Source organism: Rhinatrema bivittatum, chromosome 2 (assembly GCF_901001135.1).
Source record: "Rhinatrema bivittatum chromosome 2, aRhiBiv1.1, whole genome shotgun sequence".
Taxonomy (NCBI): Eukaryota; Metazoa; Chordata; class Amphibia; order Gymnophiona; family Rhinatrematidae; genus Rhinatrema; species Rhinatrema bivittatum.
Genome location: NC_042616.1, coordinates 128663016 through 128807194, shown reverse-complemented (window position 1 = coordinate 128807194; position 144179 = coordinate 128663016). Strand labels below are relative to the sequence as shown.

General features: G+C 42.9%; 1 protein-coding gene across 3 annotated transcripts; it reads right to left on the bottom strand.

The window, feature by feature from the left end:
• Positions 1-73200: 73200 nt before the first annotated feature.
• Positions 73201-135143, bottom strand: ZNF438 (zinc finger protein 438). 3 transcript variants are annotated; one of them, XM_029588598.1, is made up of 4 exons: positions 134980-135143; positions 134351-134457; positions 87600-89454; positions 73201-77394 (listed from the first exon to the last, which is right to left on the bottom strand). In XM_029588598.1, exons 2-4 carry the CDS (start codon positions 134439-134441, stop codon positions 76806-76808), a joined length of 2535 nt encoding a protein of 844 aa, XP_029444458.1. In that variant the 5' UTR covers positions 134442-134457; positions 134980-135143; the 3' UTR covers positions 73201-76805. The 3 variants fall into 3 exon arrangements, with proteins under 3 accessions (XP_029444458.1, XP_029444459.1, XP_029444461.1); XM_029588599.1 differs by having other exon boundaries at positions 135032-135054; XM_029588601.1 differs by lacking the exon at positions 134351-134457 and having other exon boundaries at positions 134980-135120.
• Positions 135144-144179: the final 9036 nt, after the last annotated feature.

The following is a 144179-nucleotide window of genomic DNA, read 5'->3' as shown; positions in this document are numbered from 1 at the left end:
ACCCTCCTGACCCCCCCAAGACCTGCCGAATTAATTTCCTGCAACCCCCCACCCTCCTGACCCCCCCAAGACCTGCCAAACATCCCTGGTGGTCCAGCGGGGGTCCAGGAGCGGTCCGGGAACGATCTCCTGGGCGTGAGCCATCGGCTGCCAGTAAACAAAATGGCGCCGACGGCCCTATGCCCTCACTATGTCACTGAGACCGACCAATAGCAGCGATCGGTCTCAGTGACATAGTGAGGGCATAGGGCCGTCGGCTGCCAGTAAACAAAATGGCGCCGACGGGCCTATGCCCTCACTATGTCACTGAGACCGACCAATAGCAGCGGTCGGTCTCAGTGACATAGTGAGGGCATAGGGCCTTCGGCGCCATTTTGTTTACTGGCAGCCGACGGCCCACGCCCAGGAGATCATTCCCGGACCCCCGCTGGACCACCAGGGACGTTTGGCAGGTCTTGGGGGGGTCAGGAGGGTGGGGGGTTGCAGGAAATTAATTTGTCAGGTCTTGGGGGGGGGGGGTTGTAGGAAATTAAGTCGGCAGGTCTTGGGGGAGTCGGGGGGGGGGGGGTGTTTGTTAGATTTTTGTTTGGTTTTTTTTTTATATTCGCTCCATAAGACGCACATACATTTTCCCCCCACCTTTGGGGGAAAAAAAGTGCGTCTTATGGAGCGAAAAATACGGTAGCTTGCCGCTGCCCATGGTATTCAATAGAGGCTGGAACTCTGAATATCCAGGACTGAATTTTAATAGGCAATAGTCTTCATACAGCTCCAAGAGCTCCCATAAAGCTATTATTAATATGGCAAAAATGTACAGAGGCCATAGAACACATAGAAAAAAAAAGTTTCAAGACAGCATTTCCAAACCATGTGCTTTTAGAAGCAGGCAGACTCAATCAGAATACCCTTCCCCCATCTTATGCTCAATCTCCCTCAGAGACAGCAAATTCTTTGTGTCTCTCCATACCCACACCCAAGCCCATTCACACTTCTCCGCCTTCTTTAGAAAAGCAGTCCTTGAGCACAATTGAACCACAACCTGGCCTGGGTGGGGTGATTAGCATTGAATTTCAGCAGAAACAGCAGAAAAAAAACTTTACAGGAAAAGAATTAGAAGGACTTCAAGCCTTTCTCATCACAGAAAAGACCCATGAACTAAGGGGGACAGAATATGAAATAGAGCATCTGGGGACACACACTCACAAGGCACCATCCCCTACCATGGCTCCTGTGGCTTTCTCTGCATCCACCTCAGAGAAAAGGCCCCAGGAAACTGAAAACACTGAGGTCAGAAAAACTAGCCTCCCTCCATCTTGCCTGCAAGCCCTTCCCCCACCAATCACCAACTCCCTGTACCCTCATTTGCCATTGCCTGAGACAGTCATTAATTCTGCATCACCAATTTGTCCAGGTAAATTACCATCTCAAACCGCTGCTCCCGGTAACAATTTATGTGCCACGGTCAGCATGGAGTTTCACTTAGAACATGGAAATCTCACAAGGGATGAATTATTGGAAGGGATTCAAGCCTTTCCCATTACAGAAAGGAACAAAGAACTAGGTGGGGCAGCAATAGAGTTGAGTGCCGCCCGGAGTGCCATGAGCAGTGGCTATGCCCCCAGGTCTTCAAAGAAATCAGCATATAAGACCTTGGGCCAGGCAGCTGCACTCCTGCATTACAAGCAAAGAAAATATCAATATGAAAAAATGATTTAATTAGACTCCTGCGTTACAAGCAAAGAAAAAATCACTATGAAAAAAAATGATTTAATTATACACTTCAATGACCTATTGCAGACCAGATTAAACAGAGTAATTGAACAAACAGGACAGATTTGGAAAAAATGGTTTCTCTTAGTCTTTGAATTCAGTTACAAAAAATCTGCATACTTTGAGAGTATTTCCCCCACAGAAAGTGTATGCAGAGCCTTATGTTAAAACTGTACTGAAATTTGAACAATATACTGTGTAAATTTCATGTGAAATGTTCACTTTTTGCAAAGTTAATTTGGCTCACATTTAAAATGACTCCATTTCTCTGAGATTTAAGTTTATAGCTTGTATTGCCAGCGCACAGAACTTGTATTCTTATTGTAATTTTCCCTATAGGAGAAAAATAGTATCTGTCTGCAAGAAATCAGCAAGTCCACAAGAAATCAGCAAATCCTTGCCAGCCATTGTCTCTGGATGATGCAATCTAGATTGTTAAACAATACTGTCTTTCAGTTCCTATTGACTGAAGGATTAATTCGTTGGGTGGAGTTCTCTGCTCTGTTTCTTTTCTTTTGAGAAACCCTGTTCCTCCCCCTCTTACTAACTCTTGATTGCTACTCATGGGGGGAGGAAGAACTTTTGAAAAGAAAAAACTGGACTTAGTACTGCAGTTTCTCTCCCTAGTTTATAACTTTGAGATACATTTCTTGATACATTTCTTTAAAACTGTGCTTGCAGCTTTCAAAGGGGGTCACGAGACAGATCAGATCTCCTGCTGATCCAAATCTTTTCCCTCAACCTTCAATGCATTCCTACACTAGCCCTTCATCTTTCTGTTGTTAATCCTTTTAATACTTTCAAACTTCTTTAATACTGAACTGAGATTACTGAACAGTGTGTTTAATTTCCTATTCTAATAATTATATGAAGAAATTCTATTCTGATATTCCACATTGAAAGTAAGCTCAGAGTATTATTGATTGCAACCTGGAACAATAGTTGCAAGCTATAAAGTAATGATGGTGTCTCCACTAGGAGGCGCTATGCTATTCTACCAGTTATATTATATTATTATTTTAATAATTCTGTTGTATAATAGTTTTTATTTTTCAGATCTGCGGTCCTCATATCTTAAGGAAACTTCAGTTTTATTTTCTTTTTCACAAATTTTATACAGCATTCTGAACCTTAAAATATTTATTGACAGAGGTTGCTACATATAAAGCAATCCCTCCCAAACCTTTTCTTGCAAATCCAAATTGATTTTATTAAATTGAATGATAGAATTGATTCTCCAAAGTTAAAAAAGTAAAAACTTCACTTTAATCCTTACCTTAGTAAATTTTTTTGCTGTATGCCAGTTTTTAATATTTTCCAGATTGACAGCCTTCCTGCCATGAGGAGATGTGAAGATGAACACTTTGCAGTTTATTTTAACATTTTTCAAACATTTTTCTAACACCTTTTGACTTTTGATTTTTGATCCTTGATCTAATTTTGTTTTTGATACCTTTTTGATACGAGATTTTTAGCTCATATTATGTGTTATCTGTTGTCTGTCCTGATGTCAAGAAGACTATGAATGAGCATTTGCAGGATGGATGAATATGTGTCAGTTTTGTGTAAATGAATATTTGCAGGATGAATGAATATGTGTCAGTCTTGTGTAACATATGTTTAATGTAATGTCTGACATACTTGTCATTTGTGATTCAGCTTACTGCAAATGACTTTTCCTTTAAATGATTAATTTACATTTATTGCTATTTTACTGAATGAAAATTGATCACTGCATAAAAACTTTCTTGATAATGGGGTTACCCTCTGTTCTGAAAACTAATAATGGCTCTATTTACTGCAGCCATTCCTTTGCATGAATTTTGTCAATAATTGAACATTAAATACATATTTGGCATCCCCTACAACACCACAGGGCAAGCCATTGTGGAGAGAGCCAATCTTACTCTTAAGAGCTCTTGACAAAACAAAAACAAAAAGGAGGGAATGCCCCTGGACTTTCCCCTAAGAAGGACTGGCTGAACAAGAACAAAGTATTGTTTACTTTAAATCATCTAAACATATCACATTTAAGACCACAGCCACGAGTAATCATTATGGAACTAGGGTTAGTCACCCACAGCCATCAGTTTTGTATAGAATATTTAATGTCTGGTACGGTCCCGTTCCCTTAAAATGGGGAATGAGGATATGTTTCTCTGCTTGCTTCCACAGGTATATCAAGCCGTGAAAAGATGGAAAGGTGTCCAGGTCTACAGGACCCGATCACCAACTTCTCCCTGAGCCTCCACAGCCCTCAGAAGGACAGAGACCGGACTCCTCGCAAAAAGCAGCACCACATGACCTGGGGACAGATCAAGGCCCTATCCAACCAATCTGCACAACTCTTAGAACAGCAAGGCCTTGAGAAAACTCCAGAGAACTTATTAGCCGCCTTTTCTTGCCTGAATGCCAACTCATTAACAATTGTGTTCTGCACCCTCCTCCTTTGCCTTATTTCTCCAGCTATGGCGATTTCAGAACAAGGACTCTGACAGGACAACATGTACATCCTCGATGCACAGAACTTTTCACACCTGTTGAATCGAACAGACTGTTGGATCTGCACACACATGCCAACCCATGGCCACGGAGAACTACTGATGCATGCTGTACCATTTAACCTTACAGTATGGACTAATTATCCTTTACAGAGAGGTGTTTTCATTAACTCTCCAGTTAATAATACCATACTACACATCGGCAGCTGTATTCAAGAGACTGCCGCTCTTTGTTGGGACTATGATACAGGGGATGGGAAGGGGCTTCGGATGGGAAAATATCCATAGTGTAGCCGAACCATTGTATTAGAAGAAGTCATGATCAGGTCGTACTCTAATGTAACAGCATACCCTGAATTCCAAGAAAATATCACAGAATACTTGCATAGTTATACCACATATATGTGCAATTGGCAGATTTCAGGATGTGCAGTGGGAGACCCAAGCAGGTGCAGAAAGTATAGAGGGGACGAAGGATTTACCCTTTGTAGTTATATAACCCAAATGATATGAATTTCAGAGACTTACACATCCTAGCTAACTGGACGACTGCCCTATTCAATCAGACAGTCCATGCATTAAAACTACTCACAACAGAAGTCTCTCAGATTAGAGAAGTAGCAATACAGAACCACTATACCTTGGACACTATTTTAGCCTTAAAGGGTGGTGTTTGTGCATTAATTGGATCTCATTGCTCTGTGTATATATCAGACTATAAAGCAAACCTCACACATACCATAGAGCAGATAGAAACCATGGTTGCTGATGCACCACTTTCAGGCAGAATACCAACTTCTCCATGGGACTGGCTATGGTCCTGGCTCCCTGATATTTCTGGTCTCAAAAGGGTGATTTCTATTATAATGACCATAATTGTCTTAATTATCTGCCTGTGATGCTGTATTCAGTGCATACCTAACCTCATATCCATACTGAAACCTTGCTTTCAGCCCGGATACAAAGATGTCTTGTAAGATGCCTAATAGGGAATCCTGAGCCCTGCAGCCATTGGCACACCAGGCTGCACCAGCTCTGGGTGATATGGAGATTCAGGAGCTCATCGGTGGCTGGCACACCATGCCGACTCAGCTTTTTTCCCTCCATATCCCCCTTCTCCTATTTCCAGCCCATACCAAGACATAACAGATTTCAGTAAGGGTCTAAAGCTTTATTTGAGCTGCCTAAACAAAAACAGAAAGGGTGAGATGTGGGAATTATGAGCTTTGCCAGCAAGCCATTTCAGGGTTTTACACTATCTTCCCTTCTCCCTGGCCTTGCACTGAATAAAAGCATCACTTGTGCTTAAGCCTCTCTGCCTAGGAAAGGATACCTGACTGTCATGTATTTCTCTAGCTTATAATTAATCCTGATTGCCTGAAATAAGGGCTGGGTGTTCCCTAGTCAGAGGCAGGACAAAGTCAGGAGGTATAGATTTCAGCAGCCAATGAAATGATCCGTATACACCCCCTGAACCAAGCCAATGGTGTAATGACTCGTCTGTTGCTATGGGGAAAGTAGCCAATCATGTAATGACACATCATCTGCCTTTGTATGAATGTACAATAAAAGAGGGCCCTGAGGTGTGCTCAGTCCTTTTTCCCTGCCTGCCATGAAAGCTGCCTGATGCGTATTCATTGCCTCCATATTCTACACCAAGGGTCCATCAAGCCCAGCATCCTGTTTCCAACAGTGGCCAATCCAGGCCAAAAGAACCTGGTAAGTACCCAAAAACTAAGTCTATTCCATGTTACCATTGTTAATGGCAGTGGCTATTCTCTAAGTGAACTTAATAGCAGGTAATGGACTTCTCCTCCAAGAACTTATCCAATCATTTTTTAAACACAGCTATACTAACTGCACTAACCACATCCTCTGGCAACAAATTCCAGAGTTTAATTGTGCGTTGAGTAAAAAAGAACTTTCTCCGATTAGTTTTAAATGTGCCCCATGCTAACTTCATGGCGTGCTCCCTAGTCTTTCTACTATCCAAAAGAGTAAATAACTGATTCACATCTACCCGTTCTAGACCTCTCATGATTTTAAACATCTCTATCATATCCCCCCCTCAGTCATCTCTTCTCCAAGCTGAAAAGTCCTAGCCTCTTTAGTCTTTCCTCATAGGGGAGCTGTTCCATTCCCCTTATCATTTTGGTTGCCCTTCTCTGTACCTTCTCCATCGCAATTATATCTTTTTTGTGATGTGGTGACCAGAATTGTACACAGTATTCAAGGTGCGGTCTCACCATGGAGTGATACAGAGGCATTATGACATTTTCCGTTTTATTCACCATTCCCTTTCTAATAATTCCCAACTTTCTGTTTGCTTTTTTGAATGCCGCAGCACACTGAACCGACGATTTCAATGTGTTATCCACTATGACACCTAGATCTCTTTCTTGGGTTGTAGCACCTAATATGGAACCCATCATTGTGTAATTATAGCATGGGTTATTTTTCCCTATATGCATCACCTTGCACTTATCCACATTAAATTTCATCTGCCATTTGGATGCCCAATTTTCCAGTCTCACAAGGTCTTCCTGCAATTTATCACAATCTGCTTGTGATTTAACTACTCTGAACAATTTTGTGTCATCTGCAAATTTGATTATCTCACTCGTCGTATTTCTTTCCAGATCATTTATAAATATATTGAAAAGTAAGGGTCCCAATACAGATCCCTGAGGCACTCCACTGTCCACTCCCTTCCACTGAGAAAATTGTCCATTTAATCCTACTCTCTGTTTCCTGTTTCACATCTACTCGTTCAAGACCTCTCATGACCTTAAAGACCTCTATCATATCCCCCCTCAGTCGTCTCTTCTCCAAGCTGAACAGCCCTAACCTCTTCAGCCTTTCCTCATAGGGGAGCTCATTTAGTCTCATGCAGGAAGTTTATCCTCTTGGACTCTATGCCATCCTGGACATAAAGCGCCACACCGCCTCCCGGGTGCTCCTCTCTGTTATTGCGATATAATTTGTACCCCGGTATAGCACTGTCCCATTGGTGATCATCCTTCCACCATGTCTCTGAGATGCCAATTAAGTCTATGTCATCATTCACTGCTATATATTCTAATTCTCTCATCTTACTTCTTAGACTTCTGGCATTAGTATACAAACATTTCAAAGTTTGTTTGTATTTTCATTCTGCTTTTTAATTGATAGGGATAAGTTAGAATTTTTTAGCTCAGGTGAGTTTTTAGTTACAGACACTTGGACTACTTTTCTAATTATTGGAACCTCACTGTCAGGATGCCCTAATTCTAATGCATCATTAGTATCCTTTGAAGATACCTCTCTCCGAACCATGCACTGCTGAGCGACTGTCGGCTTTCCCCTTTGTTCTAGTTTAAAAGCTGCTCTACCTCTTTTTTAAAGGTTAGCACCAGCAGTCTGATTCCACCCTGGTTAAGGTGGAGCCCATCCCTTCGGAAGAGACTCCCCCTTCCCCAAAAGGTTCCCCAGTTCCTAACAAAACTGAATCCCTCTTCCTTGCACCATCGTCTCATCCACGCATTGAGACTCCGGAGCTCTGCCTGCCTCTGGTGACCTGCGCGTGTAAAAGGGAGCATTTCAGAGAATGCTATCCTGGAGGTTCTGGATTTAAGCTTTCTACCTAAGAGCCTAAATTTGGCTTCCAGAACCTCTCTCCCACATTTTCCTATGTCATTGGTGCCCACATGTACCACGACAGCCGGCTCCTCCCCAGCACTATCTAAAATCCTATCTAGGTGACGCGTGAGGTCTGCCACCTTCGCACTAGGAAGGCATGTTACCAGGCAATCCTCATGCCCACCAGCCACCCAGCTATCTACATTCCTAATAATTGAATCACCAACTATGACGGCCGACCTAACCCTTCCCTCTTGGGCAGTAGGCCTTGGATATTGAAGAGAAGTAGGAGTTTGACAGTTGGATCTTTTTCCTCAACCCTGGAGATTTGGATCTACAATTAGGATTTTTTGGATTCTTGAGTAAAAAGATTTTTAGATATAGATTTCTCAGTCTGGAAGGAAGGGCATCCCCTCTGGATTCTGAAAGTCTGAGTCCAGAGAGATCTTTTTGCCAGAGCAAAGAAGAAGCAAGGGTGAGAAGAAGTTGTTGGACTCTTGCACTAAAGACATCATGAGACCTGAATTTTTGAGGCAGAGTAGTAAACTGGTTTCATTATAGATGATGCCTAGTATAATGGTCATTTACAAATATAAGTATCTTTAATTTCCCAAGATATTTATGAGGTGAGGTGGCTTACCCTTTTTCATTGATATTTTTACCACTGCTCCTCATGAGAAATGTGGATGCTCGCAGAGATTTGTTGATTACCTTTTTAGATCTGTCAGAACCATTTTTTGACTTGGAGTTTACAAATACATTTTTTGTTTGTATGATTTCTCTTTTTTTTGGTAATTGAAATCTCCCTTTATTACTGCACTGCCAAATTGGTTAGCTTCCCTGTTTTCTCTTAGCATTTCAACATCTGTCTGATCATTTTGGCCAAGTGGATGGTAGTATACTCCTATCACTATACTCTTACCCAACTCTTATGGATAGAAATCCCCAACACACTTGGGATTTCTATCCATATAGATTCTACTGAGCATTTAGTCTCTTGTATGATCTTTATCCTGTTGGACTCTATACCCTCCCAGACATAAAGTGCTACCCCCCCCCCCCCCCCCCCCCCCCACCAAGTTGATCCTCCCCATCATTGTGATACAATTTTTACCCTGATATTGCACTGTCCCATTGGTTATCCTTCTTCCATCAGGTCTCTGAAATACCAATTATGTCTATCTCATCATTCACTGATTTACACTCTAACTCTCCAATCTTACTTTTTAGATTTCTGGCATTGGCATACAGATATTTCAAAGTGTATTTCTTGTTTGTATTAACAACCTGCTTGTCAATGGATAGGGATAATTTGAAATACTTTAGCTCAGGTGAGTTTTTATTTATAGGCACATGGACTACTTTTGCTTTTATTGGAACCTCTCTGTTGGGATGTCCTAACTTTCCTGTTTCATTAGTATCCTTCAAAGATACATTCCTCCAAACCATGCACTGCTGATTGACTGTCAGCTTTCCCCCATGTTCTAGTTTAAAAGCTGCTCTATCTCCTTTTTAAAAATTAGCACTAGAAGCCTGGTTACACTCTGGTTAAGGTGGAACCTGTCCTTTTGGAAAAGTCTCCCCCTTCCCCAAAAGTTTGTCCAGTTCCTTACAAAACTGAATCCTTCTTCCCTGCACCATTGTCTCATCCATGCATTGAGACTCTAGAGCTCTGCCTGCCTCTGGGGACCTGCTAGTGGAACAGGGAACATTTCAGAGAATGCCATCCTGGAGGTTCTGGATTTCAGCTTTCTACCTAAAATCCTAAATTTGAATTCCAGAACCTCCCTCCCACATTTTCCTATGTCGTTGGTGCCCACATGTACCACGACAGCTGGCTCCTCCCCAGCACTGTCTATAATCCTATCTAGGTGACACGTGAGGTCCACTACCTTCACACCAGGCAGGCAAGTTGCCAGGAGGTCCTCACGTCCATCAGCCACCCAGCTATCTACAGTTGTAATAATTGAATCACCAACTATGATGGCCAATCTAACTCTTCGCTCCTGGGCAGTAGCCCTGGGAGACTTGTCCTCAGTGGAAGAGGACAATACATCACATGGACAGCAGGGTGATGCTCTCTAACTGGGAGACTTTTCTGATCCAAGGCAGCACCGGGGCTGCCAGACTGGATTAGGGATTTGGCTACTATGTCCCTGAAGGTCTCATCAATGTACCTCTCTGACTGCCTCAGCTCCTCCAGGTCTGTCACTCTAGCATCCAGAGATCGGACTCATTCTCTGAGAACCAGGAGCTCTTTGTACTGGGTACATAAATACAATTTCTCACTGGCGGGTAAAATATCATACATGTGACACTCCATGCAAAAGACTGGAAAACCCCCTTTTGCTACTGGACTGCTGCCTTCATCTTAATTTTGTTGAGTCCCTAGTTATGTTTAGGTTGCTAAGGGAGATGGGATTAGAGTACTTTAAATTTATAGGTATATTTCCTAATTAATCTGCTAGTGACCTACAAGGGGATGATTACATTCTGAATAAGGGCTGGTGCAAAAGTATGATTTAGGTAAGAGCCTGATTGATTTTTAATGAGCAAGTGTCTCTTGCCTAAAAATCAAGGGTTGAGCTAGGGGTGAGTGAGAGGGAAAGATAGGCACTAGAATTTACTTCCTCTGGCTTGCTTATTATCTCAGACACACACAAACTCTAAAGAATGTATTCCACTATTTCACCTCGCTCCAAACTTTTTTAAGTCCTAAGATTTCCCAAAGCGATACTTACCAATTCTCTTCAAACACCATTAAGTTGATCTTCACTCAAAGGATTGAGAGGTTTGAGATTTGTGTGCCTAATGGCATGTGCTTCCAGTCCTCTTCTACTGTAAAGGGTGCGGTTTCTGGAAGCTGGGGCTGTGGAGTTTGAAGCCTGGATCACTCACTGTGACCTCTGGAGTCCTCTCCCGGGGGATGCTGGGAACAGTATACAGATGAGCCTTCCTGTCTTCTTCTACTGCAGGTATTGCCAGAATAATAAACATATTGCAGGATATCTTAAAGAAAAAGTACCCTCAATACCCATAGTACCATCTCTAAGCTGAAGGAAAGCTTTCCTCCTCACCTGAGTCTGCTTACAAACATCAGGAAAGACCCAAACCTTATGACCCATGAATATATATTGTCTGTAGCAAAAAAAATAAGATTTTACTCCCCCTCAGAAGAACAAGAAACCAGTAAAGTGGCCTGGTCTTCAAAAAGATCTGTGGAATGCTATGAAAAATCTGTCAAATTCAATCCAGCATTTAAAGCTGATTCACCAGTCTCCTCTCAAACTCCTACTCTTAAAAGGCAAATAATACATTATAGTTACTGAGGGGAGGGAATCATATGAGATCCCTAACCCCTCCTTAAAGTATTTTTTTTTAATAATTCTGAGGGAGATAGGAGAGGAGACCTAGAAAAGTTGAGAAAATGCAAGTTTAATGCTCTACTTTTATTTTCCAAAATCTCAAGCCTCCTATGTGTTGACGGATTATCCTTAATAGAAGCCACCTTAAAGACTTTAAGACTCTAAACTTTCAATTCTCTGGTCTTGACTGATAGAAATTGATTGCATGTCCCTTAGTGGCATCCAAAGAGAAAGAAAAGTCAGACAGATGTTTACCAACAATCTTCTCAAGATCAATTATAGCTTTCCACACATTTTCTAAAGTTGGTTTAGTCAGACTAGACTTCCAAGGGACTTTTGGACCAGAAGAAGGAATTTGTACATGTTTTTAAACTCTTGATGCTTTAGCATATCATTTGCTTACTGCATTGGAAGTTAAAAAAAATAACCTTGGTGTTAAAAATGTGCACTCAAAAGAAGCGAACATTTTGATTATTGCATCAGCCTGATAGCCATTACAGTAATGGATTTCGGGTTGCCTTCCTAATATGTTATGCATTTGTTTGACTGTAGTCTGCTGTTTTATAGTGACATATTGTGAGGTGAATTTAATTAGTGGGGGAAGAATGCAGAGAGTTCTACTGAGTTTCTACTAAAAGGAGCATACCAAATAACTAAATGGATTAGGAAAAGAGTCGATTTTAGTTGGACTATAGCTCCCCCATGTAGGAAAATTTATTGGTGGTTACCTGACTTTAAATCAAAACCCATGGCACCATTTTGTAGATGTGAATCTTGAGTTGCCCTTTTCAGGGACAGCATGCTATCATGCTTGCTCCTCACTTTTGTTTTGTTTTTGGAAAAGGACTTTTAGGTTTCTTGGAAAGAAACTTGGGGTATGGATTAGAAGAAAAGGTGCCTTTCTCCAATGTTACTGATTCCAGCTTTTTACCCTTTTGCTTGGAGGTTACCTTTTGGCAGCAGCATGGCACTAAAGATACATTTTTGGACTCTCATCTAGATAAAAGAGTAAAAAAAAAAAGAAAGAAATTGAGAAGGATCAGCAGAACTAAACAAAAAGAAATCAAAAGAAGAAGGAGAATAAAAGATAAAGAAATCATTCTGAAACTATTTTAATGCATGGCCAAGATTTTAATTTCTAAAATCTTTTAAGAAAATGGAAAATATGGTTCAAGAGATTACACAGTGTCACCGGTATAAATAAGGTATTTTTCAGGAAGGGCTGGGGATGGGGCATGCTGTGTGCTGAAAATCTCCCTAATAAAATTTCCTCCTCTTTGCCAACTCTGCAGCAGCCACATGTATAAGTTGTGATGTTTTTTTCACCTGCAAACTAGTTTGCATAGGCAACTCTGAGAAATCATTTTTACACTGACTTCTCACTAAGGGCCAGATTCATTAAGAACTTTCTCCCATTTTGTGTCTATGGGAAAAACTCTAACAAGTAGATTTTAAAAGGCCCGTGCATGTAAAATCAGGGAGATACGCACATGGCCAGGCCTTACGTGTGCCGTAAAAAAGACCCAGCTACATGCGTATCCCCTGATATGTGCAGAAGTTCTGGGCCTGAAGAAAGGGGCAGGGCGGAGGGGCGTGGTGAAGAGGGAAGAAGGATAGGATTAGGGTTAAGGCCCGATCGCATCGCTGCGCGATTCTTTTAAAATCTCCCCCCCCCCCCCACCCCCACACCGCATGTGGAGGAGGCCACCCGCCTGCACATGCGCGTGCGGACTTTAAAATCCAGCACGCATGTGCGCACGTGAATCCCATTTTATAAAATGCATGCGCCGATGCGTGCATGTTATAAAATAGTCGCGTCCATGTGCGGGCGCCGGGAACCGTGTGCACATGGTCGCGCGTGTGAGCCTTTTAAAATCTAGCTTTTAGTGAATCAGGAATGAAGGTACATAATCATCATTCATTAAAAAATTACTGAATTCATATGGGACAAGAAGAAAATTAACCCCCAAATAAATCCCTGTGTTTCTGAACTGGGAGACACTTTCTTGCAAAAGGGGACATTAATGGGCTGGGATGTGAAACATGCAGGTGAATAATGTTTCCCTGATTCCTTATTTGCTCAGTGAATCTGAATATGATTTCTTAATGAATACTGAATGGCATTTCCTCTCCAAATTTACTGAGTCTGAAATGCCTTTCTTTCCCACATTAACACTGTTTTGCATAGTTAGCACATTAATCTAGTACAAACTATTGCAATAATGGTCCTCTGATTTAAACCATAGTATAACTTGCTGTTAAAAATTACTATGCAATAAGAACAGTAACAATGAAATGAATTCAGAAAGAAGCTAAAATCACTTACTTATAACCTGAGGGTTTTTTTGAGCAAGAAAACTCTCTCCTACTTTTGCAGCAAATTTCACATTACAATATGTGAGTCATGCTGACAAAATTCTGCAGCTGAAATATGCAGAAGTCCAAAGGTGTCAGCATATATTACATACTGTAGTGTACTGGAGGACCATGGTGTGCCATAAATCAATTGTCTCAGCTAGAGGAGACAGCAGGACTGGGAAGGCACAGGGAAGACCTAGAGCACAGCTGCTTATAAGTAGAAGGACCTTATTCAGTAAAGGCTTTTATTTCTATAGGCACAGAATACGGAAGATTTGTTTTTTGGATAAGGCTCATAAAAAGGAAACGAGGGCTCTCTCAAGATGCTTCAGGTGCTACAATACAGTCTTCATTTAACATTCTTGCTGTATATTTGAAACTGGTTTTCAAGAAGTTTTCAGTGAATTCGGTAAACATCCTTGGGTACCAAACTATCTCGGGCACTGTAGCCAGATGGTAAAGCTATTGGAGTTTCCACTTTTAAAAATGGTATGGAAATAGTTTGCACACCCAGAGTGTCTTCTCCACAAAATTAAGTAAAATAGAAAATTGATTTCAGAAGCACTTTTATAATTAAATTAAAGGATTTTATTGTGCTGGCAAATGGATAATGTTCTAGGTTCTTCACTTCTAGAAATAAGTGTAATTATTGAACAAACAAACCTTTCAATAATGTCAGTTTCAATGAGAAATAATTTACATCTAGTGCACAAAAACAATTTGCCATCTGTGACTCTCACTCTAATTATTAACACAGTTTGGAATAGAGATGTGCATCCGTTTTTGCTGTTCTGGGCCCTATAGGACTCAAACTTTATCTTGCCCTGCTGAGTCTGGGAGAGATGCTGATGATCTCTTCACCCTGTGGAGGTTGGGGATGCTGAGCAGATAGAAGTGGAAGGGAGAGGGAATGTGGGGGCTGCTGAACAGGAAGGGGTGGGAAACAAGGGTTGGGATAGCTGGGCAGGGAGGGGGATTGAATGAAAGAGGTAGAGAGAGTGAAGCAGGAGAGGAATCACAGGGAAGAGGATGTGGGGGGTCAGAAATGCTGGGCAGGGATGTGAGTGTGAAAAGATGATTGAAAGGGAGTAATTGGGAGAAGTGAAGATGATGAAGGCATGGAGGAGGGTGACGGGGAGCAAGAGACATAATGGGCCAGATTTTAGTAGCTACGCACGGGTGTAGATTTGTGCGTGCAACTCTGCCGGCCCAGGTACCCAAAGGATCAACCCGCAGGGAATGAGGCTGGTATTGGTGAAGTGTCAGCCGGCCTCCGTCAATCAGTCCACTCCACCTGCCGACAGTGGGGACCTGTAGGATCCTTCCTATGGGTTGCATCAACCCCACCTCGGCCCAATTGTCCACCTCTGGAGCAACAAGATGAGACCACGGAAGTTGCAGCCCCAATTCGAAAAGAGTGAGTTCCAAACCTGGATGTGTCCAACCCAATGGCAGACAAGCCAGCCCGCAAAGCCACCTCTAATTGGTATTTTGTCAAGGGCCGCAAATTGCAATGAACTAAGAAATCAGAACTCCCAGCTGGGTGAAGCCGTCTGAAGCATTAGACCCAGAACAGAATGAAGCACCACCTATCCACCTGATCTGTTTTGGACTTGTAAATAAAAAGAACCACCGAATCAGCATGTATGTCATGTGTTGGCGTAACAAACCGGAAACCTCAGACCCTTATGTAGCTCTCACGACCAACTCACTGATGTGAAAGGAACCAAAAAAGGCAAGCACGAAGGCAAGATGGAACAAACAACACTCATAATAACCATCGCAAATACTAGACAATGCCTCCCACAATTTGGACAAGATATCGTGGGTAATGGGTAAATGCTTATCTGGCTCAGAAGCGGAACCGCAAGACCGTCCCAACAGTAAACGATGGACCAGGAACCTCCCCATGGGAAAATCCAAACCATGGGCGCTCATGAAGAAGGAGAACCCCAGCAGCTGCCTAGAGATCGAAGCCCTTGAAGCCCCAGCTGCTCTAGCACTTTCAATAAATTGCACAATGGGCCCATCCGAAACCGGACCCCACTGTCAGCCCAAATTTGCAAGGAAAGACCCAAACTGGTTTGCTGCTTTCACATAACTGTTCCAAATGGAAGGAGCTAATTTTGCCTAGAGTGGCTTCCATGCTTCCGGGAACCGAAGCTCCATAGGAAAGGCGGCATCGGCACTCAGTGCTGATCCGCTTCTGGAATGAGCTCCTGAAATAAGTCCCAATTGCAACAAGAAAGAGAATCAGCCACAGAGTTAGAAACCCCAGCAACATGACGGGCCCATACAGTAACATTTAACCCCATACAATGCAGCACAAACTCACACAAGAAGTTTGAGACTAGCATACATTTGGCAGATCGTTTATTTATAACTTACACTACCCCAAGGTTATCGCACCAGAACGCACCCTCCTGTACCGGAGTCGTGAACCCCACAGAAAAACTGAAACCACAATGGGGAACAATTCTAAGAAAGTAATGTTCTTAGTGACACCAGAAGCTTTCCATTCCTCCAGTCAAGGCACCACGCACCAGGAGCCCTGGAAATAGGCACCAAAACCAACTGATCCTGCCACGTCAGTAAACAATTCCAAATAACGATTCGAAACCAACTTGTTTTGCCACAACAAACAACCATTAAAGTCAGACAGAAAACGGTCCCAGATTCGCAAGTATTCACACATCTGCTGGGTTATGCGAATGCGATGATCGCTCTTCCTCACACCGAACATTCCAAAAGTCAACCTGCGCAGGAAAACCTTAGCCATGGGAATTACAAGGCAAGCAAAGTTCAAGCTACCCACTAAAGATTGCATCTGACGCAAGGTCAACTTCTTAGAAAGCAGTGCCCTGGCAACAAGATCCCTCATGGCCATCACTTTCTCCGCTGGTAACCGCAAAATCATTTTGATGGAATCCAACTTAATACTTAGGAAAACCAAATGAGTACAAGGTCCCTCTGTCTTACCTCAGCAACTGGAATACCAAAAACAGCGGCAGTCAACTGAAAACAATGCAGCAAGTGCAAGCAAGTCGACAAAGCTGAGTTGCCCACAAACAAAAAAATCATCCAGATAGTGAAGTATGTTTACAGCACCAGCCCTTTTGGAAGCCATCCAGTGGACGAACAAACTATAAGTTTCAAAATAAGCACATGCAATTGAACACCCCATGGGCAAGCATCTATCAAAAAAGAATGTTTCTTGAAAATAAAAACCCAGCAAAGGGAAACATTCAGTGTGTATAGGGAGCAGCCGGAAGGCGGACTCGATGTCCACTTTTGCCATCAAGGCCCCTTTGCCACAGCAGCGGACCACTGCCACTGCTGACTCAAAAGAAGCATACCGTATGGTGCAAAGATCTCTGGGAATGTAATCATTGACAGAATTGCCTTCCAGAAACGAAAGATTATGAATCAAACAGAACTTTCCAGGCTCCTTCTTTGGAACTAGTGATAAAGGAGACAGAATCAAATCTGGGAACGGGGAAACCGGGAAAGGACCTGCAATTCTAACCGACTCAATCTCACTTCACAACTTGGCAGCTACCACATGAGACAATTTCCACATGAGATGGGCAATTCTGCCCCTCCAACCCCCACTGGACCCGCAAAAGGAATATGGAAACCATATTCAAAACTGTGATAAAGGAGAAGGGCAGCCTCCACTTTTGGTAGCCTCCCCAACAAAGGCAACATGGCCTTAACCCGGATGGGGGTAGGAACCCTCTCAAATATTTCATTTAGGGGTACTTTTGGCAGTGACTTACTGGATTGCTTTGGATATCTAGAGGCAGGGTGACCTGACCCATAGCTGGCATGCTTGAATTTATTTATTTATTTATTTATTTATCAGCTTTTAATATACCGGCATTCATGGGGCACATCACGCCGGTTCACAATAAACTTGAGATAGGAGGAAATTACAAAAAACAGGGAGCAGGCAAGAGAAAAGGGAGTGGGGGGAGGGTGGGATAGACAGAGAGAGGAAGAGGAGATAGCAGCAAAGAAGGTAGATAGGAGTAATCATAACTGAGTAGAAGAAGTTATTTACAGCAGATTATAAGATACCAACTGCAGAGATTAACTTATTTACTAGGGATGTGAATCGTTTTTTGATGATTTAAAATATCGTCCGATATATTTTAAATCGTCAAAAATCGTTAGAGGCGATATACAATAGGAATTCCCCCGATTTATCGTCAAAAATCGTAAATCGGGGGAAGGGGGAGGGCGTGAAAACCGGCACACTAAAACAACCCTAAAACCCACCCCGACCCTTTAAAATAAATCCCCCACCCTCCTGAACCCCCCCAAAATGTCTTAAATTACCTGGGGTCCAGTGGGGGAGTCCCGGTGTGATCTTCCACTCTCGGGCCACGGGTGCGTTAATAGAAATGGCGCCGGCGCTACCTTTGCCCTGTCATCAGGGCAAAAGGTAGCGCCGGCGCCATTTTGGTTCCTGTCCCCTGATGTCATGAGCCCAGGAGATCGCTCCCGGACCCCCGCTGGACCCCCAGGGACTTTTGGGCAGCTTGGGGGGGCCTCCTGACCCCCACAAGACTTGCCAAAAGTCCAGCAGGGGTCCGGGAGCGACCTCCTGCACTCGAATCGTAATGCCGTATTGCAAAATGGCACCGGCCATACGGCCATACGGCCGGCGCCATTTTGCAATACAGCAATATGGCTATACGGCCGGTCCCATTTTGCAATACGGCAATATGGCTATACGGCCGGCGCCATTTTATATTGCAAAATGGCGCCGGCCAACCCACCTCGGCCCAAGGGCCACCTCTGGCACAACAGAAGGCACTGGTGGAATTGAGCTGTAGGTTAGGGGGCTCCCAAGTGAGCCATCATCTTTTCAGAGCTTTGGGGGAGGGGGCATGGACATTATCCCCTTAGATATTTGCTTGCTGGCTTACTCAATATGGATTTCTATATAATTATTTATTATTTTTATGAATTGCTGTGCCAGCTATAGCGCTGAGAACCAGCTAGATATTTTTTCTTGGTTTGAAAATGTTTGATACATGTAGTCAGTTTCTATTGCCATTTTTCAGAAACTAGAGAAGCTGATGGTTTCAATATAATAGCTATCCCTGATTGAGCATATCTGCTGTGGTTAATTATTCTTCAGCTACACCATGGGCAGTAAACAGTAAATTAAAAATATTTTTTAAAATGTTACCACTTAATATCATCTTGGTTATTTTTTTTTATCAACTGACATTTTTTCCCTCATTTTTTTCAACTCTTATTTGTGTCTAAATTTATAAATATATATATGCAATTTTTTCCATGAAAATGCAGAAGGGTGAGATATGCATTTTTTTTTTAATTTTTTAAAATTTGCTTGAAATAGATGGCTCTTAATGTAGGTAACAGTTCTAAGTATAGTGTTTAAAAGTCTTTGAGTTTTGTCTTTTACGAGAATACAAAGTTACATTTTTCTAAAGGTTGAAATATAAGTGTAATTTAAATATAAATAAATGTTAATACAGTATATGGGTATATTGAGATATTTGTGTGGTCTATGCATATTTATTTATTTATTTATCAAGTTATATACCATCATTCGGTAATGCCATCACAACGGATTACATATTTCAAAAAGGGGGATATATAGATAGGTAGTATAGAGATCATCATATATATGTATGCACATGTGTACATATAAGTATGTATATATATATATATATTCTTCATAGCCATGGGGATCAACTAGGGTTGCCAACTGGCTCCAGAATTTCAGGACATGTTTATCCAGTCTTGAATTTACCCCATTGTATGCAGGGACTTGTAATTCTGATTTCCCTATTGCCCTATTTCAATGGATGGTGAACATGGCCGGGGTGCCATAGACAACCCTTGTCATGGTTGGTTTCTTCAGGAGATGTTTAAACAAACAGATCCTGAGTGTTAACATGGCAGGGAATTGCCTACCACAGGTGACTTCTCTAGTACAATCCTTAAGAAAAGCAAGACTAGAAGTCCCTGCATGCAGTGAGGTAAAACCAGGTCTGGATGAACCTGTTCTGAAAATCTGGAGCCAGTTGGCTTCAAGAAGGGTAAAAGTAATTTTTTTTGTGAAACTGTTACACAATTATTCTGGAAATTGTTACACATTATTTTCCTCAGTGAGATGTGATGATTGTTTTCTAAATTATATTCAGTATTTTTAGCCTGTGGACTTTTTGAATGTGGTTTATATATGTTATTGGTTGTGCAAATTTAACCAATAAATTATTATAAATTGTTGTGCCAATGTATGGTTGAGAGACTTCTGGATTCATGCAAGACTGCTCATGGGAATATGATGGACTACACCATTGAGAATTTTACAGTTTTTGGTTTTTTTTTAATAATAATTAGGAAAATCATTCACTACAATAATATTGGTTTTAACAGTCCCCTGAAGCAGGCATTTGCTCTATAACATGGCCATATCAGGATTTCAGTTTTAATTTTGAATCATTTCGTCTATTTTATGCATTTATGTTTTCGATTTCTGTTGATTACTGATGACTTCATGCAAATTTATGATTGTTCAAATTATTTAGTATTAAAAGGTATTTTTAATCTCTCTATATGTCTTAGGTTTATACATACTGTATATCAATTTTGAGAATTTTTTGTTTTGTTAAGATCCACCACTGTTCTTCTTTGCTGATGGAGAAACATCAGCATCATAAAGCAGCTAGGTATTCTTTGTTTGAATGTGATCTCTGCAGAAAACTGCAGTTCAAGAATTGGCTTGTATTCACATAAAAAAAACCACCTCATCAATGACAAGATTTGTCCATCAGCAGCTCAATCCAGGATGAGAGGGCTGGGATGGGAGGTGGCTCACAACAGAAGCAGCTGGAGCACTCATTTGCAGCCACCATGTTTTTCCTCAATAATTCTTCACCCTAAAACAAATATACTAAACTCTAAAATGAAAAGATTGGTAATTAAACACATATATGTACATATATTTTAAAAAGAAATAAAAACTTGATGGCAGAGAAGGATCTCCAGGCTCATTTAATGTGCCCAGCTCCATGCCTAATGTAGTGCCATAAACCGCAGTTAATCTCCGTGTATGCTATTCACCTACTTAAAATAAATGCATTAGATATATACTGAACTAATGAAATATGCATAAATAGATTTTTAAGACAAATGCTTTTGTTCTTTAAAGTGCAACTACATTTTCAAAATTTATACTTTTGAAAAGCTTCCCCCCAAGCATCCCACATGGCAAGTTTTATCAGAATAAAAACCTTTCCATGCTGAATAAATATTTCACCTTAATTTTATCCTGCTAGTGGATTTATTGTCTTATTTTCCACCTATGTGGCTACAAAAGGGGAATTATTTTTCAGAGCTGACTGCCGGGCATACCGAGCCCAGGAGGCACAATGCCCTAGAGACCTGACAGACTGCTTGAACTGTGCCTGAAAAATGTGACTCATCTAAATGCTTCAGAGAAAAAAAATGGATGAGTTTAATTGGTTTTGACTACAGAAGTCAGATCTCACTTGTCTCTAGGGATGTGCATTGCAGGAAGCCCAGTTACTCAACCTAGGTCCTTTTTACTAGACTTGCATTATTCAAGCTCTGAGATCATTTAGAACACTGACACTATTAAAAATACAATCTTTTGTAACTGGTGGAAAAAAAACAAGACTGTAAAGGTATGCTCCATTGACTACACAAAATTTCCAAAGGTGTTCTTCTTTATACTGTGTGTGTGCGAGCAAGAGAGAGAGCAGATCTATGCTGGTTTATATGTATGTATGTATGTATGTATGTATGTATGTATGTATGTGTGTGTGTGTGTGTGTGTCTGTGTCTGTGTCTGTGACAGGGGATCTGCACCAGGGTTTGTGTGAAAGAGCATGTCTTTACCAGCGTGTGTGGGAGCCTTATCTGAAGGACTTCTGATCCTAGGGGTTTATAAAGTGCAAATTTAGGGATTTGTTTTTCAGATGGGTACTTTCAGGTAGGTTTTTTAGGTGTTTTTGGCAGGTAATAAAATTAGGTGCTTATCGGTGTTTTCACAGTGCAAATTAAAATTTTTGGTATATTTTTAGGTGGATTCGATTCAATAATATATACATCAATTTATCTTTAAATTTTCAAATTCTTTATTATTTAAGTTAAAATTACAAAATGCATCTTTCCAATGCTGTGCTGTGTTGTGGCATAAGGGTAGGGTGGCATGGAGTTATGTATGGCTGAGGTGGATGGGAGTGGGGGTGGCAGGGTCTGCAAACATGGGTGTGTGGCTTGAGGGCGACATTGTAAGCGTGGGCGTGGCTTGGTATATGTGTCTCAAGATAATAGGGTGGGAGTGGCAGTGTGTGTTGCTGGCAGGGGTGTATGTGGCTAAAGGGGTGTCTTGTATGTGACTGAGTTGGGCCTTCCTCATTATACTCCTCCCCTCTTCATCCCATTGCATTTCCTTTTTCCCCATAGCTCTCCATTCTCCCCTCCCCTCCCACCGTCCCTTCCCCATAGCACTCCCCTCTCCCCCTCCCTCCCACTTCCTTCTCTGCTCATACCATCTGTCACTACTCTTTTAGGACCAACAGCGCTTGGACACTCTGCCGGCCTGCTCCATCAGCAGTGCCTCTTCAAGGGCTAGCAGGGCTTGGACCCCTTGCCAGCTTGCTCCTCCCATGGCGCCTCTTTTTTTTTTTCTTGTGCAGGCAGGGCTTGAAATCCCTGCTAGCCTGTTCGTCCGGTGACACATCTTCTTGGCCCACTACTCCAGCACTGCTTCTTCTTGGCCAACAGGGCTTGGGGTCCCTATCAGCCCACTTATGCCACAGCATCTCTTTTTTTTTTCCTTGTGCCAGTGGGGCTTAGGATATCTGCCGGCATGCTCCAATGACATCATCCGGCCACTGCACACTGCCTTTTTCTGAGTCAAAGCAGCTGGATGATGTCATTGGAGCACCTCTAAGGTAGGCTTACTTTTCAGGTTAAAATCGAAAAAATGAATTTCCCCACTGGGTTTTTTTGGAGGGTTTTAACCGAAAATCAGCAGTCCTACTTATATGCCTGACTATCTCCATCTGTGCTGCTTCTCAAACATGATCAGGCACATAAGGCACGCCACAGTATATAAAAAAAGGGCTTCCCAATGCTGTCCTGGGGACCCCACAGCCAGTTGGCTATTCAGGATATCCAAAATGAATATGCATGAGATACATTTGCATGTATTTATTTATTTATTTATTTACTTACAAACTATTATTATTAACCTGCGCCCTCCAATGTTTGGGGCAGATTACAAAGAACATACACAGTGAGCTGTCATTCAATAAAATAGCTAGAGCATCTGATAAAATACAACTAAAATAAATAAAATCAACACAATGGTTTGGAATGTCATAAGAAGAATTCAAGGCTCCACATGATCTTTAAAAGCAATTCTATATAGGTGGGTCTTAAGAGACTTTTTAAATTCTTTTGGGTCAGAAATGTTATGTAATTCCAAAGGCAGGGTGTTCCAAAGTGCAGGGCCATCTATGGAAAAGGCTCTTTCTCTTGTAGACTCAAGTCTGCCTTGCAGGGTCATTTATCAAATTGCTATAAGGTGTTTTCACATGTGTTAAGCCCCTTTAACACCTGCGAAAGCACCATAATGCATGGTGCAATGCAAATAAGAAAAAAGGGAGGAGTTTGGGGTGTGATTTGTGACTGAGTGATCTGGGTTAACAATTTTGCGAAGCTGTATTGCACAGCTTTAACATGTATTTTAACTACACCTTTTTCATTTGTGTTAAGCCATGGGATTGGGCTTTATTGCATTTTTTTTCACAGATGATGTTTTTAGCTCCTGGAGCCAGCCTAGCTGTCAGGGCTGTTCTAGGAGAGAGAGAGAGAGAGAGAGAGTGAGTGAGAGAGAGACTAGCCATAATGTGCTCATCCTAGGTAGGTATTTATATCTCTATAGGAGGCCCACCTAGTACCTCGAGGTGAGGTTAGGTATTAGTGTAGGGGTTAGGGGCCACTTTGACATTCAAAATGAGACATACGAACAGAACAGTGTGAAGATTTGATGACCTTCGGAGTCAGGAAACTCACCCAAGGATGAGATTTGTGCAATGTTCTCTCAGCCTAGCTTGATGTTACCCAGGTAGAGAGTCCTGTAAGGCACCTGAAATAAAGCAGAGAGCCCCTGAGGACTGGTTACCCAGGTTAGCAGTTACCCCGAAGGGCAGAGAGAGAGCGTCCAGTGGCAGCATGGAAGCGGCAGAGTAGTGTAGACAGGAACAGATACGAGTTCTTGCTACCTCTACGAGCTAGCAAATTAGCATAGGTTATATACCCGGATGGCATGACGCCGGCAAAGGGGAATGCCCCCAAGGTTCGTTGGAAGAAAGAAGTGGGTGGTGCGCGTGCGCGCGCACCCTAGTAGGTACCTAGGAGAAGCATGGCGGGAGGCTGCACCATAGCCGTTTCAGGGACACTGGAGAGGTCGGCTTGTAGACACAGTGGTAGCCATCTTTCCTAGGTAAGCGGGAGGAGTCATGAACAAGGTGAGGCAAACGGGGCGAAGCTGTCTAGCACCGATGGATGCAACAGATATAGATACCTCCCTAGGATGAGGGCATTATGGCTAGGCTCTCGCTCTCTCTCATGATATTTAGTGCATTTTGATAAATCCAGGCCTTGGTGAGGTATGGGAATATACAGAAGCTGCTGGCTATGCTGGGGTGTATATTTTTAAAATTGTGCTGATCCAAGGAGAAGTTAGATTGTGCAGTAGGCTGTTTATCATTACAGATACTTTATATTAGATACAACACTGTACAGGTAACCAATGTAATAGAGATGTGAATCGTGTCCTCGATCGTCTTAACGATCGATTTCGGCTGGGAGGGGGAGGGAATCGTATTGTTGCCGTTTGGGGGGGTAAAATATCGTGATATATCGTTAAAATCGTTAAAACCCGCTAAAACCCATCCCCGACCCTTTAAATTAAATCCCCCACCCTCCCAAATGACTTAAATTACCTGGTGGTCCAGCGGCGGGTTCCGGCGCCTCGCTGAACGACCTCCTGCAGTCGATCTCCTGCCGGCGCCATTTTCCGTACGGAAAACGATTCGCGGCGGGAAATCGCTCCCTGACCCCCGCTGGACCTCCAGGAACTTTTGGCCAGCTTGGGGGGGCCTCCTGACCCCCACAAGACTTGCCAAAAGTCCAGCGGGGGTCCGGAAGGACCTTCTGCCGTCGAATCCTGTTGGTCTATGGCCGCCGCCATTTTTCGGCGCCATTTTGGAAAATGGCGCCGGCCGAAGACAACAAGATTCAGTAGCAGGAGCCCGTTCCGGACCGCTGCCGTTCCGGACCCCCAGGTAATTTAAGTCATTTGGGGTGGGGGATTGAAGGAGGTAGGATTTGGCAAGGAAATGTTTAAGTTATTTGGGGGGGTTCGGGAGGGTGGGGGATTTAATTTAAAGGGTCGGGGATGGGTTTTAGCGGGTTTTAGTGTGCCGGCTCACGATTCTAACGATTTATAACGATAAATCGTTAGAATCTCTATTGTATTGTGTTCCATAACGGTTTAAGACGATATTAAAATTATCGGACGATAATTTTAATCGTCCTAAAACGATTCACATCCCTACAATGTAATGAGAACAGGACTGATGTTACTTGCTCTGATACTTTCTCCAGTAGAGCAGTCTCGCAACTGAGTTCTGTATAATTTGTAGAGACCATAATGTTTTTTGTGGTAAACAGATGAAAAGTGAATTGCAATAGTCGATAGATGGAAACAAAAATGCCTGTGGGCTCTGGTCTAAATTTCCATGTTATACAGATTTATCTCATGTGTATTAATTGTGGATATCCTGAAAACCTGACTGGTTGTGGGGTCCCTAGGATAGGTTTGGGAAGCCTAGAAAATTGCCCATGTGCAAAAAATTTAAATTCTCTCTGTTGTGTTAGAACATATATTGTACAATACTAAATCAGAGTTCATATATAATTCCTAATCCCAATAATACATATAAGTAAATAAAGGAATGATTTTTTAATGTAATTTTATAAAAATACTATTTTATTTCAAAAATGAATAATTTTGCAAACAAAATCCAAAATATTGCATGTATATAAATAAATAAACAACCATATATACTGTACTAACCTCAAAACACATTTCATCTAAAACACACAAAGGGGGTCATTTATCAAAATGCGCTAAGGCTTTTTCGCATGCGTTAAGGGCTTAGCGCATGCGAAAAGCCCCGTTAATGCACGCAATAGGCCCTTACAGCATGTGAAAATGTGTTTAACGCATGCGATAGCACCATATCGTATGGTGCGATACAAATATGGAAAATAGGAGTTAGGGGCGGGGAGTGGGCTAGGTTTGCCTGGCTGCGAAGAGCTATCGCACAGACTTAACGCCGATTTTAACAACACCTTTTTGAATTGTGTTAGGCTGTGCGATAGCTGCCGTGATCCACCTAGCTTGATGTTACCCAGGTAGAGAGTCCATCAAGCTAGGTTGAGAGAACATTGCCCAAATCTCATCTTGGAGTGAGCTTCCTCACTCCGAGGGTCATCAATGTTCACAAGAGATCACTGTTCCACTGTTCTGTTCGTACATCTAACATTGAATGTCAAAGGGGTCCCTAACCCCCTACACTGCTACCTAACCCTCACCTCGAGTTACTAGGTGGGCCTTCCATAGGGATACAAATACCTATGTAGGGAGATGACATTACAGCCAGCCAGTTTCTCTCTCTCTGGCTCCTATTGCAAAGTCTCATAATGTTATCACAATTTGCACTAATTTAGCTCTTTACATAGGTAATTAGCACAAATTGCAATAAAATGAATATTTGCATAACCCCACCCCTTTTGCTAACGCATGCGATACTTACCGCATTTTGATAAATCCAGGCCAAAGTTAGAAATAATCATAACTCACCATTCATCCTAAACACACATATCCATACATAAAGGATCACTCAATATGACTCTTGTATAAATAATACACTCCTATCAAATTTCAAATCTAAATGTAAACTTTAAATGCCATATAGCCGAAAAGTAATGAGTATGGCCCGACAACAAGTCCTGCTGTTTTGCCTGTTAGGCTTTTTCCAGAGAATCAATTTCTTTTTTTTTTTTTGCTGTTTGTTAATTGTAATTCATAATCATATATCTGTTATGGGTTTCTAGAGTGAATGTCACTGCCAAATATTTTATTGAAGAATCGCTTGCTCGAATAAATCTTCAATACTCAAATGTATGAAGAAAATTGCATGAGTATCCATACTCTTTTTCACTTCATCCATCATATTGGCATGGTTCTTTCACAATCTAAATAATATATATTATTTGAGACATTGTTAATCACTCAAATATACCAGAAATATGTTCTGCATTATTTATATTTGTAGTAGTTGTACATACAAACATCTGTCCATGATGGAAGAGTTTCAAAGTCATACTGAACAGGTAGCATCGCCTATTTTATCAGGTTTCACCTTTTTTGATTAGGGACTATCTATTGAGGGAACACAAAACTGGAATACTTATAATAAGATTAAGAAAAAAATTATTTGCATGGAATTACACAATGCATCTTTAGCAGAATATTGTCAAATTAAATGTATCCCTAGAGGGATGAGAGTCATCAAAGAACCATTACTGTTTTGCGACCAGATTGATTTTGTTAGCAAATGAAATGTGGTATTGAATAAATATTCACATGATTTGATGTTATTGATTGTTGAAACAATTAAGGAGTCATTATTACCTTTACAAGAACAACTGGAGACAGAAATCATGTCCATATCAAGTGGCAGTGCCAAAGAGGATTTTGATTCCAAACTGAGACCTAGATTCATCATTTTGCTACAAATTTTGCAGGAATAGTGTCTGCGCTAAAAAAGTGGCATGTCAGTAATTTTTGAGATACCACAATGCTTGGCATTTCCATGGTATGGGCTGCTCTGGCATGAGAAATAGAGCAATCGAGAGAGAGAGCGAGATAGTTCACTTATATGAGAGCCTTATAAAGACTATTTATATCAGTCAGTATAGGAGGGTAAACTAGTAACTTGAGGTGAGGTTTTGGTGGTGGTCTAGGGTTTGGGGGCAGTTTTACATGCACAATCATAGGTACGAACAGCACAATACACATCAGTGAAGATTTGATGTGATTTGGAGTGAGGAAAGCTACACAAAGATGAGATTTGTACATTGTACTCTCAACCAAGTTTGATGCACTCTCTACCTAACTGCTATCAAGCTAGGGTGAGAGTATAATGTACAATGTACAAATCTCATCTTTATGTACATTTCCTCACTCAAAATCACATCAAATCTTCACTTATGTGTACTGTTTTGTTCGTACCTATTTTTGTACATGTAAAACTGCCCTCCAAACAATGTTTCCGGGAATGAATTCAGTTTTCAATTTCTCCTCTCGGACTTTGACTCCATGTGAAATCAATGTGTTAAATAAAGGTTTGACATTCGTTCCTACTTGTACATTTGATGCTTTCACTACCTGAATTGGATTATTCAAAAAATATCACCAGTTACATATAGCATGATATTTTGCAGATCAGGTTGAGCAACCATCAGCTACATTTATTAGATCATCTAAATGGATGCCACGAGATCCAAGAGACCCAGCGATCATAGTTTTTGAAAGATTAGTGTTGAAAGATTTGACACACATGGAGCAGGACTACATGCTTTTAAAATTTCATGTGACATATGAGGAACATCGAGCCATTAGCAGTCTGAGAAATGATATCTCCATCATCATCAAGCTGACTGACAAAGGTGGAGGAGTGGTAATAAATAATGGATAAGGAACAATACATGCTTGAAGCGTGTTGCCAGCTTGGGGATAATGTTTTATAGACTGCTACCATCTGACCTCACAGTCTTGATTCAATCTAGATTTTATAATGTTTTGAAATTGAGTGTTCAAAAAAAGATCATTGATGATAAGTTTGTTTGCAAATTTATACAAATCATTTCCTGTCATTCCAGCTTTGTATCTATTTCTCCAAATCTACAAATCATTGGAGTCACTACCAGGACACTAGGGATGTGCAGAAGGAAAACATTTATTTCGATTCGGTTTTCGTTTCACTGAGACCCAATTCATTGCATTAGTTTCATAGGGTGGGGGGGATGGGGGGGACCAATTTGTTGATTAGTTTTATTCGTTGTCCGTTTTCCCTTTAAAATCAATAAGGGAAGTATTTGCAGCCTATTTTTGGCTGCAGAATTGGGGTTTTCTTATCAATTCTGATGAAATGCCTAGGGAGCAATCATCAGAACGAGAAAAGAGCTCCAAAGTACTTACACTGTGGCAAAGTGGCACCAAAGTGACATGAATAGCCTAAGGCACTGTAAAGGAGCAAAGGGGTTACAGGAGTGGCAAAAGTGCTTTAACAGAGATGCAAAGCAGCAGCGAGTGTGTCAAAAACACAGCACAGGTTCAAAAGAGAGTACCGATAACAGTTGCACGAACCCTCAAAGGCAGCACGACAGGCAAAGTGGCAAGACAAGTGGCATCAACATCCTACAGCACAATGAAGGGGGAACATAGCAAGCAGAAAGAGTGTCAGGAAAAAACACGAGGCGCCGATAAAGGGACAAAGCAGCAGAAAGACTAACACCAACACACTGAGGAACTGTGATAGTGGCAAGAAGTTCAAGAACACCACAAGGAGTAGAGTGAGTCATCTGGTGTATGGCAGCAAGGCAGCGTGGCAGAAAGTTGATAGGGGCAAGACAGGCTGGCAGAGCTGAGGTAGTCAGGTCCCTGTGGTTTTGATAGGGGCAAGACAGGCTGGCCCCGGGGAGAGTTCCCATTCCTTTGCACAGGAAAGGGCTCCCTAGAATGGGTTCGCCCCTAGAGTGGGGTGTTTCCGTTGACATCTAGTGAGCTCTCGCTGGTCTTTTAAAATCTGGTGGATGTAGTAGATATACAAACGAGAATATTCAAGGCAGAGGCGGAGGAGGTTTCCATGTGAACAGCAGTTCAACATAGGTCAGCGAGTACTAACAGATAGGCTGGCTAGACCCGGGGAGAGTTCTCTTTCCTTTGCGCAGGAAAGAGCTCCCTAGAATGGGTTGGCCCCTAGAGTGGAGCACGAGCATGCTCCACTTCAAGCATGGCAAGTTGATGTGGAGGAGGTTTCCATGTGAACAGCGGTTCAACATGGGTCAACGGGTGCTAATAGATAGGCTGGCTAGACCTGGGGAGAGTTCTCTTTCCTTTGTGCAGGAAAGGGCTCCCTGAAATGGATTGGCCCTTAGCATGGAGCACGAGCCTTCAAGCATGGTGAATCGATGTGGAGGAGGTTTCCATATGAACAGTGGTTCTGGTTCAACATGGGTCAATGGGTACTAAGAGATAGGCTGGCTAGACCCAGGGAGAGTTCCCTTTCCTTTGGCAGGAAAGGGCTCCCTGAAATGGGTTGGCCCCTAGAGTGGAGCACGAGCCTTCAAGAGTGGCGAGGCGATGTGGAGGAGGTTTCCATGTGAACAGCGGTTCAACATGGGTCAACGGGTACTAAGAGATAGGCTGGCTATACCCGGGGATAGTTTCCTTTCCTTTGCGCAGGAAAGGGCTCGCTAGAATGGGTTGGCCCCTAGAGTGTGGTGGTTCCATTGGCATCTATTGAATATCCAGAAGCTATTAACTGTACTTATGCACTTCAGCTGATGACAAAGGAACTTGAAGAGCTGTCAGAAATAAGAAAACTGCTACTCAAGTCCAAATCTACAATATCATCCTATGTTGACTTTGTAGTTTACACAGTGCCTCTGTAAACTATGGGAACACAGACAATGAACTAGAGTACAACTACCACCAGTTTTCTATAGCACTAGAAACATTAATGTTGGCACTAAGAAACATCTAGGGAAAATGTCCCGTATTATGAAGGTCATGAAAACTATTGAGCATATGAAATACCCAAGCTCCAAGCTGGACAGACAGGCACAGCATTAGAGGTCAAGCCTTTGTAGGGACGTAAGGCCTGGACGGACAGGCACAGTGTTAGAGGTCAAGCCCTTGTAGGGACAAAGTCTGGATGGACAGGCACAGCATTAGAGGATAGAGGTCAAGCCATTGTAGGGATGTAAGGCCTGGATGGACAGCCACAGCATTAGAGGTTAAGCCCTTGTAGGGACATAAGGCCTGGATGGACAGGCACAGCAAGAGAGGATAGATTTCAAGCCCTTGTAGTGACATAAGGCCTGGACGAACAGGCACAGCATTAGAAGTCAAGCCCTTGCAGCAACGTAAAGCCTGGATGGACAGGCACAACGTGAGAGGATAGAGTTCAAGCCCTTGTAGGGACGTAAGGCCTGGATGGACAGGCACAGCATTATAGGTCAAGCCCTTGTAGGGACATAAGGCCTGGCGGACAGGCACAGCATTAGAAGTCAAGCCCTTGTAGGGATGTCAAGCCTGGATGGATAGGCACAGCGTTAGAGATTAGAGTTCAAGCACTTGTAGGGATGTAAGGCCTGGATAGACAGGCACAACTTTTGAGGTCAAGCCCTTGTAAATACCCAAAAGCTATTAACTGTACTTATGTACTTCAGCTGATGACATAGGAACATGAAGAACTCTCAGAAATAAGAAAACTGCTACTCAAATCCAAATCTACAATATCAACCTATGTTGACTTTGTGGTTTACACAGTGCCTCTGCAAACTATGGGAACACAGAGGATGAACTAGAGTGCAAGTACCACTAGTTTTCTATAGTACTAGAAACATTAATGTTGGCACTAAGAAACATCTAGGGAAAATGTCCCGTATTATGAAGGTCATGAAAACTATTGAGCATATGAAATACCCAAGCTCCAAGCTGGACAGACAGGCACAGCATTAGAGGTCAAGCCTTTGTAGGGACGTAAGGCCTGGACGGACAGGCACAGTGTTAGAGGTCAAGCCCTTGTAGGGACAAAGTCTGGATGGACAGGCACAGCATTAGAGTCAAGCCCTTTTAGGGATGTAAGGCCTGGATGGACAGGCACAGAGTGAGAGGGTAGAGTTCAAGCCCTTGTAGGGACATAAGGCCTGGATGGACAGGCACAGTATTAGAGGTCAAGCCCTTGTAGGGACATAAAACCTGGATGGACAGGCACAGCATTAGAGGATAGAGGTCAAGCCATTGTAGGGATGTAAGGCCTGGATGGACAGCCACAGCATTAGAGGTTAAGCCCTTGTAGGGACATAAGGCCTGGATGGACAGGCACAGCAAGAAAGGATAGATTTCAAGCCCTTGTAGTGACATAAGGCCTGGACGAACAGGCACAGCATTAGAAGTCAAGCCCTTGCAGCAACGTAAAGCCTGGATGGACAGGCACAACGTGAGAGGATAGAGTTCAAGCCCTTGTAGGGACGTAAGGCCTGGATGGACAGGCACAGCATTATAGGTCAAGCCCTTGTAGGGACATAAGGCCTGGCGGACAGGCACAGCATTAGAAGTCAAGCCCTTGTAGGGATGTCAAGCCTGGATGGATAGGCACAGCGTTAGAGATTAGAGTTCAAGCACTTGTAGGGATGTAAGGCCTGGATAGACAGGCACAACGTTTGAGGTCAAGCCCTTGTAAATACCCAAAAGCTATTAACTGTACTTATGTACTTCAGCTGATGACATAGGAACATGAAGAACTCTCAGAAATAAGAAAACTGCTACTCAAATCCAAATCTACAATATCAACCTATGTTGACTTTGTGGTTTACACAGTGCCTCTGCAAACTATGGGAACACAGAGGATGAACTAGAGTGCAAGTACCACTAGTTTTCTATAGTACTAGAAACATTAATGTTGACACCTAAGAAACATCTAGGGAAAATGGCTCGTATTATGAAGGTCATGAAAACTATTGAGCATATGAAATATGCAAGCTTCAAATATCTGAAGTCAGATTTTTATGTTCTTACATTCCAAATGTTGCAAAACAGGAAAAAGAATATGCTGGAAAGAAGTGATGCACAAATACAAGAAACTGAAATTTGAAATACTAGAACTAAATTCAGACAGGCACAGAGTTTGAGGTCAGACCCTTGTAGGGACGTACGGCCTGGACAGTGGATGGACAGGCACAGCATTTGAGATCAGGCCCTTGTAGGGACATAGGGCCTGGACAGTGGACAGACTGGCATGGTGTTTCAGGTCAGGTACATGTGCTGATATTATCTGGAGCATAGGAGGCAGTTGGAGTTGCTGCAAGGCTTTCATTTGTTTTTGTTCATCTTGCCATTCACAGGGAAAATTTGGAAACCCAAGCAAAGGCATGTTTATTTTCAAAAACACTAGCATTTCCATCAACTCTGGTGCCAGCCTTGAGCAGTAAGGGCTCATGATATCCCCTGTCATTGAAAATACATGTTCACTGGGCACACTGGTTGGTGGACATGACAGATATCGCTGAGCCACTTTGGTTTGGTGTGGCCAGACAGTGGACTTGTGTGCCCTATATGCCAGCAGATCTGTCTGCATGTCCTCTGTGGGCTCTGAGAGATACCATGTCACTGACATTTGTGCTGGTGTCTCCTTAGTTTGGGTGGGCTGAGAGTCATTCATGACAGCTGCTTTCTCTCTAGCCCTTAGCAGAACAGATAATTCTTTATGGGCAACATGGCTTTGGCGTACTGAAGTGGAGGAGGAGGAACTACTAGCTGTCGCTGACAGAGTAATGCTCCTGCTTGGGCTAGCACAAATCTCTGAAGTGCCCGTTGTTTCCTTCTCTGCTTCATGCCTAATCTGTCTCTGCCTATGGCGCTCCTGTTCACGGACTTTTACTAACAGCAGGTCCTTCACAAATGTGAGACAATTGGACTGTAGGGTGAGTTTCCCTTTCACACGGGGATCACAGACTATGGCAAGCATGTATGTCTGGTCTTCTGTTAAAGGCCTTAATCTCTCTTGCACCTGCTTCTGCAAAAAGTCTAGACAATGCAGCATCTCTGCTGTCATTCCCTCTTCCTGTTTAAAGCCCTCCAAACTTTCCTCCAGAAAATTAACTATAGGGATGATGTCAGCCAAGGTGGCACTTCTGGAACTCAGCTCCTCCATGGCATCCTTGAAGGGCTGCAGAATTTTTACCAGCTGACTCATGACTAACCAATCTTGATGCCCTAGGGGATTCTGCACACTTATGTCTATTGCCGCAGAAAGTTCATGAAGGGGTGTCTGCTGCTCCACTAACCTCTGCAGCATCATATAGGTTGAATTCCACCGGGTGGAAATGTCTTGAATGAGACGCTTGTGAGGCATCTCCAAATCAGTCTGCTTTTGTCGGAGAACCTGTCCCGCCTTCCCACTTCTGTGGAAGTGCGCTGCTATGTTCCTGCACTTGTATATTAATGTATGCAGGTGCTCATTCTCTTGGTGATTGGACTCCAACCCCAGAGCTAACTTCACTGCCAGGTGCAGAGTGTGTGCAAAACATCAGATGTTCTGAAAGCGCCTGTCGGCTATTGCCTTTACCATGTTTGCACGATTGTCTGTGACAAAGAACCCTGCCTGAAGATTCCTGTCTCGCTGGTGTAGCTGCCAGCCTGCCAGCATCTGTCTGATGCATGCTAGAATATTGGCTGAGGTATGGGTCTGGTCCGTCAGGTGGGTGTGCAGTAAAGTCCACCTTCACCCTGATAATTGTTCACTAATAGAGCTGCTGCCTGCTCCTGCCTCAGCCAGGTCCCACCAGTGTGCTGTCAAGGAGAGGTAAGAGTGTGCAGCATTCATGGCAGTCCAGAGATTGCAGGTGAAATGCACACTCCCCTGTGCCTTAGCTAGCAGCACTTGGATGCGACTGCGACACTGGTTGTACAGGCTGGGGATGACCTTTCTGCTAAATGTAGTTCTGGAGGGGACTTCGTAATTTGGAACTAAGACCTTCAGCAAATGCTTGAAACCCACATTCTCCACTATCTGCAAGGGCTGGTCATCAAGGGCAATCATTTCCCCAATGCTCCTGGTTACAACTTTTGAGGCTGCTTGCCTCCTATCCTGGGATAGCGTTACCCGAACACCACCCCATTTCCTCCATGGTGGGTTGTCGCTTCTGCCACATGGCAGTGGGCTGCTGGCCTGCCACCTGACAGCTAGAAGGGGCTAAGGGCCTGGGCTGACTCTGCTCCTTTTCAACTACTTTACGCTGCCTGGAAAAAAGAGTTCCCTGACTGGTACTGCCACCATCCCCAGATGGCAGTACTATTGGGTGTTGCCTCTGCATCATGCCAAAATTAGTTAGATATCCCATTTGCTTGCCTCTGCTAATAGCCCTGGCACAGTAATTACACTGAGCAAAACTGGGTCCTCCGTCACTTTAAAGTGGCTCCAGATTGCAGATTTCTTTCGTGATCCCTTCTCTATAGCCTTCAGGGTGGATGCTGGCACTGGAGCTGAAGTAGTGGGTGCACCCTGAGAAGCAATGCCAGGGGCATCGGTCATACTCCGTGCCTGCGCTGACTGCTCTTCTTCCTCATCATCATCAGTCTCATCTCTCCCCTGCAGCACTGAAGTGGAGGCTAAGACAGGACTAACTAATCCTCCGAAACCTTCTTTAGCTATTACTTCTTCCATTTCTGATGATGAGAATCCCACACAAGATGATTCTTCATTGGAATCAGAAGCAAACAGTGCCTGCGCTACATTTTTTTTTTTTTTAAATTTAATATTTATTAACTTTTCAATATTCACATAAAGTAAACATTATACAATGCGTAGATTTATATTCACAAATTAGGTTCAATATCATAAACTTTTCATTTCTTACTCACTTATATCACTCAAGTTCTCATCTATTATTCCAAGCAATCCTGAGGGAGTTAACATGGCGGTTTACAAGAAATCAAACATACTTTCTCAAAAACATTTTGACCGTCACATGACTGCAGCAGAATCTACTATGCAATGCTACGATTACTCCAGGTTCTGGGGGTTACTAGGCTCAAGAAACTTCTGCAATTGAACAGGCTCAAAGAAAATATACTTCGCATTCAAATGTTTAACAACACACTTACTGGGATACCTCAGGCTAAAACTGCAACCCCTAGCCACTACTTCAGACCTTAAAGATAGAAATTTCTTACGTCTCTCTTGAGTGATGCGAGCTATATCTGGATAAATCCAGATTTTTTTCCCATAATAAACTTCCTCCCTATTTCTCATGAATCTCTTTAGGATCAGATCTCTATCTGCTGAAAAAGTGCATGAAAGAAACAACATCATTCTCTTTTTAACTTCAGATTCCAATGATAAATCCAAAATCTGAGTTAAATTCAATGGGTTCTCTTCTTCCTGATCCACTTCTTCTGCCTTTTCTCCCTTATTCGGTAGGTAGTACAGTCTTGATATCACCGGAAGCCCTTCCAAAGGAATTTTCAGTATCTTTATCATATAATCCTTTAACATTTCATAAGCAGAAATCTTTTATAAATGGAAAGTTCAGTACACGGAGATTTAAATATTTTGTCTGGTTTTCAATGTTCTCAAGCTTCTTCACATTTATATTTTCCACTCTCAAAATCTCAGTTTGAACATTTTCCACTTTGTCCATACGTTGTTCCATCCCATGCAGTTTGTTAACTTGTTCCATCATAGTTCTCTCAATTTTCTCAATCCTGTTATTAGATACAAGTGTAATGTTGGTCAAATTAATAACAGCTCTTTCCATGGCATGCCACAGGGACTCCATTGTTATCACCTTCGGCGACTCAATAGGTGTGTATTTCTCCAGTAGCTGTTTCTGAGCCAGTTCTCCCCCTCCTGGGGTATTCCCACTCACAACCTCCCAGATAGCTCTATCCTCCTCGTCTTTGCTGGTTCTGGGTAAGTCACTCATATTAGAATTATCAAAGTCAATATTTCCAGGTAATATATGTAGCTCTAGAGGACTTACCCCAGCTAACACAGCTTCTGACGGGACCGGAGAGGGGGGGTTATCGGAGCACCGGGACTTAATGTGATCTCCTCGGCCAGCAAGGCCGACATCCGCCCTGTGTCGGCGTTTGCAGCGGCCACCTCCACCGGCAATTTTCCTGCTGCATCGGCGGCGAAAAAGGTATCTATCCTCATTTGGCCTGCCTCAGAGATCGGCGATGATGAGGCCACTGCTTCCCTGAGCTTGGCCTTTCTTTTAAAATGCGGCATTTCAGAAAGAAGAAATTTTTTGAAGAATACGGGGAGAGAGCATTTCACCAGCCTTCACGCGGTGGCCATCTTGGATCCCTGCGCTACATTTTGAACGCTAAGTCAAATCTGCTCTCGCACTGCTGCTTTTGGGTGTCACCATTTTGTCTTGCATGACTCAGCCTCCCCTTCCCTCACCTCCAAAACTACAGGGTCAGAAACAGGTGGTGGCGATGCATCATCTTTAAATTTCATTTTTTTCCGGATGGAACTGCCTGCCCCTCCAGAGATTGTAGATTGGAACAGGTCCCTTTTTAACTTTAATGGGGGACTGGCACTGCCTTTTGAAGTGCCTCCTCTGCCAGTCCCAATCACTCGATAATGTCTAGCTTTCCCTGACATTATGGATTTAATGTCACTGCCTACTAGGGATTTCAATTAAAATAATTATTTCCAAAAGAGGCCCACTGGGGATTTGGCTTCAGAGAGCACCCCTGTCCCAATATACGTGAGTCTGCAAAACCAACCACAGACCCACAAGGCAGTGCTGCTTGGATGTACACTAAAACTGGGACCGCTGTATGTGCACACACCAAGCTTGTAAGTACAAAAGAGGCCCACTGGGGATTTGGCTTCAGAGAGCACCCCTGTTCCAATATACGTGAGTCTGCAAAACCGCCAACAGGCCCATGAGGCAGTGCCTGGATGTACACTAAAACTGGGATTGCTGTATGTGCACACACCAAGCTTGTAAGTTGGCTTCAGAGAGCACCCCTGTCCCAATACATGTGAGTCTGCAAAACCGCTCAGTGCATGGACTTCTTGGCTTAAAAGAGCACAAAGAGACAGTCTGAGTTCAATAAAAAACACTTCAGTTAAATAAAAAGCATGGCTTGCTTGGCACAGTAGCAAAAACGAAGAAATATATTTTTCAATGGAAAATTGTATCAAACTAGCTAGAAATTGAATATATCTCCCACCCACAACACCCAAATCCTGCTTGCAACCTACCCCAGGTGGTAAAATAAGCAGAAAAATGCCACTGCTAGCAGCTTCTCCCAGTGGCACAGACAGAGAGACCATCTCAGATCAATAAAAAAAAGTGAGGTAAAAAAAAACATGGCTAGCTGGCACTGCAGCCAAATCGAACAAATATCTTTTTCAATGAAAAATTCTATTAAAGTAGCTAGCAATTGAATACAGATTTGAGACACTCAGACTAGCTCTAAGTAAAGCCACCATCCCCAGACCTCCTCCCCAGACCATCCCCGCAAAGAAAATGCGTGGCATGCTGCATGCTTAACGTATAAATAGTGCTGCATCATCAGGAATAGCGTCACAGAGCACTGAGAGAGGCGATTGGCTGCATTAGAAAAATGCTTAGCTCTGATGGGTTACATTCTGGTCTCCTTGCCAACCTGTCTGACCCACTCTATGAGAGGGCTGTGAGGTCACTTATGACTCACAGGAAAGGGCTGGTTTTTGCTATCTCCTATTTCAAACGGCCGCTAAGAAATCACTGCGAGCCAAAAGAATGAAACTAATATGATATGTTGTATTTGTGGGGGATCGCGATGCATTTCGCGAACCCACGAATACAACGAATAGGGACTTATGCATTGCGGATTGCCCATCATATATTAAAAACTCCTCTCATTTTCTACAATGTTTGACTGACATTAATGTCATACAAGGATGTTGCTGGTTAGTCACTGCAGATATCGCTGCTCTGTATACAAATATTCTGCAAGAAGCAGCATTATTGATTCTTGGAGAAAAATTCGAGTTTTTAGATATTTGTGATTCTCATGTGCTTTTTTGGACAAAACTTGACAAAATTATACTTACCAGGGGTTAGTTACTTTAGTTTTGAGAATGAGATATTCCAACAGATTAAGGGTATACCGATGGGGTCTCCTATGGCCCTCTGGGTAGCCTGTTTATATGTTAGTTGCTTTGAACAACAATATGTCTATAACATGCATTACATGAAGGATACCATATTTGGAAATGATTTATTGATGATATTTTTTTCATGTGGGCAGGAACATACCAAGACCTTTTATCCTTTTCACCATGGCTTAATCATCAGGGCCAGACATAATGGTAAAATTGGACATGAATGGATAAAGCATTTCCATTTTTATTTATTTATTTGTACAATTTTTATATACCGTTGCACAGAAACAAATTCTATCTCTACGGTTTACGAGATACCAATAGGAATTCAGTTCTTCACTTTTTTAGTTTTCACCCTAGACAGCTAAAAGGGAACATTACAATTGGTCAATTTTTGTGGTTTTGTAGATTGTGTTCAACCAATGAATAATATGTCTCACAGGCAGCGGAACTCACAAAACGGTTTTGAGATGGGATATACCACCAAAGTTATCAGAAGAGCATATAAGCATGCTTTATATGCTGAGAGAACTTATTATCATCACATCAAAGATCTCAGTTGTCAAGTATTGTATGCACACTTTCATATTCTAATCAGGTGTCCCATATTAAAAATATGATTCATAAACATTGGGACATGCTTTCCAATTATGAAATATCTAATTATCACACTATCTTTGCACTGCAGAGAAACAAATTGTTGCAGGACCAATTAATGCGGGCTTCCTGTTACAGGACAGAAACAATATACATTTGGTCAATTTACATGTGGCTCCTGTTGTATATGCACTCATGTGCTGTGCATTAACTTCTTTTTGTGGTGGCAATAGTCCCCACATATACAACTTGAGTGGACATTTCACGTGCAATACAAATCAAGTTGTTTATGCAATCACTTGTCCATGTAAATTGGTGTATATTGGACAAACCAAAGTATCAAAATTCGTATCAATTAATATTTAACATGCATTTGAATAGGACATATGAAAGCACAAATAGTTACAAATTGGGTTGAGTGTAAATATACCATCAACGATTTGAAGTTTATTTTAGTTTGCTGTGTGTCCATTGAGGTGGGGACATATTGTGCAAACTTATTCAGAGGGAACAATGGTTGATCTTCAGTTGGAATACTATTGAACCTCATGGATTGAACCATGAGGTTGAATGGACCAATTTGCTGTGATATTGTTTGAATTTTAAGCCTCAACCAAGGTAGTGTCATTCACAACACCATCTCATTTTAGGGAATTAACCATTTAGAGGAAAGGTGAGACAAATAGCTAGATTAATCATTGTGCTATATTTATAGCAGAATGATAAGCAGTGGTAAAAAAAGGAGCAGGGGGACAAAATTGAACAGCTGGCCGCATTGCTGTGGTGCATTTTTGCCTGCCGCAGTTGCGGCCGGGACGCACACTTTCGCACCCGTAGCGCCATGGGAAAAGGTGGTGTTATTTCTCGAGATGCTTCTGGCAATAATGTGGAAAACATTAATGCCCACAGCGCTGCTGAGCCATAACCTTGCCAAAACCCCACCCATACTCCTCCCCTTCCCCTCATTTCAATAATACCGCCACGATGCGGTCATTATCGTGAGCGGTAGGGCATTAACGCATGTGATAAGGCTCTAACACACGTAATAAAGCCACATCGCATTTTGATAAATGACCCTGAAAGTTTCCAATAAGGACATCCTTAGAAAGACTCAGGGCATCATTGTACCTGAAGACTGGAGGATAGCTAATGTAACCCCAATATAACGGACGCAGGACCGCAAAAATCCCACTGGAGGAACAGAATGGATATTCTACTACAATTTGAATTTATGACGGCTAACAAGCAAACCTACCCCATACAACATAAATGCGAAGAGATTTGGCGAGGATATTATGCATTACTCCCACAGTCCAAGAAAGACCTACTTAAACAATTGAGTCTTAAACCATATACAGCATCTTCCCGACACTCGCACTTATCGTAGAACACTTCACCATGAGGACAATTAGCTTATCCTGAATAAGGGAGGGGGAGGGGGGAGGGACAGGATGTGCCTAATACCGGGTTCTGTTATTGAGAAAAATCCAATAAAGAAATACTTGGGGGGGGGGGGAGGGCTCCAGGGATGATCCAGGAAACTACAGACTGGTTAGCCTGACTTCAGTGCCAGGAAAAATAGTGGAAAGTGTTCTAAATATCAAAAGCACAGTACAATTTTCTTCCACTCTTTCTTCCACTCTTTTTAATATCTACCTCATTCCCCTCTGCCAACTGTTGAGGAATCTGGGTCTACCGCACTTCATTTATGCAGATGATGTGCAGATCCTTATACCTATCAAGGACTCTCTTCCCAACGCACTCAAAACGTGGAAGTCTGCACTGATGGAAATTGAGAATCTTCTAACGGAAAACTCATTGGCATTAAACACCAACAAAACTGAACTTCTCATCATATCGCCACTAAACAATCACTTTACTAAACCTACCCAACAATCTCTATCTGACTCCCACTCTATACAACAAGTACGCAGCCTTGGTGTTATAACTGACAATAATTTTACACTGAAAAAATTTATTACCTCCACCATCAAAAATGGTTTCCACAAGTTTCATACTTTGAAAAGGATAAAACCACTTCTACACCCAAATGACTTCCGGACGGTACTACAAGCTACCATATTAGCCAAACTAGACTACTGTAACTCTATTTTACTAGGTCTACCAAAAAATGCAATACAACCCCTGCAGATGCTACAGAATGCAGCTGCGCGACTCCTCACGAATACACATCGCCACGAACACATTACGCCAGCTCTTCAATTCCTACATTGTGAGAACTTTGAAGATTATTCTAAATCCAATTGGAAGCCACTTATACATAAATCACTATACAATCCAGATATGAAGTGGTTCTCGGACTGTTTTATTTTCCATACTTCAGTCAGACCTATAAGAAAAATGCACCTGGCTAAACTAACTACACCCAAACATAAACAAATAAAACATGTCGCAACGAGAGAACGAGCATTTTCGATTGCAGGAATTAATCACTGGAATAAACTACCTACAGATCTACGCCAAGAACCATGCCACAAGAAATTTAAACAGAACTTAAAAACATGGCTCTTCAAAAAAGCTTACAATTTATGAATTCTCTTCAAAAAAGCTTACAATCTGTGAACCCTATCCATGTTGTTACTTATATCATATCATGACATTGTATAGAATAATTTCCCATTCCTTTTTTCAGGTTATATGCCATCTATTATTAACTTTCATATTGGTAACATTTATTTTTAAAATATATATCCTTTCTATAATAGTATTAATCAGTCTTCTAATCTTGAATTACAAGAAACCACTAATTAGTATAAGTTACTCCCACATTCTGTTATAATTGAACTGCTATTTTTGTTTTTGATATTTTAGATCCTCCTGTCCTCTTCCCCCCATTGGAAGTATTGTTGAGTTTTATCGTGTATTAATCTAATGTCTTTTAGTTACATTATTATTGTTCATAATCCTATTTTGCTATAATTTAATTTTATTGTAAAGCCTGTTGCTAATTTAATGTTCTCTGTAAACCGAGGTGATGTTTGCTAACGAACCGCGGTATATAAAAATCTTTAAATAAATAAATAAATAAATTAGAAAGACATGGTTTAATGGAACAAAGTCAGCATGGCTTTACCCAAGGTAAGTCTTGCCTTACAAATCTGCTTCACTTTTTTGAAGGAGTTAATAAACATTCGGATAAAGGTGAACCGGTAGATGTAGTGTAGTTGTATTTTCAGAAGGTATTTGACAAAGTTCCTCATAAGAGGCTTCTAGGAAAAGTAAAAAGTCATGGGATAGGTGGCAATGACCTTTCGTGGATTGCAAACTGGCTAAAAGACAGGAAACAGAGAGTAGGATTAAATGGACAATTTTCTCAGTGGAAGGGAGTGGGCAGTGGAGTGCCTCAGGGATCTGTATTGGGACCCTTACTTTTCAATATATTTATAAATGATCTGGAAAGAAATACGACAAGTGAGGTAATCAAATTTGCAGAGGATACAAAATTGTTCAGAGTAGTTAAATCACAAGCAGATTGTGATAAATTGCAGCCTCACAAAGACTTTGTGAGACTGGAAAATTGGGCATCAAAATGGCAGATAAAATTTAAAGTGGATAAGTGCAAGGTGATGCATATAGGGAAAAATAACCCATGCCATAGTTACACAATTTTAGGTTCCATATTAGGTGCTACTACCCAAGAAAGAGATCTAGGCGTCATAGTGGATAACACATTGAAATTGTCGGTTCAGTGTGCTGCGGCAGTCAAAAAAGCAAACAAAATGTTGGAAATTATTAGAAAGGGAATGGTGAATAAAACGGAAAATGTCATAATGCCTCTGTATCGCTCCATGGTGAGACCGCACCTTGAATACTGTGTACAATTCTGGTCTCCACATCTCAAAAAAGACATAATTGTGATGGAGAAGGTACAGAGAAGGGCTACCAAAATGATAAGGGGAATGGAACATCTCCCCTATGAGGAAAGACTAAAGAGGTTAGGACTTTTCAGCTTGGAGAAGAGACGGCTGAGGGTGGATATGATAGAGGTGTTTAAAATCATGAGAGGTCTAGAACGGGTAGATGTGAATTGGTTACGTTTTCGGATAACAGAAAACCTAGGGCGCACTCCATGAAGTTAACATGTGGCACATTTAAAACTAATCGTAGAAAGTTCTTTTTCACTCAACGCACAATTAAACTCTGGAATTTGTTGCCAGAGGATGTGGTTAGGGCAGTTAGTATAGCTGTGTTTAAAAAAGGATTGGATAAGTTCTTGGAGGAGAAGTCCATTACCTGCTATTTATTAAGTTGACTTAGAAATTAGCCACTACTATTACTAGCAATGGTAACATGGAATGGACTTAGTTTTTGGGTACCTGCCAGGTTCGTATGGCCTGGATTGGCCACTTTTGGAAACAGGATGCTGGGCTTGATGGACCCTTGGTCTGACCCAGTATGGCATATTCTTATGTTCTTATGCACATATATGTCCTCTACATCTAGATGCACTGCACATAATAAAGGATTTGCAGTTCTTTTATCAGGTAGTGTCCAATAAATGCATTAATTGTGTACACATCTGTTGCATCTAGATGAGTTTCACACAGAAAGATATTTGTAGCTCTCTTTCAGGTAATGTTCAGTAGACACGTTCATTTTATGCAGTACTGCTCAGGGCACAAGAGCAGTGGAGCTCTTAATCAGTTTTTCTTATATAAAGATTTGAGCAATATTGTGTGGATAGACAGTTTGGGTATTTTGATAAATAGCACATATAAAGCATGTTTTAGTTTCTCAGTAGGTAGTGTCTGATAGATGTGCGAATGATTGGGAGGTATTTAAATTATCATGTGCAATTATGCAATTAAATAATTTAAGTATATAGATAGGTTGAACAGATAATATTTGTAGTTCTCATTCAGGTAGTGTTTGAATTCTGAGGGATTAATTTGGCGGTACTCAGGGAAATGTCATGACTCAGGTTTCAACTATTGATTGTGACTTCTGGTAGTCCTTTTAAAATGTGGATATATGCAACGCGCATGCACAGCGTTTTATACAACACATGACGGTAGTCTCTAGCCATTTGTTAACAGATATTGGATATGAGGTTAGTATAGGATACTCATATATAAAAGTCTACATAAACTATCAATATATCTTTTTCAATAGTATAATACAATCAGTTATTTATAGATTTGTAGATTGTGGTATTGGAGTGCGTTAGATCATTATGGATCAAAATCATTTATGAGGTATCACAAGGTGTGTTTTACTTTATCGCTTTGTCTAGAGTGGTTTATTTGAGCTCAAATAATATATATCATTTTTTAGATTGTGAAAGAACCATGCCAATATGATGGATGAACTGAAAAGAGTATAGATGCTCACATAATTTTCTTCATACATTTAAGTATTGAATATTTATTCAAGCAAGCGATTCATCAATCAAATATTTGGCAGTGGCATTCATTCTAGAAACCCATGACAGATATACGATTATTAAAAATATTTAACAAAGGGCAAAAAAAGTGAAAATGATACCCCTGAAAAAGCCTAACAGGTGAAACAGCAGGGCCTGTTGAAGGGGTGTATTAGTTACTTTCCAACTATAAGGCATTTAAAGTTTACATTTAGATTTGAAATGTAATAGGAGTATATTGTTTATACAAGAGTCATATTAAGTGATCCTTTATGTATGGGTATATGTATTTAGGATGAATGGTGAGTTATGATTATTTCCAACTTTGTGTGTTTTTAGATGAAATATGTTTTTAGGTTAGTACAGTATGTATGGGTATATACATACAATATTTTGGATTTTGTATGCAAATTATTCATTTTTGTAATAAAATGGTATTTTTATAAAATTGTATTTAGAAAATATATTTTGCAAGCCACAGCTATAAATTATAATTTAGATGTACAATGCTATATCTCTGAGGTAGGAAACTCTGGTTCTTGAGTGTTGAATACCAGTCGGGATTTTAGGATATCCACACTAAATATGTATGAGATTTGCTATATCTGTTCCTAAAAACACCAACACAGTTAATTTGCCAGAATAAACAAGCTATGGGATCTATGTGGAGGAGTAGCCTAGTGGTTAAAGAAGTGGGCTGTAAACCAAAGAAGCCAGAATTCAAATCCCATTGCTGCTCCTTGTGACCTTGCACAAGTTATTTCACCATTCATTGCCTCAAGTACAAGCTTAGTCCTAGATCCACTAAGCCACAATGTTTTTTTCATGGGAGGTTTTTTCATGGCCTAGGTCTGGTGCCCAGACCTTGCACTAGTCATGTGACTCAGGTCAGCGCCATTTTGAAAAATGGTACCGACTGGGCTCCATCATGGGATTGCTTTCAAACTTTTGAGGTTTGGGGATGCAGGAAGGCAGTTTGGGGGGGCGGGGGAGTAGGTTTGCTCTTAACACCAACAATGTTTTTGAAACTTGGATATAGGGGAAAGGAAAGGTATTGGGGGGCCCTATACCCCAATGATTTGTGTTGACTATTGGGAGAGGGACAGTGCCTGCACTTATTTAAAGAAAGGGGGTAGAGGGCACATAATTTTTTTCAGACTGGGTTGGGGGGTTGGGAAGGGGTCCATCGTCACCTGACTCCTGTTTACTTATTTTTACATTTGGTATATCGAGGCTGCCTTAAGTGGTGGCCCCAGAGTGAGCGGGGGGGGGGGGGGGGGGGGGGGGCAGCTTTGATTTCTGCTCAACTTTTGCTTTTTTGGTGCGAGACCTGTGTTGAATTAACGATTCCTCAGAAGGTGTTAATAAATTATCGTGGCTGACAACTTTTTAGGTCAACCACAATATGTTATCAACATCAAATTGCCTATTAATGAGCTGCTTTGCATGGTTTTGCAAAATTCATGCATACAAATCACATGCAAAGCAACTCACTGTAATAGGGGTGGGAAGCTGGGAAGGGCCATGCAAATTATCGTGCATATTGTGTGATATTGTCGCAATATACTGTTTAATGTGTGTTACGTGTGCTTCGTGCATCTCCCTTTTAAATTGTGAGCCCTCTGGGGACAGGAAAAATACCTACAGTACCTGAATGTAATCTGCTTTGAAGTGCCTGAAAAGCAGAATATAAATCAAATAAATAAATGAACCAACAGGCATTACATTCGGAAGTTAGTAACTTGCTGTTAATGTGTAAAATCCAAAAGAATTAGATGGATAACTTGGCATCTATGTTAACACCTTAAGACAGGTGCATCAATATTTTAACCCATTATTTAAATATATGCATGCACACTAGGGGGTACATTTTAAAAAACAGCAAGTGCGCGAACAAAAGTACGCCGGATTTTAAAAGATACGCGCGTAGCCGCGCGTATCTTTTAAAATCCGGAGTCGGCGTGCGCAAGGCTGCGCAGCCTGCCTCCGTTCCCTCCTAGGCTGCTCTGAAATCGGAGCGGCCTCGGAGGGAACTTTTTTTTTGTCCCATCCCCCACCTTTCCCTCCCTTCCCCTATCTAACCCCCCCCCCCCAGCTCTACCTAAATCCCCCCCTACCTTGTTCGATGGAGTTATAACTTGCGTGCGCCGGCTGGCCAGGCCCCAACACAGGCCACTGTGTTGGGGCACTCAGCCACGCCCCCGGACAGCCCTGGACCGCAGACACGCCCCCCGGACATGCCCCTGGACCACAGACACGCCCCCCAGACCGCCCATTTTAGCAAGCCCCGGGTCTTACGCGCGTCCTGGGGCTTTGCGCGCGCCAGCAGCCTATGCAAAATAGGTGCGCCAGCGTGCGTGTGCCCTGCACGCATAAATCTGGCAGGATTTACGCATGCAAGGCTTTTAAAATCTACCCCTTGGGTTCCTCTCCACTCCTTTCTGAAACATTAAGGCCTCCTTCATACTACCCCCCTCCTTATCAGTGTTGCAAGGCAAATGTTGAATGGATTGGTCTGGACCAGGTATGTGTCTGCTGTTTTGAAATTTTTAGTATTGTTATATTTTATATTGCCTTTGTAATCTGCCAAAGACAAGGCATTTGGATTGGCTGAATATAAATTATCTTAAATAAATGTAATATATGTTATCAAATCCACATTAAGGGGTAGATTTTCAAAGGGTTACCCGCGTAAGATACGCACGCAACCCTTTAAACCCCCCCCCCCCCCCCTGCGCGCACGCCGAGCCTATTTTGCATGGGCTCGGCGGCACGCGCAAGCCCCGGATTGCGCATATGTCCCAGGCTTTGAAAAAGGGGTGGGCCAGGGGCAGGGCGGCGGTCCCGAGTCCTCCGGCACAGCGGCTGTGCCGGAGGTTCATGCGCCGGCAGCTGGCCGGCGCGCACAAGTTACGCCAGGGGATTTAGGTAGGGCTGTGGGGTGGGTTAGATAGGGGAAGGGAGGAGAAGGTGTGGGGGGGGGGGGGGGGGGGAAATCGAAAGGAAAGTTCCCTCCGAGGCCGCTCCGATTTCAGAGCGGCCTCGGAGGGAACGGGGAAAGCCATTGGGCCTCCCCTAGGGCTCGGCGTGCGCACCGCCTTGCACGCGCCAATCCCGGATTTTATAACATGCGCGTGGCAGCGTGCTCATGTTATAAAATCGGGTGCACATTTGGGCGCACCGGGTAGCGCACACAAATGTACCCCGCGCGCGTAGGATTTAAAATCAGCCCCTAAGAGTATAATGAATGCATTTACATACATTTGCATTTCAACAACTCATTAATATGGTTGTTGCCATTGATATTCCTGCATTACCCCTAATGCCAATATACTGTCAGGCCAATAGTGTAAACCCGAGCGGAAAACGAGTGCTCAATGTAGACCATCCGCTTTCCTAATGCGCACCCAGCCACCTCTCCTGGGCGCGCGATACGGTATTTAAATGAGGGGTCGCGCTAAAAAGGAGGCGCTAGGAACAATAGCACACCTCCTTAGCAGCAGAAGCCCAGGAGAAGTGGCTGTCAGTGGGTTTGGAAAACGGATGCTCAATTTTACGAGAGTTGGTTTTCCTGACCTGTGCACAGCCATGGATTAGGAAAATGGATGCTCGAAAGATTGAGCCTGTTTCCCTAACCTAATCCGCTGGCACAATTTTTTTTTTTTTTTTTTGTAACCTTTTGGTTCCTCCGACTTGATACTGCCACGATATCAAGTCGAAGGATGTACAGAAAAGCAGTATTTTCTTCTTTTCTGTACACTTTTTCTGAGCATAAAATATGCAGATAGGGGCACATATTTTTTTTTCTGTACCCTGGGCAAATAGCTAATAGCCTTATCAACATTTGCATGTGGTGAACGCTATTAGTTTCTGGGGGGTTTGGAAGCGAGTTTTGGACACGCTAAATCCCTTTTTGTATAAGGGGTAGTGGATGCGCGTCCAATACACGCATCCAACCTCAGATAAAAGTGCACTCAGCTGAGCGCACTTTACTGTATCAGCCTGTGTGTTAGGCCTCTGCAAATGTGTATGTTATGTAATGCAGCATTTTCTAACCCAGCCTTGGAGGCACACCTAACTGGTCTGGTTTTCAGGATACCCACAATGAATGTGCATGGGTCACCGATGTATGCAAACCTATTTCATGCACATTCATTGTGGGTATCCTGAAAACCAGACCATTAGGTATACCTTCAAGAGAGGATTGGAAAACACTGATCTAATATAGTTGTTATTATGCGTTCTACACCTATGTTAGTGCTAACGAGTTTTAGTATATTAGCCATTATATATCAATTTCCTTAACAACAAAAAAGACGATTTGCTGTCAGTTTACCAGATAAGAACATAAGAACATGCCAATCTGGGTCAAACCAAGGGTCCATCAAGCCCAGTATCCTGTTTCCAACAGTGGCCAATCCAGGCCATAAGAATCTGGCAAGTATCCAAAAACAAAGTCTATCCTATGTTACTGTTGCTAGTAAAAGCAGTGGATATTTTCTAAGTCATTAATAGCAGGTAATGGACTTCTCCTCCAAGAACTTACCCAATCATTTTTTAAACACAGCTATACTAACTGCACTAACCACACCCTCTGGCATCAAATTCCAGAGTTTAATTGTGCGTTGAATGAAAAAGAACTTTCTCCGATTAGTTTTAAATGTGCCACATGCTAACTCCATGGAGTGCCCCCTAGTCTATTAACTGAAAGAGTAAATAACCGATTCACATCTACCCATTCTAGACCACTCATGATTTTAAACACCTCTATCATATCCCGCCTCAGCCGTCTCTTCTCCAAGCTGAACAGCCTTAACCTCTTCAGCCTTTCCTCATAGGGGAGCTGTTCCATCCCCTTTATCATTTTGGTTGCCCTTCTCTGTACCTTCTCCATCACAACTATATCTTTTTTGAGATGCGGAGACCAGAATTGTACACAGTACTCAAGGTACAGTCTCACCATGGAGCGATATAGAGGCATTATGACATTTTCCGTTTTATTCACTACTCCCTTTCTAATAATTCCCAACATTCTGCTACATGCTTAATTATTTTAATGGATTTCTAAAATACAGAATGTTGGAAATAATTATATAGAAGTGTCTGTCCATTTGTCTAACTATAGGCATAATAACTCTGGAAAAATGGGACAGAATTTAACAAATGTGGTACTTGATTCATTAAGGGTTTTTCCCATTGACACAAAATGGAAGAAAAGCCTTAACGCATCTGGCCCTTGGCATGCAAGAAGTAAATGTGAATATCTTAGCTGCATTTGAAAACTAGAAACATGGGGTCAGTATTTTTGGCGATCTGAGCCTCCCAAAATACCCCCATTGCTTTCTATGAGGAACAGAAGCTGCAGAATGTGGACCAGAGCTCCACTGCAAGAGCTCAACCTTACCCTTCCAGCAGTTTGGCACAGATAGAGAGAAGGAAAAATAACTGAAGCAGCTGAGAAAACATAGTACCCACAGGCACCTTCAAAGCCAACTCCCCCCACACTTTCAAAATCATACGTACATGCACTCATAGGCCCCACAGACTGCCTCCAGCAAATCCACACCTTCACTCTCCATCCCACAAAGACAGAAAGGGAAATTAACTGACACCTATAGTGAAGACACCTCCCGAACCTCCACATATACACTTACCCTACATGCACACACCTGTCCCAACCATATCCCACACACATCCACAGCCGTAATGCCACTAAAACACACCATACAACTCCTACACCTACACAATCTTGCCATACGCAATTCCCATTCACACATACATTGTATTATGTATTTGTTAACTGTAATGTGGGCAAATACTTGCTCTGTCATTTTTATACTGTTCTATCTTGCTTAGTATTTGTTAAAATTATATTTTTAAATAAATGCACCTCACATCTACATCCACCTATAAGCCAATCCACACCTCCGACACCCCCTCCCCATGTGCACCCCACTACTTGCACACATCCCTCCTCGTCTCCTTACCAAATCCCATACCTACACCATGCCCCCAATAAAACACACATCCCACAGCCTCCAACCCTGTAAATAAACTCCTCCACATATGACCTCCTCCTCACTCAAACAACCCCATAAACTATACAGTCCTATATCCTCACATACACATCCCTCCATTCACACACAACCCATCATACACCCACACCCCTAAACAAGACACCCTGCTTACACACAAGCCATGACACCCAAAAACAGACCCCCCCCCCCATCTCCCTTATACACATCCATTCCCTCACACTTATACCCTCCATACTGCCAAACAGGTAACCCCTCACAACTCCTATACAACTTCCTCAAACTATAACCCCTCTATCCTCCCACATCCACACCTCCTACAAATCTGTATTGGAAAGCATTCCTAAAGCCATGACGGTGCCTGTTTTCCTACTTATTTATTGCAGACATGGATTCAATCACATCTCCTTGGGTTTGTGAAAATATGGTCACACTACAGTTCCTTTCTGCACTGTAGAAAATGCAAATAATTACAAATGCAAAGAACAGATGACATTTCTGAGTCCTGGATCAAAAATGCCCACAGACTGATAGGGCAAGGAGGACATACAATTTTTGCACTGCAAAAATACAAATAGGAGTTAAAGCGCACAGAGGATATGAATCTGCATGCAAACAGCATGCATTTCCTCTTGGATTCTTCTGTCTATCTATCTGGAAGGCAGTCAGGCAGGGACAGCTTCCAGCATTTCAGCCTCTCACTTTCCATAAACTCTGTATTCATCAGCAAGGAGAGAAAAATATCCAGTCAGCGTTTACACAGACAAACTACCCACTGCAGTGCTCCTTGCTTCAAGTGAGACTCACTGACAAAGTTCAGTTCCACCCTGTTTATACTACCCTAGAAGAATGCCCAACATAAATCATCATCCTTATTTGTATAGCACATAACTGATGTACACGGAGGCATCTAATGAACAGGCCCTTTGCCTTGTGGTTTACAATCTAGTCAAGACAGACAGGATATTACAACAAAAACAAAGAGCTATTGAGCCAAAACAGCAAAGCCATAACTGAGAAGAATTAAAGTAGGTGTTTCCTGATGAGATTAAATGACAGAATTTGAGCATTTGAAAATCTCACAGTCCATTCCCTTTCAAGATCGGAAAGCTGTACTCCACAGAGTACAAAAAATGTCTAAAGACACATTACGTTGTGTGTGTGTCCTCAGTCCTAAATCCCCTCGCTACTCTTATGCCTCCAGTTCAATCCTCAGTCCTTTCCATTCTCCCCCACTCAATTCACCCATTGCTCAGTGCTCCCTCTCCCCCCCCCACAATTCACAGTCTCCTCCCTCAGCAGCTCATTACCTTCTCTTAGCAGAATGGTCAACAGCACACCCCAGTCTCTATTCCCACCCATACCAGCTCCCTCCCACCCTCAAGTCTCGATTCCCTCCCCTGGCAGACCCTGTCCCCAGCCTCAGTTTGCATTTGTGTTTATGCATATATTTGTGTGTGCTCCTATCAGCAATTTAAAAAGAAACTAAACAAACTTTGAGCCACTAGCTCCATGTTTCCCCAGTGTGCTGTCAGACTGGATCAGGTGTGCCACATAAAAGTTACCACTGCTTGAGTGTGAGCAACAGACAGGCAATGGCTTTGATTATATCAGTTTTAATACTGATGTCACACTTCCCTCGTAGTATATGCATAACAACTCATTCGCTCCTAACAAGCAGTACTTCATTCTGAGGTTTCCTGACTACACATGGACGGAGCTCTGCCTTAATATTTATTTAGCTCACACCTTTTCATTGATAGCCCAGAGGGTTTATAATCTAAGGAGTGAACTTTCAAAGGAGTTATGTGCATAAAAGTAGAATATATGATAGCAATTTTCAAAAGCCCATTTATGTGCATAAAATCTTTTGAAAATGTAGCCCTATGGAGTAAAATTTCAAAGAAGTTATGTAAGTGAAAGTAGCAGTTTTCAAAACCCAGTTTTGCACGCATAAATCCTTGTGAAAATTATCTCCTATGTATGTAGCTGAGGCATTGAAAGGTAAAACGATTTGCCCAAGGTCACATGAAGCTGCAGCAGCATTTTACCCCAGCTTTCTGTTTCTCAGCCCGCTGCTCTAACCATTAAGCTAACTCCTGCATTGCACTAGATAGCAAAAGTGGCCAATTCCTCAAAAATCACAAACAGGTCTGGTTTTCAGGCTAACCACAATAAATATACTGCACATGCAACTTTCTAGCTATCTATAATATGCAGATATATCTCATGAATATTCATTGTGCACATCCTGAAAACCAGACTTGCTTGTGATTCTTGAGGACTGGAGTTGGCCACCCCTACCTGATAATATGGGCACCATGGCCTGAACCTGAGAACTATGGTCACAACAGACCTGCATGTTCAGACTGCTAACTCTTGTGGTTTTGGTAGATGGCTTCCTGATTCTGTGGAGGAACCAAACCCACATCTGTGCAACTGATAGCCATAATTACACTGTGGAAGTAAGCAGTCTCAGATGGTTCTCTACACCTCCTGCCAAGTACACAGAAGTAAAGAATATAGGCAACTATAACATCCAAAAAGGGCATGACATATCTGGAAACAGAAGACTAATAATGGTCATATTTCTTGTTATCCTTGGAGGCACTAGTAAGATAGTAAACAACTATCAGCACTTTTACTTCCACAGAAAAGCTGTGTGGTTCATACTGAACCCCAGGCATGCATGCAATATTGTACATAGCTGGAAATGAGATGACAGGTGAAAAAGAATCTAAGCACACTCGTGCTTTCAGGCTGTTATTCCAGGCACAATCTGGGCTGGAAAATTCTTTTTTGCAAGGTTCAACATCTCGTAAGACATTCATCATCATCATTTATTTATTACATGTTTTTCAAACTAAAGAGGTCAAAGCAAGTTACAAGAAGGTGGTATCTACATCAGCATTTACAAATGTTTACAACATACATATTAAATAATATATCAGGGTATTAACTAAATAAGGCACAAATGATGTATCTGAATAACAGGAGAGGCATAATGAGGTAAAGGTATCAAGAGTGGCCCTAGTGAGGTAAGATGCAATGTTTTATTTATTTAATTTATTTATTTGATTTTATGTTCCGCTTTTCAGCGCTTCAAAGTGGATTACATTCAGGTACTAAAGGTATTTCCCTATCCCCAGAGGGCTTACAATCTAACAGGTCGATACAGTAAGGCCTCGGTAGAAACAGTGCGGCAGTGTCAGGCGCATCCTTCCTCCCCGCACGCACAGTTCTCTTCACTAACTCCCCGATACTCTCTTCTAATTGCATGCAAATGCATGCCGCGGCTTTAAAGCGTTAGGGAAGGGTTATGCCCGCGTAACCCATTTTACTGTATAGGCGCTTAATACAGCGCCTATACAGTAACCTGGGTGCGCTGGTACCTGTCATTTCAAATGACATTTGAAATGACAGGCACCAGGAAGTGTAAAAAAAAACCAAAAAACCAAAAATATGTAAAAACCTGAGTGTTATAAAAAAATTTTTTTTAAATACCTGTCACTTTCTTGCGGTCATCCAGGCAGCGGCGTGGGTCCAGGCGGCCGGCGGGCGGCGGGAGCCGGGTGTTCGATCGAGGCCGCGGGCGGGTAGGCGCGTGTTCGATTGGGCGGGCGCGGCAGCGGGATCCGGGGGGTGGGTGGGCGCGTGTTCAAACGAGGCATGTGACGTCACGGCATGTGACTGCCTTCAGCGCTGAAATCGCACGGCCATTCCTTCACTGCCGGTGGCCGTGCGTTCATCCAGGCAGAGGGAACCGTGGGCCGTTTTCGCCACCGGTTCCCTCTGCCTGGATGAATGGCCGTGCGAAATCGGGAGGAAGGGAGAAGGGACTGCCGTAGCAGGCCCGAGCCTTGCTACTTTTTCGTTTTTTGTTTTTTTTTGCTTCGGGAGGAGGGGACTGGACGGGCTGCAGGAGACCGGACTGGGGCTACACCGGAGACCGGACGGGACCAGGGCGGGTAAGCAATGTTTTTTACACTACACTACACTAACTCCTACTAGGGGGAGGCGGTAAACTAACACGTTAAGGCCGCGGCAAAACAGCGGGTTACTGAGGAGATAGTATCAGCGCCCATTACAGTATCGGAGGGGAATAGCTAATTCCTTCATTATACAGCTTTTTCGTTCATTTACATGCTGGGTGCGGAAAGGGTTATGCGTCTGTTTTAGGAAGCGCTAGGGACGCGTGAAACTGGAGACTGTATCGCTGAATCGCCTTACTCGTCTGTATTGTGCGCTCCCAGCACGTTACAGACGGGCAATCTTTAACTGCACGTTACTGTATCGACCTGTTACAGGTCGATACAGTAACGTGCAGTTAAGTTTGTACCCGAGGCAATGGAGGGTAAAGTGACTTGCCCAATGAAGTTAACCAGGTAACATTTGGATAAATAGAGTAGGTTCTAGGTATAAGGGAGAAAAGAATCAAAGGGTATAGCATTAGAACTGGCTGCATATATATATATATAGCTTGAGAATTTAGTTGGAGAGACCGTATGTAGCCGTAAGGACGATGAGGTACTTAAAAAATATTCTGAAAGAACATATAGTCACCAGGATCCCTTTGGTTAAAGCAAATGAAATACAACCAGCATTGAAGAGAACAGCTGCGGGTGACGGCGTTCGGTAATAATTTCGAGTTCCAGCAAGTCTGGATGGTGGTGACTAATGAAGCTGTCTGAGTAAGGTGGAAGATTTAAAAGGGCATCATTGCCCATGGTATATATATGGTGACGTATGAGGCTGTCTGCGTTGGATTATACAAAAAGAATTACAATTGAAGAACTACAATAACACAATCGTGAGAGTGGAGAGACAATTTTAATTCGATGCCTGGTCTTTATGAAACTATCCCCTGAAGAAGCCTGGCTGGCGAAACAAGGCCCTTGTTGGGATACCAAGGGATACCAAAAAAAAACACAAGTGGGATACATCATGGAAAGGATTTGAAAAGAATTAATTTGAATATTTAGAAAGAGACAATTGAGACTAAGTCTATGGACTTGGTCATTAATTAACATTATTATACAAATGATTTGAACAATGATTGTATAGTATATAGGATCAAAGATCTAGAGGCATACCACATAATAAGACCAACAACATTATCAGAAATTTTTTCCTTTGGTGTTATTTGGGCAGTTGAGGGACAGATTGAGATTAGTGGTAGTATAAAGCAGAGGGCTAATAGAAGACAGGTATTTGATGGTATAAATGTGGATATTGTTACAATGATTTAGTTTAAGAAAACTTTTTTACAGATGGAATGTTTTTTATATAAAAAATAGTAAAATTGATATTTAATAAATATTTTTTCAATAAAATTTAATTACATTTATGGAATCACGGTATTTTTGGAATTAATCATATGAGGAACAGAATAGTGTTTTTTCCCCAAACAACTTTTTGTATTGGGGTTCTTTGAATATATATATATACAGTATATCAGTCAGTTTAAGTAGTACCATGGAGGGCAATTTGAGAGGGAGGCTATTTGTCAGCTTCTACTCCAAAAGCCACTTCAATAAGTCATGTCATGTCTTTAGTAGTTTTCTAAATATTAGCAGGTTGGGAACTAATCTGAAGCTCAGTGGCAGGGAGTTCCCTAGAGTTGGAACTGAGCCAGAGAAGATTCTCTCGCTCATGCTTGAGAAGTTCATTTCCTTTGGTGTTGGGACAGTTAGGCAGACTTGGGGTAAAGAGCACAGAGAGCAGGATAGCATATAAAATGTTGAGATGACAGCTGAAGTAGAACGGTGTATTGCCTCTGATGACCTTAACACAGGGGTGAGAATTTTTTTTTTTTTTTTTTTTTTTAACAGGGCCACATTACCGCTACTCATCTGAACTTGGGGCTGGGGGAGGGTGGGGGTGAGGGGTGGTCACCTTTCAAACTCCTTCAGTGAGGAAGGGGTGGGGGTTGGCTGATACAATGGCAAGTATTCTCCATGGCAGAGTAAGAGGACCAAAGCAGCAACAACAGAGGCAGGCACACTCCATTCATGGTACTGTGTGAGAGAACTAAAGCAGGATCAACAGTGGCAAGAAAAAAAAAATCTGTATCAGCATGACTCTCTGAGAAATACAAAGGAGTACATGTGATCAGTCTCTGAACCAGCAATTTAACTGCAACGTCAATATCTGCATCCTCCAATCATCTCAGATCACTAAGTCCTGTGCCCACCACTGCAGAAATTCTAGTACTCCTGGGCCCCTCTTTTGGGGTGTGGGAGTCTTTCCACATGCTGTGGCATCTAGTATTCCTATTGAAGGAAAGGAAGCATGACCCGTCTGGCCCTGCCCTGGTTCATATGGCAATAAAGAGGAAGATGCCAATGCTGGCTGCTAATTCCTACGTCAATGTCATCAACAAATGCCCTCAATTTCAGGCCATTGTTGATGACATCATTTTATGATGCTGATGGCACAGAGATAATGGGACAGAAGGATTAGGTAGGAAGGCCAAAAAAGGTATTTTATCGGGCTGGGCTTGGCCAGGAGGCTGTAGTTTGCCCACCCCTGCCTTAAAGGTCAGCATCAGGATTTTGAACTTTGTTAGAATATTGGGAGCCAATGCAGAGATTTTAAGATAAGGGTGATCCATTCAAGTTTTTTTTGCATTTAGCAGCATTCAAGCTGTTGGTAATGATTACATTTTTTGGAATCCCAGAGGAAAGCTAGTTACAGTAATCCAGGCAAGAAATCACTCAAACCTGGGCAACTGTAGCAAAGGCAGGGCCTTTAATGAAGGAATGGAGGTGATGTAGCTGATGTAGCTGGCATAGTAGAAAGAAAGCTTTTTTTAAATAGTGCTTGGACTTGAGCTTCCATAGTAAGCTTGGAATCCAGAACAAATCTTAAGCTACAAAACCAATAGCTGAAGGATACAATTGTACCTTTGAGGGTCACCTTGTAGTCTAGGTGTCCAGAATCATTTTTGCATATCCACAAAATTTTTGTTTTTGAGCATTTAGTTTCAATTTATTATAGCACAGCCAGTTAGAGATCTTCCCTAGGCGACCATTTTGTCAGGGTCCAGACCAGACCAATAGTGGAATATAGTTTTCATACAAATAGTAGGTGATTTGATAGTTTCTGATGAGTTTAGCTGGGGGAGGGGGACTAGATATTGAATAGAGTAGGTGATAGGATACATCTGATTGGCATTCCACCAGAGTGTGATGTTGTGATGATGCTGATCTCAACGATATGGTTTGGGAATGATTCTGGAGGAAGTATTTGAACTGGGCCTGTGAGTCCCAGGTCCTATAGGTGAGTGATTAGAACTTCATAGTCAATGGTATTGAATGACTGGAGAGATCAAAAAGTATCAAAAAGGCTGCCTATCCCCTGACCTATACATAGTTGGGGGTACATCAATTAGGATTACTAGTACATTCTTAGTGCTAAAATGAAGCTTGACATTTGATTGGAAAAGGTCTAAGCTGTTTGTAGTGAACAGGAAGTCAAATAATTGTATTAGGATAGCTTTTTCAATGACCTTGCCCAAAAATGGTAGGTTTGAAACTGGTCAATAGTTATTTAACCCATCAGAGACCAGGTTGGAATTTTTAAGATTGATCTATAACGTTTTTAAACCAGTCTGCTAAGTGATTTGAGGGCTAACAAAGAGGTAAATTTTAAAAGTGGCTGAGTGAAAAATTTCACCTAATAGGGTTTTGGATGTTAATAAGAGCGTCATTATCAGATGTTATCAAAGTACCAAATGAGAAAGGAAACATGTGACGCTCTTCTTCCTGCTGGGTATTCTCCAAGGAAATATGGGGCAGATCCTACCCAGACTGTCTCCTGGAGTAAACAGGGAAGACAGAGACTTAAAGAGAAATATATTCAGATGGAATCAATATGAATGTTAAACTTAATTATCAAAAATGATCAATTTATTGAAACAATTGCAAGTTTAAAAAAAAACCCAGCAATTTGTGAATGCTTTGTGCTTATGAATTAGCAACACTGACACAATGCTTTTCTATTTTTTATAGAACTTCTGGTTCTCAAAGGAGGTGGCTGACAAAATTAAGGCTAAAAGAACAGCATTCAAGAAATATAAAAGATCCCAAAGGGAGGAGCACAAAGAACAATATTTGATTCAACTGAGGGAGACAAAGAAATTAATCAAGTCGGAAAAAAGCAAAGCAGAAGAGAGGATTGCCAAGGAGATAAAGAATGGTAACAAAACATTTTTCAGATACATCAGTGAAAAGAGAAAAGTTTAAAGCGGTATAGTGAAATTGAAAGGTGGAAATGATCAATGCGTGGAGAAAGACGAAGAAATGGCAGATATATTAAACGAATACTTCAGTTCTGTGTTCACTAAAGAAGACCTTGGAGAAGGACCATCTCTACACAACAAGAAACTGGAAGGAAGTGGAATAGACGAAAACCCTTTTACAGTAGAAAATGTATGGGAAGAGCTAAAGAATCTGAAAGTGGACAAAGCCATGGGACCTGATGGGATTCATCCAAGGATACTGAGGGAGCTCAGAGATGTGCTGGCAGGTCCGCTGTGTGACCTGTTCAATAGATCCCTAGAAACGGGAGTGGTGCCGAGTGATTGGAGAAGAGCGGTGGTGGTCCCGCTTCACAAGAGTGGGAACAGAGAGGAGGCTGGTAACTACAGACCGGTTAGCCTCACTTCGGTGGTGGGAAAAGTAATGGAGTCACTGTTGAAAGTGAGAATATTGAACTATCTACAGTCCGGAGAATTACTGGACCTGAGGCATCATGGATTCACCAGGGGAAGATCCTGTCAGACAAATCTGATTGACTTTTTTGACTGGGTAACCAAGGAATTGGATCGAGGAAGAGCGCTCGATGTCATCTACTTAGATTTCAGCAAAGCTTTTGATACGGTTCCACATAGGAGACTGGTGAATAAAACAAGAAGCTTAGGAGTGAGTGCCGAGTTGGTGACCTGGATTGCAAACTGGTTGACGGACAGAAGACAATGTGTGATGGTAAATGGAACTTTCTCTGAAGAGAGAGCGGTTTTAAGTGGTGTATCGCAAGGATCAGTGTTGGGACCGGTCCTGTTCAATATCTTTGTGAGTGACATTGCGGACGGGACAGAAGGTAAGATTTGTCTATTTGCGGATGACACTAAGATCTGCAACAGAGTGGACACGCCGGAAGGAGTGGAGAGAATGAGACGGGATTTAAGGAAACTGGAAGAGTGGTCGAAGATATGGCAGCTGAGATTCAATGCCAAGAAGTGCAAAGTCATGCATATGGGGAGTGGAAATCCGATGAACTGTATTCGATGGGGGGGGGGGGGGGGGGGGGGGGGGGGGGAAGGCTGATGTGCACGGAGCAGGAGAGACACCTTGGGGTTATAGTGTCTAATGATATGAAGTCTGTGAAACAATGCGACAAGGCGATAGCAAAAGCCAGAAGAATGCTGGGCTGCATAGAGAGAGGAATATCGAGTAAGAAAAGGGAAGTGATTATCCCCTTGTGAGGTCCTTGGTGAGGCCTCACCTGGAGTACTGTGTTCAGTTCTGGAGACCGTATCTACAAAGAGACAGAGACAAGATGGAAGCGGTACAGAGAAGGGTGACCAGAAAGGTGGAGGGTCTTCATCGGATGTCGTATGAGGAGAGATTGAAGAATCTAAATAGGTACACCCTGGAGGAAAGGAGGAGCAGGGGTGATATGTTTCAGACTTTCAGATACTTGAAAAACTTTAATGATCCAAAGACAACGACAAACCTTTTCCATCAGAAAAAAATCAGCAGAACCAGAGGTCACGAGTTGAGGCTCCAAGGAGGAAGAATAAGAACCAATGTCAGAAAGTATTTCTTCACGGAGAGAGTGGTGGATGCCTGGAATTCCCTTCCGGAGGAAGTGGTGAAGTCCAAAACTGTGAAGGACTTCAAAGGTGCATGGGATAAACACTGTGGATCCATCAGGTCTAGAGGACGCGTATAAAGAGGAGGCAGCAAAACACTGCACGGAGCGGCAGTAGCCACAGAGGCATTCACGGAGCGGGATGCCAGTGGCCAGTGGATGGTGTTCCACCTTCACGGAGCGGAAGGATGGAGGGCTGCCATCTCCCAATTAAAAAAAAGAAACAAAACAAAACAAAAAAAAACAAAAAACCAGGGATGGGTTCATGGGCTATAGGTATTACCAATTATTAGGCTTTTCAATATTTGATGATAGTTAATGTGACTTTCAAGGCATACTTCACTTTCAATGCATATCCAGCATAGCTCCCTGCTTCAACGGCAGGGGAGAAGAAAAACTAATACTTCACGCATATCCAGCATTGCTCTCTGCTTCAACGGCAGAGAGCTATGCTGCCGCTTACCCAACTAATCAAACTTAATATTTCACTTGGAAGCAGCTCCATCACTGCTCTCTACATTAATGGTGGGGGTGAAAGGGAAATAGAACCTAAGGTTACTAAGAGCCAAGAGAAACAGATAAGTATGAGAAAAAAAGAAGTGTGAAGCTTGCTGGGCAGACTGGATGGACCGATTGGTCTTCTTCTGCCGTCATTTCATTTCTATGTTTCTAAGAGAAGAGGCATGGGGGTAGTTTGCGGTAGGGATGTGCAGACAAAAAGTTTATGTTCATAAGTCCATAAGTCGAAGGTGAGGGTCAATTTCGGTCAATATGGACATATGTAGAATTCCATAAGTTGAGGCTATGTCCATAAGTGCACCGGTTCCCTAAATAAAAATTTAAACCCCTCACCCTCCTTAATTCCCCCCCCCCCCAAGACTTACCAAAACTCCCTAGTGGTCCAGCGGGGTCAGGAAGCCATTCCTGTATTCCTTTGCGAGGAGCACGTGACGCGGACGTCATGTGGTCCACCGCGGTTCCGCTCCCGGACCCCTCGTTGGACCCAACCGGAACTTTTGGCCAGCTTGGGGGGGCGCCGGCCGTACAGCAACACGATTCGACTGCAGGAGGTTGTTCCGGACACCCGCTGGACTTTTGGCAAGTCTTGTGGGGGTCAGGAGGCCCCCCCAAGCTGGCCAAAAGTCCCTGGGGGTCCAGCGGGGGTCTGGGAACGACCTCCTACGCTCCTGAAGTCGGGGGACAAAAAACAAAATGGCGCCGGCGCTACCTTTGACCTGTCATATGACAGGGCAAAGGTAGCGCCGGCGCCATTTCTACAACACACCGCAGGCCCGAGAGTAAAAGATCACACCGGGACCCCCGCTCTGGACCCCAGGTAATTTAAGGCATTTTGGGGGGTTCGGGAGGGTGGGGGATTTATTTTAAAGGGTCAGGGTGGGTTTTAGGGATGTTTTAGTGTGCCGGTTTTCCTGCCCTCCCCCGATTTACACGATATTTACAAAAACAAAACCGCGACGATCCGATTCCCTCCCCCCCCCAGCCGAAATTGATCGTTAAGACGATCGATCACACGATTCACATCTCTACATCATATTACAAATTCTCATGGACTCACCTTTTAAGCCTTTAGATAAAGCCCTTCTTCTTGTTGGCAATTACATCAGCAAGAATGAGCAAACTTTAAGCCCTGGTTCATTTTCCATCCTATCTACAATTCTTCCACAAGGTAATCTTGCGCAGCCACCCAAAATTCCTTCTCAAGCTGTTTCCCGCTTTTCACAAAAATCATTCCATTAACACTTCCCATGTTTTTTTTTCCAAAGCCACATAAGACACAATCAGGAGAGGAAAGTGCATTATTTGGGCTGCAAGAGAGCCTTGGCTTATTATAAACATCAAACATAGTCATAGGAAATCATATCAACTTTTTATTTACTATGACCCAAACAGATTGGGAATGCCAGTTGCGAAGAGAACTCTCTCCAATTGGAGTGAAATTGCATTCCACATTGTTACACAACAAAATCCTTCAAGCTTACGCATCCTGTGAAAGTACATGTCAGAGCAACAGTGTCTTCTCTAGCACACCTGGGAAATGTACCTATTGAAGACATCTGCAAGGCAGTCACCTAGTCCTTCATTCATATCACACTATTGCCTAGATGAACAAGCTACTGCAGATGGATCAGTGGAAAAAGCAGTTCATCAAATTTCATCTGGTAACAAGCTGTCCACAGAGGAGTCTGGGTTGCTGAAAAAAAAAAAAGTTCCATTTTTCTTGCCTCTGCATTTCTAAGAGCCATATATAGTTAGTGCAGTTAGTGTAGCTAGTTTAAAAGAAGGTTTGGATAAGTTCCTGGAGAAGTCCATTAACTGCTATTAATCAAGTTGTCTTAGAGAATAGCCACTGCTGTTACTGGCATCAGTAGCATGGTATCTACTTAATGTTTTGGTACTTGCCAGGTACTTGTAGCCTGGATTGGCCACTGTTGGAAACAGGATACTGGGCTTGATGGACCCTTGCTCTGACCCAGTATGAAAATTTCTTATGTTCTTATATAGGCTCTATGATAAACTGATTTTTCATTTACAACCCTCAGCTTGGGACTCCCCATTCAGCATGGCTAGTTCAGCCTGCATATCTACAGAAAAAAAAAGCTAGTTTGCTTACCATAAATGGTGTTTTCCATAGATAGCAGGATGAATTAGCCATGTGTTCCTGCCTTTCCACCCTGGACAGGATCCCTACATGTTATGGATGAAATCTTTTTTTTGCTTAGATATAAACTGAGGAGACTTCTGAAAGGCTCATTCGCACAGGAACTACCACGCATGCCCAATAGGGCAAAAAAGCCTTAACTTGAGAGACAGTTCTGCAAGGATGCCAACCGGATGGCATGGGCTTCCAGCCGATTGATGCTCCACAGAACCTCTTCTGTACTCCAGCGCCCTTACGCTGTCAGCTCCTGACAGTGAGCTCCCCAACCCTGGAGGCTTGCGAGTACTAGCTAGTCCAGTGATCTTAGGAAAACCCCCTCTCTCAAATGATCTGCTTGCAACTACCACTGCAGGTGTGTACAGACATCCATTGGCCAGTGAAGCCAAATCGAAGAGTCCTGAGACTGTGGGAGCACTGAAGAGAATGCATATGCACCTTTGTCCACGACACCACTTCCACGGTTGCTGCCATCAATCCGAACACCTATAGACACCCATTCAGCATGGTTAATGAGAAATTCTTACTTACCTAATAATTTCCTTTTCTTTAGGACAGACAGATGAATTCAGAACCAGTATGTTATGCACCTCTAGCAGCAGATGGAGACAGAGCAAAGCTGACATCACAGTATATATACCCCTGCAGCGATATCAGTCCGCCAGTATTCTCTGCAACAGCCAATTGTGGACAGACCATCAAAACTTGATTAAAACAGATAACCATTCTAGCACTCAGTCAACAGGATAAAACACTGAGCTTATACAAAGAATGTACTAACACTAGTCTAGAGACTGGACTAACACCAATAAGTCCTGGAACACAGTCACACAGGAAGACTAGAGCACAAATCATTCAGCAGCCAAAGGCGAGAAGCTGAATTAATTTACTTTTTTTAGGACAGACATGATCAGGTAAGTATTAATTTCTTATTTTGTAGTGTTCAGACAGATGAATTCAGAACCTGTGGGATGTACCCAAGCTACTCCCGAATAGGGCAGGAGGCTGCCCACGGTCCTTTCAAAACCACATTTACTTATTTATTTATACAAAGGCTTATATTTTGCACCTTTCACTCAAAGAGTGTTCAGTGCAGATTACAACAATCAATATTAAAATTACAATAAAAATAAAAGGCTATGCCCTCCCAGGCCTGCACATCCAGATGATAATACCTGGAAAAGATATGTAAGGAGGACCACATCACAGCTCGGCAAAATGTCAACTGGAGACAATCTAACTTCCGCCCATGATATTGCCTGAGCCCTAGTGGAATGAGCCCCAACCTTACTAGGCAACAGCTGTTTAGCATCCATGTACACTGCAGTGACTACCTCCTTAATCCAGCAAGCTATTGTAGCCCGCAAGGCTGGCTCTCCCTGTTTATTACCACCATGGAAGACAAACAAGCGATCCATCTTCCTGAGAGGTCTAGAAACCTCCAGATACCTCACAGTATGTCTCTTAATATCCAAGGGCTGCAACAGGCGATAGTCCTTCGCACCTGTTTCCCTACCCAGAGACGGCAGAGAAATGGACTGATTCAAGCTGAGAGTACTTTTGGCAAAAAGGAAGGAATAGTCCGCAGCTGCATCACCCCGGGAGTCACTCAGAGGAAAGGTTCCCAGCAAGACAGGTCTTGCAGTGAGAATATTCAATGCAGCTAACAAATCGCCACAAGAAACAGTTTTCAAGGTCAGTAACCACAAGGAAAGGATACACATTGGTCAAAACATAGGGCCTGCCAAGAAATCCAAAATCTGAGTAAGATCCCACAAGAGCACTGGTAACCACCAAGGAGGTAAAAACATTTCACTCCTTTCAAAAAAACGGGCCACATCTGGATAAGATGACAAGGGATCATCAAACTGCTACCTGTATCTTTAAGGGATTAAGGGCCAATCCTTTATTCAATCCATCCTGCAAAAATGCCAAAAAGAGCAGGGTCTTCACACCCAGCCTCAAACACTCACTAAACACGCACAAAGGCTAAGGAAGTGGATAACTTTCTTGCTTGAGCAAGGTGGTAATCACCGCAGTAAAATATCCACACTATAGCAACCGAGCCCTCTCAAAGGCCATACCGTAAAACAAAACTGAGTTAGATCTTCATGAAAGATAGGCCCCTGATGCAGATCCCTGTGTACCAGGAATTGGAGGAGGAGGGGGGGGGGGGGGATCCACCAGGAGCCTTTGCCAATCTGCATACCATGGTCTCCTGGGCTAATCTAGTGCCACTAGACTCGACATTCCTCTGTGACTCTCGATCTTCCAAATCATCCTGCCCAACATGGGTCAAGGGGAAAAGGCATAGAGCAGTGTGCACTCTGGCCACTCCTGTTAAAGGGCATCGATGCCTAGGGACTTTGGATTTTTCCTGCGACTGAACAAACAAGGATCCTTTTCAGTACAAGAAGTCACCAGCAAGACCAGAAACAGAAGGCCCAGCAATCCACTATTAGCTGAAATGCCTCGTTTGAAAATTTACGTTTTCCTGGACCTAGACTGTCTGCTGAGAAAGTCTGCTCTTATATTGTCTTCCTAAAACATGCAGCGCTGAGATCTGAAGATGTCCTTCGACACTTGCTAGCTCTTGATCCCTCCCTACCGTTTGATGTAAAACTACTGTCGTCACATTGTCTGACATTATTCAGACTGCCCGACCAATAAATAAGCTTTGAACTGCAAGGATGCCAACTGGATGGCATGGGCTTCCAGCCGATTGATGCTCCACAGAACCTCTTCTGTACTCCAGCGCCCTTACGCTGTCAGCTCCTGACAGTGAGCTCCCCAACCCTGGAGGCTTGCAAGTACTAGCTAGTCCAGTGATCTTAGGAAAACCCCCTCTCAAATGATCTGCTTGCAACTACCACTGCAGGTGTTTACAGACATCCATTGGCCAGTGAAGCCAAATCGAAGAGTCCTGAGACTGTGGGAGCACTGAAGAGAATGCATATGCACCTTCGCCCATGACACCACTTCCAGGGTTGCTGCCATCAATCCGAACACCTATAGACAGAACCACACTTTCAGATGCACTCGCACCAACAATCTTCTGAATATGATCCTCCGGCAGTAAAATCCTGCCCTGCTGTATGTCGAACATTGAGATACTCTAGTGCCTGAGATGGCTGAAGACTGCTCTTGACCAGGCTCACCACCCAACTGGGCTCCTGCAACAAGAAAAATACCTAGCGTGACACCAGGAGGCTCTCTTCCAGAGACTTGGCCCAAATCAGCTAGTTGTCCGAGTAAGGGTGTACCAGAATCCCATCCTCTCTCTACTTTGCTGCCACCACCACTATAACCTTGGAAAAAGTTCAGGGCATAGTGGTCAAACCAAAAGGCAGCGCTCGAAACTACGACGACATCCCAAATCCGCGAATCACAAAAAATGTTGGTGCTCTAGCCAGATGGGAATATGCAGGTACACCTCGGACAGATCCAAGGTCAGAAACTCCTCTGACTGCACAGCCATTATCAACTAGTGCAAGGATTCCATGTAAAAATGAGTCAGCCACAAATGACACTTACTTGACCACGTTGAGATCCAGGATGGGACGAAAAAGAGTCCTTCTTGGGCACAATGAAATAAATGGAAGATTGACCCATCTTTTCTTGAAACGTGGACACTGGAACCACCGCCCTCAGATTGAGGAGCCTTGACAATGACCATTCCACCGTCTGCCTCTTCCGCGGGGAGTGGCAAGGAGACACTATGAAAAGGTCCCAAGGAACACTGCAAAACTCCAGTACAGTCTTCTCATATCACTGCCAGAGCCCACTGGCCTGTTGTGATTTTGACCCACCTCTGATAAAAAAAAAAAAACCCAAACAAAAAACCTGGAGGAGGGTTGGCACACCTTCATTAAGAAGTTCTGGGTGCTCCACTCCCAGAGCCTGCGCCTCGTCTGAGGGGCCTGAGATGAAGGACTCAGATTATAAGCATGAACAAAATTAGGCACCCAGATGGACACACCCAATCAACTGGAAGTCCAACAAAATGTTCAACTAGGTGACCAATAAGCTCGCGGGGAAAATTAAATTTCCTTCTTTTTCTCCTTCTAAAATTTGAAGCAATCCCCAGTAGGGAGTTGCATGTCCACCATCTGCTGGAGACTGAGAATACTGGTGGGCTGTCACTGCAGGAGTATATATACTGTGATATCAGCTTTGCTCAGTCTCCATCTCCTGGTAGAGGTGTATAACCCACTGGTTCTGAATTCATCTGTCTGGATACTAAGAAATGTATCCTGCTATCTATGGGAAAACTTGCTTACCTGCATATTAAAAAAAAATCACTTAAAATCATTTTAAAAAAAGGACTACTTTGTGGAGATCAATGATTAGAATATAGATCAAATGTTATGAGCACTGAAAGTGACTTTCAAGTAAAAATGTTACAATAATAAATATATATCCTTTCATTCTGATTAAATATGAAGGTCTCTACCTCGTTGTTGATAAGTGGCAGTTTTATTAAATTATATTGTTACACATCCATTCATTGGTTCTTTTTGGAATTAGCTGTACGGCATATAGGGCAGCATTAACAATGGATAAAGCCAAAAGACATTTTTCTACTTGGCATCCCTTACTGTTGACATTACCTGAGCCAGAGTGCAACAGATTGCAGTTTTCCACTGATTAGGAAATATAACTGGGTCATACCCACTACAATCTGGAGTGCCAGAAGTATAGGCTATATATTCTCTATTGGGTTAATTTTCAGACGCCTGCGCCTGTAAAAACAGGGGGTTTCATTTGTAGCCGGGCCTTGCGGATGCATTTTCAGACGGGCCTGGCCACGCGCTGAAGTGCCAGGCCTTTCCAAAGGGACGGGCTGGGACAGAGCATGTCGGCAGCTGGCCGGCACGCGAAGATTACTTCTGCTTCTAAGAAGCAGTAAGTAATGGAACAAAAAAAAAAAAAAGTAAGTAGCTAGGAAGGGGTTAGGGTTGGGGAGGAGAAGAGAGGAGAGGGGAAAGGGTAGGAAGGTTTAGGGAAGGGTATAGGGAAGTTCCCTTTCAGTCCACTCCTTAATTGGAGCAGAGTGGGAGGGAACTGGGGAAGCCCTATTCCCGTCACCAAACATGGCCTTTTAAAATTTCCCGCCCTGATTGCGGATGTTAAAATCCACCGCTAATCTACATGTGGATAATGTATTTTATGATGCACGCGTTATAAAATAGCCATGTCCATGAGTCTTAAAATCGACCCCTATATTTTGTGTATGGGAATTAGTCACTGGAAAATAATACAGCAATCTTACTATCTATATTTCTACCTGTATATTGAACATTTATTTCCATTAGTATTACTTTGCAAGGTGTTTGCTGCTTCATTCATTTATTCTTGTGTACTTGAACCACTGTATTTCTAAGGCGGGCAGATTATGTTTCTTATTCAGTAATATGCTATTACTGTCAATATTTACACAAAAAAGGGGCTCACATTTTTCAAAATATGCAAATCCTCCAAGCTACATTTTATTTGCATAAAATGCAATTATTATAATAGCCAATCAGCAAATATTTTTCTTCTTGAAATATTTTTTCAATCCAGAATTTGAGTGACTTGAGCTCCAGATAAGTTAAGAGAACTTATCAATAAAGATAATATTCTTCCATTTCTACAGTAATAAAACTAAATCGGCTTAATATGAAACTATATTGTAAGTCAAGCATGAACTCAGGTAGGCTAGCAAATCTTACAATTAATGCAGGCCTGTATAAAATTCAGTTAAAAATCTTTATGTACAGCTTCCTTCCCTTGCTCCATCCCAAGGCTCAGCATTTGTTAGTTATAACAATAAATGTATCAAATAAGGCATGACAGGAACTCAGAGTTAAACTGCAAAAATCTGAATTCTAATAATTTAGTTGCTACCAGCAACTATGTCAATCTGGCCATATGCAAGTCTCCTGAGCTGCAGATGAAAATTAGATAGGCTGCAGTAAGAGAAGGCAATGGAATTTAACTTATCCAGCCCAGCTTGATTATTTATGGCAAGCTGATGAGGGGACAATGTTCCAAATGAGAAACAGCTTGAAAGTGGATCAGTGAAGTTTAAACCTGCACAAACACCAGGCCAGATTTAGAAGAGAAATAAAGGTGGTTCCAAATAAAAATAAGCCAAGGGTTGTAAAACAAACTTAAATGTATTGCCATTTTAGACATACATACTTCAGAAAATTTAGATGTAGGTCTTAAAAACATACGCCGGCGCAGCCTGCCTCCGTTCCCTCCGAGGCCGCTCCGAAATCGAAGCGGCCTCGGAGGGAACTTTCCTTTCACGTCCCCCCCCACCTTCCCCGCCCTACCCCACCCCCCAGCCCTACCTAAATCCCCCCACCTTTTGTTGTGCAAGTTGGCGTAACTTGCTCGCGCCGCCTCAGCATCCCCCGGCACAGGCCGCAGTGCCGGGGGACTCGGGACCGCCCTCCCGGCCCGCCCCCAGACCCGCTCTGGACAGCCCCCTGACCCCAGACACACCCCCCACCCCTTTTACGAAGCCCCAGGACTTGCGCGCACCGGCGGCCTATGCAAAATAGGCGCGCAAGTGCCCTGCGCGCGTAAATCCAGCAGGATTTACGCGTGCAGGGCTTTTAAAATCTAGCCCATTCTGTGTACAGGAAAACATTGGGGATTAAAATATTTAATCACTGGCCAGATTGCAAAATTAGCCAGATAAACTTATCTGGCTAACTTTGGAGGGATATTTACTGGTGCAGCCATACTACTGAAAATAGCTGGCAATCTTAAAAATAAGACAGAAAAATATCTGGTAAACTTTAGGATTACTCTTTGGCATGACAAGAGTAAGCCAGTAAGTTATCCGACTAGCTGAATTTCAAGCAAGCCGGAAAACTTATCCAGCTAGCAATTCCATTCTAGAATGCACGTATGTTATCTTGCTTTAGCCAGGTAAGTGGGGAAAATATTGGAAAGTTAGCATTTAGATGGATAACTTGTGCCAACTAAATATTGATCCCATAGTGCTAATCTATCTATCTAGCATTCAGGTAAAAACGTCCTAACACAGTGTTTCTCAATCTTTTCAAGTCCAAGGGACACCTACATTAACAAAATTGTTGTCTTACACACCAGCCTTTGTGGAGCAGGCAGTGTGAACAAGAAGAGGACTCTTATTGTGAATTTCCTATGATGCTCCCTCCCCCCCATCTGCATGTCTCATCTGGCATTAGAGGATGAAGTCCAAGTTGAATTTGTGTTTTATCCACAGCTTCAGCATGTTTGTCAGTAATATTTCCTTGGGCTTTAGCCACAATTTGGCCTTCTTGCTGTGCAAATATTCCTGTCTTGGGGCCCCTTCCTCTCTCCTTCACTTTCTCCACTCTCCTTTTGCTGCTCTCAGCTTTACTCTCTTTTTAACATGGGCCCATCACCCACCTCCTCACTTGCAAATGCCTCTTCTCCTGTCCTTTCCTACCCTCAGTTCCTCACCACGCATGGACTGCTCTATCCCATCCCTTCAGTTCTTCACTGTGAGCAAACTTCCCCACTCTGACTCCAGTTCCCTCTATATACAGAACAGAAATTTGTGCAGTGCTCAGTTACCTTGGCTGCCACATCTCATCCACAGTTGCTACTGCCAATGCTCAGTGAGTCACATCCAATGCGCAATAGTGGTCTCCCCATCCCAGTTAGCCTGGGGATAAGACGGAGGTTGGAAGGACACAAAGGAGGATGATCTAAAGGGCAAAGTGGAGGAATTCTTGTATCGAACAGGTTTTACTGCACAAAGCAGCATGCTGCTCTTCCAATTCCCATACTTCAGATCCCACATAGTAGCTAGGAAGGAAGCAAGCAAAATTACACATGCTCAGAAAAGAGCTCCTGCATGTTTAAGATCCACTGCTCACATCTTTTGTTGCCGTGAGCAAAAACTTGATACTAGACCTCAGCATCAACCAGCTGTGACTTTTCCATGGCACATCTGATCAAGTCTGATGGTACACCATGTACCATGACACATTCAGTGTGGAAATATTATCCTGACCAATTCGATCTTAACCTGTATGTTATATATTAAATGCAATTGTAAATACTACAATTTATCTGTTGCTTTAATATTTCATTTAAAAGAAAAAGTACACAAAAGTTCAATATATTTATAAACATCTGCAACAAAAAATATCAATATACTGTGAAAACTAAAACATTTTAAATATTGGGAAAAATACAAAATTTCTTTGTACATAAATACTGTTAAATTTGAAATACTTAGGAAGAAAGAAGCATGAATTCTTTTGTTAAAGTGCTGAAACGTCAACATGGAACACAACACAACAATGGAAGTTTGTTATAGGCACAAACTGGAAGAAAGCTCTGAGAGGTCTATATTTAAATGGATTGTCTGGCCAAGTTCCCGTCTTAGCCATATAAACTGCAAGTTTTGAAAATCCTGGCAATCTCACTGCTCCTGACTTACAGAATTTGACTAGTTAGCTAGCTGAAAACTTAGATGGATAGGTCAGGAGCAGAGCAAAGTTATCTGGCAAACATCGCCAGGTATCACCAATATTCAGCCTTATCTAGGTAAGTTAGCCAGCTAACATTTGGACTATCTCAGAGCAGTTCTAAAGTTAGCTGGATAAACCTGACTTTTAGATAGCCAGGTATATTCGGAAATGCACCAACAGAACAAATTAGTCGGGTAAGTTTATTTGGCTAACTTAGCTGGAATGCCTGACATCCTCATGCCTAGGAACGTGAAACATGAAAGCAGATGAGACACAAAGAGCACCAGTTATCAAAGGGGTCCCATGCTGAAATAGAATGGATGAAAACTCTTGAATAATCAAGGCTCGAGTCTCTCACATTAGACAATTCTAGCTTTGTAGTAGTCTATTCAAGGATTCAAAATTGTAGGAAATACCAGGTTAGGAAGAGCTATAAAGGAAGGAACAGTTGAAATGATCAGAGCAGGAATAGTTTTTAAATCAAACTAAGATTTAGAGGCAAGGGATAGAAATGAGGGAAAACAAGTGAGCAGAACAATAATGTCTCCAGACCATAATTAATTTCTTATAAACTTAAGTCCACCATATCACAGTATAGGAAGAAAAACTTGAATACAAGGGCATGTTTATTTTATGTTTTACATACCCTACATTTTGGACCTAGGTATCATGGGTTTATTGTAGATCTTTAAGATTACCCAAAGTTAAGTCATTTTAGAGAACTTCCATTTACTTGTAAACAATTTCATTCAAGATCTTAAGGAGAAACTGCCAATACCCCATTATCCTAACCCACAAAATCCAAAACAGTTTGTTGGCTTAACATTCAAATTCTCATGACAAATACATTTAGGTGATTAAAACATTCTCCTGTCAAAAATCGTATACTGACAATTTACATGCCCTTTTATGTACTGTATTCTAAGATACATAGATAGGACTGCAGTATTAAATTATTTTAGGAAGTTAATTAAGCAAAAAAACTTGGTATAGCAGTAACTCAGATAAAGGCCCATGAGGTTCCCAAAACATCCAAGGCACAAATGAGGGAACTTACCCTTCCTGATATTTTATTTTATTATTTATTTATTTATTTAACCACCCTACTGTAGGCGTTCCTCCCACTCAGCGCTCCCAAATTACAAATATCACACTGGAGCTTTCAAAATCAAAACATGAAGACATTTTATTTTATAAGACTGTAGTGTAGCAGTTCCATGCACAAGCTCAGTTTTCATAGAAGGAAATGCAATAAGCCTTTAAAAAACAAAACAAAAAAAACTGCCACAACGTCAGTCCCTCTGTTGAATCAATCGGATGTTCTGAGTATTCTGTAATATTTTTAATGGCCAGAAGTACCCTTTTCCAATATGTGGGGCAAAACAAGAATATAAGGTTTAAGAGTGTCTTGGCATACTAAAACGTATGCAGCTATGCTATGAAAGCAATGTAGGCACTAAAACAGGTACATTTTCCAAGATGTGCGCGCATACGTGGATACATCGATGTTTTTGATTTTTTTTTTTTTTTTTTTTAAACATGCGCGCGGTAATGCCCGTACACCGACTCGCACGCACAGGGATATTTAATTAAAAACGTGCAGCGATGTGATCAGGCCTTTGCCAGTTCCCTCCAGGTCTGCTCCAATAAAGAAGTGGACTAGGAGGGAATTTCCCTCACCCCCCCCCCCCAGTCCCTTTCCTCCCTTTACGTCCCAGCATGTGCATGCCAGGCTTTTAAAATCGGTCCCTAAATGCTCAAAAATACATCTAGAATAGAACCTTACATTTACAAGTATGCATGCTTGGTCCCCAACATTGCTATTACCGTCTTCTGAATTGAGCAAAGTGCTCCAGTTCCATCTTGTGTTGAATTAACTAAAACCATTACAGTTTAATTGCACCAAATATTTGCTAGTTCATCAATAAGGGCACTTTCAGAACAGCTATCCCTATCATGCCTTATGGGGATTCAGGGCCTCACTATCTGAGGGATAAATTACAGTGATACTCCCCCGATAAGACCATTAAGATCTAGGCAAGGCCAATTGCCAGTGGTGCCATCATTTCTAATTAAGATGAGAATTAGGTTGAGAGTGAGACCACTTTGAAAGCAGCCCCCACATTATAGAATTTACCACCATTAGAAGCCAGGTTGGAGAAGAATTATTTGTCCTTTCATAAAAAGGTTACGACTTGACTTTTTGCAGATAATAATTGACTGGTGTTATATGGTGATGCTTCTGGGTTTTGGTCCTATTTGATGGGAGTTGAGTGATGTTACTGTTTCTGAGCTGAGGAAAGATGGAGCTATAGAATGTTAATGTGTGTATTGTTTATGGATTTTATTTATTTTACTTTGTGTATTTTAAATTGTGCTGGGCAACTTGTTGGGTTGGGGATGTGATTAATAAATTGTAAATAAATACAAATATTTTAGCCTTTAAATCAGTGCTATTTTTCAAGGGGGGGGGGGGCACTTTGGATCCAATAGGGCTGCAGTCCAAAGACACTGCTGACTGGCATGGGTCAATGATATCCAGTCCCATTAGTCTCTCTCACAAGCTCCCACACCCCACCTTGTTCCTCATTCTCTCTCTGAACCTCCCTTTCCTGTCCCATCATCATCTCCCTAATCCACAAGTATCTCTCTTTCATATTCCCTCCACCAGCACCACTCCTCACCTCACAGGACCAAGAGACAAGCATTAGAACATAGGAGGAAGCCAACATATAGTTCTACCTCCTAAAATTTATCTAATGCTGCAGAAGAAACAGGTGCACTACTCACTAGTGATGCTGAGGCACTCAAATTATGGGCTGGAGACATCAGGTTTGCTTTTTTTTTTTTTTTTTTTTTTTTTTTTTTTTACTATAAAACTTTCTTGCTTCTCTTTTGGCTGCAGAGAGACCACAGGAGAGAGGAGTCCACAGGAGACACTAGATCATGTTTAGCTGAGATCAGTAAGGTAGAAAGGAGTCCCTAAGCATACTTTCTGATCAGGAGGAGAAAGTGGTGCCAATGGGCCTTGATCCACATGCCCTCCCTCCCAATAAACTCTATATGTCTACCAACTTTTGATCAGAAGCGCAGGGGTCTAGAGATGGTTGCAGGTTGAGAGATCTGGACATTCACTAAGGCCTATAGTTTTTCCTGTCCTGGCCTCTGATATGATCTGCAGGCCCTCTTGCACTCTGGGCTATGGCAGACGGTGTGCTGCATCCGATCTCCAGGCCCCAATATCAAGGCTGAAGTGCCAATGACACTGCTGTATCCTCCTTTATACCCATACAGACCGATAAGATACTTTGATTTCTGAAGCCATCGCCTTCAATAAAAACAAAGTACAATCGAGATCAGGAGCCACATCTGGCTTGCGGGCTTTACAATAAAGGACACTGCCCTAAATACTGTAAGATTTCTGCAACTAATTTACTGAAGTTGAACCAAATAACTGATGTGCCAACATATAAATTTCTGGACAACGATTAGAACAACAAAAATTTAAGAGCCACCACTGTCAAAAATGGATGCTGCAGCATGCTGTACAAGAGTTTAAATGTCCAGAATTGAATCCACAGTAACTCACCATAAAAACTGATAACATTGTAAACATAAAACTCTAATGGAGAAGCAGAAACACAAGCATAAAAGTGATATTACAGCACTAGATCCCACATTCAGGAACTTGTTTACTAATCCATGGCAAAATCTGGCCATTAATGCATGTTTACAGGGCAATTTTAACACTGTGTTTTTGCCAATATCAATGGGGCCTATTTACTAACACTTGTTAGTGCCAATTAATAAATAGACACTTCATGGTTTTAAACTTACCTGGATATTTTTGGAAGTTTAATTTTATGAAACAAAAAAAAAAAAGCTAAACAACTTAATTTTAGGAAAATCACATGATGAACTGGGAAACTGCAGAAAATGTGTAGATATTTAGACTCAAAGTTCCTGAAAAACTAGCAAAACCATGCATAAACAGAAAAATGCAACCAGGATATGATTTGCTTTCTTTTGAATTTGTTCTTAAAACCGATCTTTAAAAAAAAAAAAAAAAAAAAAAAAAAAAAAAAAAAAAAAGAAGTGTTCCAGGCAATACCTTTTCCATTGCTAAAATTTTTAAATAGTATTTAAAAATGAGGGGAGGGGTTTGAAATATATATATATATATATATAGATTTTCATATATAAAGATGATCAATTTCCTAAAAATACTAGTTTTCAAATAATGAATCAGTAAATGCCCAACTATATTAAAGGAAATGCTTGGCTCAGGGTCTGGCACAACAGGAAAAGCGCCTTTCACCAGTATCTCTAGGTAAAATCTATTTCAGTTTGTTAGTGACCAAAGGTCCTTTGCATCTGAAAGCTGTTGTCTGACCTCTGTGAAGAGAAATGGCAGCCTAATGCTAGTTCCCACATCACCAGAAAAATAAGTTCTGCATCCCCTTTTACAGTTTTTTCGCTTCTGGCACCTATGACCAGAGGACCATTTCAACCTGTTTTTCTTTCACCACCAACATACTGAGGCACACTGGGCTGTGCAAGAAACTGCTCATGCTATTACCTATTGGGAACAAATATTCTTCATTTATGCGCATCTCTGCTAATGCACCATCATATAAGCATCTAATTAAGTAGGAAAAACAGTTTTACTTTTATACTTTTTTTCAACAGTTTTTTTAAACTCTTACTGATATATAGAAATGCCACAGGTAAATATTTTAGGATGTATTTCCAGATGGCTTAGGCTTTATACTTCTAAACATGGTACTGAGATTATTTCTGGATTAACCTGTAATGACAATATATGACCTCATCCGAAGGTAAAAAAAAAATAAAATAATAATAATAAAAAAAAGCAGCCTTTACTTTCCGGAAGATGAAACCTCAACAGTACACACAAGCAATGCCAGCCATCAATAAAACATTATGAGCAGTATTTCTACTTCACAGGCTTAATTTCCTGTGATATTATAATTATAGGATACCAAAAAACACTGCACTTTGAAGAAGAAACGCACATTCAATAGATTTTTTCACAGTGGTTAAATTTTTCAGTGTCCTTAAAAAGTTCAAATATCTTGCTTGAAAAACAAACTAAACACAGTCCAAAGAAAAGAAGGATCTTCACAGTTATGCTGACTTTGCCAATGCAGAAACAGCTCTTCTTTGCTTGAAAGTATATGCTTACATAAGATACAACTGAAGCCAGATTTACACCTAAACTGAACTTCCTTGTTTTGTATGGCAAGACTGCGGTTCTGTAGTTCCGTTACCAGGCCTTGGTTTCCTGATTGTGCGGCCTTGCTCTCAGGAAACTTGCCACTGTTATTCTGATGGAGATATAGGTGCTTCCTCAGCTTTGAAAGAGAATAGAACTCCTCCTCACAGCTGCTACATGTAAACAGATTTTGCCTCTCGTTCAGCTGTTTCCAGCAGTGGGCTGTGTGTTTGACCAGTTCCTCCTGTGACCCCCTGCTACTCTGAACACCACCTTCATTTAGTCTTCCTTGTATCTTCTCTCCGTGAATGTACAACAAATGCAGCTTCATGTCTGCAAAAGTGGGTGCTGTGACCTGGCATCTTCCACATCTGATCAGCAATTTGACATCATCTGCTTGATTATGAAAAATCTCTTCTTCAGTATGGGAGTTATTTTCCCTAACCCCAAAAATAAAACACAAAACAAAAGGGATTACATATCAAGTTACATTAAACAGCTATAGTAACAGACCATCTACAGAACAAGCATAGGTACTCCTCTAATTGCTCTTTCAATAGAACCTCTAGCCCCCTTTTTCCATCAATTTATATTAAAAATTTAATGAGCACTCCAAACACCTAACCTCCACAGACATCTAACCCATATTAGTAATGTAATGCCTTGTGATAGTGCCTATTATTGGCATTATTACAAGGCATACTGAACTAATGTTCAGAACGTAAGCCAGTGTGAATCGAACATAAAAACTGCTATACTGGGTCCCAAGGGTCCATCAAGACCAGTATTATATTTTCAACAGCAGCCAATTCAGGTCATAAGTAACCAGCAGGAACCCAAACAGAAGACAGGTTCCATGCTGCTTACGCCCAGGGATAAGCAGTGGCTTCCTCAAGTCTACCTGCTTAATATCACTGAATTGAATTTTAATTTTCTCAAAAAGGCACATTCATTTGTGTGACCACGTATTGGCATCTCCGCGATGCCTACCTACAATTAGACCCCGAGTGCACACTAAAAATCTTAAAACAAAAGCAAAGCAGAGTCTGCATTAATGTCTCTTTAAGGACCTCATTCTCAAAGCCATTTCCGCACATAAAACCAGGTTTTATGTGCGGAAATACACACAACGTAGTTAGGCAGTATTCTCAATGGTTCTCAACCTTTTCTAGGCCGGGACACACCTGAAAGATGGTTCTCACATGTGTGACACACTGAACATGTGACCGTCGTGGGGCAAAATGTAAATATACATTTTGCATCCTCAGTAACCCCCTCGACCCCCCAAAATGGGTGCAGAACAGAACTAGGCATTACCCATACAACTCACCATACAAAAAAAAAAAAAAAAAAAAGATATTCTGGTTCTGATGACATCTCAGTAAAAGCAAAACAAACTTTCTTTACTGGCAGGCACATTACCCCTCCTTATGAAAAGACAGTAATTTACCACTATAAATATTTAACCTGGCCCTAAACACTAATACACCTCCTATTGGGAAAACAGAGCAAGCCAAGCTGCTATAGATACCCACTTAGAAATAATTGTAAAACTATACTAATAAATGTTACAAAACAGCTCAACAGAATAACATCCAATAATTAAACTCATAAAAATTAAAAATTGTCCAAATATCAATAAAATATTTCAAAACAGCAGACATCACATAATATCCAATAATTAAAATGGCAGTCAATCAAGAAAAATAGACTTAAAAAGCCACCTTTACTTACCCTCTCCAGCAACTCTCCTACTCCTTTCCCTTGCAGGCCAATAGCACATACCTGAAGCAGCAGTGGCTGCTGATGCTCTGTCCTCACAGTCCTCTTCCTTAGGGCCCACTACCAGTCACAACCAGTCTCTGTCTCACACAGACCAGTCACCTCCCTAACTAGTATCTCTTCTTCATACACACACACACCAGTCACCTCCCTGACCCGTCTCTCTCACATGGACACCAGTCACCTCCCTGACCAGTCTGTCTCTCTCTCACAGAAACACATCACTTCTGACCAGTCTCTCTAACTCAATCACACACATGATACTTATATACAAGCTCACACATACTCTGTCACTTACAACCACACACACGCTCTAACTCATGCACCCAGGCACCCATTCTACCACACACACACAAAGCTGCCACTCACGCACCCAGGCACGCATTCTACCACACACACACAAAGCTGCCACTCACACATCCAGGCACGCATTCACTCACACACACAAAGCTGCAGATTAGTTTATTTTTAATTACTTTGGAATATTTCTATAATTTTTCTTTCACAATGAACGTGTAAAGTATGTTGTGTAGATCAATGACAGAAACACCTACTTTAATACAATAATTTGTATTCTTTAGAGAGCACAATGTAAAGAAAAATGTACAAGAGTGTGAAGATTTTTTACAAGGCACTTTATGTACTAAGGACAAGCTTGTCTGTGTGCTCTCTGCTGTTTTCAACAGGCAGAAATATGAAAAATCAAAGTATTTATGTTTTCAAAATCAACATTAATACATTTTATATACAAAGTTAAAAATGCCAGTAAAATCCTTGTTGGTTCTCCCTGAGGGCTCAGAGGTCTTATGAGTTCTGACGTATTGATATGACGACATTTTTTTCATGTATACTTTGTTTTGCTGTGTGTTTTGTTTTATATTTTGCTATGTTTAGTTTGGTTTGACTTAATATATCATCTTTCTTCATATAATCAAAGTGATTAACAAAATAAAACATACATAAAAAAAAAAACAACTTATCAACCATTCCTTAAAATAAAAGAACTACAAACACAGACACTAGTAAACAAGTTTCATAAATAGACTAATTAAAAAGCAGAGTTGCTTACCTGTAATAGGTGTTCTCACAGGACAGCATGATGTTAGTCCTCACATATGGGTGACATCATCAGGATGGAGCCCAATCACGGAACACTTTTGTCAAAGTTTCCAGAACTTTGACTGGCACCTACTGGGCATGCCCAGTATGGCACCAACCCTGCATCCAGCAGGGGTCCCCCTTCAGTCTCATGTATAGCAAGAAGTACATGCGAAAAATAAAATAAATCGCAAGAAAACCCAACTCCGTGGGGTGGCGGGCGGGTTTCGTGAGGACTAACATCCTGCTGTCCTGTGAGAACACCTGTTACAGGTAAGCAACTCTGCTTTCTCACAGGACAAGCAGGATGGTAGTCCTCACATATGGGCGAGTAGTAAACTGAGGATGCCCGAGCAATGCACCAAATGCACCCAAAGATGTGCAGGCGGCACAACAACAGGGGTGGATTTGGGTAGGAGGGCATCCTGAAAACCCTGAACAGGTCGCTGGTAGGATGTTGGGTAATTAAGCTGAGAATAAATTGTGTAGAACAGACTGGCCAAAGGAAAATTAGTTCTTACCTGTTAATTTTCGTTCCTGTAGTACCACGGATCAGTCCAGACAGTGGGTTGAGCCTCCTTTCCAGCAGGTGGAGACAGACTAAAACTTGAAGGATGCCCTATATCAGGACAGAGCCTATCCTCTACCCCTTCAGGATAACATATGTCAAAGCATAAAACAACAAACCCAAGAATAGGATCAAGCAAGTAACTGTAAAGCTCAATGGAGCAAATATAGAATAATGTAGAAAAACATGGTATACCTATACGCTCTTGCATCAACTTGGTATAAGAAAACGACCAAGGCTTCCTGTGTAATTGCTCAGTAATCTTGCACAAAGAAATATAGGAAAATCTGCAGACCTGCAAGAAAACAAGCTTCAGGAGGACAGAAGACAGACACAGGGAAGGGCGTCTAGACTGATCTGTGGTACTACAGGAATGAAAATTAACAGGTAAGAACTAATTTTCCTTTCCTGTACGTACCCGGATCAGTCCAGACAGTGGGATGTACCAAAGCTTCCCTAAACTGGGTGGGACCGAGACAGTCCTGCTCGAAGCACTTGCCGCCCAAAGGAACCGAACACCGGAACGTGTACATCCAGACGGTAGTGCCGAGCAAAAGTGTGCAAAGACGTCCAAGTGGCGGCCCTGCAAATCTCCTGCGGGGAGACAAATTGACTCTCCGCCCAAGAAGTAGCCTGAGAACGCAGAGAATGGGCCTTCAGACCCTCAGAAAGTGGACGACCTTGACAAAGATACACCGAGGAAATGGCTTCCTTCAACCACCGCGCAATCGTGGTCTTAGAAGCCTGTTTACCGCGGTTGGGACCACTCCAAAGGATGAAGAGATGGTTCGATACTCGGAAGTCATTGGTGACCTGGAGATAGCGAAACAAGACTCGTTTTACATCTAGCCGACGAAGGTTGCCACCCGCCGTACCCGCAACCTCCTCCGGAGAGAACGCTGGGAGTTCGACCGACTGGTTGACATGAAAAGCGGAGACAACCTTAGGCAATAAGGAAAGAACCGTCCTGAGAGAAACCCCGGAATCCGAGAAACGCAAGAAGGGCTCCCGACAGGACAGCGCCTGAAGCTCGGAAATACGGCGAGCAGAGGAAATAGAGACCAGAAAGACAGTGAATTCTTTGCTTCCGTGTTTACTAATGAGGATGTTGGGGAGATACCAGTTCCGGAGATGGTTTTCAGGGGTGATGAGTCAGACGAACTGAACGAAATCACTGCGAACCTGGAAGATGTAGTAGGTCAGATTTACAAACTAAAGAGTAGTAAATCACCTGGACTGGATGGTATGCATCCTAGGGTACTAAAGGAACTAAAAAATGACATTTCTGATCTATTAGCTAAAATTTGTAACCTATCATTAGTATCATCCATTGTACCTGAAGACTGGAGGGTGGCCAATGTAACCCCAATATTTAAAAAAGGCTCCAGGGGTGATCCAGGTAACTATAGACCAGTGAGCCTAACTTCAGTGCCGGGAAAAATAGTGGAAACTATTCTCAAGATCAAAATCGTAGAGCATATAGAAAGACATGATTTAATGGAACATAGTCAACATGGATTTACCCAAGGGAAGTCTTGCCTAACAAATCTGCTTCATTTTTTTGAAGGGGTTAATAAACATGTGGATAAAGGTGAACCGGAAGATGTAGTGTATTTGGATTTTCAGAAGGCGTTTGACAAAATCCCTCATGAGAGGCTTCAACGAAAACTAAAAAGTCATGGAATAGGAGATGATGTCCTTTCGTGGATTACTAATTGGTTAAAAGAAAGGAAACAGTGAATAGGACTAAATGGTCAATTTTCTCAGTGGAAAAGGGTAAACAGTGGAGTGCCTCAGGGATCTGTACTTGGACCGGTGCTTTTCAATATATATATAAATGATCTGGAAAGGAATACGACGAGTGACTATTTGTGGATGATACAAAATTATTCAGAGTAGTTAAATCACAAGCAGACTGTGATACATTACAGGAGGACCTTGCAAGACTGGAAGATTGGGCATCCAAATGGCAGATGCAAATTTAATGTGGACAAGTGCAAGGTGTTGCATATAGGGAAAAATAACCCTTGCTGTAGTTACACGATGTTAGGTTCCATATTAGGAGCTACCACCCAGGAAAAAGATCTAGGCATCATAGTGGATACTACTTTAAAATTGTCTGCTCAGTGTGCAGCAGCAGTCAAAAAATTAATGACTGGAAGGGGGACACAGTAAGCAAATCCACGGCTCTCGAGCTAAACTTTCAAAAGGGAAACTTTGAGAAAATGAGAAAAATAGTTAGAAAAAAACTGAAAGGAGCAGCTACAAAAGTAAAAAGTGTGCAAGAGGCGTGGTCATTGTTAAAAAAAATACCATCCTAGAAGCACAATCCAGATGTATTCCACACATTAAGAAAGGTGGAAAGCAGGCAAAACGATTACCGGCATGGTTAAAAGGGGAGGTGAAAGAAGCTATTTTAGCCAAAAGATCTTCATTCAAAAATTGGAAGAAGGATCCAACAGAAGAAAATAGGATAATGCATAAACGTTGGCAAGTTAAATGTAAGACATTGATAAGACAGGCTAAGAGAGAATTTGAAAAGAAGTTGGCCGTAGAGACAAAAACTCACAGTAAAAACTTTTTAAAATATAGCCGAAGCAGAAAGCCTGTAAGGGAGTCAGTTGGACCGTTAGATGATCGAGGGGTTAAAGGGGCACAGAGAAGAAAAGGCCATCGTGGAAAGATTAAATGATTTCTTTTCTTCAGTGTTTACTGAAGAGGATGTTGGGGAGGTACCCGTACGGGAGAAAGTTTTCATGGGTAATGATTCAGATGGACTGAACCAAATCACGGTGAACCTAGAAGATGTGGTAGACCTGATTGATAAACTGAAGAGTAGTAAATCACCTGGACCGGATGGTATACACCCCAGGGTTCTGAAGGAACTAAAAAATGAAATTTCAGACCTATTAGTAAAAATTTGTAACCTATCATTAAAATCATCCATTGTACCTGAAGACTGGAGGATAGCTAATGTAACCCCAATATTTAAAAAGGGCTCCAGGGGCGAGCTGGGAAATTACAGACCGGTTAGCCTGACTTCAGTGCCAGGAAAAATAATGGAAAGTGTTCTACACATCAAAATCACAGAACATATAGAAAGACATGGTTTAATGGAACAAGTCAGCATGGCTTTACCCAAGGCAAATCTTGCCAAAAAATCTGCTTCACTTTTTTGAAGGAGTTAATAAACATGTGGATAAAGGTGAACCGGTAGATGTAGTGTACTTGGATTTTCAGAAGGCATTTGACAAAGTTCCTCATGAGAGGCTTCTAGGAAAAGTAAAAAGTCATGGGATAGGTGGCGATGTCCTTTCGTGGATTACAAACTGGCTAAAAGACAGTTTGTAATCCACAGAGTAGGATTAAATGGACAATTTTCTCAGTGGAGGGGAGTGGGCAGTGGAGTGTCTCAGGGATCTGTACTGGGACCCTTACTTTTCAATATATTTATAAATGATCTGGAAAGAAATACGAGTGAGGTAATCAAATTTGCAGATGATACAAAATTGTTCAGAGTAGTTAAATCACAAGCAGATTGTGATAAATTGCAGGAAGACCTTGTGAGGCTGGAAAATTGGGCATCTAAATGGCAGATGAAATTTAATGTGGACAAGTGCAAGGTGATGCATATAGGGAAAAATAACCCATGCTATAGTTACACAATGTTAGGTTCCATATTGGGTGCTACTACCCAAAAAAGAGATCTAGGCGTCGTAGTGGATAACACATTGAAATAGTCAGGTCAGTGTGCTGCGGCAGTCAAAAAAGCAAACAGAATGTTGGGAACTATTAGAAAGGGAATGGTGAATAAAACGGAAAATGTCATAATGCCTCTGTATCGCTCCATGGTGAGACCGCACCTTGAATATTGTGTACAATTCTGGTCGCCGCATCTCAAAAAAAGATATAATTGCGATGGAGAAGGTACAGAGAAGGGCTACCAAAATGATAAAGGGAATGGAACAACTCCCCTATGAGGAAAGACTAAAGAGGGTGGAGCTTGGAGAAGAGACGGCTGAGGGGGGCATACGATAGAGGTGTTTAAAATCATGAGAGGTCTAGAATGGGTAGATGTGAATCGTTTTTTTACTCTTTCAGATAATAGAAAGACTAGGGGGCACTCCATGAAGTTAGCATGGGGCACATTTAAAACTAATCGGAGAAAGTTCTTTTTCACTCAGCGCACAATTAAACTCTGGAATTTGTTGCCAGAGTATGTGGTTAGTGCAGTTAGTATAGCTGTGTTTAAAAAAGGATTGGATAAGTTCTTGGACGAGAAGTCCATTACCTGCTATTAATTAAGTTGACTTATATAAATAACCACCGCTATTATTAGCAATGGTAACATGGAATAGACTTAGTTTTTGGGTACTTGCCAGGTTCTTATGGCCTGGATTGGCCACTATTTGAAACAGGATGCTGGGCTTGATGGACCCTTGGTCTGACCCAGCATGACAATTTCTTATGTTCTTATGTCAGGAATCGACCGGAAATTGACTCCAAAAAGTACTCACCGATTACTATGTCGAAGGGAGACCCGATGACAAATTTTTGTGACTGATAAAATTATCTTTTCCATGAGGAAAAAAGTGAGGGAAATCTCACAGAGCTCCTAGTATGCTATGTTTACAGCAAAGCGGAAAAAAAGAGACTGAAGGGAGACCCCTGTGGCTGAGAATATCATGGCATGCTGGGCATGCTCAGTGGGCTCAGTGTGCCAGCCAGAAGTTTCTAGACACTTTTGACAGATGTTTTCCATGTCAGGGCTCCATCTGATGATGTCATCCATATGTGAGGACTATCATCCTGCTTGTCCTGGGATAAAGTAGAGAGCACAAGGGAATAGTAAACAGCTTCCACTCACACCTCCATCCCAATCACGCCTCCCACATACACACACTTACCTAGCCATGCCTCGACACATTCTCAATTATTCCCCGTCAAACACATACCAGTTTCCCACACAAACCCCATAACCCTTACACACAACCCCTCCCACCCTCACACATATACCTAGGGGAGGAGGGGGTAGAGAGGCAAAGTGGAGCATGTGAAGGGGAGAATGAACATACCCAGACTCCTTCTCCCACAAACATGCACCACCCCCAATTCAACTCTAATTCCACTATACCAGCCCCATAACACACTTACACACACACACTCCTCTCAACGCTACACATGCAGGAGTGAGTGGGAGTCTGGAGAGTGCAAGGTGAAGAGAGTCCATCCCCCCTCCCCCAAACACACACATCTCACTCTCGCCTTCCCAACACATACACATCTCCCACCTGCGTACACACATATGGAGGAGGTGGGGAGGAAGGGAGAAATGGGGAGTGCAGTGAAGGATAGGGAGAAAGTGCACATACACACACACACACTCGCACCCTTATATTTGCATAGGAGAGGAAACTGAGGGAGGGTCGGTGGAAAATGAGGACGGGTCCCTCACCCCAACACATACACACACACTACTCACTTTCTAATACTACTTAGACATCCACAACTACAATATATGCACACTATTCCCACACATGTGGGGAGAAGGGTAGGGGGAGAACATGGAGACTGCAAGGGGCGGGTGTCCCCACACACCCCTCTCAATAGCCTACATCCCCTCCCTGCAACCTCATCACCTTCACACCCCCTCTGCAAACCTGATCTACATCCTTCCCCATGTCTCCACACATACAAGGCACCTACCCCCAATCATCCCCTTCCAATAGAGCAAGTACAAGTCGTCGATGTACACATTCAGCTGATGAAGTCATAAAACCCATTTTCTAATGTGGCCATACAATTATCACTCTCTTTTTTGGGGGGTCCCTTAATATCCACACACATTCAGTCCAGGGAATTAAAAAAAAAAAAAAAAAAAAGAGGTGGCATGAAGACTTCTATAGCTCTCTCCCTGCCCTTCCTTTCATTAAATTCACCTGCCCTACCCAGGTATTCCTTGCATTTTCCATCTAGGCAAGATTGGCGAGCAAGGGCACAGGCTCCTAATACAGATATAAATAAGATTAACGGTAATTAAAAGTAAAAAATATGTTAGTCAGTAAAAGCCTGTTTGAATAACCCTGTTATGTTTGTCTTGTTTTAATTTTGCTCATGATGTATGAAACTGTAAACTGCTTGGCTGGGGGGTTTAAGCAGTATACCAAATATAACAACTGACAACAAATATACACCCAAAGAATATACACATACTGTGTAATCCCTTTCAAAATTCCAGTTTGAAAGCAAGTTTACTAACTTAACTATACATATACTATTTATACCCAATGCACCTACTTCCTTATTCCTACCTAACATATCCCACTTCTTATCTATTTGCTTGCAATCTACCTATCTGCATATATCCATTACTTAAGTACTCAACGCTTTGTTAATTTATATAATCCAATCGCTCCAGGCAAATGAAGCAAAATAATTCACAGTAAACACACGAATTGCTTTCACAAATACTTGTATAAATTATTTTGATGTTGAATGAATACTATTTGAAAGGAGGAAAAGACCTCAGAACCCCATATGCATTGTTCAACCAGAACATGTTAGCATACAGTCGAGTGAACCAATCATAGGTCTAAAAACCTCCAAACCATCCATTTTATTATACAGTTCAGTCACAATATTTTTTACCCTTTATTTTTATATACTATCGATTAAAATAAAAACTTGTACAAGTCAGCAGTAGCAGTTCCGCCGCTGTAATGAAGAGTTGAATACTGAGGTGATCATAAAATTTGCCTTGAAATAGCTGGCAGGGAAAACGCTGGCCAACGTCAGCGATTGTGGCATCTAGCCTTATAGATACAAGGGGCACAGCAACAGGAGATAAGTCTCAGTTTTTATTTTAATCGATAGTACATACAAATAAATTTAAAAAGGGATAAATAATATTGGAACCGAACCATGTAATAATAATAAAATGGATGGTTTGGAGGGTTTTTAGACCTATGATTGGTTTGCCCGACTGTATGCTTACATGTTCTGGTTGAACAATGCATATGGGGTTCTGAGGTCTTTTCCTCCTTTTGAATAGTGTTTGTTCAACATCAAAATAATTTAAACAAGTACTTGTGAAAGCAATTCATCGTGTTACTTTATATAATCCGCCAAAAGCCTGTCTAGAGGAGAAGGCGTAATATCAAAAGCTTGTAAATAAATATAAGCAAAACACTTGCTTACCTTTTTACAGTGGTTATCTCCTCTTCCACCTTTACTGCCGTTTGCTCATGTCTCTTTATAGCATCACCCTGTTCCTGTGGAATAACTGAGGTTTCTGTGCTGATAAGAACCCTATGAACTTCTTTCAAATGCCCAAAATACACTTTTATATGTCCAAATACTTTGGCACAAAACTCACAGCACATCAGTTTTTTGAGTCTGCTTTCACTGTGATGGAGCTTCATGTGCGTGCTGAGACTTCCCGAATGCACGTATGCTTTGCGACACAATCTACAACTGTAAGGTCGTCTGTTTGTGTGCGTGTTCAGATGGTCCTGGAGATGATGTTTGAACTGAAAGTTATGATTACAGACATGGCATTTATGCCATGACTTTGACACTGCTGATAATAAACTTTGGCAAACATTGCCTGCTTTAGTGCCAACACTTGGCTTACAGCTAAAATGCCTGCTTACAGGTGACTTATTCAATACCAATTTTTGTTCCACATAGTGAGAAGTCTGGGTTTGTACAACAGGTGCAGCTAAGGTCTGTACAACTACAGGTTTGGGCATAATGCTCCGATATTTCTTTAAAGTCACTGCCTTAGGTTCCTGAGGATCAATTCTAATGCTATTTTTATTCTCTCTCAGCTTAACATACTTCTTTCTTTTGGCTTGAAAAGCCAAGATTTCATCTGGTAGTTTTCTTTTTCTTCCTCTTCTCTTGGCAGCCCCATTACTTACTCTCTTTAGACAGTCCATGTCAAATTTTATGGCTGGACAGCACGCACTCTCACAGGTTGCCTGTCTGGAGATTTGTGTAAGAGCCAGAGCCAACAGTTTATCTGAAACCTTAGTGGTAACATTTGAGGTTTTAAGGAATGATGTTATTTTGCCAGATTCTGATCTGGGCCAGGAGGCAGACACATCCACAATATCAGACTTCTGCACAGGTTTTGGATATACTGTGCTTTTCGTTTTTGAGTATGGCAAAATTGGAAGTTTCCCTTTAGGTGCTGCTGATGGAATCAATTGAACTGCATTGCCAAAAATTGATGGGGAGAGAACTGTAACAGCATTTGTGGAATCAACAGAACATGGTTTGCATTTCTCACATCTTATAGCAGATTCTTTTGTAGTTTCTTCATTCTGCTCCATTGTATCTATATTTTGTTTCACAGAATTATTGGCATGGACTTGCTCAGATGAATGTTTGTCTATGGTGTTCTTAGTTTGATTACTTGCTTCACCTATTTCTGCTTTGTTTGTTGATGGGGGTTCATATTTCCCTGAGCTACTTTCAGTAAGTAATGTAGCGACTGTAATTTCAGTTGAACTTGGTTCTATTAGTATCACTTGTTCAGGTGCAACTCTATTAGAAACAATTTCAGAGTGAAGAGAAGGAGCAGTACTAGTTACCAAATGAGCTTGTGTAGACATTTGTGACAATGTAAGAATCTTGCTTGAGACATCTAAAGTAGAGCTTTGGGTCATTTTCTTTTCAGACTTCTTGTTTCTTGTAGGTTGGTACCTTGGAATTGGTAATTTAAGATTTTCTGAAAGGGATCTGCTATGCTGCTGGATCTGTTGGGCTGTCATCGCAGGGTTAACCTGTGGCAATGCTACTAGAGAAAATGTTCCTTCTTGCCCTGCAACTTGCATTAGTGCATAGTTTTGTGCTGGCACAACAAGGGGTTTAGAGTTTACCCTTGAAACTGGCTGACTTTGAACATCAGGCAGAGAAGGTGGGTGGCAGGACAGCATTCCTGACGTCATAAGCTTAGGATCAAGTTTTGGAGCAATGGTCCTGAACTGGCTTTTATTCTGTACACCTTTTCTCCCAGGCAATGTCCCGGAGAGAAGTCTTTGTTTATCTGTATTAAATACATTTAAAAAAAAGTCAATGTCTAAAGTTCAACAAACCCTTAAATAAACATATTTATCTAGTAATTTAGGAAAGTTCAAAACAGGAAAGGGTAAAGCCTGAAGACAAGTAAAACACTCAAATGACAGTACTAATCAATTCATTATAGTTACATGCATAAAACCATCAACTGAAACAAGATCCAATGTTTCCTCTCACAAAAAAATATTCTACTGGTTTTAGGCTCTGATGTCCACCTGTAGAACTTCTTTAAACATACAACAGAGGATACTAAAAATAAATAAATAAATAAATCTCCATAGTCTATCAAGGAATGGATGCATTACAAATGCAACTATTATTTCCTTAAAACACTATTACATTGACTCTGTAAACTTCTGACAAACGGACAGGATATGCCAGTTTTTGAAAGCACCTTGTTATTGCCCACACACACAGGGGTCGATGCAATAAAAAGCACGGAAACCGGGCGCTGAAAAGTCAGCGCCTGCTTTCCTAACGCATGCATGGCGCCCGTAATGGGGGGCGCCATGCTATACCCAAATTAGGGGGTCACGCTAGCAAGGAAGCGCTAGGGTTGCTTGCGTGACCTTAGCGCCTCCTTGCTAACGTGACCCCACCGCGGCTGCCGGTTATGAAGACCGACACCGGTAAACTCAGCGTCTGTTTTCATAACCAGCCATCTGCCAGTAATGAAAATGGCCGATAAACTCCAGGCAGGCATTAATATCTGAGAGCAAGATGTGCATCTGAGACGTGCACTTTTTTTTTTGCATGAGGAGTGAATGAGTAATAGCCTCATTCACATGCATTTGCATGTGATAAGCGTTTCTGCATTCACTCCGCGTCCGAAGTGGGTTAAATATGTGCTAATCCCCTATTGCATTAGGGGGTGGATTAGCGCCTATTTAACCCCTGGAGTGTGGGTTATACTGTATTGCATCAGCCCCACAGTATGATCTTTTACATCTCTTGTTTTTATACAACTTGTGTTCTTAAACTGAATTTTACCAATAATTCACTATGAATCTATAAAACCTATACCATCCCTCTAAAGCACAGAAAAAAAAAATGTGCTGTTCTATCTAGTTGTAATTGGACAAAAAAAAAAATCGCAGCAATAAAAAATGTAAAAAGAATCAAAGAAATATATACTGAGAAGCAGAACACATATCTATCTTACACGCACTGCAACAAAACCTCAAACCTCTTTAAAACCAGGAGTACTGTTAGAAAAAAAATTCAACAAACTCAGAACAAAACCCTTGGAGATAGACAGATTTCTGGACTGCAGTCTCAATGAGAAGTTACTACTTAACTGATAATTTCATTTTCTTTAATATAGACAAATGGGTTCAGGACCAGTGGGTTATGCACCTCTACCAGCAGATGGAGACTGAGTAAACTGTCACAGTATAATACTCCTGTAGTGACATCAGCCTGCCAGCATTCTCTTCAAAACCAATCGTGGCCAGACTAGCAAAAACCTGATTAAAAACAGATAACCATTTCAATACTCAGCCAACACGAAACACTGAACTCGGACAAGAAATACACTAACGATAATCTAGGGACTGGAGTAACACTTACCAGTAACCCCTGGAACACGTAGTCACCCAGAAGGACTAGAACACAAACAAACGGCAGCCAAAAGGCAGGAAGTTGAACCCATCTGTCTATATTAAGGAAAAGGAAATTATCAGGTAAGTAGTAATTTCTCATTTCCTAGCACACAGAGATGGGTTCAGGACCATTGGGATGTACCAAAGCTACTCCCGAATAGGGTGGGAGGCTGCCTGTGGTCCAGTCAACACCGCATGTGCAAAGGTTGTGCCTCCCGGGCCTGCACATCCAGATAATAGCTGGAAAAGGTGTGTAAGGAGGACCATATCGCAGCTCAGCAAATGGCAACAGGAGACAACAATCTAACCTCTGCCCACGACACTGCCTGAGCCCTAACCTAAGTAGGCAATGGCTTTTCAGAGGCCATATACGCGGTCGTGATTGCCCCTTAATCCAGCGAGCTATTGTAGCCCATGAAGCTAGCTCGCCCTCTTTACCTCCACCATGAAGGACAAGCAGGCGATCCGTCTTTCGGAAAAGCTTAGAAACCTACAGATACCTCAAGTCATGTCTTTTGACATCCAAGGGACGCAACAGGCGATATTCCTCTGCATCTCTTTCCTTATCCAGAGACATCAAGGAAATGACGGATTCAAATGAAAATCTGAAACCACTTTTAGGCAAGAAAGAAGAAATAGTATGCAGCTGAATCGCTCCTGGAGTCACTTGAAGGAATGGTTCCCGACAAGACAAGGCCAGCAGCTCAGAAATTCGATGCACTGAACATATTGCCACCAAAAATACTGTTTTCAAGGTCAGTAAGCATAAGGAAAAGGAGCACATTGGTCGAAATGTTGGACCCGCCAAACAGTCCAAAATCAGATTAAGACTCCATAAAGGTACTGGTAACCGCAAGGGAGGACGAAGATGCTTCACTTCCCTCAAGAAACTGGTCACATCAGGATGAGACAAGGATTCACCATTCACCTGACCCCTGAAACAGGCAAGAGCCACTACCTGTACCTTCAAGGAATTAAAAGTGAACACTTTCTTCAATCCATCCTGCAAAGATTCCAAAATGAGTGGGATCCTATCAGAATGAGGAAACACTCCTCAATCCTCACATCAAGCCTCAAACACTTGCCAAACCCAAAATGGAGAATTTTTGTGTTCACAGAAAGGTGGCAATCATTGCAGTAGAATATCCACGTTTCAACAAGTGAGACCTCTCAAGGGCCATACCATAAGACAAAACAGAGTCCCTGCTGCAACAGATTCCTGTGTGCCGAAAGACAAAGGGGGAAGTCTACCAGGAGTCTTCGCAGATCTGCATGCCATGGTCTCCTGGGCCAATCCGCTGCCATCAAAAGCACCATCCTCCTGTTACTTTCGACCCTCTGAACTATTCTGCCCAACGTGGGCCATGGAGGAAATGCATACAGCAGCTTGTCCTCCAGCCAGACCTGTACGAGAGCATAGATATCCAAGGACTTCAGATCTCTCCTGAAGAATCGAGAAGTTGCCAACAGGTCTAGGAATGGAAGGCCCCAGTGATCCACTATAAGCTGAAACACCTCATCTGACAATACCCATTCTCCTGGGTCCAGACTCTCCCTGCTGAGAGTCTGCTCTTACATTGTCTTTTCCTGCAATGTGTGGAGCCGCGATCTCCTGAAGATGCACTTGCGCCCATTCCATAAGTTGGACTATTATCTGCGACACTTGCTGGCTCTTGGTTCCTCTCTGCCGACTGATATAAGCTACAGTCGATGTTCCAGAAAGATTCTTCTGAATTCCAGCGCCCTTGTGCCAATAGTTCCTTACAGTGAGTTCCCCAACCCTGGAGGCTTGCACCTGTCATGAGTACCAACCAGCCTGGCGATGTCAGGGAAACTCCCTTTCTCAGATGATCTGCTTGCAACCACCACTGGGAGGAAAAAAGGATTTTCATCAGCAGGTGCAGCCGAAAGGAATAGTCCTGAGACTGTGGATTTCAACGAGAAAGCAGGGAGCGCTGTAGAGGACACACGTGCGCCCTTGCCCAAGGCACCATTTGCAGGGTTGCCGCCATCAAACTGAGTACCTGTAGATAGTGAACACTATATGCCCAACAGTGTGAGCCAAAGAGACACACCTGCATCATCAACTTCTGAATATGAGCTTCTGGCAAGAAGACTGACCTGCCTTGTGTTGTACCAAACACTTCAATGACTGAGATGGCTGAAGACTGCTCTTGCAACAAAGATCACCTTGCAGGACACCAGTCAGCTCTCTTCTGTAGACTTGGCCCAGATGAACTAGAACCCCATCTTCTCTCAACTTTGCTACCACCACCACCATAACCTTGGAAAATGTTCTGGGTGCTGTGGCCAGGTCAAAAGGCAATGCCCAAAACTGATAACGGCACCCCAACGCTGCGATTCGTAGAAAACATTAGTGCTCCAATCGGATGAGAACATGGAGGTAAGCTTCAGACAGATCCAAGGAGGTCAGAAATTCCCCCGACTGCATGGCCATTATCAATGAGTGCAAAGTTTCCATGCAAAAATTAGTCACCCACAAATGACAGTTGACCTCAGAGATCCAAGATGGGATGAAATGAGCCCTCCTTCTTGGGCACAATAAAATAAATGGAATATCGCCCTTATTTTCTTGAGATGTGGATACTGGAAACAGCCCTTAGACTGAGAAGCCTTGACAGAGTAGACTCCACTGCCTGCTTCTTTTGCAGGGTGACACCATGAACACATCCCAAGGAACACTGTGAAACTCCAGCGCATATACTTCTCATATCACCTGCAGGACCCACTGATCCAATGTGATCTTGTCACACCTCTGATAACTGAGAGAAAGGTGTCCCCCTATCTCCTGTTCCCAGGACTGAGTCAGTAAACCTTCACTGGGAGGTTCCACCACCTGAGCCCGCACCCCATCTGGGCTGTCTGGGATGAAAGGACTGAGACCTACCGAAAGGATGAGTCCTCTAGAAGGTCACACCTCCATAGAGTTGAAAACACCTGGATCCCCGAGCACGACCTCTCATGGTAAACGAGCACGGCATTTGCTTCTTATCCTCTGGCAACCGGGGATTCGCCTCACTCACTGGCCCTTTTCTCAAACTGACTTCCAAATAAGAGCTAGCCTTCAAAGGGCAATTCATAAGGTTAGCCTTAGAGGTTGCATCGGCCGACCAATTTCTCAGCCATAACTGGTGTCGGGCCGCCATTATCGAAGCCACCCCTCTGGCCAAAGTGAAGACTAAATCACAGCCTGCATCTGCCAAAACGGCAGCTGCTGGCTCCATAACTGCCCTGGAATTCACTCCAGAATCATCGTCCTCCTGAAAGAAAAGTAAACAAGAGAGAGTCACCAGGGAACAAGAAGCTATCTGCAACGTTATTGCCACTGCTTCAAATGCTTGTTTAAGGATGGTCTCAATCCTCCCATCATGAACATCCTTCAAGGTTGCTCCTCCCTCTACAGGGATAGTTGTTCATTTGGAGACTGCAAACAAGTATGTCCACTTTCAGAAAATGTAAAAACTCTCTCACCAATGGATCCAAGGGGTAAAGGCCTTCCAAAATGCGGACCCCTTTGAAATTAGCCTCCAGAGTGCCCCACTCAAGATCAATCAATTCTTGAATGGTTTCCATGACATGGAAAAAACAAGAGGCTTTATGCAAGGAGACCAAAATGGGATTTTTCTTTAGCTAAGAATTGGAATCCGACCCAGGCAATCCCAGCATTCTCAAAGTCTGGGAAACTAGAGCCAGCTCATCTCTATGAAAGAACCATAACATATTCCTATACAGTTCCAGTCCCGGAGGAATTTCCCCATCTCCAGGGAGTCAGGATCAACCTAGTCATCTGTGGCATCCGGATCCCTATCTGTTGCTTAAGAGCAGTAACATGCTGCGGCTCGGCTCTAACAAGATTGAATTGGGCTGAGAACTGCGCGTGAAGAAATGATTGCAATCCTTGAAAAAATTCTACCCAAGAAAAGGCAGAAGGATCCAAACCAGGAGGCACCTGTGCTGTGCCCACTGAGCTATCTTTCCCCACTGACGAACCAGTTAAGGGAGTTCCAAGATCAGCGTTCCTCCTGAAACATCTTTACCCAAACCCTCATCAGGCTGGGAAAAACAAGGTTTAGTAAAATCAGAGGAAGATAAATCTTCCGGAGCCTCTAAATAGCACTGGCACGCCAGGCTGAGATGCTCGAATGTAACAGGCAGTGCCATAGGGAAATGTGCTTAGATTTCTTAGCTATAGACTTTTTTTTTTTTTTTTTTTTAATACGTCCAAAAATTAGGCATCTAAAAATTAGGCGGCCACAATTTTAGATGTCCCAAAGATGAGCGCCCAAGCAATGCACACATCTAGCCCGGACGCCGCTTAACCTGGACGCCCACACCGATGCCCGACTAAGCATCCAAAAACTGGTCACACAGACGCACTCGCTGAATTGACACTCCTGAAGAGGGCAACTGAACTCACAGGCAAAGCATGCAAAACACAGTCGCAGCCTACCACGCAGTGCACAGGAGAAAAGCCTCAGAACGGGACCTAAATGATAAAGGCTGCTCAACCTCCCATGCTGCCTATGTTCCTTAAACCTCTCTCAGATCGGAACTCACGTTGGAACAGCATGCCAAAGCACGAAGACCAGTAAGGAGGCAACCCTACACAAAAATCCTCCTTATGTGTATATGCGCGCGTGTATTATTTTTTTTCTTAATCTTGCCTGAGCTCAGCCTTTTCCGGCTGAGTACAGAGACAGTCTTCAGCTGTAGGGGAAGAGGGCATCTGCCGTCACCGCTGTGCTCATTTTCCTGCATCCGCTACCTTTCGGATGTCCAAGCAGCTAAGTCTATGTCGGCTGAAAAACCAGCTACCGGACCAAGACACTCATCTGAGGGCCTACGGAAATCACCTCAGGAATTCTCAACTGGGGGAGGGGCCATTTGTTATCACCGCAGGAAAGCGGGGAGAATTAATTTTTCTTCTATTTCTCTAAAATCTAAAGCAATCCCACGACCACCATGTACTGGAGACAAGAGAATACTGGCAGGCTGATGTCACTGCAGAAGTATATATACTGTGACATCAGTTTGCTCGGTTTCATTCTGCTGGTAGAGGTGTATAACCCACTAGTCCTGAACCATTCTGTCGATGTGCTAAGAAACCAATTCTTTTCTTGGATTGTCTCTGGCTAAGGCAAGGCACAGGGCAAAACTGTCAGGTTGCTAGCCGTAGGATATGAAATGCAGGTATCGTCTCAATCAATGCAAGATTCATAACATAAAAAAGGTAAGGTTCTCTTGGTTATGGTTATTTTATTTTTAGCTTACCTATGCATAAGCCCTAAGCAGCATACAAAACACATTTAATTAAAATTATACAGTACGTGTCAAAAATTCACGCTAAGTTAAAATAAAACAAATACAGTTAATACAAAATCTAACATGTTTGTTCAAACAAAATGGTTTCAAGTTTTTTTTTTTTAAATGTCTTTGAACAATGAAGAGAAAACGCATGTCCAAAGGAAGATTGTAAAGATAAAGCAAGATAGACCAGTTGCCTTAAGTAGGGATTATTTATTCACACAATTATCTTGATAAAAGAGTCAAACTGTGGCCGAGTTTCGCACAAGGCTGCTTCTGGGGCGATATTGTTATGTGCGATTTTCTAAGATGTAATTATGGAAGATTGTGCTGAATGGAATCACAATCTAAAATCATATTGGCTATAGGCATAATTTTCTATTACCTACAAACATACATGGTCATTAGTGAAGGTATGAGTTATAGCTTCCTGAAGCCCTCTTCTAAACAGAAAATGGCAATATGCAACCAAAAAAAAAAAAAAGGGACAGGAATAATCTTATAGGAAAGTAAACATGCCTATGTTCAACATTACTGAACAGTACTTATTTTATCTTAAATTCTCACAGGTTATCCATGTTCAACCCAATAATGATTGGTTGATTTACATGCCTGAACTTAAAGGAAGGGCCTATGATATCATGGTTAGATCTGTGGTGGAACATACTTCTCACTGTGAATTAAGAGATCCAAGTATTTATTTTAATCCATACAATTCTAATATCACAATGAAATCTGTATTATAAATTAGAATTAGGGGATGCTAGGGCATGCTGAGATGGGAGTTATATTAGAGGGAAAAATGCAGGATTAAAAAAGTTTCATAACAGATATTAAACCACTTATACTTTTCAATCTTAAAGCCTGATAAGGAACAAATATTTTTATAACCTACTACTGCCATGATGAAAAATGGATTTCTAGAATTTAATTGGAGAAGAAATTAATTAAGGTTATCCTCTTCAAAATGCTTTCACGTGTTTGAGAAGCATTACATATGCATGTTTCTTATGTTCATTTGAAAGAAACAGTAGATACGTGCCAATCTAAGTCATAGCAAAAGGTCCATCAAACCCAGCATCCTGTCTCAGACAGCTGCCGATCTGAGCTGATACACATGCATTCTAATATTCTCCATTTTATTTTCTATTCCAGAAGTTTCCAAACCTGTCCTGGGGGACCCCCAGCCATCAGTTTACAGGATATAGACAATGAATACGCATAAAAATCTGCTTAACCCGGAGGCAGTGCATACAAATTTATCCTTTGTACATTCATTGTGGATATCCTGAAAAGAGAAGTATGAAAAAACGCCGAGAGCCATGTTGATGCAGTAACGAATTTTGCCCTTGAGGAAGGACGACACCGTCTGAAACCTGTACAGCGTTGGGCACAGACTCAGTAATGTGGTATCGGTCACATTGCTGGATTATCCGATTGGAGTAATTTGGGCAGAAGTTGTGATTGTGCAACTAAAAGCTAAGTACCAAAGCACTGAGTATTAAGAACTAAGAAGATACAATATGCTTGGTTAAAGGTGTTAATAGCACAGTGCACATTTTAAGTATTTTAAATTACACGGAGCACTATAGCACTATAAAATCCTTAAAAAAAGTATTACGGACTGACCTATGATTAAACATAAGGCAGAGTGATTGACAGGCATGGATTGCCACACAATGACGCCTATTATGATGGTCTATTAGGAATGCGCAAGATAAATTGTTCACATTAAGAGGTGTGGGGATTGAGAGTTATCCACATATCCTGAAAACCTAACAGGGTAGAGGTCCTCCAGGACAGGTTTGGGAATCTCTGCACTATTCCTTTCCAATTAATTGCTAACATTTGTATTTGCTTTTCTGACTCCTGTCACACACTAAGCTGAGATTTTATCCAATAGCATTTGCTACATTTTTTTTGTTTAATTGACTTGGCTTTGAACTACATTTCTTTGTGCTTGGAAGTGTGACAGAGTTGTTTGTTTTTCCCACCCATCTACCCCTTCCTCAAATCTGCACTTACAGACTATTGCCCAATTAGAGGGGCAGGGAGAAATATGTATTAAAGTTAAATTTATAGAATAGAAACTAGCTGGTACTTTGGTCAAATAAGTACAAATACATTTTTACTCAAAAAACAGATTATTGCCCATTTAGAGGTTTGGGAAATACAGATGTAAACCGATCTGATATGGTATTTAACCAAGAAGGTCGGTATAGAAAAATACTAAATAAATAAATAAATAAATTTTGCATAATAGCAATCAATTAGCAGCCTCACACAAATAGATGCAAAATTAAACTCAACCAAAATTAAAGAACAGTTGGTCTATTATAGATCACAGAAAACAGACTACAAAGAGTTACTTGTCAACAGTTAAGAAAAATACTACTTTTTGCCAGGAAAGGGAGAGAAAGTATTTTTGCCATGCGCAACAGAGCAGAAAATTAAGTCAATTTTGGGGGTCGGGGGTGTTGTGATAATTGCTGTCTATGATTAACCCCTAGCAACAAGATGTTACAAAGGGAGTGACATTAAACTACATACCTCACAGAAACATAAATACATATAGCTGTCTAAAAGGATAAGATAAACCACTTCATGCTTCAATGCAACAAGTGAGCAAACAGGACTACAAAATGGGATTTAGTGTGTGGAGGTAGAAGATAGATTCCGCAAGCTAGCTGATTTTACTTGAAAGACAGCTGAGGAAAACTTAAGGACTTTGGAGGGCTCCCTCATTTCTTTCAACAGGTTTCAAAAGCTCCTAACTGCTGAAGGATGGATGGGAAACAATTCACCAAAGTTGTCACCACTGTTACTACCTGTAATGCTGTCCAGACGAATACACTGATCCAAAGTGAGGTAATGGTTCAGTGTGATTACTGTCTGCAGGTCAACTTTCTCAGATAACAGGTGGCAGAACAGGGAGGAGGTGACAAGACCGAGAAGCAGCCAAGAGAATGAGCATTAAATTGATGAAATGTAGTGGGAGCACTGAGAAGAAAGGATCATCTTGTTGGTCGTTGAAGATGATCAGTAAGTATTGCTTTGGGAAATTTTAGAACTTAAGTTTTGGGGAGAGGTAAACTATTGGGGTATATTCTTTTGTGTGTCTGTTCATTAAAATAAATAAATAAAGCAAGTCAAGAGGTAAGAAATAGATTAGAATTTGTGTGTTTGTCTTTCCCTCCCTCCCTCCCGCCCCTCTCCCCACCCCCTCCAGCTCTTCCTTTGATTTATAGGCAGGAGGCACTTTCACATTAAAAATCGATCAGCCTTTTATCTAAAACACTGGAGTGCCCCAGGCCTTATCAAGAGTAATTATCCCATTGTAGGTCACTACCAGATTAATAATGAACATATCAGTAAATTTAAAAAGGGCTCTTATTTACACATTCCTACACCCTTAGCAACCTAAATTTAACTAAGAACTCAATAAACTTAAGATGAATGCAGCAATCCAGCAGCAAAAGGAGAGCCTTTCAGTCTTCTGCATTGAATGTCACATGTATGATTTTTACCTACCAGTGAGAGGTTTATGTGAGCACCCAGTGTAGAGAGCTCCAAGCTCTCAGAGATTGAATCTGATCTCTGGAGGCCAGAGTGGCAAACCTGGAGGAGCCAAGGCAGACAGGGAAGTTTATAGATGAAACCTTCAGTGACATAGTAACCAAGCCTAACTCCAGTCTGGCTGCCCTGGTGCTGCCATGGAGGAGGAAAGTCTCCTGGTTAGACAGCATCAACCTGTGCAGCAGGAAGTGACCCTGTAGCAAGGACCTGCTCTACAGGTGATGAATTGTCCTCTAATATCAAGACTGTATTTCCCAGAGCTACTACTCAGGAGGGAAGGGTTAGCTTGACCACCATAGGTGATAATTCGATTATTAGCAAAGTAGATAGCTGAGTGGCTGGTAGGCATGCCTGCCTGGTGTGAAGGTAATGGACCTTACACATCACCCAAATAAAATTTTAGACCGTGATGGGGAGGAGTGGGCACAGACATAAGAAAATGTGAGATTGAGATTCTGGAAGCCAAATTTAGGCTCTTAGAAAGTGGAAATTCAGAACCTCCAGGGTAGCATTCTCTGAAATGCTCTCTGTTCCATATATAGGTCCTCACAGGCAGGTGGTGCTTTGGAGTTAATGCGTGGATGAGACGATTGTGCAAGAAAGAGGGATTCAGGTTTGTAAGGAACTGGGGAACCTTTTGGGGAAGGGATGGGTTCCACCTTAACCACGGTGGAACCAGGTTGCTGGCACTAAACTTTAAAGAGAAGATAGAGCAGCTTTTAAACTAGAACAAAGAGGAAAGCCAACAATTGCTCAGCAGGCATGGTTCGGAGGGAGATATCTTTGAAGGATACTAATGAAGCAGGAGAGATAGGAAACCCCAACAGTACCAATAAAAGCAAAAGTAGCCCATGTCACTATAAGAAAATAATCACTAGAGCTAAGAGATTCCAAATTATCCCTGTCAACTGAAAAGCAGGCTGTTAAACAAAAAACACTTTGAAATATTTGTATGTCAATGCCAGAAGTCTAAGAAGTTAGATGGAAGTGTTAAGAGTGTATAGCAGTGAACATGAGACTTAATTGGCATCTCAGAGACATGGTGGAAGGAGCATAACCAGTGGGATAGTGCCTTACCAGGGTACAAATTATATCGCAATGATGGGAAGGAGCAACTTGGTGGTGGTGGGGGCGCAATATGTCTGGGATGCAAAGAATCCAACAGGATAAGGAGCCTACAAAAGACTAAATGCACAATAAAATCTTTATGGGTAGAAATCCCATGTGTGTCAGGGAAGAGTATAGCGGTAGGAGTATACTACCGTCCATATGACCAAAATGAGGAGACGGACAATGAAATGCTAAGAGAAATTAGGAAAGCTAATCAAATTGGTAGGACAGTAATAATGGTAGATTTCAATTACCCCAATATTGACTGGGTAAATGTAACATCAGGTCATGCTAGAGAGATAAAGTTCCTGGATGGAATTAATGACGGCTTTATGGAGCAATTGGTTCAGGAACAGAGATGAGAGAGGGAGCCACTTTAGATCTAATTCTTAGTGGAACGCAGGATTTGGTGAGAGATAAAGTAGTGGGGCCACTTTGCAAGTGATCATAACATGATCAACTTTGAAATAATGACTGGAAATGGGTAAAATAATTAAATCCATGGCTCTAGCACTAAACTTTCAAGAGGGAAACTTTGATAAAATGAGAAAGTTAGAAAAAACTGAAAGGTACAGCTACAAAGGTTAAGAGTGTACAACAGGCATGGATATTATTTAAAAAATACCATCTTAGAAGTACAGTCCAGATGTATTCCATGCATTAAGAAATATGGAAGGAAGGCCAAACAGTTGCCGGTATGGGTAAAAGGTGAGGTGAAAGAGGCTATCTTATCCAAAAGATCTTCCTTTAAAAACTTGGAAGTTTTCATCTGAAGAAAATATGAGAAAGCATAAGCATTGGCAAGTTAAATGTAAAACACATGTGGCGGAGTAATGGTCAGGTCCCAGGCACTTGTAGCAGATGCTGTGGCCATCCACGGAGGACATTTTGTGGCCCAGTACTTGAAACCACTAGGTATGACCTTCTTGGAACCTGGCATCGAACCTCTTTTCGTGGGTTTTTTTTTTGGAGGGAGTTAGCACTGAAAAGTGCTGTCCAGGGGCTGCCGAGGCAGTGAGTCTAAAGGAAAAATACAGAAATTAGACTGCAGAATCAGAAAAAAAAAAAGAATTTTAAGAGAGGGTATGCGTCTATGAGGAAGCTAGGACAAAAATAAACTGAGGGGGCTCACAAGGCTGCATGCGTGTGTGGGATCTCTCGTGTATGCTCAGTAGTAAAGCTTTACTGAGCTAGAGACAAGGGTCCATTTGGCATTTGTCTGATAACGTCACCCAAGTGTCATGGCTAATTCAGCCCCGCTTGTCCGAGAAATCTTTAAACACTTAAGGAGAAATGGAGGAAAAAAATGGCAACATCTGTAGAAATATGTATATTAATTCATAGTATAAGAAATAAAGTCTAGGATCAAGAGGCAACCATCGAGGAAGCTAACTTGGATACTGTGGCAGTCAGAGAGACATGGTATATGAAGCATCATAACTGGTATATAATTATACCAGGCTATAATTATTCAGGAAGGACAGACAACTAATGATTTTTATGCAGTCTTGAAGTCTCTGGTCCGCTCAAAGATAGATTACTGCAATTCTCTTTATGATGGCAAGCCCGCAGTAATGTTAGGATGCTTACAAGTGGTTCAAAACTCAGCTGCCAGGATAATGGGAACCAGGCTTTATGATATTGAGGACTTGGTACTAGCTGCCTATCTACTGGAGAATTCAATTCAAAATAGTGACCTTGATTCACTGTGCTTGAAGCCAAGATACTTCAGCGATAGTGAGTTCATTGCTTAAAATCTAAAACCAAAGAGAATTCTAAGATAAATACATCACAACCTATCATTTATATCCTTGGTTAAGCAAGCATAGCTAGATGAAACCAGAAAGAGGATATTTTTCGTTGTGGGACCTTTCGTTTGGAATAGTTTATCAGATGAAGTCAGGTCAGTTCAAAACTACTTAACTTTCAGAAAGCAAGCGAAGGCATTTTTCTTTGAGCAAGCATTTGGGGGCAGGAGGTAGCTAGGCATATTTAATATATTAGATCTGTAGAAGGCAGAAGTGTGTGTTTTCAATTTAATTTTTAAAAACTTAAATTGTAAAACTGTTTTATATGTTTTACTGTTTATGTATTTATTGTAACCCACCACCAACTTTGAATTGTGCAAGATTAAATGCCGGAAAATAAATGGTACAAAAGGGAGAAGTGGCACTATATATAAAAAACAACATTAAAGCAAAAGAGTTACGAGGCTTACAATGTATAGGTGGCACTGTGGGTTAATCTGGAATGAACCATTTATATTGGTTGGCCACCAGAACATACCGTTAAGAGGCCATCCATCCCCCCCCCCCCCCCCCGGCCATCTGAGGGCTGTGACTGGATACCTCAATACTATTTAGCCCAGCCATTTTAGTGCTGCCTTGGAACAGTGAGAATGTTTACATTTTACACTCTGGTGAAGCTTCCCTGCTTCATTCAGGAGCTTTAGTTAGAAGTGACACCTTACCCTGCACACCCTGCCAGAAGGTCTTCCTGCTATTAATTTACAGATGTAATTTCACTATTTATAGACAGACTAATTAAATTATCATCAAATCAGTAAAAGCAAGTTTGCTTACCGTAAACGGTGTTTCCGTAGATAGCAGGATGAATTAGCCATGCTGTATGGGAACTGTCCATCAGGGCCCAGGAGGCGGAGCTTTGTAGCAGAGTGTAGATCTTTGATCCTCTGCGGCTGCGCGTGGGTTCCCGCGCAGTATCAACGGTTCTCCTCAGTCTGTATTTAAGCTAGCGCGTATCGCGGACCTATCGACTGCCAGGGAGGCGGGCGGGTCAGCATGGCTAATTCATCCTGCTATCTACGGAAACACCGTTTACGGTAAGCAAACTTGCTTTTTCCCGTCGATAGCAGGGCTGAATTAGCCATGCTGTATGGGAGTCCCAAGCCTCCGTACACGCTGTTTCTTTCCGGTAGCGTGAGTTGTTGTGGCAGTCGTAGATCACTTAGTGACTGCTTGTAAAATTGTGTGTCCCAGAATTGCATCTCCTGCTGATTGTTTATCTATGCAGTAGTGAGATGTGAAGGTGTGCAGGGAAGACCACGTGGCTGCTTTGCATATATCTACTGGCTGAACGTTGCGGAGATGTGCTACCGATGTCGCCACGGCTCTCAATTGATGAGCCTTGGGTTGTGCAAGCAGCGGGGTTCCTTTTTTTGGAATAGCAAAACTTGATGCATTGTACTATCCAGCTGGCTATGGTGCGTTTAGTTACTGCTAAGCCTGGAGCATTTGGATTAAATGACACAAACAGTTGTGATGTCCTGTTTGGGGAATGTGTCCTTCTTTTATAGTATGCTAATGCTCTTTTACAATCTAAGGTGTGTAACAAGCGTTCCCTGTCGTTAGCGTGTGGTTTTGGAAAAAATATCGGCAAATCTATAGTTTGATTGAGATGGAATGTGGAAACAACCTTTGGTAGGAACGAAGGATGAGTTCGCAGGACAACTTTGTCATGATGAAATTGTAAATACGGTTCATAGTGTACCAGTGCTTGTAGCTCACTGACTCGTCGTGCTGACGTGATGGCTACCAGAAACACTACCTTCCAGGTGAGAAACTTCAGGTGTGCCGACTCCAAGGGTTCGAATGGCGGCAGGGTTAGTTGTTCCAGGAGTACATTAAGATTCCACGGTATCGGTGGTTTCACGACCGGAGGACGTAAACGTAACAGACCTTTAAAGAATCTAGATAGTAGCGGGTGTTCCGCCACCGAGTGGTTATTCATTGGTTTATGATATGCCGCTATTGCACTGAGATGCACTCTGATCGACGAGGTTGCCAGTCCAGAGTCATAGAGAGACTGCAGGTAATCCAGTAACGATGCTGGGGAACAGTCCGTAGGTGAAATACTCCTTTCGCTGCACCAGGTGTGGTAGCGTTTCCATTTGAACGAGTAACATCTCCTTGTGGACGGTTTCCGAGATTCGAGAAGAATGGTTTGCACCGTCTGAGATATCCCTTGCTCCGTTAAAGATGCCCGCTCAATCTCCATGCAGTTAGATGGAGGGAGGATAGGAGTGGATGAATGAGCACTCCGTTGTCTTGCAGGAGAAGGTCTGGCCTGTCCGGAAAGCGGATTGGGGTCGCCACTGAGAGCCGTAACAGATAGCTGTACCACGGTTGTCGAGGCCACGCTGGTGCGATGAGTATGAGTTGACTGTGATCTGCCATACATTTTTGTATGGTTCTCGTTATTAATGGGATTGGCGGAAAGGCGTATAGGAGACTTGCCGACCAAGGAATTAGGAAGGCGTCCTGCGTGAAGCGGGACGGGCTGGGTCGGACTGAGCAGAATTGCGGTAGTTGGGCATTTTCTTCCGTGGCAAAGAGGTCTATGGCTGGTGTTCCCCAGCTGCTGAAGATCTCTCGTAGTACTTCGGGATTCAATTGCCATTCGTGCGGGTAGAAGATGCGGCTCAATCTGTCCGCTCTGGTGTTTATTATACCCGGAAGATAGGTCGCTTGAAGATGAATGGAATGTCTGTGAGCATGAGAAAAAATCTGAAGCGTCTCCCTGCAAAGGGGCCATGATCCCGACCCCCCTTGTTTGTTTATGTAGAACATCGCCACCTGGTTGTCTGTGTAGACCATCACTCTTCGTCCCCGCAGATAGTTTTGGAACGTGAGCAGGGCATTTCGGATTGCCCGGAGTTCTAGGAGGTTTATCTGCAGCTCTTGTTCTGACGGGGACCAGAGGCCTTGCGTCTCCAGGTGGTCTAAATGCGCCCCCCATCCCTTCCGTGAAGCGTCCGTCGTGAGGACTGCATTGTGAGGTGGGGGGTTGAGCGGTGCTCCTTTTTCGAGAGTGGGTTTCCTGAGCCACCAATCGATATCTTGTCGCATCGGGTTGGTTACCTGAACTCGCTTGTGTAATGGTTGGGAGTGTTGTGTCCATTGCCTCTTGAGACCCCACTGCAGGAGCCGCATGTGGAGTCTGGTATTCGGGACTGTAAATATCGCTGCTGCCATATGCCCTAGAATTTTCAAGATGGACCGGGCTGTGGTACATCCCGTGTGTTGCAGAACCCTGAGTAATGAGCACATCTGGAATTTCCTGTCCTCTGGTAGGAAAGCCCTGACTCGAATTGTGTCCAGTCGAGCTCCTATGAATTGCAGGATCTGCGAGGGTTGTAAATGTGACTTTGGAAAATTGATCATTAATCCTAGGCGTTGTAAGCATGTTATCGTTATGTTGAGATGCGACTTCAGGACGTTCGGGTCCGATGCTATTATTAACCAGTCGTCGAGGTAAGGAAATATGGTCAGACCTTGTAGACGCAGGTGGGCCACCACCACTACCATGCACTTGGTAAATACCCTGGGGGCTGCTGACAGTCCAAACGGCAGGACCTTGTATTGGTAATGTTTGTTGCGATACTGGAAACATAGGTACTGCCAACAGGATCTGTGGATAGGAATGTGCGTGTACGCATCCTTGAGGTCTATAGAGCACATCCAATCCCTGGGTTGAATTAACGGTAGGATGGACTTCAGAGATACCATCTTGAACTTCTCTCGTACCAAGCACTTGTTGAGCTCTCTGAGGTCGAGGATGGGTCGATCGCCCCCCGTTTTCTTTGGAATGAGGAAGTATGGAGAATAGAAACCCTGGCCCCTCAGCACCCGCGGGACTATGCGGATTGCGTTCTGATGGAGAAGATTGATTAACTCCTGGGCCAGTTGTGGATGTGTTAGGTGTCTCTGATTTAGGGGGCAATGAGGTATGACCGGTTGGGATTGGAAATGTAACCGATATCCCTCCTTTACGATGTCGAGTACCCACTGATCTGTCGTGATGGCCTGCCAGTTGGTCAGGCAAGCCGTTAATCTGCCCGGGGGGTATTCCGGTAAATTGGGTGTTGGTGGTGGCCGGGAGTTCAAAAAGACTGTGTGGTCTTTGCCGGAACTGCTGACTGTTGTGGCTGTTGTTGGCGTTGAGCGCGAGGTCGCCCCCTCCTCTGCTGTTGCTGCTGCGGAGGGTTGTTGTTTGGCTGCCGGTTATACGGTAGGTAGTTCTGCTGTCTGAAATTTTGATAGCTCCTGTACTGTTTCCTGGGAAACTGTGGTCGACGCGTCGAGGAGAAATATCGTTTCGCTGGCACTGGGGCAGCGAGGGACTGGACCGCCATCGCTTGATCTTTTAGCTTACTCACTGTATCTTGGAGGCGGTCTCCAAAAAGGTTCTCCCCCGTGCATGGCAAATTTGCGAGCTTCTCATGAAGGTCCTCTCTAATCGCACTAGCCTTGAGCCAGGCCAGACGTCTAGCTGCGATCGCCATGGCGGAAGCCCTGGATGAGTTTTCGAATCCCTCGTATACCGCCCTTAGCATATGTCGGGTGCACTCCTCCATGTCCGAAATCACTGCCGGTGTTGACTCCCCTAAGGACGTGAACAGACCCTTAGTGGCTTGCAGGCACTCGTACATATATTGGACCATATAAAAATTATGGTGTTGAATTCTCGCTGTCAACATAGCATTTTGGTAGACGCGCTTGGCAAAATCGTCCAAGGACTTATTGTCCTTCCCTGGTGGGGCGGATGCATGCGTCTTCGCTTTTTTAGATTTTTGTAAGGCGGATTCCACCACTATGGAGTCATGTGGTAGTTGTGGAGTTGCATACATTGAAGGCTTTTGGAGCTTAAATTTTAAATCAGTCTTTCTGGATACCGACTGTAAATTAAAGGGGGTCTCCCATGATTTTTGCAGGACCCCATGGAGTATTGCATGAGGTGGGAGAGCCGCCGGCTCTCCAGGCGCATCAAAAATTTTCAGCAATCCCAAGGTTTCTGCCCTCGGTTCTGGTAGTTTTTGAACCTCTAACTTTAGGATATTTCCCATCTTTGCAATGAACTTGGGATATGTAAGATCCTCCGGAGGGGAATAAGGTTCCGCTGGCTGCTCTGGAGGATCCGACGGGTATCCCGTTGAAGATAGAGGCGAGGAATGCATGGATTCAATAGTCCTCGTCGGAGACGGTGAGTGGGCAGCCGATCCCTGTGGAGAAGGGGATCGGGAAGATGGTAGATCTCTTTGCGCACTCTGCGTGGCCGGGCTAGTAGTGTCTGCCGGGCTCGTAGCCTCCGGTGGTAGGGTGTATGTCGACTGCAATGTCTCAAAAAAGCCGGCTAGGGAGTGTGTCAAGTCCCAAAAAGCTTTCGATGTGTGGGGCGGCATCGATGGTGGTTTTTCCCTTTGTGTGGATTGATAGGGTACTTCTACTGGTGGAGGACCATAAGTACCTTCCCTCTCCGAATCTTCACTCCATCCCATTCCTTCTTGAGCAGTGGACTTTATACTCCTCGATTTTCTGGATGATGAGGATGAAATTGGGATAATCCCCTGAGAAATCGAGCCCGATCTCTCAGATGTACTCTTATGTCGTGACGACGAAGAAGAAGAGGATCTCCTTTCTTTACGATGAGAGGCGTGATGCCTTTTTGCATGACCCGGCTCCCTAGTGGTGGATCTGGACGAGCCCGAATGATGCCGATGCCTTTTTTGAGTTGAAGGCCGTGTATTGTCTCGGGATTTCCTGTCTGACTGTGTTTGTAAACGCTGTTGACAACCCGGACCTTTTTCCTTATGCGAGTCCGCTCTCCGTTGCGGAGGGGATTCCTCTATTAACAGCTGTGAAGTGTGACCTGAGTGTTCATGGTGAGTATGTGTGGTACTCCGCGAGTTCCCCTCTGGATCTGTAACCCGTCGATCTCTGTGGGAATCTTTAACCTCTGTCCGGGATTCTGACCAGGGCTTCCGTTGTTCTGGAGCAAGTGATGATTCGCTGTCTGTTGCAGCGGTGTGTGTAGGCCTTGGTGCTGCCTTTGATTTGGAGCGCGATGGTTTCGGCTCTCCTTGTTGTTGAGGTTGCGGCCTCGATTGAATTGTCGGCGCCGACTTAGGTTCCCTCGCCGACTGAGACTCCGGCGCCGATTGAGATTCCGGCGCCGACTGAGATTTCGGAGCCGGGTGAGGTCTTCGGCGCCGAGTGGGTCTTCGGCGCCGAGTGGGTCTTCGGCGCCGAGTGGGTCTTCGGCGCCGAGTGGGTCTTCGGCGCCGAGAGAGGTTTGGTCTCCGACTGGGTTTTGGAACGCTTCGGCGCCGCCTGTGACGTCTCCGGCGTCCTTTCAACCCTCTTTTGAACCTTTTCCGGAGGTTCTGTGCCTCTATTTGGGTCCTCCTTCCGTGATAATAGTAAGGATCGGACCGGGTTGTCTTTAGTGTGCGTTAGGGTACAAGGCTCAGTCAACCTGAAAGGCCTCTGTGTCCCTACGTGCAGCGGTTCGGAATTTAGACCAGGGCCCTGGTCTCCCTTGTCCTTGGGCTTCCGCTTTGTGTCTCGGATTTTTGGCGATTGAGGGTCCCACGAAGTTGCTCTCTTACCCGCTTTCGCCGTTTTTGATTTTGGGGCCGGAGAGGAGTGAGTTGTGGACGCTTTGTCCTCCGCAGAGAGCGCCAGCCAACGGTAGCTCCTGTGTCGACGGGCCCTCGGGGACATCTTCGCGCAATGTTCGCAGTCGGACTGGTCATGGTCGCGTCCTAAGCAGCGGTAGCAGCGATCATGTCCGTCCGTGACGGACATGATCTTACCGCACGGACACGGCTTGAACCCCGACTTCTGCGCTGACATTCTCTTTTTTTTTTTTTTTTTTTGAGGAGAAAAGGCTCCGCGTGCGCTCCCGCGCGCGGAAAAAAACAGACTGAGGAGAACCGTTGATACTGCGCGGGAACCCACGCGCAGCCGCAGAGGATCAAAGATCTACACTCTGCTACAAAGCTCCGCCTCCTGGGCCCTGATGGACAGTTCCCATACAGCATGGCTAATTCAGCCCTGCTATCGACGGGAAAACTTTAATACCTGACAATTTGTCCCTATATCTCACCTCATGGGAGGCAACTATACTCTAAATATACTGAAAGCAAGACACCCTGGTCCGGGCCAAAAGCGAGAACTTCTCCCTATAAAAAGAATCCCCCCCCCAAGACAGAGTTAAGCATGGGAAAAAATGTCTAGCCAGAGCAGACCCGCAGAAATAAATGTGTTTGTGTGTCCTCGGGATTAAAACGCCACACTAAGGGATACATTGGTGTGATATACAGATCTTTTACCATAGGCAGAAGAAATATGCACTCAGTGCATATCCAAATTTACATACAAATTTTCTCTCATGCATATTCATTGCGGATGTCCTGAAAACCCAACTGGCTGGTGGGCCCCCAGGACAGGGTTGGGGACCACTGGCCTAAAAGACCCAAATAACAGTTTCAAAGAACACAAGCCAAAAATTCAGACCATATAAATGCCAAAATAATGTAAATGTGTCAAACAAGCAAAAATAGAAATTTCTGCTAATTTAACATTGAAAGGTGTATCAAATTTTGTAAATATCTACAGAAAAATGGACTACTCAATAGCTTGATTTAAACCAGAGGGATGTATAATATTTAATCTATATATCTACCTTTATACATTTTGGAGGAGAAAGCTTGAAAAATCTCCCCGTGAAGATAGGGTACAGAGCTTAATAATAATTAAAAAAAAAACCCAAAACAACCAACCAACCAAAGATCAGAAACTGAATATTGAGCAGCCATTCAATGATCTACTAAATGGAGCATTCTCACGTTTATGTTTAATACAGGAACAATGCTCAAATACTCCGCAAAGTTAATTTTCTCATGGAACATCACCCTTGTTTACCTGTTTTTTGTTTTGTTTTCATATTTTACCCAAAATTCATAAGACCCTTACAAATCCACTGGGATGTCCAATTGTCTCTTTTCTTGAGCCACTCTATTTTTGTTGACTGTATTTTGAAACTTTTGGCCTCTCATGCCCTTATCACTCTGTTGAACTAAATTTTACCAGATTTTCTGGTGACACTGGACATCGAATATTTGTATTTGAATGATCCTCAAACAGAAGCAGTATTTATTGAAGCAGCATTATCTCGCCATGATGACTTGAGAGTTCACTCTCCATTTTTGGCAGAATTAAAACGAACTGCTCTCATTCAATTTTTTCTGCTTTAATGGTCAGATTTACCAACAGGTTAAAGGCATGGCTATGGGAGCCACCATGGCCTCCTGAGATAGCCTGCCTTTACATTTCTGCTTTTGAATCCTGGTTTCTATGTTTTGGCCTTTCATTCTCTCTTGTCTACAATATATAAATGATGGATTTCATATTTGGAAAAGTACTAACCTATAGTTATTTGTTTTTTTGACTGGATAAATTCTTGTAATTCTAATCGTCATTTTTCATTTCAAATCCATCATTTTTAAATTTCATTCTTGAATGCTTTTATTTTCATTTAAAATGATAATTCTCAAACTTCCATTTTCAGAAAACTTATGAATAAAAATACTTCACTCTTACTGTAGCTGCCACCACAAGCCTTACAGGATAATATCCCAGTTGGCCAATTTTTTCATGTTAGTAGGATATGCTCATCTCACTCTGATTTTCTTTTCCAGGCTTGGCAAATGCTACACAATTTTCAACAGCGTGATTGCCCTCTCCAGATCCTTAAAACAACATTCAAACTCACTCTACACATTAATCACAATTTATTTATTTATTTATTTAGCTTTTCTATACCGATGTTCCTGTAAAATATACATATCACAACGGTTTACAATGCAACAGCAACATTCGCTCAGGGCAATACAAAGAACAGCGATGGCAATTAACAGAAAAACAGGTCATAACGTAACATAAACCTTATAAGTTAATTCAATACAAATCATCTCAGAGTGGATGAGGTGAGAGCTGGATTAAAACAACGTAGATAGAAACCGGACCATGGTGTCCGCAAGGAAGGTTTACTTAAGAGAGGAAGATGTAAGTGAGGAGGATTACGTGTCGTCCGGGAAGGCTTGGCTGAATAGCCATGTTTTAAGTTTCTTTTTGAAAGCAGATGGGCAAGCTTCTTGTCTGAGGTCCGGGGGCAACGCATTCCATTGGTGGGGTCCTGCTGTCGATATGTCGCGTTTCCTGAGGGAAGTTTTCGCTTGAGGGGCATACAAGGTGTTCCTGTAGGCACTCCTGATAGGTCTAGAGGAAGTATGAGGTCTTAGTTGGGTACATATGTGGAGAGATGTGAGGTTATTTTTAGCTTTTTGAATGATCGTGAGGACTTTGAAGAGTATCCTGTATTTGATAGGTAGCCAGTGAAGGCTCTGAAGGGTAGGGGTGATATGTTCCCTTTTTTTGGTGTTGGTAAGGATCCTAGCCGCACAGTTCTGAACCATTTGAAGGGGCTTTATGGAGTTGGCCGGGAGACCGAGAAGAAGGGAGTTGCAATTTACTTTTTACAGCACTTATTCTTACGATCAGGATTCTATCACATGCAATCTCCTATATTCACCTTATTGTACATTTATTTGTGCTATTATTCACCGCTATTTGGCATATTTAACTCCACGTTCTTTTTTTTTGTCACGGGCACAACTTGCAGGACATTTTGTTATCCTCAAAATACCATCTGCATAGTCTTCTCTTCATTTGGGACATACGCCTTGTGGTTCCTGCAAGGCTTGTGATTTGTCCCTTTCCATATTCTCTTACATGGGGACAAATACATATTACATTGTCATCAGATTGTATAATCAAAGGGGGTGATTTATGTTATCTTCTTCCCCCTGCCCTCTTTTATATGTGGGGAAATTAAAACCTGCATTTCTGAACATTGCTCCTGCACTAGACATAAATGTGAGAATGCCTTAGTAGATTATTGGGTGGCTGCTCAACATTCTGTTTCTAATTTTTTTTTTTTTTTTAAATTACTGAGCATGTTCACGGGGAAGCGATTTTTCACGCTTTCTCCTCAAATGTCAACAAAGGTGGATATACAGATTAAATACTATGTATCCCTCTGGTTTAAATCAAGCTATTGATTACTCCATTTTTCTGTAGAAGTTTATTTACAAAATTAGATACATTTTTCATTTTTAAATTGGTAGGAAGCTCTTTCAAAGCTTTTTGGCATTATACATTATTTTGGCATACGGTCTTAATTTTTGTGTTCTTTGAAACTATTTGGGTCTTTTAGGCAGTTCAGTAGTTTAACTGACATTAAGCTCATATTTCCCAACCTTTTCATATCAAGGCACACCTACATTAACAAAAACGCTGTGTGGTACACCAACCTCCATGAAGCAGACAGTGCGGACATGGAGAGGCATCATGGCCAAAAGAAGAGCTAGGGAAGCACTAGAAGCCCCACCAGTCTCTTCCAAATGTTAAAACAAAGGAGACAGTGGAGGCAGACACACAAATGAACCCACCGATCTCCAACGATCCAGCTTTCAACGTCATAACACCCCAACCCACAGTAAGAGACCTTGGGGTTATCATAGATCAACAACTCAATCTCAAAAAACAGATCAACTCCATCCTCAAAGAAGGTTTCTTCAAGCTTCACATCCTGAAGAAACTCAGACCCCTCCTCCACTATCATGACTTCCGCACCGTCGTCCAAGCCACCCTTTCCTCAAAGCTGGACTACTGTAATGCCCTCTTCCTTGGCCTACCCTCCTCCACCACCAAGCCCTTACAAATGCTCCAGAATGCCATCGCCAGGGTCATCACCAACTCAAGGAAAGCTGATCACATTACCCCAATACTCAAAGAACTCCACTGGCTCCCCATCGCATCCCGAATTCTCTTCAAAATTCTAACCATAGTGCAAAAGTCCATCCTCTCGCACAATTCCAATTGGCTGGATGAACCCTTTCGTCCTATACCCACTGAACGACCCACTCGCACTGTCAACAAAGGCACCCTCTCCATTCCCCCTTTGAAAAAAGCCCACCTCTCCTCTACTAGGGACCGTGCACTATCCATTGCAGGCCCTAAACAATGGAACACCCTCCCTACCACTCTCAGGCTAGAGCCATGTTACGCCAAGTTCAGAAAAAAACTTAAAACATGGCTCTTCCGACAAGCCTACCCTGATTAAGTACACCGACTTCCGCAAGTATCTTGCCTACGCCTTGTATATTCCTGTAAATAGTCCGTTGCAGTTTTTATTTATTGCTTTAATTCCTCCACCTCCTGCTCTTTGTATACTCCTCCTTGTTCGCCCTCCCTGTTCATTGTAATTTCTACCTTTAAAGTTACATTGTAAACCGGTATGATGTATGCATACTAATACCGGTATATAAAAGTTTTTAAATAAAATAAATAAAACAAATAAACCCATCAAGATGCACCAGCTCCCTCTATATACAAGTGCAAGAGAGGGGAAGTTTGTGTGGTGTAGGCAACTAGCTCAGTTAACTTGGTTTTTGCATACAGCTGCCAGATCTGCTTCATTGCTGTTGCTGCCAACACTCTAAGTGAGTCACATCGAGAGTTTAGTGCACACACTTCCTGTCTCACTCAGCATGGAATTAAGACAGAGGCTGGAAGATTTCAAAGAAAGGGACAATGAAGAGCTGTGTACATTGAGTGTGCTATGCAAGGCAGGTCCCAGCTATCCATGCTCTCCCTGCATGCAGCCCATTCATTACCACATTGCAGGGCTGATACTGTAGCTAGAAAGAAGAGGCATGCATGATTACACATGTTCTCAGAAAAATTCCAAATATATACAGAACAACTAAAGCCTTGGACTTTTAACATATAAAAAATATATATACCAACCGAAGCAACTAAACACTATAAAGGGATTAGATAGATAAATAGTGCTCAAAAAATATAATCCACAGGCTCTTGCCCTCAATGGGCTTCAGCTGGCATCACATTTGATGAGCTTTTACTGGATTGGACAGATCTAGTCCTGCAGCAGAGTAATAATGCGGGATGCAAACTGTGATCCAGTTTGACATGGTGCGTTTTGCTATCGCAACTCCTAATCCATTTGAGTCATAAGATACAAATATCTGTTAGGACTGATGAGGGTGCACTGTACACTTGTAGTAGGCAAGATGCCTTCTGCATTACAAGGTATGAAGAATTTTTAACCTAGCATGACTATGAGGTCGGGGGTAAAAAAACAAAAAACAAACAGTGGAAGCATTACCAACTAGTTGAGATGAAAAGCTGAGAAGACCTTCAGCAAGAATTTAGGATATAGATGTAGAATTATCTGCAGAGAAGGGAGAAATAAACTTACCACACCGCCTATTGACTAACCAGTAGGGAGAAGAGGGACCCCGGTGCAGGCAAAGTCGGAACAGATTGAAAATTATCAAAAAAGGCTGATGAAATGAGCAGAGCTCCTCAAGACGATAGCTCTGTGGAAAAGAAGATACTGAAGGGGGACCCTGTGTGGACAGTGGTATGCTGGGCAAGTTTCCGTACTGGGCTCCATCTGATGATGTCACCCATGTGTGAGGACTATCATCCTGCTTGTCCCAGAAGAAGTATATTTGCTCCTATTATCTGGGTTTTCTCAGTTTCCTATATTAGTTTCTCTTATTAGCAACATATTTATAGGTATTCCCCCATCACTTTAATGGAGACTTTTTGTTCCGAATTTAGATGCTGAATTTCTTTTTCATCTGTTAATGTGAATTCAGAGCATTTTCTGCAATATCTGTGATGTTTAAATTAATGTTTTAAACTTAAAATAGAAGTTTAAAAAAATGTGCAATTGTTTCTTCTTATGGATATTACTGATTGAGTTTATATCTAATATTTTTTTTTATTTTCCTCATTGTTATTGCATTATCTTGTTCTATGTGAAATGTTTTATTTTTTGATGTCCCTCTCAACACAGCCTATGTGAAATACCATCAGTGTGTGTGTGTGTGAGGGGGGGGGGGGGGGATCTCTAGCAGTCTCTGCTGTGATTTGTGAAAGCCTTGTTTGGATCTTGAAATATGCAATGTTATTTAAAAAAAAAAAGTAAACAAGATTAAGTTTATTCCACACCTTTTTCCTTGTGGTTCAGTATTACAGCACAAGCCGTAATGGTTCATTCAAAGGTGAGAGTCCTGGATTTCAAGAAAACTAACTTTGTTGAGATGGGGTGGGGAATACCACAAGGAGTCATTAACTGTATGGAATAAGTTAGGGGAAGAATACGGAGCAAAACTGAAAAGATATATTATAAGGGCAACAACTCTGGTAAATAAAGGTATGAGGAAAAATGAGGTCATCATGACTTTCTAAAGAAGTGGCTGAATAGGTAAGGGAACATGAACAAAAATCACAGAAAAAGGAAGACAAGCATAAATCTAGAGAAGCTAAGAAAAGCTGGGAAAGTAGTCAAGTGAAGGTACTAATGGAAGTAAAAATAGCTAATACTGTAAATGTGGCAACAATTTTTTTTAAGATATGACAGGAGAAAGTGCAAAAAAAATAAAGCAGAGTTGCTTACTTTAACAGGTGTTCTCCAAGGACAGCAGGATGTTAGTCCGCACACATGGGTGCCATCATCAGATGCAGCCCATATACAGAAAACATAGACCTCTAACTAAGCACAATGAGCATGCCCAGCATGTCCTATCCCATGTGTCCTTGCGGGGTCTCTCTCCAGTCTTGTAACAGAATTATAATTAAAACAAAAAATAGGAGAAACCCAACTCTGTGGGTTGGCAGACAGGTTCTGCGAGGACTAACATCCTGCTGTCCTCGGAGAACACCTATTACAGGTAAGCAATTATTTTTCAGAGGACAAGCAGGATGATAGTCATCGTAGATGGGTGAATCCCTAGCTGCTCCCCAACACAAAACAGGACCAACAGTGACCTAACCAGGTGCCAATGGGCACAACAATGGTACTGTTGGTAAGAGGGGGGGAGACGAACAGCCCCTCTTACCAACTGGGATCTACACCACAAACAGGTTCCAAAGGACAGTGACTGAACCTACTGAATCGTCAGCCAGATAATAGTGAGATGTGAATGTGTGGAGAGTACTCCACATCGCAGCTTTGTAGATCTCCTCCATGGGAGCTGCTCACAAGAGTGCTACCCACGCTGCCATGGCTCTGATAGAATGAGCCTTGACATGACCCCCAAGACGCAATCCCGCCTGGGCATAACAGAAGGAGATGCAATCTGCTAGCCAACTGGATGTCTGTTTGGCAACGGCAACACCCAACCTATTCTTATCAAAAGAAATAAAAGTTGGGTGGGCTGTCTATTTGCTTCTGTCCACTCCAGATGGAAGGCTAAGGCTCACTTGCAGTCCAAACTATGCAGTGCTCATTCACCTTGGTGTGAATGGTGCCTGGGAAAGAATGTTGGCAGGACGACAGACTGGTTAAGATGGAAGTCCGTCACCACCTTAGGCAGAAACTTAGGGTGTATGTGCAAGACCACGCTGAACTTAGTATAAGGTGGATAAGTCACTAAGGCCTGCAGCTTGCAGACCGCCACCAAAATATGACCTTCCACCAGGACAGGTACTTCAGGTCACAGTTGTGTAGTGGATCAAAAGGAGCTTTTATCAGTTGAGCTAACACCACCTTGAGGTCCCAGAACACAGCTGGCGGCTTCAACTGATGCAGGCCCCGCATGAATCAAACTATAGGCTATACAGAATTGGGCATACCATCCACACCTTGGTGGTATGCGCCAACTGCACTGAGATGAACTCTAATGGAATTGGTTTTATAAGTCAAATTCTGATAGGTGTAGAAGGTAATCAAGTAGTTTGTATGAGAGGCAGGAGGAACAGATCTAGGGCCTTCTGCTCACACCACACAGAAAACCTCCTCCACTTCAGTCCAAACGACTTTCTAGAAGCCACCAAGACCTGAGACATCCTTTGAGAGATGGAGCAGTTGCAGGATTAACCTCTCAACATCCAGGCTGTGAGTGACAGGGCCTGGAGGTTGGGATGCTGCCCCCTGCCTTGATCTTGCGTGATAAGATCTGGGAAGTCCCCAGACTGATTGATCTCTGGATGGTCAAAGACCGTAGGAGTGGAAACCAGACATCTCGGCCAATGAGGGGCTATGAGGATCATAGTCCCCCTGTCCTCACAAAGCTTCAAGAGAGTCTTCGCCACTAAGGGAATCTGAGGTTATGCATGCAGAAGACCCTTGCCCCAATGATGGACAAGGGCGTCAGAGGCTGGTTTGCCATCTGACCTGTACAGTGCGATTCCTTGGTTTCCCATAGTCTACTGAAGGATACCCAAGGCTTTGGATCTCTCAGACTTGCACGGGCCCTTAGAAATTGAACGGGCCCACCGGCTGGGTACCTGCTGAGAATCAGATGTATGGCCCAGAGTAGTAATTGCTAAAAGTAGAACTTCGCCCATAAGTAGCGGATTATACAAGCTTCACACTAAGTGCCGAATCTAAAATTTCAACATCAAAAGATTCATATTGCACAGGATTATTCAGTGCGGGTCTTAGCGTTACAGAGAGACTTTTCATCAGTTTGTGCATTGCTGATTCAAAAAGAAATTTGCTTTATTTTACAATTTCCAGCTAAGCTGAGAATTTGGTGCTAAGGGCAATCTATGGTTTATGAGACCCATGAGGAGGCGGAAATGTTTTTGGAGAAACTGAATAAGTAATTGAAAGCGCTTTCATTTTACTCCTACTTTTGTAGCACAGAGGAGACCTTACCTGTTAACTGTAATGGTGGTCTGAGATCTAATTCGATATCATCTGAAGGGATCCATTCTTTGCACCCCAAAATCTGTGTATGCCCCCGTCGCAGTTTTCTTTAACTGGTTGCTTCTGGGTCCCTACATCGAAGACTTACGAAGGCATAGTGGAGGCAGCATGGCATAGCTCTCGACAACTAGGCTTGCCGATTTCCTGAACTATCACTCTACTATGGCGGGTTGCTGATGGGAATGGCAGTCTCCAGTTAATGTTATTCAGTTCTCTTTCATCTCTCTTATTGGTTTGAATCTAAGATGTTATTGCAGGTTAGCTTAAAAGTTTATAACGTAAAGTAGTGGAAGCGTGGCACTTAATCACATATAATATTGATCCTATTCTCTGATTTCCAGAGATGATTTAAATTTGGGGTTAAGCAGGATGGTTGGGGGAGAGGGAGGGGGGCAGCTCTAGATGTGTACCATGGCAGAACTCTTCCTCTTTTTGGGAGGAGACTAGTAGGCCCCATCAGAATATAGGTTCTTATACAGGGTGGCCCATGGAAAAATAGCCTGCCTCCAATGCACTGGTATTGGAGGTGGGCTACTTTTCCATGGGCCACCCTGTATATTCAAGCAAGTGGTGGAGGGACACCCATGGGCTGGGTGGTTTGTGGTTCACCTGCACCCAGGATGTTCTTTTTATTACTATTCTCTCTGAAGTAAGGTTTCTCAGCTCTTTTGGTTCAGTGGGAGGCCTGGCTGGGAGTCTCTCACTCTTATGTGGAATATTCTCAAAGAAAAAATGTTCTTGCTTTCAATGGGGAGTAATGTGCAGATAACAACTTGGAATGTAGATGGGCTGGGCTCCCCGATTAAGCAGAAGGTGGTTTTCCAAACTTTTAAGCGCTCTAAAGCTAACAGCTTGTCTCCAGGAGACTCATTTATCTGAGACTGAAAGTAAGAAGTTAAAAAGGGAGTGGGCCATAGCCTATTATGCCCCAGGAAAAGAGAAGGTGGGGTAGTGATTCTTGTACATAAGAACATTACTTTTCAGGTGCTAAAGAAAGTCAAAGACCCAGATGGTAGATATCTGATTGTTATTGGTAAATTAGGTCATCACACTAATGTATATGCGTTTACTGCGTATAACCAATCTTTTTGTTACTCTTACTACCCAATTATTTACGAATTTACAGAGAACCTTGATATTAATGGGCGATTTTTAACTGGGTACATGATGTGCAGCTGGACAAATTATCTAACCCACGTGGATAATGCTTGGGAGCGGATAAGGGTATAGCTTCCTTACGCAAGCATATGCAGCTGATTGATGTTTGGAGAGTGCTAAACCCCAAAATGGAGTATATATCCATGTTTCTCGTGTCCACATGACGATGTCTAGAACAGACTATATCCTGGTCTCCCACAATCTCTTTGCTAGAGTTGATAAAAGCAGATATCGGGGGGGCCCGACTGTGAGAGAGTGGAGAGAGGAACAGAGCCTGGCTGTCCGGTGAGGAGGCGGAGGAGATTGCAACACCAATCGCATTTGCGAACCCGCCCCTGGTGACATCACTCGCCTGCACCCGGGGGTTTAAAGACCGCGGAACTGCGGCGCACCGCAGCCGCCGGCGCGCACCGAAGGGGCGTGCGCGACTTAGATCAACTTGGATCGCTTGATTGCTTAATTGCTTCTTTATATAATTTTTTAAGTTTTTATGGGGCGCAAAAGGAAAGCAAAAGTTGTAACATCTTCCCCGGCTGATGTAAGAACAGGCCCGATGGACGCTCACATCTACAAATTATTGCCACATGAGGACAGTGGGAGAGATTGCTTAGAAGTCTCTCTGAGTCCTGGCACAAGGCAAACACCTCTGCAGCCCCCAATGGGAACACCAGATGGAGCCATCAACGGGTCGTCAATAGTAAGTGAAGTTGAACCGGGTGTTCAACCACCGAATGTATTGAACTTCCCCTGCCCGGAGCCTACAGAGCAAGGAGCAGGTGTGGATATAGTACCCACCATTGATAGCGCCAGGCTATCTGCCGTAGACGCTACCAATGTAACATTGGGGGATCTGTGGAGAATGATGATAAAACTGGACTCTAATGTTTCTCTGATAAATGTATCTCTTCATGCAATAGTTAATAAGAATAAGATACTTATACAGGAGCAGGGAAAACTTTTAAATGATGTAGAAACTTCTATGCAGAATGTGAATTTAGAAATTGAGAATGTTAAAAAATTGGAAACAATGCATACAATTGATAATACTATCTTACATTCTAATGTGGAAAATCTAGAACATTTAATGCATATAAAGAACTTACGTATGGTGAACTTTCCATTTACGAGATTATTATCTCCAATAGAGATGTTCGCTAAATATGTAAAGGAAGTACTAGCTTTAAACGAGATACCTGCTGTTTCTAAGATTTATTATTTTCCTCCTCAAAGAGGAGATGTTCCTGGGAGTTGAGAAGTGGAATCTCCAGGAATATCCACCTTTTTGGAGGAATCTGTAGATATGATTGATAAAAGGGCAACCATGTTTGTATCATTTATTTCAGAAAGAGACAAAGAGATTATTTTGGAAAAATTTTTAAAAAATAAGGATATATTATTTTGTGGACATAAAGTCTTCATCTTCCCTGATGTCTCTAAACCAACTCAGGTGAGGAGAAGGCAATTTTTGTCCCTTAAAAATAAAGTAATAGAGCTGGGGGCAACTTTTTATTTAAAGTACCCCAGTAAATGCTTTATTAATTATCAGGGGAAAAAGTTTATTTTTTCACAACCGTCTCATCTGGAAAATTTTCTGAGAGATAAAAATCAGGCAAGGTTGGAGGAGGATTTACCATCAATGTTAGCCTAATAGTGATAAGTAGATATAATCTATCTCTAACTCTTTATTTTTATAAGATGTATGTATTTATAAGATTAGAAGAAGGACCTCCCCCCATATTATTTGTTTATTGCAGCATTAGTTCTGGGAAAATCCCTTTGAGTTATAAGATAATTTTGTTGTTTTGAATTAGAGATGCTACAATAATTTTTCCTGTATTATGCATAGTTAATACTATCTTGTTGTAATGATAATGAAAAATCAATAAAGAATAAATTATAAAAAAAAAAAAAAAGCAGATATCGGACCTATTGCAGTATTTGACCATGCACCTATTTGGGTAGATCTCTCTCTGCCGGAAGAAAAGTCTATTTTCCAGCCTTGGAGGTTCCCTGGACATTTAGGGGACAATTAAGAATTTTTCACCTTCTTATTGGGTAAACGGGAAAACTTTGAAATACAGTTTAAACATAAGGATAACCCTACCCCGTTTTGGGAAATCTGTAAAGCCATTCTACGGGGAGAGATCATAGCATATTGTATTAGTAAGAACAAACAGCTAAATAAATCCATACTCTACTTGGAAGGTAAATTACAAGAGGTGAAGCAGGCACTAGCTAATTGCCCGACTTCACTTAATAAAGGGTGTTATCATACTGCCCTTAATTTGAATTCAAATCTACATCTGAGAGCTCAAAGATCTTTTCACTTCTCGGAGCACAATTTCTTCAGATTTGGGAATAAGTCATGTAAACTGCTGGCTAGACTAGTTAAACTTTGGAAAGGGAAAACCTTTATAGAAAATATGAAAAATGATAATCGGCAGCGGATGACTAATAGCAGGGAGATAGAGCAGTGAGTATCCACATAATCAAATTGCTCACTGCTATAGAAGCATAGTCTTCTCATACCCTGGCCTTGGCTATAGGCTTTGATTCAGAAAAAGCCTTTGATAAGGTGTCTTGGGCCTACATGGTTTCAGTTTTGAGATTTGGCATTAAGGGTTCCATCTGGAATACATTGCCCTGCTCTATAAGGTGCCTATCTCAAACATTTTGGTAAATAACTCAATTTCCGAAATATACACATTTGAAGGGGGGTTCGCTAAGGTTGCCCTTTATCTCCAATTTTGTATAGCCTGTCAACAGACCCCCTCTTAAGGAAAATTGCTTGAACCTTTCTATTCAAGGGTTTTTGGTAAATCAAGAATTTAAAATGTAGAGATTACTTACCTGATAATCTCCTTTTCCTTAGTGTATGCAGATGGACTCAAAACAAGTGGGTATAGTGCGCTCGTGCTAGCAGTTGGAGACGGATCTGACGTCAGCACGGGTACATAAACCCCCACCGGAAGTATAGCAATTCAGTAATCTTCCTTGCAAAAGCTTTATGGATATATGTGTGACTGACCGATCGATTAAATAAACAGGATTACCCTGACCAATTGATGGTAGCTGGAGACCGCCAGTGTTCTCAGCCGGAAGGTGTCGACACCCGACAAGGTGGATGCCCTATATAAGAAAAACATGGCTTACCGTGAGTCAGTAAATCCCCATGTATACCGGCAGCCGGGTGGGATGCTGAGTCCATCTGCATACACTAAGGAAAAGGAGATTATCAGGTAAGTAATCTCTACATTTCCTAGCGTGTAGCAGATGGACTCAAAACAAGTGGGATGTACAAAAGCTACTCCCGGACTGGGCGGGAGGCTGCCCGAGGACCGTGTAGGATTGCCCTCGCAAATGCTGTGTCCTCCCTGGCCTGGACGTCCAGACGGTAGAATCTGGAGAAGGTATGGAGGGAGGACCATGTCGCCGCTTTACATATCTCTGCAGGCGACAGCATCCTAGTTTCTGCCCAAGAGGCCGCTTGCGCTCTGGTAGAGTGAGCCTTGACCTGTAGAGGCGGTGGTTTTCCCGCCTCAACGTAGGCTGCCTTGATAACTTCTTTGATCCAGCGAGCGATGGTTGGCCGTGAGGCCGCTTCCCCTTGCTTCTTCCCGCTGTGAAGGACGAACAGATGGTCCGTCTTTCGTACTGCTTCTGACATTTCCAAGTATCTGGCCAGTATTCTGCCGATGTCGAGATGACGCAGTATTCGACCTTCTTCCGACTTCTTCAAACCTTCCATAGATGGCAAGGATATGGTTTGGTTGAGGTGAAAGTGTGAGACCACTTTGGGTAAGAAGGAAGGAACCGTGCGAAGATGGATAGCTTCTGGAGTGATTCTGAGAAACGGATCACAGCAGGACAGTGCTTGTAGCTCTGAGATGCGGCGTGCTGAACACACAGCCAGTAAGAACACCATCTTCAAGGTTAACAAACGGAGAGACAGGCCTCGAAGGGGCCTGAAGGCGGATCCCGCTAGAAATTCCAACACTAGGTTGAGGTTCCACAAGGGCACTGGCCACTTCAGTGGCGGGCGAATGTGTTTGACTCCTTTCAGGAAACATGAAACGTCTGGGTGTTTGGCAATGGTGTTGCCGTCACTCCTGGGACCGTAGCAAGACAGCGCTGCTACCTGAACCTTGATGGAGCTGAGGGACAGACCCTTCTGAAGTCCATCTTGTAGAAAGTCCAAAATGATAAGAATCTTAGCGGCATGTGAACTGGTGCTGTGAGTCGCACCAGGCTTCAAAAATTCTCCAGATCCTGATATATGTCAGTGATGTGGAGAACTTGCGTGCTCGGAGGATTGTATCTATTACCGGCTCAGAGTATCCTCTTTTCTTCAATCTAGCCCTCTCAATGGCCAGACCGTAAGAGAGAATTGAGCTGGATCCTCGTGGAGGATGGGACCTTGCCGCAGCAGGTCCCTATGTGGACGCAGGCGTAGAAGATTCCCTGCCAGTAGTCTTCTCATGTCTGCGTACCAGGGTCTTCTTGGCGAGTCCGGGGCCACTAGAAGAACTAGGCCTCTGTGTCGCTGAATCTTGTGTATAATGGTGCCCAGCAGGGGCCACGGAGGAAAGGCATATAGCAGGATTCCCTGAGGCCACGGCTGTACCAGGGCATCGATCCCCTGGGATAGCGGATCCTGCCTGCGGCTGAAATATCTGGGTACTTGAGCGTTGGACCTGTCTTCTAATAGGTCCATGCCCAGCATCCCCCACTGATCCACAATCATCTGGAAAGCTGTGGGCGACAGCTGCCATTCCCCTGGATTGAGGCTCTGCTGAGGAAGTCTGCCGTGGTGTTGTCCTTCCCGGCGATGTGAACGGCGGAGATGTCCTGGAGATTCGCTTCCGCCCAAGTCATCAGGGGGGCTATTTCTAGGGATGCCTGTTGGCTTCTGGTTCCGCCCTGTCGGTTGATGTATGCCACCGTGGTGGCGTTGTCTGACATCACTCTGACCGCTCTGTGGCGAAGTCTGTGGGCAAATCGCAGGCACGCTAGCCTGACTGCCCGTGCCTCTAGTCGGTTGATATTCCACCTTGACTCTTCTCTGTTCCACCGCCCTTGGGCGGTGAGTTCTTCGCAGTGTGCTCCCCATCCGTTCAGGCTGGCATCTGTAGTGAGCAGGGTCCAGGTTGGGGAGGACATTCTCGAACCCTGGCTCATGTGGCCGGGCTGCAACCACCACCGTAGCTGATTCCGCACTCTGGCTGGCAGCGGTAGGTGTACGGTGTAGTTCTGTGATCGCTGGCTCCACCGAGATGGGAGGGCGCGTTGTAATTGTCTCATATGAGCCCGCGCCATGGTATCACCTCCAGAGTGGATGCCATGAGGCAGAGGACCTGTAGGTAATCTCGAGCTGTGGGCCGGCTGGCGCTCAGCAGGGCTTGCAGATGATTCCGGAGTTTCGACTTCCTTTTGGAGGTCAGGCTGACCTTGTCTTCCTGGGTGTCGAATTGAACCCCTAGGTATTCCAGCGACTGGGACGGCTGTAGGGAACTCTTCTTTATGTTAACTACCCATCCTAGGCTTTCCAGAAGAGCTATAACTCTGTTGGTTGCCGGTGGCTCTCCTCCGGTGACTTTGCCCTGATCAGCCAATCGTCTAGGTAGGGATGGACGAGAATTCCTTCCTTCCTGAGTGCTGCCGCCACTACTACTATGACCTTGGTAAAGATCCGCGTCGCGGTGGCTAACCCGAAGGGTAAAGCTCGGAACTGAAAGTGCTGATTCAGAACTTTGAAGCGTAAATAGCGTTGGTGATCCCGATGGATTGGGATATGCAAATAGGCTTCTGACAGATCTAGGGAGGTGAGAAACTCCCCTGGCTGTACTGCATTCTTGATAGACCGTAGCGTTTCCATGCGAAAGCTGGGAACCCGTAGGTGTCGGTTGACTGACTTGAGGTCCAGGATGGGCCTGAAAGTGCCCTCCTTCTTGGGTACTATGAAATAAATGGAATAATGCCCAGAATTTATCTCCTCTGCAGGCACTGGGATTATGGCTTTTAGTGCCAGGAGCCTCTGTAAGGTCACTTCTAGTGCCGCCTTCTTGAGAGGTGAACAAGGAGATTCCACAAACTTGTCCGGCGGGAGCCGAAGAAAATCCAGGTAATATCCTACTTTGATGATGGCGAGGACCCACTGGTCCGAAGTAATCTCGACCCACCTGCGGTAGAAGAGGGTTAGCCTGCCCCCTATGGCTGCTACCCCTGGATGGGTCGGCTGATTGTCATTGTGGGTTGCGGCCGGGACCAGAACCCGAGCCGGTTCTCCTCTTGTTGTGCTTAGCCCGAAAGGGCTGGTTCCTGGCCTGAGAACGAGGTGCTTGATAGTGAGCCCTGTAAGGGTTGAAGCGCTGAGAGTTTCTACCTCTGGATGGTCTGGAAAATGAACGCTGGCTCTTCCTCGACCTGTCTTCTGGTAGACGGGGTAATGGAGAGGCACCCCATTTATCAGCCCAGTTCTTGAGTTCGCTGCCGAACAGTAGGGATCCCTTAAAGGGCATTCTTGTGAGGCGTGTCTTGGAGGAAGAGTCGGCAGCCCAATTGCGTAGCCAGAACTGTCTCCTGGCTGCCACTGAGGAGGACACTCCCTTGGCTGCCGTACGGACGAGGTCGGAGGCTGCGTCAGTGAGAAATGCGAGAGCTGATTCCATGTCTTCTCCCGGGGTGTTGCTTCTAGCCTGCGATAAACAGGAACACGTCACCACGGTGCAGCAGGTTGCGATTCGTAGGGACATGGCTGCTACCTCAAAGGCTTGCTTCAGAATGGTGTCCATGCGCCGGTCATGTGTATCCTTGAGGGCCGCTCCCCCCTCAACCGGAATGGTGGTGCGCTTCACAATTGCGTTAACTATGGCGTTTACCTTGGGGCACGCCAGCAGCTCCTTGGACGCCGGGTCCAGAGGGTACATGCCCGACAAGGCCCGACCCCCTTTGAATGAGGCCTCCGGCGTAGTCCATTCCAGATCTATTAGCTGCTGTGCTGCTTGTAGGAGGGGAAAATGGTGAGCCGTTCGGCGCAGGCCCTCTAACACGGGGTTCATGTTAGGGTCCCCTGGGGTGTCCTGGCCCGGAATAGCCAGTTCAGATAGGCATGTGAGACCAGGCCTGGAAGATCCTCTTTCCGAAAGAAGCGTCTCATGGTCCGATATGGTTCTATCTCTGAGGGAAGTTCTCCCTCCTCGGGGGGCTCCTCATCTTCCTCGGAGCAATCCGAATCCCCGTAAGTGGGGCTTCCAGGTGGCGAGTGGCTGTGCCTAGGTCTCGAGGGTCCAGGGGCCGGATCATCCGGAACAGAAAAACCCCTTCAAGGAGTAGACTGCATCTGGACAAAGGCGTGGATCCCCTTGAATAATTCCACCCAGGAGAGAGAGGCCGGATCTGGCCTTAGGGGCACCAGGTCTCTTGGGCTCCCTGGCTGCTCCCCGCAGCCTGCTAAGTCCGGAGTGTTCCCTGAGGAACCGCTAGGCTGGGACCGGTCCTGTCCTGGAACTCCCATGGCCTCCTCACATTGGGCACATAGCGAGTCTGCTTCCTCGCTCTGCGTGGCTCTGAGGTTGCACCTGGAGGTGCCGGCTCTGCGGACATGTGGGCTCTCTTATGCTCCATATGCTTTGCAATATGTATCGCCTACTGATATGCGCTTATCTTATGAGGGTGCACTTATCAACCTGCGCTTAGCTGTATGCGCTTATGAACGGGCGTCTTATGATCATGCGCCCACCAACAGGCGTCTTATGAGCGTGCGCCTATGAACTTGCGCTTACCAACGGCGTCTTATAAATGTGCGCCTATTATGAACGTGCGCGGAACGTGCGCCTATCCACGGCGTCTTATGAACGTGCGCCTATGATGTGCGCCTATCCACGGCGTCTTATGAACGTGCGCCTATGACGTGCGCCTACCCACGGCGTCTTATGAACGTGAGCCTATGAATGTGCGTCTATAATGCGCACCTATGGACGTGCGCCTAGCTAGCTGACGCCTATCCGCGTGCGCTTAACGACATGCGACTGGGTAGCGAAGGCGAGTAGGCAGGTAAAATGGCGACCTCCTCGGCGGGCTGCCACGAAGGCAGGCCCCGCGAATCCACACTTCCTCGGAGACCACAGTAAAGATGTACGCCTTACCTTGTCTTCAGCGCTTCCCGGCTGCGACCCGGGCGGTCTCCGGCTTCAGGGGGAGAGGGTGAGTACCTTCACCGCCGCGCTCGAGGAAGTGCACCCGCTGCCTCTAGGCCGCGCCCGAACTCGTCTCGCTCGGAGGCCAAGTCCTCACTGGGACCGAGGCTGCCTCTACGCCGCGCCTGAACCCTTCTCACTCAGGGGCTAGGTCCCTGCCGCGAGTCGGCCACCGGACCGAGGCTCCTACCTCCGAGGGACCACGGAAGTCAGCTCGGGAAACTCAACTGGGTGAGGGACCTCATGGTATCACCACAGGAGTGCGGGGCTTGTCTTCAGTAAGTTGTCTTCTAGGAATTTAGTTGTGTAGAATTTGGAAACACGCTCAGCGAGTGTGAGGTAGCTCCAAACTGCTTTGGAGACGGAAATTATGAATTACTATACTTCCTGTGGGGGTATATGTACCTGTGCTGACGTCAGATCCGTCTCCAACTGCTAGCACGAGCGCACTATACCCACTTGTTTTGAGTCCATCTGCTACACGCTAGGAAATTGCAGCTTTCGCTGATGATGTTTTAGTTTATTTAGTAAACCTGGAGACTTCTCTTCCTACTGTGTTATAAGCTCAAAGGGAGTTTGGCATGTTTGCTGGACTTAAAATTAATCATGACAAATCTGAGGCATTAGATGTGTCAGGCGAGCTGTGGGCTAAGTGGGAGGGAGCTTTCCCTTGAAATGGGTTGACCGCAAAATGAAGTATTTGGGAATTCATCTCTCTATAAATATAGGAAAATTATGATTCTAATATGGGACCTTTAAAACAAGAACTTGTCTCAACCCTTTACGCCCGGCGAGGATTGCCATTATCATTGATGGGGAGAATTTATCTTCTGAAAATTATGAAGATCTCAAAATGGCTATACTTGTTGCAAATGTTGCCAGTATGGCTAGGCAAACAGGATTCATTAGATAATAGATACTAAGAGGAGTATAGGCTCATTTCTTGGGGGGGGGGGGGGGGGGGGGGGGAAGCGCTCTAGGATTCCCTTGAAAACTATGATGAAGCCTCAAAAGTCTGGGGGGTTGAATTGTCCTAATTTACATCAATATAACATTGCTTGTTTATTACGACATTTGAGGGACTGAATTTTTGACACCTTACAATACTCCACTGGACTATTTACAAAATTGGGTGCACCCCTTTTCTTTAGGCACCCTTTTGAAGATTTCAGATAAAGACTTACCAGAGGCATTAAAAGGTAACGTTATGATGCTTTCCAGTAGGGCTTCTTGGTGGTTTGTTCGACTTTACACTTGAGAGAAATAAAAACTGCACTAATGACAATCCAGTGGAACCCTGAGTTTCCTCCTGGGATCCTTAACTCTATGTTTGCTTGTTGGGCACAACAGGTCCTCAAGCATCTTTATCAGATGGTCTCACTTAAAGAACTAGTGATTTGAAGTTTTCAAGATTTGCAGATACTATTTGACCTCTCTTCCAAAGATTTTTATGGTATTTACAAGTCAGACATGACCTACATAATTTACTACAGGAAAATGTTTAGTTTAGGGGTTTTCCCAAGCTAGATGAGCTACTTTGGTGGCGATGATGGTAAACTGCATATGTGTGCCCAAAAAAGCCTTACAAAGTATAAAGAGCCAAGATGTGGATAGAGGCTTATGGGCAAAATGGAATGACTTACTATCTATAGAGTTATCTGTTTCTGATTTGAATAAATGTTTTGCAATCATTAAATATTTCAGAGAATATAAGACTTCGAGAAGTACAGTACAAATTCTTATATCAAGCTTATTGTTCACAATCAAGGGTGTTTAGAATAGGTTTGGTCCCTTCTAATCAAATGCACAGTGGCTAAAGGAGATTTCTTGCATGTCTGGTCATGTACTGTTATTCAACAGTTCTGGAGGGATATACAAAAACCTTACTGCTAAACTGTGGGAGGTAGCTATTCCCCTAACTCCGAGAATATGGCTTTTTGTCTTTATTGGGGGGGGGTTCATCCACCTTTGCCTAATTCTCTACAGATGCTTTTGGACAAAGTTTCTTTGGTAGCTAAGCAAGTAATTTTAGCTAATTGGACAATGTGGCTTTGCTGGATCAATGGAAAAAGCACATTTATAGGTTGATAACTTTTGAATTCTTAATCGGTAAAGAAGGCTTCCTCTCAAAAATATGCTCAAATGTGGGAACTATGGGGAGACTATATTCACTCCTTACCACTTGATTCTAGAACCGGGATCTTTAGTTGGTAATGCCCTAGTCGTTTAAGCACGTGTTAAATACCTAACATGCAATTTGGTTTTGGTTTATATAGTGGAATTGTTACTATGCGTATTCCGTTTACAGATGAAGCTCTATGGGGCTAGTAACATCTTATCTGCCAATCAAGAACAGGATTATGCACTTATTTTCTTTCTGTACCCAGGGGAGGGGAGGGCAGGAAAAAGAGGGGAATATAAGGCAATGTCTTGTATTGTTATTTCTCTATTGTGTCCTTTGCCACTCTTAAAATACTTACTGTTAATATTGAATTCATTATTATGATTATGACTTTTTTTGTATACTTTGCTATAACGATCCATGGAGTATACGGTGTATATTGTTTTGTTGATCTGTGAAACTACTGTACTATGTTTGGACATTGCCAATAAAACAAAATTAAAACAAATTGGCTTTACATTAGTCATTCTTCATCCTTTAGGTTACAGATTACTAGCAACAGGGGTTAATTTCATACACAAGTTCTTCCAGAACTCTGGGATGAATACCATCCAATACTGGTGAGTTGTTACTTTTTAGTTCATCAATTTGCTCTATTTAATCTTCCTGTTTTACAGCAATTTGCTGCAGTTCTTCAAAGAATGTTTAAGTGCTTTCCTCAGTATAGAGGAAAGCGAAGAATTAGTTTTGCTGCTGTGGCTTTATTCTTCTCGAGTGCCCCTTTTATCCTAGCTTATCTAGTAGGTCAATTAACTCCCTCACAAGTTTCTTGCTTCGAATGTACATGAAAGTATTTTTAGTTTTTGCTTCTATGGCAAAACTTCCTCATTAAGGCGCTGATTTTCAAAAGCATTTACACACCTAAAATGGGGTTTTACATGTGTAAGTGCACTTTTGAAAATTGCTACAATATGTCACTGAATGATCCATAGGTTTTACCCATGTTAAGTGCATTTAACACAGGTAAATGACTTTTGAAAATTGCTGTATATACATGTGTAAATCCTTTGAAAATTCACCTGTAATGTTTTGCATCTTATGTACCAATGCTTATTTTCTTTACCATTTTCCTTTTTCTTTTTAAACTGTCCTTTTGTTTTTACTGACCCTTTCACCTCACTATTTAACCATGCTTGCAATCATTTGTTTTTCCTTCAATCTTTTTTAAATGTATGGAGTACATTTTATCTAGGATTCCAATATGGTATTTTTAAACAATGTCCATGCCTCATACAAACTTTAACCTACACAATCGCTTCTTTTAATTTTTTCTAACCACGTCTCATTTTATTTTAGTTTTCCTTTTAAAGTTAAATGCTACTGCACTAGTTTTACTTAATGCCCTCCCTCCAGTGATTATGTCAAATTTGATCAATTATGATCACTATTGCTAAGCAAACCCACCATATCCCTTGCACCAGGTCCTCCACGGAGGACTAAATCTAAATTAATTCCCTTCTCATTAGCCCCCTGATCAGCTGTTCTATGAAGAAGTTATTTATGGCATCTAGAAACTTTACTTCCCTAGCATTTCCTGATGCAATATTTACCCATTCAATATTAGGGTAATAAAAATTAACACAATAATAATGGCAGATTTCATTTGCCTAATTTCTGTTAGCATTTCACTGTCTACTTTTTCGTCCTGGACAAGAAGACAGTAGTATACACCCACTGTTGTACTGTTCTCCATTCCACATGGAATTTCTATCCATTAAGATTCCACAGTGCATTGTTTCTTGCAGGACTTTTATCCTGCTTGACTCTATACCATAGTGTAGCACAGAAACATAAAAGTGGAAAAAGATCATACAGCCTATCAGTCATAACAGCTACTCAGCTCTGCAATTCCCTACCACTCCTTCTGACATATCTTGTGCTTAGCCCATGCTTTTTTGAATTTAGATACTATAGAAAACTTGCTTCATATTTGATCTGCCCTATCATGTCAATATAATTTATATTCTGGTATCACAGTATCACAGTATCCCACTGGTTATCCTCCTACCAGGTCTCAAAATGCCTATTACATTTTAGACTTCTGGCATTCACATATACACAATTTAGGGTACAATTTTATTTCAATTCATAATGTACTTATTAGCAGTTGAAACAGGTAATTTAGATTCTTCGTATTTGTCTGCTCTTTATTTAAAATCTCCTGAGCTACTTCAGCCTTTACTACACCCCATCAAGATATTTTAACTTCCCTGTTTTGCCAGTATCCTCATTCCAAATAATGCACTCCTGAGCAACTGTTGGCATTCCCCCATGATCTAATTTAACAGCTGCTCTATTTTTTTTTGTGCCAGCAGGAAGATTCCATCCTGGTTATAATGGAGCCATCCTTTTGAGATAAGCTCCCTCATCCCCAAAATGTTCCCTGGTTCCTAACAAATAAGTCCTCCTCCCTGCATCATCTTCTCATCCCCACACTGAAATTTCATTGGAGGAAGAGTTTTTGGAAGAACTCTAACATAAGAAATACCATGCTAGGTCAGATCAAGGCCCATTCAGCCCAGCATCCTGTCTGGGTCACAATTACTAGGCAGATCCCATAAAGTAGATCTATTTCCTGATACTCCCAGGGACAAAAGTTGCCTTCTTTTGTCTACCTGGCTAATAATGTTTATGGATTTTTTCCTTCAGGAACTTGTCCATGTTTCATTTAAACCCTACTATGCTAGATGCCTTGACCATATCTTCTGGCAACAGGTCCCACAGCTTGATTATGTACCGAGTGAAAAAGTACTTTTTACAATTTATTTTAAATCTGCTAGTTGTTAGTTTCATGAAATGTTCCTTTGTTTTAGTATTATTTGAAAAGGTAAATAACCATCCTTTATCTGTTCCACCTTACTCATGATTTTATAAACTTCTATCATGTCCCCTCTAAGTTGTCTCTTTTCCAAGCTAAAGAGCCTAAATTGTGCATCCTCTCATCTATTCTCCATCATTTTTGTTGCCCTCTTCTGCACCTTTTCTAGTTCCGCTATGTCATTTTTCAGATAGGGTGACTACAACCATACACAATACTCAAGATGCGGTAGTACCATGGATCCCTTCAGAGGAAATGTAACATTTTGTTTTAGTCCATTTCTTTTCAAATCATGTCTAATATTCTATTTGCTTTTTTGACTGCCACCATTCACATTGAGCTGAGGGTTTCAATGTATTGTCCAAGTGTTAATAAATATCTATTTCATCTGTTATTGCAGATATAATTCTAAATGAAAAAAATAAAATAATCAATTTGGGTGAACTGTCAAGGATGATAAAGAATCCCATCACCTGTTTACAAATCTATGTTGGAACGCAGTCTTGAAACCATTCTGCATGTTTTCACCACTTGTTTTCTAAGGCAGTGTTTCCAAATTGGGTTTTGTGCATACCTCGACAGGAATGAACTTCATTCATAAGCCAGGGTATGTTGGGACTGATCTCAGTCTCTCAAGTATACTGCTAATGCCCTTATTAATACTTGCATTATGCCAGAGTTCACATAGTGTAATAAAAATAGACAACAGGGTGTGCTTGGAAATTTTGTATCAGGCCTGTAACGCCCAATATGATTAGGACTATATTCATATCTTTCTACTGTGAATGTCCTTCCCTTGCACACTAGCATTCCTCTGGCTCGTTTCACAACCTTGAGATCAAATATGACTGCCTTTGCTGCCTCTTCTTTCCCATTTGGATCCATCTGGCCTGCCTGTCATAACTGTTAATGAAAGTGAACCAAAGGACTATTTACTAGCAGAACCATTAACAGGAAATAGGCCATTGTATCACTGCTTTTCTGGGCAGTTTTTATCTCAAGGAACTGCATTTTTTTTAAGTTTCCATATCATACTCTCTCTTAGGGATGGAGGGCACAAAGATTATTGAAATATCATCCCCCTGAAGTGCTTCCTTGGTACCTAAAGAATATAAAATTTGAGTAAGGCTTCACGTTCCATAATATGTTGGGTCTTTCTGTGTTTTTAAATTCATTTTCAAAACTATCTGTAGCTGAATAAGTGAAAAACAAAACGGCTATAACACATCAATATATCTGAACACTAGTCAGCCATTACATCTCACTAAAACTTAAAGGATATCAAGTACCTGTGGCTGCTGTCTTTCCAGCACAAATTTCTGGTGTTTGCTGACCCAGCATAGTTTTTTGGACCACACTGTTTCTCTGTGGGCTTAGCATGCAAAAAGAAAAATACCTGCAAAAATTGATTTTGGACAGTTGTAAAATGAGATCTTAAGACAAGTGAAACTAGTCAAAATGGTCAGCATTAGACGGTTTTTTTTCCCCCCCAATTACTTTCAATTACAAAAAAAAAAAATAAGTTTCTGTTCTTTATTGTTACCACGCCCATAATGTCTAGCTGAGGGCATTTTAAAGATACAGCTTTTGCATTTGACTATACACTACACCTCAGTTGGGACCACTGCACACTAATGTTCCGACCGAGCCCAGCCCACCTGACTGCAGGGGAAAGGCGGCATTTGAAAAATTAGAAAAAGTAGAGAGGCAGGGGGGGGGGGTGGAACTGCTCGACAATCCCTGCGGGCGACAGGAGGGCTCATAAAGGGCCACTGGAGGGAGACAGGCAAGAGCCCCCGGCCCGCGAGCAGGAAGCGGCGGCGGCCGCCATCACCGCAAGAAGTAGAACTGAAACAACGATCACCCCCGCCTCAGGGCATTCCCTTGGGCAGCGGAGGCGGCAGCCGATTACACGCACCTCAGTGCCAGCGCCTTCGCCCCCCCTTCACTCGCCAAGATGTCTGCCTTACTATGGACGCCGCCACACCGTCCCTTCCGTAGCCGGGAGAGTGCGCGCCCCACCACAACAGCAATGACGGCGGCTCCCGCGGGACTTCCGCGCAAATATCGCGAGAACTCCTTATCTTCCTCCCCCACCGCCCGCGTTGCGCCTGGGGCGTTCCAGAACCCTATCGTGCCCGCGCGCGCGTTCTTGGGTTTTTTTTTGGGGGGGGGTGTTGGTAGCGCATAACCTCCTTGAAAAAGGCAGTAATGCTAAGGGAAATGTAGTAACCTTGTAGTGCTAAACGTTACATTGCGAAAAATTCTAGGGAAGGAAGGGCGGAGGGGAAGGTGGAAACCTGAAAAAAGAGCAACAGTTGTCTGTTGTCTCAAAGAGAGAGACAGATGGCTGGAAGATTTATGTTTTTTAACTTTCCAAAACTTATGAATGAACCAGTTAGCAAAAATAGTTTAAAAAAATGATATATATGGGGATGTTATTGTTATATGAGTTTCATAAATAATATTTTGGAAGTTGAGTATGGTATTTATTTGTGTTAAAAAATATTTTTTAAGAAATCAGATAAGGCTAGCTAGAGTCTACTTCAAAGTATTTCTTGGCTCTCCATGTTTCATTATTGCTTTTAAAAACCAAAGACAGAGTAACTCCTGAAGGGGAATACAAATAAATTGATAAACCTCTATTATTCTACAGCCCTATAATCCTAAAATTAACTGCTGCAAGACTGAAGTTGCGATGGGCTGGTACATTTATTAAATTGGTGTAGGGTCTGCATCAGAAGTCTTATGAGATAAGATTTAAACATGTACACTCGAGAGGAGATGGGAGATATGATAGAGACCTTCAAATACCTTAAAGCAGGGGCAGATCTATAATGAGGCAGGGTGAGGCGGCTGCTTCAAGTGGCAGAATTTTGAGGCGGCAAAAAACGCGCCTGCAGCATCTTCCTATCTTAATCTCTCATGTTACACTTTTAAAAAAGCAGCATGAGTGTCCCAAGTCACTGCCTCGTGCCTCACAGCTTCACTGAGCATGCGGCAGGGCTGAAGCTAAGGTGCACATCTCGTGTCCTCTTGCCTTCAAACTTCACCCTGCCACCGTGCAAGATGTAAGTAAAAAAAAAAAAAGTTAATGCTATGGGCATAGCAGCATTATTATTTTTAAAAAGTTGGTGGTCAACATTTCATCAGTCAGCTGTGGATGCCATGGTTCCCTACAGTAGCGTACTGAGGGGGGGGAACAGTTGGGGGTGCTGATGGCCGATAGAGAGGCCCATACAGCCGCCAGTGGACCTCATCAAACTGGCAGCTGAGCAGGGAATTACTGCTGCTCTGCTATGCAGGTACGTACAGCAGGAAGATGGGTGGGGCCTCGGGGAGCTCATCCCACTATGGCCCGAAGAAAAAGGTCATGTCCAAACACTGCTTCTCTTCAGTATATGGCCGATGCTGCTCCTCCTTCCTGCCTGCGCGGCCCTGGAAGAAAAACGTTGCCAGAGCCACGCAGGCAGGAAGAAGGAGGAGCAGCAGCAGCTTTGTACTGAATAGGAGCAGCATTTGTAGCAGGGCCACCACAGATCCCACCTCGCCGCGTTCCGAGAAGAGGAGGCCCGGCAGCAGGGCTGCTGCAGAGCCCATCCCGTGGCGACCTGTGACGAGGAGACCCAGAGGCGAGAGAGGCTGAGGCCCTGTAGAGTGTATGTGTGTATGAGAGTGAGTTGAGAGATTGTGTATGAGAGTGAGTTGAGAGATTGTGTGTGTATGCGATTGGGTAGAGAGACTGTGTGGGAGTGAGAGCCTGAATGTTTGGAGAGACTGCATGTGAGAGCCTCGTCTGTGTGTGTGAGACAGCATGTGACAGAGCCTGTGTGTTTGAATGAGACAGCATATGAAAGACTATGAGAGCATGTGAGAGAGAGCTGTGTGTGCCTGAGACAGCATGTGTGTGTGAGCGAGCTTGTGTATGTGTGAGAGTGAGACAGCAGGTGAAAGGAAAAAGATCTAGGCATCATAGTGGATAATACTTTAAAACCGTCGGCTCAGTGTGCTGCAGCAGTCAAAAAAGCAAACAGAATGTTAGGAATTATTAGGAAGGGAATAGTTAATAAAACGGAAAATAACATAATGCCTCTATAAGGCTCCATGGTGAGACTGCACCTTGAATACTGTGTACAATTCTGGTCGCCACATCTCAAAAAAGATATAGTTGCAATGGAGAAGGTACAGAGAAGGACAACCAAAATGATAAAGGGGATGGAATAGCTCCCCTATGAGGAAAGGCTGAAGAGGTTAGGGCTGTTCAGCTTGGAGAAGAGATGGCTGAGGGGGGATATGATAGAGGTCTTTAAGATCATGAGAGGTCTAGAACGAGTAGATGTGTCTCAGTTATTTACACTTTCGAATAATAGAAGGACTAGGGGGCATTCCATGAAGTTAGCAAGTAACACATTTAAGACTAATCGGAGAAAATTCTTTTTCACTCAACGCACAATAAAGCTCTGGAATTTGTTGCCAGATGATGTGGTTAGGGCAGTTAGTGTAGCTGGGTTCAAAAAAGGTTTGGATAAGTTCTTGGATGAGAAGTCCATTAGTCCAGTAGCATGGGATCTTCTTGGTGTTTGGGTAATTGCCAGCTTCTTGTGGCCTGGTTTGGCTCTGTTGGATACAGGATGCTGGGCTTGATGGACCCTTGGTCTGACCCAGTATGGCAATTTCTTATGTTCTCTTATGTTCTTATGTATGTACGAGAGAGCATGTGAGAGAGCTGTATGTGCATGAGATAGCATGTGAGTGTGAGAGCCTGTGTATGTGTGAGAGAGACAGCGTGTGAGAATGAGAGCTTGTGTGTGAGCGAGACAGCGTGAGAGAATGAGAACCTGAGTGTGTGTTTGAGGGAAGAAGAGAAGATGACAGAGACAGAAGAAACAGAAAAAAGACTCTATAAAAGGAACTGGCAAAAAAACAAAGGGAAGGTGGGAAAAAAGCCTGTAACCAACTGATTAGAAAACTAAGAGACAGCAAAGGTATAAAAAAAAAAATAATAATTTTTAGTGATTGGCATATGTTATCTTTGAGAATGTGCAAGAGTAGCACTTTCTCTATGCCGATCTTTCAATGTACGAGATCAGCATGGAGGAACTGGAAGCCTACAGATTTTTAATACTGCGGGGTGTGCACAGAGAAGGCAGCAGAACAGGCTTCAGTGCCAGCAGCAGTTATCAGCACCTCCCCAGTAGCCACGTGGCAATAGTGACAGCAACAGCAGAGGAAGGAAAGAGACTTCAAGGTTGCTGGCAAAAGAAAGAGAGGGGGTCTGCCTTCAATGTGTGCATGTGTATGAATGGGAGTCTGCCTGGGGGTGTATGTGTGTGAATGTATGGGTGCCTGCCTGAGGGTTTGTCTGTGTATGAGAATGAATGGGTGCCTTCCTGGGGTCTGTGTGAGAATGGGTGCCTGCCTGGATGTGTGTGTGTTTGTGTGAGAATGAATTGGTGCCTGCCTGTGGGTCTGTGTGTGAGAATGAATTTGTTCCTTCCTGGGGGGTTGGGGTGAGGGGTGTGAGAATGAATGGGAGTGTGTGTGTGTGTGTGTGAGAATGACTGGGAGCTTGCCTGGGTATGTGTGTTTCTGTTTATGTGAGGGAGCCAGTAAGAGTGAGAGAGTGTGCATGTATGAGAGAATCCAGGGGAGTAAGAGCTTGTATGTGGGGAGTGGGAGGAGAGAGAGGGTCTTAGAGCCCGAGATAGTATCTGAGTCTGTGAGAGAGAGGAAGCATGTATGTGTGTGTATGTGATAGTGTATGTGTGAGAGAGAATGGACATGCAAGTATGTGTGAAAGAGAGGATAAAGTTTGTGCGCTCCCCCTAATTCTTAACAAGTCTTGGGGTGACTGGAAATCAAGAGTTCCCAGATATGGACAGCAGGAGCTTTTTTTTTTAATCTTTATTAGTTTTAATTATTGGGTGTTATTTGATATATGTGCTATTTTGAAATATTTTATTGGTGCTTGGGAAATTTTTTAAAAATCTATATGATTTTAATTAATAGAATTTATACTATTTATCAGTAGTTTTAAAATATTTTTTTATTAGTATGGTTTTACTATAATTGATGCTTTATGTTTCTTGATTTTATTTGTTTTATGAGGAATGGTGGTTCTGTTTGTCTATTAATACGGCTTCTTGGGGTTTCCATTTCAGTTTTTGTCTAATTTGTGATCCTTTATTCTGTATTTGGTGAGGGTCTGTCTCTGCTCTGTGCATATGACCAAGATGAGATATTCTGCTAGCTTGTAGTGTCTGTAGGGATCTATAGCAATTGGGTTTGTTTTGTTTCCCTGGTAGATGGTGTATTGGTATTCTGGGACCCAGTGTAATATTTACAGTGGGTGGGTGGGGCAGGGCACCATTTCATCCCTCGCCTCAGGCAGCGGATTGCCTTGAGCCACCCGCCCCTGCCTTAAAGATTTTAATAATGCATAGGGAACAAATCTGTTTCAAGGGAAAGTAAGTTCTAGAACAAGGGGGTCATGATACAAAGCTGCCAAGTTACCCACTTCCAGGAGGGAGATTTTATGCCAGTTCTGGATTTCTGATAACCCTATTCTGATGCATTAAGGGACCTGCAACACTGATTTCAAATGGGTAGAATCAGGGGCTACAAATATGACCATGCTTTGGGATATAAGATTAAAACCAGTTCTGGACAAAAAGTCTGTCTCCTGGAGCTATGTAACTTGGCAGCTCTGCATAATATGAGATTCCAAAGAGGTAGATGACTGAAGGGAACCAAGTGAGGAGTTAGTACAAGTTAGACAAAAGACTGTCCTGGATAGGGAAAGATATTTTACAGCTGGCAGTACCCTGGGACTGACAGCTGGGGATGTGCCCTTAGCGGTCTGAGCAGAGTAACTGAGTTGACTGGATGGGCTGCTTGGCCTTTCTCTGTTGTTACCTACTGTGTAACAAGTTTAGGCTCTGCCAGGCCAGTGTTGCTGGAGCTTGGAATAGCTCTATTTAAAGCTGGTAACAGTGGATGCCAAAAACAGCCCTCACAATGAAAATGAACACCTATAGTCTCCTCAGCTCAAGGAGGGCCACAAAAGAAACAACTTTTAACAACAAAGCCAGACTTACATCCAGCTTTGTTGCTAGTTTCCTGGACACTAATCCTGATGAAGGGGGCTTTGGGGTTACCCTTGCTTGAGCTGTGATTCTGCCAAGGCTCATGGATGGGTTGGAAACCTCAAACTGTTCCCATACAGACCTGTCAGGCTTGCCCTTTGCCTTGTCATTCACAAACAGCATGTTTAAAGCAGGCTCTCATGTTTACTAGCTCTTTATTAAAAATGCAGAAATACATTATATGTCAGTCAGCCATATCTACAACCAGAGTATTCTACAATATTTTAATGAAAAAATATAAATGATTTGGATTTTGTACCTACATTAATTACTGCCTCTTTAATAACAAATGTGTGGATGTGGAATTGGAGCAGGTAAATGAAAAATCTTTTTTTTTTTTTCCCAGAATACAGACAACTGCATATTGAAATTCCATATATACAAATAATCTGTTCAAGCATTTATTGGTAATCAGAGTCAAGCTTCAATTTCCGATTACGCCTTTAGCTAAGAGCATGCTGTTCAAGAAGAGTACTTTGAAAAAGTAAAGAATTTCTGGTGCTATTTTGTTTCTCATCAACTCCATAAGAACTTGCCATGCTGGGTCAGACCAAGGGGCCATCAAGCCCAGCATCCTGTTTCCAACAGAGGCCAAACCAGGTCACAGGTCACCTGGCAATTACCCAAACACTAAGAAGATCCCATGCTACTGATGCAATTAATAGCAGTGGCTATTCCCTAAGTAAACTTGATTAATAGCCGTTAATGGACTTCTTCTCCAAGAACTTATCCAAACCTTTTTTGAACCCAGCTACACTAGCTGCACTAACCACATCCTCTGGCAACAAATTCCAGAGCTTTATTGTGCATTGAGTGAAAGAAATTTCTCCGATTAGTCTTAAATGTGTTACTTGCTAACTTCATGGAATGCCCCCTAGTCCTTCCATTATTCGAAAGTGTTAATAACCGATTCACATCTACTCGTTCAAGACCTCTCATGATCTTAAAGACCTCTATCATATCCCCCCTCAGCCGTCTCTTCTCCAAGCTGAACAGCCCTAACCTCTTCAGCCTTTCCTCATAGGGAAGCTGTTCCATCCCCTTTATCATTTTGGTTGCCCTTCTCTGTACCTTCTCCATCGCAACTATATCTTTTTTGAGATGCGGCGACCAGAATTGTACACAGTATTCAAGGTGCGGTCTCACCATGGAGCGAAATAGAGGCATTATGACATTTTCTGTTTTATTAACCATTCCCTTCCTAATAATTCCTAACATTCTGTTTGCTTTTTTGATTGCTGCAGCACACTGAGGGGTAGATTTTCAAATAGCGCGAATTGGCCTACTTTTGCTGGCGCATCAGGCGCAAGCAAAAGTAAGCTGGATTTTAGTAGATACGCGCGGAGCCGCGCGTATCTGCTAAAAACCTGGATCCGCGCGCGCAAGGCTATTGATTTTGTATAGCCGGCGCGCGCTGAGCCGCGCAGCCTACCCCCGTTCCCTCCGAGGCCGCTCCGAAATCGGAGCGGCCTCGGAGGGAACTTCCTTTTGCCCTCCCCTCACCTTCCCCTCCCTTCCCCTACCTAACCCACCCACCCGGCCCTGTCTAAGCCCACCCCTTACCTTTGTTGGGGGATTTACGCCTCCCGGAGGGAAGCGTAAATCCCCGCGCGCCAGCGGGCCTCTTGCGCGCCGGGACGCAACCTGGGGGCGGGTACGGAGGGTGCGGCCACGCCCCCGGACCGCCCCGGGCCATAGCCACGCCCCCGTACCCGCCCCCAAAACGCTGCCGACACGCCCCGAAAACGCCGCTGCGCTCGGTCCCGCCCCCGACATGCCCCCCTCCGAAAACCCCGGGACTTACGCGAGTCCCGGGGCTCTGCACGTGCCGGTAGGCCTATGTAAAATAGGCTCACTGGCGAGCAGGGCTCTGAAAATCCGCCCCATAGCCGACAATTTTAAGGTATTATCCACTATGATGCCTAGATCTTATTCCTGGGTGGTAGCTCCTAATATGGAACCTAACATCGTGTAACTACAGCAAGCGTTATTTTTCCCTATATGCAACACCTTGCACTTGTCCACATTAAATTTCATCTGCCATTTGGATGCCCAATCTTCCAGTCTTGCAAGGTCCTCCTGTAATGTATGAACCAATTATGTTCCTTCTTGCTTTTAATAAAATGTCACATAATAAATTTTAGCAAGCTACAGTATGTCAATAAAAGCTAAAGGGAGAAGTTTGAAGTCTGTATATTCAGAAACCTTGTAGTACTTACTAGTGCCACCCACCAGCCTGGAAATACCAATTCTTTTGGCACCTAAGCTCAAAAGGTTTTCCCATGTGTACTAATCCTGCTTAGTCAGCACTAATAAAAATGTTAAACATTTTAATATAATTTTTGGTAGCTCTTTAGACATAATATACAACTAAAAAACAATTTAATAGACCTTCTCCTTATATATTTCCTCTGCTCTGGCTCATTGAGAACAGCTGTGAGTAGTTAAAGGGACGAGGTCCCTTTAAATCTAGCAAGGAGGTGCGGCCTCGCGCCTAAGATGGCGGCCATCTTGGATTTTGGCCGCGGAGGAAAGGCTGCCTAACACCACGAGGGAGGAGCTGCGTCGGCTCCCAGCCCGGCGGCCATCCCAGAGGCCCGCGACGGTGCGACCGGCATGGACTCAGCAGCTTCCCTTGATACTGCTGCCGCAGGTCACCACCGCGGGTGAGGTAGGGGGCCACGGAACACAACATGGTCTTGTCTGCTCTAATGAAAGATCTCTTTAAACAGCTGTATTCAGTCGCATTGAAATTCCTCACATGGAAAGTAATTCTTCTTGTGTGATCACCTCAACTCGATGAGTAAGCGAACTCCAGGCCTTGGTGCACTTCTCACCCTACTTGCAGTTTTATCATGACAAGGAAGTTCTCAGGACACATCCCAAGTTTCCTCTGAAGTTAGTGTCAGCTTTTCACATCTATCAAGCCATATCACTCCCTACCTTCTTTCCCAAGCCGCAAGACTGCAAAAGAGCATTAGCTTACTATAAACAAAGAACGCAGCCTCACCGGCACTCATCACAGTTGTTCTTCTCATGTAATCCTAATTCACTGGGGTTAGCAGTCTTCAAGAGGACGATCTCCAACTGGATCCCAAAGTAAGGTCCCGATACAGGGATCTGTTTTGGGACCCTTACTTTTCAATATATTTATAAATGATCTGGAAAGAAATACGACGAGTGAGATAATCAAATTTGCAGATGATACAAAATTGTTCAGAGCAGTTAAATCACAAGCAGATTGTGATAAATTGCAGGAAGACCTTGTGAGACTGGAAAATTGGGCATCATAATGGCAGATGAAATTTAATGTGGATAAATGCAAGGTGATGCATATAGGGAAAAATAACCCATGCTATAATTACACAATGTTAGGTTCCATATTAGGTGCTACAACCCAAGAAAGAGATCTAGGCATCATAGTGGATAACACATTGAAATCGTCTGTTCAGTGTGCTGTGGCAGTCAAAAAAGCAAACAATGTTGGGAATTATTAGAAAGGGAATGGTGAATAAAACGGAAAATGTCATAATGCCTCTGTATCGCTCCATGGTGAGACCGCACCTTGAATACTGTGTACAATTCTGGTCACCGAATCTCAAAAAAGATATAATTGCGATGGAGAAGGTACAGAGAAGGGCTACCAAAATGATAAGGGGAATGGAACAGCTCCCCTATGAGGAAAGACTAAAGAGGTTAGGACCTTTCAGCTTGGAGAAGAGATGGCTGAGGGGGGGGGGGGATATGATAGAGGTGTTTAAAATCATGAGAGGTCTAGAACGGGTAGATGTGAATCGGTTATTTACTCTTTCGGATAATAGACTAGGGGGCACTCCATGAAGTTAGCGTGTGGCACATTTAAAACTAATCGGAGAAAGTTCTTTTTCACTCAACGCACAATTAAACTCTGGAATTTGTTTCCAGAGAATATGGTTAGTGCAGTTAGAATAGCTGTGTTTAAAAAAGGATTGGA

Coding starts and splice junctions, on each gene's coding strand:
- ZNF438 (XM_029588598.1), bottom strand. CDS start 134,441: ATGCTAAGCCCACAGAGAAACAGTGTGGTCCAAAAAACTATGCTGGGT. Junction 89,455..134,350: donor TGGAAAGACAGCAGCCACAG/GTACTTGATATC, acceptor TATTTAATACAG/ATAAACAAAGACTTCTCTCC. Junction 77,395..87,599: donor GAGATAACCACTGTAAAAAG/GTAAGCAAGTGT, acceptor TTTTGGGGTTAG/GGAAAATAACTCCCATACTG.